Genomic DNA, 144,179 nt, shown 5'->3' with positions numbered 1-144,179 from the left:
ACATGGCATACTATTAGTGGCACTGTGAGGAAGGGCAGAGGAGTATCTGGGGAAAGTGGTTTTCCCCACAGATTTTTAAGTACAAAGGCTGTCTTAGGCACAAGGTCTCCCTCTGTCCCTCAAATCCATCCTCCTGCCCACACAAATTTGGTTGAGTATCAATAATCCCCAACCTGAGGCCTGTGTAAAATTCTATTATACCATTTTTGATGCTGTAGTGGCCACCAAAAACCAAACTAAAAACCAAAAGTCATAATGTGTCCAAGGTTGATCTGGTTGAATGCTCAGTTTAGCCTGACAAAAGCACCAGTGTTAGCAAATCCATTACTGAAACCATCAGTATGTTTATATTATGGCATTTATTCTAGATGTACCTTTCACTGAAAAATGTTTCCAGTGTCAGTGTCTAGTCTAACCTCCTTTGTACCTCTAATATTTCAGTTTTATAAGTGATTTTTATGGCTTGTGTTTTCACCAGTCCTGCCTTGGTTGCATAACAATGGTATTTTAAATCAAGAATTCTGCCTTGTGTCTGCTACCTCAAATGAATACTAAGGATTCATATGACATTTTCTTTTCTCAGCATTTCTAGGGACTGAATGTCTGTTGAGTATTGACCATGGCCAAGTTCCTGAGGGAAATCCCCTGGGCTGGGCACAATGCAGGGCAAGCTGTTTGTTCCCTGAGCAAGTGGCTGCGGCTGAAATAACACCAGATGTTCATTTCCAAGAGAGTCTTTAATGAAATTAAGGATCAAAAAGTGATACAAAGGAGACTCATCTAACAGAATTACACCCAGTAAGAACTTAATAACCCAACTGATGTGGCTCAGTGGTTGAGCATTGACCTATAAACCAAGAGGACACAGTTCGATTCTGGGTCAGGGCACATGCCCAGGCTACAGGCTCCGCCCCCATTGGGAGGCCTGCAATAGGCAGCCAATCAATGATTTCCTCTCATCACTGATGTTTCTATCTCTCTCTCCCTCTCCCTTCCTCTCTGAAATCAATAAAAATATATTTTTAAAAAAGAACTTAATAAATATTTTTTGGATGGATGGAGTGGGTAAAAACATCCTTGGAAGAACCAATGGTCATAAAATATAATGGAGGGATGGAGAGAATGCAATTGGGGGGAAAATCAAATAAGTAGCATTTCGTGGGATTTTCTTGTTGTTGTTGTTTTTTGCCAGTTTTGGAAATAGATTTGTTATATGTTTTTAGTGTGGTTGTGTGTGTGTGTGTGTGTGTGTGTGTGTGTGTGTTTTAGATTTTCAGCAAAAAGACAAACGCTTTACCATGACAGTTGGCCTTTTATAAGGCAGGACCAAATCTCAGTCAGAAGGGAAGAACCACAGGAGCAAAGCTGAGAGAGAATGTCAGTCATTCTAAGATGTCACATATCCCATGGAGTCCAGAAAGTGCCAGAAAACTAAATCAAGAAGTAAGTATAACCCACAGTCTTGAATCCCCACCCAGAGAAAGGAATGCCACATCAGACAGAATGGGTGAGGTAAAGAGGTTGGGCAGGCTGAGGTTGCCCAAAAATTCTGATTATCTAATACAGGTTCTCTCCTCACTTAATGTTTGAAATTCATGTTATTCAATGGCTTTCTGTTACTTAAAACTTCCAAAGAAGTTTGTATGAGAATAGCTGTGGCAGTGACATTTGCTGCTCATCAAGTATTCTTTGAGCCCTCACATTACCCACCTTCTTGCAGTCAGGAGGGACCACTTGACCAGCTGTGGCCAATAGACCACCAGCAGAAGTGGCTTTTGTCATTGCTAAGAGGAAGCACTGAAGAGCCAGCCTGTGATCCTCTGGCTCCCCCCACACAATGGATAAATGAAGGCTCTACATGTTCCTGATGGTGCAGCTGCAAGAGGGCAGAGCCTCCACTGGCTTGCACCCCTGGACAATGTGGGCTCAAGTTCAGTTCTTCCACACGCAAGCCTAGTGATCTCGGGCCTGTGGCTTAACTTCTCTGGGCCTTAGTTTCCTCAACTGTAAAATTTTTGTTATTATATGTTTATTTCTAGTCTGCAGAGGCAAGATTTTTTTAAAGGAAAGAAATGGGGAAAAACAGATACAGAGGCAAAGAAGCATTGAACAGACTGTCAAACTACAGCAGGAAGGCAGGGGAGGTTGCGGGGGGGGGGGGGGGGGGCGCTGTAAGAGATCAACCGAAGGACTTGTACGCATGCATATAAGCATAACCAATGGATACAAGACACTGGGGTGGCGGGGGGTGGGGGGGCAGGTAAAGGCATGTACTGGGGGGTAGGGGAGGCCAGGGGGAGGTCAATGGGGGGGAAAAAAGGAGACATATGTACTACTATTTGTAATACTTTAAACAATAAAAATAAAAAATAAAAATAAAATAAAAACACCAAAAAATGAGTATAATAACAGTATCTACCTCAGAAATTGGTTTAGGGTGGCACAGAGTAAACACTCAGTAAATGCTATTATTACTAAAATCTGAGAAATAATAAGAAAGGCCACACAATAAAGATATTTAAATTTTTCTCTCTTTTCCTCTCTCTTTTTAAAAAAAATGAAGGTAAGGCTGAACATTTTAAAAACAACTAATAAGTATTATCATTTATACTATTACTTCTGTGTCTTTTCCCTTGTTATGGCTTACATTTCCAATCTCATAACCTACATTCTGCTTTAAAAGGTCTATCATAACCATGTTTTCAGATTATTTTAGCATGTCTTATTTTCTCTTTTTTAAAAGGAGTATATCTTTTCAGAGGAGAGTAAGAACATGTGACAGTGGTTTACTGTGCCATTTAATGAATATTTCCAGAAAAGATTATAGTGCGTAAAGATTGCAATAAGAAGAAAGGAAGAGGGGAGTTTCAAACAAAGTTTTGGCTCTAAAATAAGACTTCCAAACATTAATAAAATTCAGTTCTCTGACTTAACATCACACCTTGTATCTCATAGTTACCAAAAACTTCAGCACTTTACAAAGTAATCAGTATCTAGATGTTACCTTAAATATTATTTCAATTCTTAACTTCGGCTTCATTTCCAATGCCTATATAATTCCGTTTTCACACTGGCATGAGAGTGAAATAATTTTGCTTCTGCAATTATAAAAAGTTGAGAAATCAAATCTAGACTATGTTTGCTGAGTAAGCTCTAAATGTAAAATGGTGTCGATTTATCTTCAAGCACGCATTTAAGGTGGGTCTAACATGGAAGGCACATGCCATCCCTTCCACCCAGCATGTCTCTCTATTCCTTGCCCACTGGTGAGCTTTTCTTTCACCATCATAACTTACTTCTCTCCAGAGCTTCTCTTTTTCTCCTTACTTCCCCCTCATGCCCAGAAGTAGCTGGTCACTCCTTCGCTGTGTCCCCTCCATAGCTTCACAGATCCCATTGTTGCCCTTCCCACCATGTGTGTTTGCATCTCTCTCCCTACAGTGAGAGCAGGATTTATGTATATACCCCAGAGCCCCCAAAACCTAGGAAACATTTCACATTTCAGCTGAACATTACAGAAAGTGTTGTCCTAACAGTTTAATATGAAAGTTGCTAAGAGTATGCTAAATCTTAAAAGTTCTCATCACAAGAAAAAATATTTTTGTAGTTATGTACGGTGACAGATGTTAATTAGACTTATTGTATAACCATTTCGCAATATATATAAATATTGAATCCTTACGTTGTATACCTAAAACTAATACAATGTTGTATGTCAACTAAAAGAAAAGTAAAACAAATGGTGGGTTTCTTTTTTTTTACAAACAATTGAATATGTAGATTAATAGATTAGATTTTTTTTTCCAAATTTTTATTAAGGTATATGTGTACATATCTTACCATTGCCCCCCCCCACCCCACTCCCATACATGCCCTCACCCCCCAATGTTTTGCATCCGTTGGTTACTCTTATATGCATGCATACAAGTCCTTCAGTTGATCTCTTATTTCCCCCACCTCTCCCTAACCTTCCCGCTGTAATTAGACACTCTGTTTGATGCTTTACTGCCTCTGTAACTATCTTTTGGTTTATCAGTTTATAATGTTTTTCATTATCCCCAAATGAGTGGGATCATATGGTATTTTTCTTTCATTGACTGGCTTATTTCACTTAGCATAATGTTCTCTAATTCCATCCAGGTGCTTACAAATGGTAGTAATTCCTTCTTTTTTATGGCAGCATAGTATTCCATTGTGTAGATGTACCATAGTTTTCTGATCCAGTCATCTGCTGATGGGCACCTAGGCTGTTTCCAAATCTTAGCTATTGTAAATTGTGCTGCTATGAACATAGGGGTGCATATATCCTTTCTGATTGTTTCTGGTTTCTTAGGATATATTCCTAGGAGTGGGATTACTGGGTCAAATGGGAGTTCCATTTTCAGTTTTTTGAGGAAAATCCATACTGTTCTCCACAGTGGCTGCACCAGTCTGCATTCCCACCAGCAGTGCACGAGGGTTCCTTTTTCTCCGCATCCTCGCCAACACTTGTCGTTTGTTGATTTGTTGATGATAGCCATTCTGACAGGTGTGAGATGGTATTGCATTGTCGTTTTGATTTGCATCTCTCGGATAATTAGTGACTTTGAGCATGTTTTCATGTGTCTCTTGGCCTTCCTTCTGTCTTCTTTCGAAAATATTCTATTTAGGTCCTTTGCCCATTTTTTTATTGGATCATTTATCTTCCTTTTATTAAGTTGTATAAGCTGCCTGTAGATGTTGGAGATTAAACCTTTATCAGTGATACCATTTGCAAATATGTCCTCCCATACAGTGGGGTTTCCTGTTGTTTTGTTGATGGTTTCTTTTGCTGTGCAAAAGCTTTTTATTTTGATGTAGTCCCATTTGTTTATTTTCTCTTTGGCTTCCATTGCCCTAGGGGCAGTATCGCTGAAAAAGTTCTTTTGGCATATGTCTGAGATTTTGCTGCCTGTGGATTCCTCTAGTATTTTTATGGTTTCCCGTCTTATATTTAAGTCCTGTATCCATTTTGAGTTTATTTTTGTGTATGGTGTAAGTTGGTGATCTAGTTTCATTTTTTTTGCATGTATCTGTCCAATTTTCCCAACACCATTTATTGAAGAGACTGTCTTGACTCCATTGTATGCTCATGCCTCCTTTGTCAAATATTAATTGTGCATAGTGGTTTGGGTCAATATCTGGATTCTCTATTCTATTCCATTGATCTATATGTCTGTTCTTGTGCCAGTACCAGGCTGTTTTGAGGACAGTGGCTTTGTAATACAGCTTGAAATCTGGTATTGAGATCCCTCCTACTTTATTCTTCTTTCTCAGGATTGCTGTGGCTATTCGGGGTCTTTTTTTATTCCAGATGAATTTTTGGAGAGTTCTTTCTAGGTCTGTGAAATATGTCGTTGGTATTTTAATGGGGAGTGCATTGAATCTATAGATTGCTTTGGGTAGTATGGACATTTTGATGATGTTGATTCTACCAATCCATGAACATGGTATGTTCTTCCATCTGTTTACATCTTCCTCTAACTCTTTTTTCAGTGTCCTGTAGTTTTCCGCATATAGGTCTTTTAACTCCTTGGTTAGGTTTATTCCTAAGTATCTTAATCTTTTTGGTGCGACGGAAAATGGGATTGCTTTTTTAGTCTCTCTTTCTGTAAGTTCACTGCTGGTGTATAGAAATGCCATAGATTTCTTGGCATTAATTTTGTATCCTGCTACTTTGCCGAATTCATTTATTAAGTCTATTAGTTTTTTGATGGAGTCTCTCGGGTTTTTTATGTACAATATCATGTCATCTGCAAATAAGGACAGCTTTACTTCTTCTTTTCCAATTTGGATGCCTTTTATTTCTTCTTCTTGTCTAATTGCAATGGCTAAAACTTCCAGTACTGTGTCAAACAGGAGTGGTGAGAGTGGGCATCCTTGTCTTGTTCCTGTTCTTAGGGGAAATGGTTTTAGTTTTTGCCCATTGAGTATGATGTTAGCTGTGGGTTTATCATATATAGCTTTTATTATGTTGAGGTATGATCCTTCTATTCCCACCTTGTTGAGAGTTTTTATCAAGAAAGGCTGTTGGATTTTGTCAAATGCTTTTTCTGCATCAATGGATATGACTATGTGATTTTTATCTCTCAATTTGTTTATGTGATGTATCACATTTATTGATTTGCGGATATTGTACCATCCTTGCATTCCTGGGATAAACCCTACTTGGTCATGGTGTATGATCTTTCTGATGTACTGCTGGATCCGATTTGCTAGAATTTTGTTGAGGATTTTGGCATCTACATTCATGAGGGATATTGGCCTGTAATTCTCCTTCATTGTGTTGTCTTTATCTGGTTTTGGTATTAGGGTGATGCTGGCTTCATAGAAGGAGCTTGGAAGTGTTCCTTCCTCCTGAATTTTTTGGAATAGTCTGAGGAGGGTAGGTTTTAGTTCTTCCTTGAATGTTTGGTAAAACTCTCCTGTGAAGCCGTCTGGCCCCGGGCTTTTGTTTGCCGGAAGCTCTTTGATGACTGCTTCAATTTCTTCCATAGTTACTGGCATATTGAGCTGTTTAGATTCTTCTTGATTGAGTTTTGGAAGGTTATATTTTTCTAGGAATATGTCCATTTCCTCCAGGTTGTCCAGTTTGTTGGAATAGAGTAGTTCGTAGTATTTTTTAACAATCCTTTGTATTTCGGCGGGATCTGTTGTTATTTCACCTCTTTCATTTCTGATTTTGTTTATTTGGGTCCTCTCTCTTTGCTTCTTGGTGAGCCTGGCTAGAGGTTCATCAATCTTGTTTATCCTTTCAAAGAACCAGCTCTTGGTTTTGTTGATCTTTTGTATTGTTTCTTTGGTCTCTATGTCGTTTATCTGTGCTCTGATCTTTATTATTTCCTTCCTTCTGCTTACACTGGGCTTTTCTTGTTGCTCTTTTTCTAACTCTTTGAGTTGTTGGGTTAGGTAATTTATTACCATTGTTTCTTGTTTTTTGCAGTAGGCTTGTAGAGCTATGAACTTCCCTCTCAAGACTGCTTTCGCTGTGTCCCACAGATTTTGAATTGTAGTGTTTTCATTGTCATTTGTTGCCATGATGTTTTTTATTTCTTCTTTGATCTCTCTGGTAACCCAGTCATGGTTTAATAGCATGTTGTTTAGCCTCCATGTGTTTGATTTCTTTGGGTTGTTTTTATTGTAGTTGATTTCCAGTTTTATGCCACTGTGGTCTGAGAAGATGCTTGATATGATTTCTATCTTTTTGAATTTGAGGAGACTTTGCCTATGTCCCAACATATGGTCTATCTTTGAAAATGACCCATGTGCACTTGAGAAGAATGTATATTCTGTGGCTTTGGGGTGAAATGTTCTGAAGATGTCAATTAATTCCATCTGGTCTAGTGAGTCATTTAGGATTGATGTTTCTTTGCTGATTTTTTTGTTTAGAGGATTTGTCCAATGGTGATAGTGGGGTATTAAAGTCTCCTACTATGATTGTATTGCTGTCAATCTCTGCCTTGATATCCTCCAGGAGTTTTTTTATGTATTTGGGTGCTGCTGTATTGGGTGCATATATGTTTACCAGAGTTATTTCTTCTTGTTGGATTGCTCCCTTTAGTATTACGAAGTGGCCTTCCTTATCTCTTGTTATGTCCTTCAGTTTGAGATCTAATTTGTCAGATATAAGTATTGCTACCCCAGCTTTTTTTTCAGTTCCATTTGCCTGGAAAACCTTTTTCCATCCCTTCACCCTCAGTCTGTGTGCGTCTTTTTTTCTGAGGTGGGTTTCTTGTAGACAGCAGATATATGGGTCATGTTTTCTTATCCAGTCCATTACCCTACGTCTTTTGATTGGGGCATTTAATCCGTTTACATTTAAAGTTATTATTGATAGGTACTTATTTGTCGCCATTCCTATTCTTTACACCTGTGTTCCTTCTTTGCTTCCTATTTCTTTTTTTTTACAGCAGACCCTTTAGCATTTCTTGCATTGCTGGTTTGGTGGTAATAAAGTCCTTTTTTGTCTGTGAAGCTCCTGATTTCACCTTCAATTTTGATTGACAGCCTTGCTGGGTACAGTATTCTTGGATTCAGACCCTTCCTTTGCATGACTTTGTATATTTCATTCCATTCCCTTCTGGCCTGATGAGTTTCTGTTGAGAAATCAGTTGCTAGTCTGATGGGGGTTCCTTTGTATGTAACTTTCTGTCTCTCTCTGGCCGCTTTTAAGATTCTTACTTTGTCATTGGTGTTTGCCAATTTAATTATAATGTGCCTTGGCGTCGGTCTTTTGGGGTTCATTTTGCTTGGGACTCTGTGAGCTTCTTGGATTTGTGTGGGTTTTTTCTTCTCTATATCAGGGAAATTTTCTGTCATTATTTCTTCAAAGAGGTTTTCTATTCCTTGCTCAGCTTCCTTTCCTTCTGGAACCCCTATTATGCGGATGTTGTTTTGTTTCGTGTTGTCCCAAAGTTCCCTTAGGCTCTCCTCCTGCCTTTTAATTTTTTTTTTCTAGAAGTTGCTCTACTTGGGTATTTTTTCCCATCTTGTCTTCTAGCTCACTGATGCAGTCCTCTGCTTCTTCTAGTCTACTCTTGATGCTTTCTATTGAGTTCTTTACAGCAGCGATGTCATTTTTCATTTCTTCTTGGTTCTTCTTCATTTCCTCTTGGTTCTTGCTCATATTGTCGAATTTGTCTTCCATTCTTTTCAGCCACCTTATGACCATTTCTCTGAATTCTTTTTCTGGAAGGTTGCTTGCCTCCATTTCGTTTACTTCCTTTTCTGGTGATGCCTGCTTTTCTTTCATATGCGGGCTGTGTCTTTGTCTCCCCATGGTCTCTCTTCTCTGGGTGTCTGGTTATGTAGTTCTCTCTCTCCTGCGTTGATTTAAAGGCACAAAATACAGCACTACCAGGTACAACACACAAGGCACTGAACAGAAATGTATTCACGATATTAATAACCTCCAATAAAGGTGACCACCTAAGAAAGGCAAATTAGGGGATAGGAGAGAAAGAAGAAGAGGAAAAAGAAAGGAAGAAGAAGAAGAAGAAAAAAAGGAGTGTCAAAATGAAATTGGGAAAAGGGAAAAAAAGAAGATAAAATGTAAGAGAGACAAGAAAGAGACTAAGAGAGAAAGGGAAACAGACTATATATATTGGGGATAAAACTCCAATAGAACAATCACTTATCCCAGCAAATGCCAGCAACAAGTACCTGGGGATTAATACAAACTACAACACCAACTAATATTGAGTCAGGCAAGGGAAAACAGAAGCACTAAACAAACAAAAAAATAAACAAAAGAAGAATAAGCAAAACAATCTCACAAAAAAGCATAAAAATTCTATAAAATCTACATTCAAGCGAACAACAACAAAAGGACAGAGAGAAAAACAATTTTGGGATAGTTAAGACAGCGAAGAGAGAGGTGTGTATGGACTTGGAGCAGGGGATTGGAGATTGGATATATAAGTAGGGTGAAATTTTAATGGGAGTAAGCAGAAAGAATAGGGAAAATCTAAAGCAGGAAAGGGTTAAGATAAACAGGACACCGAAAAGGGAAAAGTGAGGAAGAGAGTGATGGCATAAAGGTAGAGTTGAGATAGAGTAAAATGATGCTAAAGGTAAGATAAAAATAGAATGTAGAACATTAATCCCAAAATAAAATGAAGAGAAAATAAAATGACACTTAAAAAAAAAAGATAAAATAGCAGTAGTAATAATACAGATTGAAAATAAAAATGTAATAATTAAAAAGGTAAAATCAAGTGAGGAAAAAAGAAAAAAAATTAGTTTCTTGAGTAAAAGATGCAAAAAATGAAAATAAAAAAATAAAAAATAAAAATAAAATGTGGAGTAGTGAAGGTCATTCATTTCCTCTGTTGTTCTGTTTGGCACGCCTGTTTCTCAGTCCGGACAGTATTGCAGTTCCCTGCGTTCCACTGCTCTTCAGTGATGTAAGCCAGTCCTGATTTTAAGCAGGCGGTGTGTCTTAATTCGTATTCCTTTATTTTTTATTACACAAGAGTCAATTTGTGATTCAGCCCCTGGGTGGCAGTGTTTCTGGATTGACTTCCGGGTTTATCTATGGCCTCTCTAGGGAGTGTTAGAGCCTTCTTTCCCTGTGGCACTCACTACCGGTTTGTGGGAGTGGGCTGCCTCAGAGCTGGCTCTCTGATGGTCACTCCCTGCTCCAATCCCCAGGTTCCAGAAAAACAACTTTCCCCTGCAGTCTCCCAGGGTATCCCCAACTGGGTGATCCTATGTATTGGGCTTAGTAATCAGAAGCAAGAATTTCAAGAGGAAAAAGCCCAAGTGTGCGCACTCCATGGCTGTGCGTAAGTCTAGCACACCCCTGAAATTCTTAGGGTGTCCCTGCACGTCAGATCAAAATGGGTTGCTTTTTAGAGAGCCCTTCTGTTAGCAGCTCTGAGGACCCCCTTCCACATTCACAGATCACGCCAGCCCCAACAGCCACGGATTTTTCTAGGCACAGACTTCCCTGGTCCTCCAGCTCCCGCAAAATGCACGTTCCTCTCTCCCCCCCCACCCGGGACCAGAGACCTCATCTTATCCTAGGCAAAATCTGCCCTTTCCGTGGTGGAGTGTAGAGCTCCTCTGAACCGGTGTGTTTGCGCCAATTGGGGAGCGTTGTTCTGGGGCTCACAGCTGTTCCGTGGGTGCTGCAGTTGTGGATTCTCAGGCTTCCGATAAGCTCCACTTTCCGGTTCAAGATGGCACAGACTCCGCGTCCAAGCCCGCAGCTCCGGGAGGGGACCCAGCCGCAGTGGGGGCTGCCAGGTCAGGGGAACCCCGTCTAGCAGTCTCCCACCTTCTTCTGGAGTTCAGCTGTCCCCCAACTTGCCAACAAACACTCCTAGTGCGACCCTCAGCTGTTCTTTCTTTCTGCTCCGGGACAAGGCTCGGAACACGTCTGTCTATTCTGCCGCCATTTTTTTTCTCTCTCAATAGATTAGATTGTATAAACACATGGTATGGATTCATTTTGCTATTTTAATCCAACACTCCGGGCCTTCTATTTTAACAAATTTTGCATGAATCCTGTTCTGCTACTAAATAGTGAAGCACTAGAAGACAGCAATTTTGTGTCACTTATCCTTGTAAGCCTGGCATCACCTAAAAAAATAAGCTTGAAAGGCAATAGGCACTATTTGTGGAAATTAATTTAAATCATTACAGCAGGCCTAAGTGCTAAGTGACTCATTCAGTAATAAGTGAAGTTAGGCCCTCACTGAGTCATGTGATTCTAATATTTATTACTGATACAGCCAATATACTTGTCATTAATTGGCCCAGTTGTTCATGACGCTATGATTCTGAGGGTAAGCACAAGAGGTGTTCAATTAAGCCCACAGAAAATCGAAGTGTCAGCAAAACTGTAACAGCCTTCCTGGAAAGCTAGCCTGCTACAATACTACCTACTTTGTTGAAACTATGTATTCCCTTTTACAATTCCCATTATAATCACAGACTTCAAAATTCAGTGTCAGCATCAAGTTCTCACCATCAACATTTCCCCCAAACCCAATAATTAGTAGCTATCTCTTTAGAAACCTAAAATATTTAACTTCCTCACAATTCATATGATGTATGCCCCTCTATCATGCACAATCATTTTCCCACACATACACTGAGATACTTTGCAAAATTTTGAGAAGTTGCCTGGTGATTCATCTTCAGTGTAATATGAAGTGGAAGCATAATGAAAAGTTTGAAATCAGGTGTTTTCAGAGATCCTAAGATAATATTCAGACACTGTTCACTCACAGAAATATAATTCACTGAGAGTTCTTTTCTCTCCTTTTCTTTTCCCTTTTTTCCTTTGTGGTCCTTAAAGTATCAAATGAGGAAAGATACAGATAACTGTCCAATCTGTCATGATACAGCTGGGTAAAAACTAAAAAACACACATGTGCCACTTATTAGCCACATCACCTTGGATAGCTTACTTCTTATAGTTAGACTCATCTTTAACTAAAATGTAAATATCCTCCAACTTTACTGCACAAAAGGTTTTATCGAGGACTTACTAAGATAAGATATGTGAAACATGCCCTAAAATCACTAATAAAAATACAAAAATAAACTATATAAAATATTCAAAGAGGCAAAGAATATACCAAACATTTTTTCTATCCATAAGAAGTTTATAATTTCAAAATGAATTTTAAAGACTCATATTGATGAATGAATGATTAATGACTCTCAGTGGGAAGAATCAGACCACAGACATGAAGCTAGTGTCCTCAATAATGGCTAAAGGGCCAGGGTGGGGAATTATGGACAACTGTAAAGCAGAAATAAGTTCTGGAGCTACACAAACAGAGGAGTATGTTTTGGTGATGAACAAAAGATGTTTCATGCTTTGAGAAGATACTGGCTTATATAAAACCTATGAGGCACCTAAGAAGAACTACATGGTTCCGTTTCAAGGGTGCAATAGACAAATGTCATTTCAAAAATATCTTGAGTTCTTTACTTGCTTTTATTGAACACTGTGAGAGGTATATGTAGACCACAGTAAAATTTTGTTAACTTGATTTGTATCTGCACCCCTTAGTTCTTAGCTCACATATCACTGTAGTCCTGAAGAATATTTCTTATTCATCTGGAATTCATCTGGCTGGAAACAGCCCATAAGTATGTCACCCCTCTCTTCACCACAAAGTTGGAGGGTCAAGCATCTGGGAGTACAACCCCACCCCACCCCCACCAGGCTATCACCACTACCACCACCATCAACAACAGCCTCCTGCACCCAGACCTCTGGGAATATCAGTGGTCTTCTGCTCCCGATGTTTTTTCTTGTGATAATTGTGACAAACACCTCCCCTGTCCTCTGTGGGGTGGGAGAAAGTTGTAGATTCCATGTTAATAATTTTTATCCCATCACTTTTATTTAAGGTTAGACTAAGTATAGTGAGTTAAAAGTTCCAAATTTGGGGAGGGCTTGATATTCAATGGGGGAATATGAGCAGGCAGCCAGGACGGGGTTGATACATAGTGAACACATTGTCCGGGACTTGAGTAGTCAAACCCAGTATCATAACTTTGAAATTTGAAAGGAAAAATAAATATGTATGTGAGTTAGGCTTCCTGTGTCTCTTAAGTATGGATCTTGAAACCTTGTCAGCTATCCTTAATCAAATCAATCAATCTCTCTATCTCTCTCTTAATTGAGACTTACAAAGCATTTACTATTTGCCAGGCACCATTCTTAGCACTTTACATATATTAAATCATTTCATTTCACAATGCTATGATGTATTAGTAATATCCCATTTTTTAGAGAATAAAACCGAGGCACCAAGAAACTAAGTAACTGATCCAAGTGGGACAGCCAGTGTTCAAGCCCATGTGATCTGGCTACAGAATCCCAGCTCTTAGTCACTATATTATCCTGCCTCCCAGTTAATGGTTCAGTCTTGGGAGAGATGCACATGGGTCAAGAACATAAATATTTAAGGAGTAAGAAGATGAGGAGAAAGTCAGTCTTGTTACAAAAGCCAAAGGAGGAACAATTTTATGGAGGACATTTGAAAGTATGTCCATGTACAGAAAAGGCTTAGAAAAGTGTCCATTGGGTTTGGCAATCAAGGAGTGACTAGCGACCTATTCCGGGTCAGTTTCTGTGGCGTAGAGGGACGTGAGCCAGAGTGCTCACTGTGCTGGAGTGTGGACAGGTACAACTCAGAGAGGAAGGAAGCAGAGGAAGGAGGAATGGTGTGTCTCCTTGAGATAGAGAGTCATCATTGCAAGATACTTCCTTCCCTTCCTGTTTCTTCTCTTCTCCATTCTCAACACATTTCTAAGGAAGAAGAGACAGATGGTAATGAGGCCTTTGGTGGTATGGATGTTAGGCATATGAAAGGCTTAGGGGAAAGCTGTTTGCACACTTCTCATTATGGATGGACTAAAGACAGGTCTGCATTGATGATGAAATGTAGGAAGAGGCCATGTGGAGATGATAAACCAGTCACCAGCAGAGAGAATAGGGCCTGAACTTTTTAGGTAACATGCCCAGATTTTGACCTATGCAGTGCTGCAAGCTTTTTTTAACCACTGGGACTAGCAGGCTGTCACACAAGCTCAATTTAACCCACCCTAAAAAATGAGCAATTTCATAATCTGTGAGGTCCTTTGCATTTTTCAATTCTATGACCCTATACGTTTTAACTTAAGTATAGCATTGGCCAAAATACTCCACTGCTCCATCACCAGTAACTCCTCCTCTCTAAAATCAATCTCCATAGTTACAGAGATATAAAATAAACTCACTACCAGAGCCAAGGCTGTTCATGACACCGAATGTGTTGAGGGAGAGAAAACATCAAGTTCAACATCTCTAGCATTCTTTCTGGGTCATCCCAACACACTGGGCAGAAAGAAAGCGTGAACTGTCATAGTTTAGTGATTCAGAATGTCAGCCTGTCCTATATAATAAATAGGTAATATGCAAATTGACCCTCACACCCTCACGTCACAAGATGTCCACCCCCATAACTTCACAAGATGGCCTCCCCCATGTCGTCACAAGATGGCCACCACAAGATGGCTGCCCCCACATCGTCACAAGATGGCCGCCCCCATATTGTCACAAGATGGCCAGCAGAGGAGGGCAGTTGGGGGTGACCAGAACTGCAGGGGAGGGTAGTTGGGGGTGACCAGGCCTGCAGGGGAGGGCAGTTGGGGAGAACCAGGCCTGCCGGGGAGGGCAGTTGGGGGGGACCAGGCCTGCAGGGGAGGGCAGTTGGGGGTGATCGGGTCAGCAGGGGAGCAGTTAGGTGTCAATCAAGCTGGCAGGGGAGTGGTTAGGGGGCTATCAGGCTGGCAGGCAGAGTGGTTAGGGGCAATCAGGCAGCCAGGCAGGTGAGTGGTTAGGAGCCAGCAGCCCTGGATTGTGAGAGGGATGTCCCAGATTGGAGAGGGTGCAGGCTGGGCTGAGGCAACCCCCTCCTCAGTGCACAAATTTCGTGCACTGGGCCTCTAGTAGAACTATAAGCCTATAAGTTTTATTAAGATTGTTATTTGCTATAAATAAAAAATAACAGAATCTTCATGTGGAAAAACTTAATTTGTATCTGCATTAAATTAATGATATGACTTAGCACTGTAGATTGCAAAACTTCCAACTCTGCCCCTTGAAATATCTGTACATAAAACCACATCAGTGGACCTTAGATACAGGCCAGGTGGTTCACCAAAAGTTATAAGGAGATGGAAAGAAAAAATGGAATAGGAAAGAAAAGTTTTTATTCTGTTTTTCAAAGGAGTACTGAGAACATTTAAATGTCAATGAGCTCAAATACAGAAAATTGAAAAGGTTCTTGTACTCACTGTTGAAATGACCTTTCTAAATTTCAGGGCATTAAATTAAATAATATATATGGGATCTATCATAGGAAAATATTTAAAGTAAGCATTTAGGTGTGGGGAAGTGGGTTTTTGATATCTAAATCCAGCCTAGCACCAGGAATGCTCAGGGCCTACTCAAGAAGGCAAATAATCTTTTCCACTAATATTTACAGGGTAAAATAAGATTGTTGTTAGAGTATTAAATTTGACAGTAAAATAGTAGTCAAGTTTTCAGACTAATTTAAATTGGCTAATTGAAATATGCGAATATTCTAGAAAAATTAATGGTACTGGACAAAGAGCTGTTCCTAAAGTGTTAACTAAAATTTTTACTGGTAGTTCATCTCATGGTAAAATTGCATAACATGTAATGAACCTAAAGCAGTCATATTTTAGTGCAAAAAAATTAAAATTTAAAAGCTATCAAGACTATATTATAAAATTTCCAAAAGCCTCCTAATATTTAAATCAAAAAAGAGGGGATAGTAGAAGAATATCATGTAAGGAAAAATATCCTGTAAGTAAATTACATCTAGAGAATTTTTACTTTACAAAATTAACTTTCATTTGAAATGCTAACAGCAAGACACCCATGAAAAACACCCATGGTGTCAAAACAAGCCAAAGGAAAATCGTTTGGGCAAAAAATGAAAAAGGATCCCAAGTCAAATTTATAGAAAAGATTCCTTTATTAACTTTTGGTCGAGAATATGTTTGTATATTTTCAGAAAACACCTCCAAGACCATGTGGATTCCTGCAACAGAGAGGAATTGCTCTAGCCATGAAGACAGAAGAGAAACAGTCCAGAGATGGAAGACGCTGACGACGCCTTGCCATACTAGCAGTCAGCAGCTGTGCGTCACGGCAGGTTGCCCAGGACCAAACCAGAGAGGGTCGGACCTGCATTACCACCATTTGTCCACCATCCAGAACTGAAATATCATTGCTGACATGTACACATAAGGAACTGTTTGACATTGAAATTGGGACTCAAAAGAACTGTTGGCCCAGAAAGAAACTCACTACAGACTGATTCATTTGCCTCTCAGCATAACCATTATTGCTTGTCTCATTTTCAGTTCTCATAAGTGTATTTCTAGTATCACATGATCTCACTCATCTGGGGGAAATAATGAACAACATAAACTGATGAACAAAAACAGACCCGGAGACTGGGAAGCATCGATCAGACTGTCAAACCTCAGAGGGAAGGTAGGGGAGGGTGGGGGTAAGGGGGAGAGATCAACCAAAGGACTTGTATGCATGCATATAAGCCTAATCAATGGTCACAGACAACAGGGGGGTGGGGGCATGTGTGGGGAGGTGTTTGGGATGGGAATGGGGGGATGAGGACAAATATGTGATACCTTAATCAATAAAGAAATTTAAAAAAAAATAAAGTAAGCATTTACTTCTGTGTCTTTATACTGCTTTGAAAACTATTAGGACAGAGCTATAAACAAAGTGATGTTTTCCTGTTATGTCTGATTTCCCAGATTAACAAGATTTTTATTACAGGAAAACAATATGTGCCAGATTCAAAAGCATAATAATTACTTAGTGTGTGGACTCATAAGCTAACTGGGTGGGTTAGAACCTGAGTTTATAAACTGAATACAAAAAGTTCAAACCTAACACTAAAGCCAACCAGTTTCTCTTTAGCACCCACCCACTGTCTTGTGAACACGTGTCCCTCACTATGAGAGGGGAGAGAAGGGAACTTAGAGCCTCACAGCCAATGCAGTTACTTCCAACAGCAATTCAATGAGCCCCTCTCTGAGCAGTGGGTCAGACACCATGATCTCTGTACATAGTAAAAAGCAGATCATGGTAATATTTCATATGGCATGACTTCATAACCAACATTCAAAGCTACCTTATTGGTTGTGATTATAATAACCTAAGCTCTTGGAAATCAGTTATTCAAACTGGAAAAGTTTCTCAATAATAAGAAAACTATCTTTATTTTGATCTCTCTCAAATTCCACTTTTGTTGTATCTTCTCCATGGGTATGTATAATTATGGCCTATCTCAAAACATCTTGGAGTGTCAATTTTACAGTATTTTTCTGGGTTAATTATTACAAATATTAATCCACTTGTCAGTGTATATTTGAAAACTACCTACTACTTATAGTCTTGGGAATATTAATGTGATTGTGGGTATAAGAATGTGTACATCCCCCACCATGCATCATACTTATACAAACAAGTTCCTTATATGTATGATATATATATATATATATACATATACATATATGTATACACACACACACACACACACATATATATATATGTGTATGTGTGTATATATATATATATATATAAAATTAACCAGTTAGTAATAACTATGATAGACCCTTCCCTCATTAAAATCATACTTTGAAGTAGATAGCCACAATTTTGGCTAAGTTAAAAAATAGGACTCTCTTGAATCAGCCTCTCTCTCTCTCTTTGTGTCCCCAAATATGGATGTGGCAAGAGATTGTCTTATAGATGTCCAAGGGAGTCAGGTTCTATTATAAACCATAATTTATTTTAAAAATAACATTAATGTACATTTTCCACTTATTTCAAATATAAAATGATAGGTAAATTACTTTCTATAACCTTATTTGAGAGATATTGTTATAATATAATTATGGTAGAATTCATACAGCATCCATTATTTGGTGAATCTCATTCCATTTTTGTTGTTGCTGCTCATTAAAGGTCATCTCTTCATTAATTTGTTCTGTTACAGTGTAAGATTCTCCAAGAATGCTTGAGGTTGGACTAATCATAGAAATACATATTGGGATTTCACAGAATGCCCTCCAGCCCTAAAAAGAAATAATAAGTTATATAAGCCTTTAATGAAAGTCTCACCAGAAAAAATGTAATCAAGCTAATAATACCAGATTCAGAATAATACCAGATTCAGTCATTGTTTATCTAACACTGTTCAAGACAGACACAAGCAATCCCACCACTAGAGAGATAGTCTCCACTGAGGTCTGCTAACATGTTATCACACTTCCTCATAGCTTAGTGGAAACATCCCAACAAGCCATTCTGTTATTACTACCTCTAGCACACCAGAGTTACTTGAGCAACATGAGGAGAAAAACATTAGTCTACTCTAACAAAGGACCTCAAACAACCCCAAAATACAGTGGCCTGAATAAAACCGAGGTGTCTTATTCTCTTGCAGAGCAGTCTGGATGTGAATAACCTAGGCCTGGTGGAGCCCACTGTACCATTCCTTACATATGATGGTAAGCGTTGTCCCAGTCCTCACCATTCCCCAGTCAGCATCAGGGGAAAAAATGTGTCTAGGACCTCTGTATCAATTGCATGACTACTACCCTCAGGCCGTTCAAAACAGTAGATTGGGAGGGAAAGCAATGCCCTTAATCAGACCCTTGCTACCGAGTTTCTCCCTGGTTTGGATATGATATCTTAACAGGTCTCTGAGGAAAGATCTGAGTGACAGTTTTATCTTCAGAAGTTTGTTAAATTTCCAATTCTGTGAATTCCATATTTAACCTGCAGGTCACAGGCAGACGGACTTTCCTTTAGCAGATTTATATTCCTTTCCAGCTCTGCTTCCAAAACTGGCTAAACTTGTCTGCTTTCATCTCTCTTTTGCAAAAACCAGCAAGAAGAAACTAATAAACATCAAACACTTTTTCATGTAGTTACTATAGACCAACAGACTTAGTAAGCATGTAGTCTGTCTTCCAAGTTATTATAGATTAAATTTCACCAATTATTTTTCAACAGTCTACACTCAGCATCATGAGAACCTGCAGTATTTGTTGCTTACAACCTACTATTGGACTGCTAAGCATAGTTTTATTTATTGTTATGTAGGACCTCAGTTCCGGGTATCATTTCCTGTATTAATTAGCTGTTATGACAAAAGGCCCCAAAACAGAGTGGCTTACACTAAGAATGAAGCTCATTACTTTCCTACAAGGCAGTCTTCAGCTTGCATGGTGGCTCTCTCATTGGTTTCACATGGCCTTCAAGGTTGTTCCAGTTGTCACCATTTCCCAGCCAGCAGACAAGGGGGAAGAGACAACACAATACAACCAAAAGTATTCTTTAAAGAGGTGACCTAGAAATTACACACATTTCTGCTCATATTCCATTGGCTTAAACTTATTTACATGGCCATAGCTCAATCCAAATGTGTTCTCTGTCGGGGTCACCACCTGTTCCACTAACACTGGCAGGAGAGGGATTATATTAGTAGAAAGAAAAGAGAAACTGGTTAGTAAAGAGCAATCATGGGCATTTCAGAATCCCAGCCCACTGTTACTCCACCATTTTGGTTCCTTGTTTTAACCTGGATGTCTAAGATTCTGCAAAGCAAAGTATCTCAAATAGAAACCCAAAGACTCACCATTGATGAGTTTTCATAAATTACAAACCCCACACATTATACAGTCTCTGGTCAGCCTCCCATTCTCCATAATATTTCACATCCCATAAAAAGGAAGAAAGAAGGAAGCAACAGAGCATGTAAGTCTATTGCTTCCATTTTGGAATGTTTGTACTTGAAAATTGCCTTTATTATCTTTTCCTTATGTTGAAATTCTGTGTCACACAGCACATTTGTAAGAGCACAGTCTGCAGATGGATCTGGGTTTTGGCAACCTTTCAGCCCAGATATTATCCTCCCCAAGTTCCACAAACACCAAAATTATGACTCATGGGAATATTACTACTCAGAACACAGTCATATAAATGTGCCAGACAACATTCTAAGATAAAATAGAAAGCAAGTCCCCTACTGGTTATAGTTCATTGCCCCTTAAGCCAGGTGCCCAGCACACCATTTGATCCTTTTTAATGCTATTTCAATACATTCTACATTCAGGACTACAATTCCATTCTTTACTTCTGATCAGTAATAATTTTATTTCCTAGATACATTGATACTGGGAAGAGCCTATCTTGGAAGGTCTGACAACAGCATAAATTATATATATGTTATTATGCATGAGATGCATATGCATTTAATAACAGTGAGTCTGTCATTGAGAGACAATAATATCTTGTTTAACCAAGCAAATCTTGTTCTAGACCTACAAGGAATGCGACAAACAATAGAAAACGATGACTCTAACTATGATGGAATTGTCTCCCAAACAGCAACCTCATTGGCCTTCCCTCAGACTCCTATAAATGCATTTCTAGCTCTCTTCAGTGGACTTCTTGAGAGCTGTTAAGTTTAGGGAATGGTGAGGTGATCTTGACAGTTATTCTGAAAAACTCCTTAAGTGGCAACCACTGCAACACTAATTAAAGGAATATAATTGCTCTTGACTTCTTCTTCTTTTTTTTTTTAATGAATCCCTATTTAGGAAGGAAGAAACACACACAGCACATGTACCAGAAGACCAAATACTGACAACATAATTCTTTTTATCATATGGGTTGATAAATATACAACATACCTCATCTATGTGTATAGCAGGTATTCTAAACCAGTCATAGCACCCTTTCTCACAAATGCCTGTAGTGTCCGTGGAATTATGCAAAACTTCAGGAAATTGTCATCAGTTGAAATTAGTCTTCAGAGTGAAACCTGTTTAACATTCTGACATTTAAGCGTGCGCGCGCACACACACACACACTGAGGTTTATGATCAAACAACATGTTAGTGGAAGATCTAGAACCAGGGTCCAGGATCCCTATTTCCTGAGACTAGTGTTCTTTCTTCCCCAAGGTATCATGATGGCTTATTAGTAAATTAATGATATTTGTAACAGCTTGAACCACCTTTATTTGTCAAGGGGAAAATTACTGAAAGAAAATTCAATCCATAGTTCCCTGGATGGCATTTAAGAAGATTCGTCCCATAAAAACATACTTCTAAAAGTCCTTCTAAATGTTAAGAAGGTAAGAAAATTGCTTTTAATTAAGTGCTTAATTTATATTTATTATAGATATTATGTCATTGGGCTAGATTTATATCAGAGTAGAGCTTTTTGTACTTTATAGTATATTCGTGCTTCTTGTAGAGTTAAAGTTTGTCGATGTCAATTGTATAGGCCTTTCTATAAGGAGTATAATGGTCAGTGTTTTGAGAAATTAGGAGAAATAGATGGAATATGCCCTTATCTTAGAGAGTGGATGTGGCTCAGTTGGTTGAAGCAACATCCCATACACCAAAACGTTGCAGGTTCCACTCCCAGTTGGGGCATGTATGGCAAGCAACTAATTAATGTTTTTCTCTCACATTGATGTTTCCCTCTCTCTCTCTCTCTCTCTTTTCCCCCCCACTTCCTCTCTCTAAAATCAATAAACATAGCCTTGGGTGAGGATGAAATAAATAAATAAATAAAAGAGATTTGCAGAAGATTTTTACTTTATCATATATTGTTATCGTATGTAAATGTAAACAAATTTTCCTCACATTAAGAAAATGAGTGTATTTTTCAATTGATTAAAACAAATAGGATTTATTCACTCATTTATTACTAGGCTTAGAAGAGAGTGCACATGTGTTTTTTAAACAATTTTTTCTTTTTTTATAATATATTTTTATTGATTTCAGAGAGGAAGAGAGAAATAGAAACATCAGTGATGAGAATCATTGATTGGCTGCCTCTTGCACACCCCCTACTGGGTATTGAGCCCACAATCCGGGCATGTGCCCTTGACCAGAATCAAACCTGGGGCCCTTCAGTCCATAGGCCGACGCTCTATCCACTTAGCCAAACATGCTAGGTGAGTACACATGCTTTATTTAAAGAAGTCAATTAATTTGATTATGACTGGAAAATCAAGTACAAAGGAATAAGCAGTAGACAGAAGCCTGGACTAATTAACTGAGACTATGTCATGAAGGACCTTGTAATCAATCTCTAGGACTGATTCCTAAAGCAATGGAAGCCATCGAGTTTTAATCTTTTTTTTTTTCATTTTTTTATTGATTACGGTGTTACCCCCCCTATCCCCGCCCCTCATGCCCTCACACCCCTGTTGTCTGTGTCCATTGGTTAGGCTTATATGCATGCATACAAGTCCTTTGGTTGATCTCTCCCCCTCATCCCCACCCTTCCCTACCTTCCCTCTGAGGTTTAATGGTCTGATCGATGTTTCTCTGTCTCTGGATCTATTTTTGTTCATCAGTTTATGTTGTTCATTATATTCCACAAATGAGTGAGATCATGTGATATTTATCTTTCTCTGCCTGGTTTATCTCACTTAGCATAATGCTCTCCAGTTCCATCCATGCTGTTGCAAATGATAAGAACTCCTTCTTTTTTACCGCAGCATAGTATTCCACTGTGTAGATGTACCACAGTTTTTAAATCCATTCATCTGCTGATGGGCATTTAGGCTGTTTCCAAATCTTAGCTATTGTAAATTGTGCTGCTATGAACATAGGGGTGCATATATCCTTTCTGATTGGTGTTTCTAGTTTCTTGGGATATATTCCTAGAAGTGGGATTACTGGGTCAAATGGCAGTTCCATTTTTAGTTTTTTGAGGAAACTCCATACTGTTTTCCACAGTGGCTGCACCAGTCTGCATTCCCACCAGCAGTGCACAAGGGTTCCTTTTTCTCTGCATCCTCGCCAGCATTTGTCATTTGTTGATTTGGTGATGATAGCCATTCTGACAGGTGTGAGATGGTACCTCATTGTCGTTTTGATTTGCATCTCTCGGATGATTGGTGACTTTGAGCATGTTTTCATATGCCTCTTGGCCTTCCTTCTGTCTTCTTTCGAAAAGTATCTATTTAGGTCCGTTGCCCATTTTTTGATTGGGTTGTTTATCTTCCTTTTGTTAAGTTGTATAAGTTCCCTGTAGATAGTGGAGATTAAACCTTTCAGTGATAACATTGGCAAATATGTTCTCCCATGCAGTGGGCTTTCTTGTTGTTTTGTTGATGGTTTCTTTTGCTGTGAAAAAGCTTTTTATTTTGATGTAGTCCCATTTGTTTATTTTCTCTTTAGTTTCCATTGCCTTAGGAGCAGCATCAGTGAGTTTTAATCTTCTTACATGATCAGATTTAAATTGTAGAATGCTCCCTCTGGTGGCAGTGTAGGGAATGGGTAGATTAAAGGGCATTAAAACCCAAAATGCACTTGGGAAGACTGAAGTATTGTAGGTGAAAGATAATGTTGAGATGAAATGATAGTATTTGTAGCAGGAATAAGGAGAAGTGAAAAGATTCATGATTGTAATTGTTGGAATCTTCCAGACTTGGGAATTTGTTGGATCTAAACAGAGGTATGGACGGCAGAGTCACCAAATGGGGAAAGAAAAAGGTGAACAGGCTTGGAGTAAAAGGCAAAAAGTTCAGATTGGGACATACAGAGACTGAGCCAGTTAGACATATAGGCGTCTACAGCTCAGAATCCAAGCAAGGCCAGATATCGAAGTGGAGGGTCTTTGGCATAGACATGAGAGTTGAAGCTGTGGGAGTGAGTGTAGTGAAAGTGTGGAGACTTATACTGGGGCACAGGAGCTAAGAAAGGAACACCAACACTTCAGGGATGGTTCAGAACAGGAGCTTGCAATAGAGACTGAGAGAGATCACCAGAGACAAGGAACATCTAGAGTAGAATGGGGTTCTGGAAAGTAAGTCCAAAAGAGAGTATTAAAGGTGAAAAATGTTGCCAAATGAAAGTAAAAAAAAAAAAAGACTAAGGCATGGGGCTGAATTTGAGGCAAAGTGTTTGCTGGTGAGAGGTTTCTCCCAGCATTGGTAACATGACAGAATGCTATGGCTTGAGAAGTAATGGAAGATGAAAAAAGAGAAGAAATTTGAATATAAACAGGTGAAGAGAAAGGCAGTAGCTGGAGAGGCCACATGGGCTGTTGTTTCGGAGAGGTTGTTTTCATTAAATGTACTGCGGTGACAGTGGTGAATAACACTATATACGTTTCAAGTATACAGTTTTATAATATATCACCTGTATCATTTCCATTTGCAATTGCAACAAAAAGAATAAGATACCTAGGAATAACTTAACAAAGGAGGTAAAGGACCTCTCCGCTGAAAACTACAAGACATTGTTGAAAGAAACTGAGGAAGGCACACACACACAAAAGGAAAGATATTCTGTGTTCATGGATTGGAAGGATCAACATAGTTCAAAATGGCAGTAAATAGATTTAAAGCAATATACAGATTTGGTGCAATCTCCATCAAAATCCCACTGGCATGTTCTTTTAACATAAGGAGGATTTGGACAGTTTTCAAATGATAGGGAAAGCCTGGGCACAAGAGCAATGCTTTAAGATGTAAGAGATATTTTGCTGCCTGTGGATTCTTCTAAAGATTTTTATGGTTTCCCTTCTTACGTTTAAGTCCTTTATCCATTTTGAGTTTATTTTTGTGTATGCTGCAAGTTGGTGGTCTAGTTTCTTTTTTTTTTTTTTTTTGGCATGTATCTGTACAATATTCCTAACACCATTTATTGAAGAAACTATCTTGACTCCATTGTATACTCTTGCCTCATCAGTCAAATATTAATTGAGCATAATGGCTTGGGTCAATTTCTGGGTTCTCTGTTCTGTTCCATTGGTCTATATGTCTGTTCTTGTGCCAGTACTAGGCAGTTTTGAGAACAGTGGCTTTGTAATATAGCTTGATATCAGACATATGTCATAGCAATATCTTTACTGATACAGCTCCTAGGACAATGGAAACTAAGGAGAAAATAAACAAATGGGACTTCATAAAAATAAAAAGCTTCTGCAGAATAGAAATGATCAAGAAAACAACAAGAAAGCCCACTGCACAGGAGAACATATTTGCCAGTTATATCTGATAAGGGCAAATTATAATTCTCCAAAATTTATAGGTAACTCATACATATTAACAAAAGGAAAATAAACAATACAATCAAAACATAGGCAAAGGACCTAAATACTTTTCAAAAGTGGACATACAGAAGGCCAAGAGACATATGAAAACATGTCACTAATCATCCGAGAGATGCAAATCAAAACAACATGAGGTACCATCTCAAACTTATCAGAATGGCTATCATCACCAAATCAACAAATGACAAGTGCTGGCGAGGATGCGGAGAAAAAGGAACCCTCGAGCATTGCTGGTGGGAATGCAGACTGGTGCAGCCACTATGGAAACCAGTATGGAGTTTCCTCAAAAAATTAAAAATGGAACTTCCATTTGACTGAGTAATCCCACTTCTAGGAATATATCCCAAGAAATCAGAAACACCAATCAGAAAGAATATATACACCCTTATGTTCATAGCAGCACAATTCACCATAGCTAAGATTTGGAAACAGCCTAAATGCCCATCAGCAGATGAGTGGATTAGAAAACTATGGTACATCTATACAATGGAATACTATGCTGCTATAAAAAAGAAGGAATTCTTACCTGCACAAGCATGGATGGATCTGCAGAGCATTATGTTAAGAGAAATAAGCCAGGCAATGAAAGAAAAATACCACATGATCTCACTCATTTATGGAAAATAAAGAACATTATAACCTAATAAACAAAAAGATAGATACAGAGGCAGTAAAACATCGAACAGACTGTCAAATTATAGCGGGAAGGCTGGGGAGTGTTGGGGAAGGGGGGAAATAGATCAACCGAAGGACTTGTATGCATGCATATAAGCACAACCAATGGACACAAGACACTGGGGAGCGGGGATGAGGGCATGTGATAGGGGGTAGGGGAGGCTGGGGGAAGGTCAATGAGGAAAAAAAAGGAGATATATGTACTACTATATGTAATACTTTAAACAATAAAAAAAAAGTTTAAAAAAACACACATGTGGTACATCTACCCAATGGAATACTACACCGCAGTGAAAAAGAAGGAACTCTTACCATTTGCAGCAGCATGGATGGAGCTGGAGAGCATTATGCTAAGCAAAATAAGCCAGTCAGAGAAAGATAAATATCACATGATCTCACTCATTTGTGGAATATAATGAACAACATAAACTGATGAACAAAAATAGATCCAAAGACAGAGAAACATTGAACAGACCATTAAACCTCAGAGGGAAGGCTGGAGGGCAGGGGGAGGGGGTTGGAGAGGGTTGCGGGGAGGGGTTGTGGAGGGATCAACCAAAGGACTTATATGCATACATATAAGCATAACCAATGGACACAGACACTAGGGTGGTGAGGGCATGTGCTGGGGGGTGGGAGTTAGGGAGAGGTCAATGGGTGGGAAAGGAGACAGATGTAATACTTTAAACAACAAAGAATTAAAGGGGAAAAAAAAAGATGTAAGAGAGACATTGTATGTCAGAGTAGAGGTGTAAAGCGAAAGAGGAAACTTCGCCAAGCAGAGGTGGAGGGATAAGCTTTAGAGAGCAGGAGGGCCATTGTCACAGAAGGGAAGGTGGAGAGAGGGTGTAAGAATGGAGCAATGAGTTTGTAGTAGATTTCCTCACAACTAATCTCTGTTCAAAGCAGGAGACGTTATCTGCGCAGAGTATTGAGTAGAGAGTAGGAGGGGCACAATGGAAAATCTGAGAAAAGTAGAGAATGTGGGAAACACCCATGTGAAAAATGGGTGAGAGCTGACTATGGAAAAGAAGTGGAGTTGTTCTAATTTACCATTTTATTTGGCACATAGTTAAAATCTAATTGAATTAAGTAATCATTAAGAATAGATGAGAAACTGCTGAAATAAATTTAAAGTACCCTAAATTAATTTTAAGAAATGATTGTAAGTGGTTTTAAAACAGTTGATCAACAAGTATACAGTACTTTAAAAATATAAATTAATGAAAGAACAAGTATAAATCAGCATTTTACTTGAACATAATTATTTTCCTATTTTTGCTCATTCTCCTACAATTAGGAGAATGACAAGCCCCATAATAAGAAATACATGTAAGAAGTATGGGTTCATTCTCATTTCAAATTACACTTGTTAATGTAAAAACATTCAAACCTGTAAAGAATTTTTGTGAGTTTATTTGAGCCAAACTGTCCACAATTGCTGAGAACCAGAATCTCAACATACTGGGATAATGCTCCAGAGAATGGCAGTTTTTCCCTTTTTTTTTAATATATACATTACAATCAAAGGAGGAGACGTAAGTGGGTTACATGAAATCCATTGGTGATAGATTAGGGAGGTGGGAGAAAGCAAATTGGGGGAAACCTCTGGGATTAGATAAAAAATAAAATGATAGACACATACTTCTTTTACGTAGGTCAGTACAGGATAGTTAACAGTCAACAATTAACTCAATAACAATGAGGGGATTTGTGGTATCTGTCCTGGCACCCAGAGCATTAGGTTGTGCCCTGAGAGGTCCAGAAAAAAGGAAGTTACAAGTTACCCTGACATTTCACAGGTATGTTATCTTAGATGCAAAAAGACAATAGGCTCTGTAAAGGTAAAGATTGACCTTTGTCAAGGAAGATACCAGCCTAGGAAGTCACTACTCATAGTTAAAGTTTTCATTTCAGATCATCCTTTGTGGTTACTTTAGGTCTTTGAGTTTGCATGACCACTAAGCAGGCCTTCCCAAGCTTGTCAGGTTAGCATGTAGCCCCTTTTTCATCCACACAATTAAGAAAGATGTGAAAACATAATAGAATTAGAAGACCAGATGTCTAGATTCCCAATGATCAGGTCTAGAGAAATATCGTTCCCAGCTTTCTCATCCTTATGTGCTCCAATTATCCGACAGACATCTGCTGAGCATCGACCCTGTGTGGCACAACATAAAGGGGATATCACTTATGCTTGCAAAATGTTCATAGTATCATGGTAAGTTCATGGCTCTTTCATCTCCATGTAATGTGGACTAAGCATATTTTGAGACTTTTACCACAGTTTCCTCATTGTGTTTACTTATCCTCCCCCACCTCCAGCCCTTGTACTAGTATATGAAAAAATTTAGAAGATTCTTTTCTGGGGAATCTTATCAGCTCAAGAAAGAAAGCCTAAAGATACCATCTAAATTTCCTGATGAAATGTCTCATTCAGGTCTCCCAGCAATTAAGTGAACTATCAACAGATTCTGCTCTCAGGCATAAAGCTTCAAATCAGCTTTATAGCTCCCCTCATTTAAATATGAGGAGAGAGATCCAAAGATCAGCAGAGATCTAAGAAGTAAGTGTGTGTGTGTGTGTGTGTGTGTGTGTGTTTTAGAAGGGGGTTTCAAGAAAGTCAGGGAGAATTATACCATTACAACTGAAGGGTACTTACTCTATTTTATAAAATTGTCAATATATTTCTGTATGAAGATCCAATGAATACAGGCTCTACAACAGGGGTCAGCAAACTACAGCCCATGGGCCAAATCCAGCCTACCCACCCACAATTTTTATAAATAAACTAGAGACCCAGTGCACGAATTCGTACACCAGTGGGGTCCCTGGGCATGGCCTGAGGGATCGGGCCAAAACCAGCTCTCTGACATCCCCTGAGGGGTCCCAGATTGCAAGAGGGTGCAGGCCAGGCCAAGGGACCCCACCAGTGCACAATCAGGGCTGGGGAGGAACGCGGGAGGTTGGCCAGCCGGAGGAGGGATCAAGGGAGAGCTCCAGGGTGTGTCCAGCCTGTCTCGCTCAGTCCCAATTGGCCAGACCCCTGCAGCAAGCTAACCTACTGGTTGGAGTGTCTGCCCCCTGGTGGTCAGTGCACATCATGGTGACTGGTCGACCAGTCAACTGTCTGCCCCCTGGTGGTCAATGCATGTCATAGCGAGTGATTGAGCAGCCTTAGCATATCATTTGCATATTACGCGTTGATTGGTTGAACAGCCGACCTGCCAACTGGACACTTAGCATATTAGGCTTTTATTATATAGGATTTTTTATAGAAACACCACCATGCTCATCTTTACATATTACCTATGGCTGCATTCACATTACAATGGTAAAGTTGAGTAGTTGAGATGGAGACCATATGGCCTACAAAGCCTAAGTAGCTACTATGGGGCCCTTTATAGGCAAAGTTTGTAGACCTCTCTTCTACGAAATAGGTCATTTGAATAGTTCTTCAATCAGTCATTCCTTTTGTTTTTAGTGCTCACTATATGTAGGGAGTAACAAAGGTGACTAAGACATGCATTTCATCCCCAGGCAACTTACAATTTTATAAGAAAAAGTATAATATTTATCTATATAGCCATATTAGGGAGTAGATAGTGAGAAGTGATATGTGGAGTGCAGATAGCATGCTATAGTTGTCAGATAGCATAGGAACTCATGGAAGACCCCTAACATAGATGATATTTAAGTTAAAACTTAAAGATTAGATGTGTCTTTGAAATCCTTACCCTCTTTGAAGTGCTTTAGACAGTTACGTGAAAATTTTCATCCAAATGTTTGAAAAATAATAATAATCCTGTGATTTAAAAATATCATATTTTAGCCCAGCTGGCGTGGCTCAGTTATTGAGCCTTGACCTATGAACCAGGATGCTGCAGTTCCATTCCCAGTTGGGGCACATGCTCAATCCCAGTGTGGGGCATGCAGGAGGCAGCTCATCAATGATTCTCTCTCATCATTGATGATTCTATCTCTCTCCCTCTACCTCTCTGAAATCAATGTTAAAAAAAATATAAATATATACCATCTTTTATACAAGTTCTTTTTATGTTTATTTAATTTCATTTCTATTTAATTCTTATTGTCAAAGACCTTGAAAAATTTGTCTAAGGAATCTGACAGTGAATTAACATAATGTTCTCTATAATACTGTGATTTGGGTAGGAATCATTTATTATGAAATACTGTCTGGCAGGAGAGAAGAAATGGTTAGGTCAAAGTAATTACAGCCAGGCTGTCTTCTAATCACAAGGTACCTTGACTATTTGACATGAATCTAATTTCATAAAACAGTTCATTCATTATTGCTGTTATGAAAGAATATTTTAAAAAGAGCACTGTAGTTCTATAGCAACAGAAGACTAAAATCTTATTTTCAATGGTTCAAGTTTTAAATTAGAAGCAGAGATGAACATCTTTTCTGAGCTCTACATACATGAGTAAGCTGAGGTTGTTCACCCATATGTCTTGAATGATGGCTTGCTCCTTTCTTTTAAAACATACCAGCCAATGATTGCAAGCTTCACAATAGAGGGACAATCTCCTATTGAGAGTGGAGTCCCAGTTCTCATCTTGAGATCCTCCTTCGAACATTCCTGCCATCTCCTTGCTGCCTTCAAGCATTGACCACCACTCATAACCAACAACACAGAAGAAAAAAAACAAAAAACCTGAAAATTCACCAAGACTTTAAAAGACTCTAGGACAACAAGGAAGTAAACACAGAGTATTACATAAAACTAAATAAATAACAGCTCACCAGGACTCTGAGGCACCATGCCATCCTCATATACGCCTGGAGAGAAAATGAGGCCACTGTTCCCCCATTAAATCCCTTCACACCTGCTCTTTTTTCCTCCCCACTTCTAAGAGATACAATCATTTCACCATAAGAGAATTTCCTCACTATTGTGTCCAAGATAGATACAAATCAATGATTTTAAATTAAAATACTATTTGAAGTTATTTTAATATAGATATGTCAATATTTGTCATTATTGCTGTGGTGTGATTCTGGAAAAGACAGTATTAAACAAGTTCAAGTTGTAACCTCAGAAACAAGATAATAATTAGGTGTGGAGTATCTGTCAAGGAATTATCATTAAATTAGTCACATACACAACCAATTGTATGTAATTAAGGGCTGGTATTAATGCAAAGTGTTGCCTCCTGCATTTTTTCTTCTAAGTTGTGTGACTGAGCCTCTCAGGCCAGCCATTTCTTCCTCTAATGTTTACAAATGGAATTTCAGAGAAATAATACCACAGCATTTCCCAGAGATTAGGGGCGATGTGTCCATACTGACAATGCATTCTATGTGCATGTTCAAGACCTGGTAACATACATGTGCCAGGCTACAGCATTGTAAAATTTGGAATCATTAATGATTAATGAGAAGATTCAAGGATACAAAATCTTTGTTCTAATTCCAGTTTATTTTTAACCCATATTTTTTTTCTTTCCTTTTCTTTTACTCAATAGATCTTCATTTTGAGTAACCAGCAGTGCTGCTATCTCTAATTCAAATCCAACATCCCAGGGTTCTTCCTTAACTTCTCCCATTCCATATTTCTAGTCCCCTTCTCCCACAATGAAAATTCTTGTTCTACCACTCTCCCCAATCTACATATTTACTCATTTGCTATGTCCTACTACTCAAGCAAAATATTGATGTAAGTTTGAGACTTATATCAATATCACTAGCAACAGCAAACCTAAGAAGAGCTCAAGAGTATTTTGTAATTGTTTTTGTCCTTTGGAATATATTCCTCTAAGTATCTATGATCAAAACACTGCGTTGAAAAGTTACTTGAATTCCTTTTTCTGTGTATGATGATATCAACTTTATACATAATAAATATGGATTGTATTTATATTCAGTTTTAGTATTTTTTTGCTCTTTAAATTTTACATGAATATATAAAGTATTACAAAAGTCAGAACTATGTGAAAGTAAATTCATAGAATTCTAGTTCCCAGCCCTATCCCTTACTCAATTCTCACCTGCCTGCTATGGAACCACTTTCATTAGTTTCTAATTTATCATTGTTGTGTTTCTTTTTTGAAAAACTAAGCAACAGCCCAAGCCGGCCTGGCTCAGTAGTTGAGCATCGACCTCTGAACCAGGAGGTCATGGTTCAATTCCCGATCAGGGCATATGCCCAGGTTGCAGGCTCGATGCCCAGTGTGAGGTGTGCAGGAGGCAGCCAATCAATGACTCTCTCTCATCATTGATGTTTCTCTCTCTCTAGACTTCTCCCTTCCTCTCTGAAATCAATAAAAATATATTTTTTTAAAAAAAGAAAAACTTAGCAACATGTTTGTGGGGGATGGGGTGTCATATTTATTTATTCTTTATTACAAAAAAGCGTAGTTTGCTCTACCTACCCCTTTCGCATCTTGCTTTCTTTATTTCAAAATATATCCTGGAATTCATTCTATATAGTTTTATAAAGATCTTGTCATTATTATGGTGAAAAATTACCCCATTTTGTGGCTCTTCAACTAATATAACAATGGATATTTAGTTTGTTTTCAGTATTTTACTAATACAAGTCATTTTGCCATGAATAGTTTGGGACATTTTTATTTTGTATTTCTAAGATGTATCTTCAGAGGCTAACTAATATTTTTAGTATTTGGCATAATAGATGGTTAAATGCTAGAGAAATAATTAGGATAGTGGGATAGTTTTCTACATAATATCCAATTTTCTTCTACCTACTAATAGAATTCTGGTTTAATTATAGACCTCAGCATGCCAGCTGGAAGACTATACTCCCTACTCATGCTTAGGGAAGCAGACTCAACAGGGAGGAGATCCTTTCTGCCCTTCTGCTCTCTGCATTCTTTCTGTATAAAATTCAGACAAGATGTCTGGAACCCCAGCTGCCACTTTGTACCATGAGGTAACCTAAAAAAGGTGAAATCTCGGTAGAAAGGATGGCATAGTGGACAAATTGTAGACTGAATTCTGGTCCCAAACTGCCTGCCTCCAGACTTCTTTTACTTCTATATTGCTTGTGTTGTGTATTTGGATTTTTCTTATAAACAGCCAAATAAAATCTTAGTGATGCAGAACCTGGTCCTGAAAGTGTGGTGCTACTAAGAACTTAAGCCAACATACGTCAAGGCTCAGTGGAGGCAAATCATCTGGGAAGCTGGCGATCCTTAGAATGAGGTAGGAAAACACTTAGTTAAATACTTGCCTCTGTACTTTGGAAGAATGCCCATGTGCTGATCAAGACTTCAGTGTTCAGGGAAATGGTTGGAATATTCATAACGATTCATGTGTTGGCTCTTTCTCATCACTTTTAGCAGAACCTACAATGGAGAAATAAACTCAGGCCAGAGCTATCAAGTCTGCAAACTGAGATTAAAAGAAACATAGGCTTAGCAAGGAAAGCGTTCTCTGCCCAAGGTCTGCAATCTAAGTTGAATGAGAGGCCCCTAGTTCAAAGCCTCCAAGCTGGAAGAGCAACCACTCTTCTGTGTGTTCAACCAGAGCTGCAGTAACAAGTGTCTGTACAACTACAGCCTTAAAGGGATTTCAGATGGAAAGTGCATCTGCTGGTAATGACAAGACTGGAGATGTGACTTCCTGCTGGAGCCATTATCTCAAATGTCCTCAAAACTTCAGCCTTGAAGTTGATAGTGTTGAAGAGCACACCAACGCCTAAGCTAAAGGATAAAACTCTTCAGGCTTTAGAATTCTGTATCTACAGGAGAACGGTTATAATGCTGAAGCAGCCCAGGGCTGTGGACCATGAAAACTGTCCCTGCCTCCTTGACTTCTGTCTTCCAGAGGAAAACCAGCGGTGACTAATGATCAAGTGTCTGCCCTAAATCAGTTATCTCAGAAATGCTGCAAGGGAGGAAATCTGTTATTGGCTTTCTTCTTCCTAAGACCAAGAGGAGGTCAGGATGTCTAGCTGCTTGAATGAACTAACAACAAGTTTACTAAACCAGAACATTTTTCTGGCTGGGCCCTCCTGACCAATACACTGCTGACCAATGCAATGTTACCTCATAATCCCTGATACTTTTGGAGCCAAAAGACTTGAATGCTAGTCTTCAACTCTTTTCAAGGGAAGGGAAAATATATTCAAAAGAAAACATCTATGCCAAGGTTAAAGTCTCCTTTGCCTTTTTCAAATAAATCCCCTAGATGAGATCATTGCAAGGCTAAATTGAAGAGATATTGCTTACAGACTTCATGAAGGAGATAAACTTGAAGGAGGGGTAGAATTTAAATTAACTGTGATTTATTTCAAGTGGGATACACAGGATGCACAAAGGGTTGGTATAGAGAAAGTTCATCACCTGTCCAAAGAACAATGAGCTGGATTGGCTGAAGCTTCAGGCACAGGTAAAGGGATACATTTGGGCAGGGTGTTGAGTGCAAGGCTAAGACATTTGGACTTTGTCCTGTAAAAAAACAATGGGTAATGTGCATATAATTGTTTTTTGTATGAGTTATATAACAATGCCCAAAGTTAAATCATGGTATTAGCTAGGACCCATAGCAAGCAGCACAAGTTCACCTAAGGAGAGTGAATAAGCAAAATGGAATAAATCAGTGGCTAAGCTAGCAAGCCACTTCAGTGCTCACCAGCACTGGCTGCATGGCAGGATGAACCAAGGTCAGCTCTGCTTTTTTGAAAAACTATTCCATTTGTATCTCTACAGAATTAGACTAGCCCAACTACATGATCCTTGCCAATAGAGACTTTTTAAATATTGGTTTGTTGGTTTGTTTGTTAGTAGGTCAGCATTCAAGTACTTCTAGGAACATCAAGAGTCAGATTTTTGACTTGTCCATCTAGATCAAAATCTGTTCAAATGCATGGTCCAGTGACTATGAATATATTGAGGATAACTAATGAAATACAAGGGCAGAAGCTCTTCTAAGCTTACTAAGCAACCTTGAATGTTTAGTATCAATTTGTACAGTACTCTCTACAATCTTATTTGAGATAAGATACAAAATATTGTCTTTATCTGGTCTCATTTATGTCCATCAGATTGTGTCACCTCAATCTGGCAATGTACTCTGAATTTTAGATGTGACACTGAAATGTGGCATAATCTCGGGTGACTTAGAACAACCATTATATCCACATCAGTCCAGTCATATCAGCCTCTTAACTGTCAGCTCCAGGTTATAAATTTTATCTACCAGTTCATGAAGCTGGGTCACAGAGAGACAACATCAGTCCTGGCGTTAAAAAGGGGTTAGAAGCAAAGATGGATTCAAGTGTAAAGAGAGTATTAAAAATAATGAGACAACAAAAAAGTATTATCAATGCCTCTCTAAGCAATGAAATAAGTTATCTGAACATGACTGCAATAGGATTATTACTATATCCCCCCTACCCCCCTGTTTATCTTCCAACTCTTTCCTATTTGGTACAGTACACCCTTTGACGTGATGCTTTGCCAAGGGCAAAGATAGTTTGTGTTGGTGCTTTTCTGCCTCTAGAAGGAAAGCAACGGTGAGTGTCATTTGAAGGTAGACAGCGTCAGATTTGTTCTGTGAGAGCCCTTGCACACTGCAGAGATTTGACAAAAACTTTAAAAATAGAAGAAACCTACTATCAGTGGTACCATTGAGCTCAATGTCCATGGTTATATTGAGAACAAAAATTCTAACTCCATGATTCCAGAGTTTGTGTTCCCATAGATACATGAAAGCCCTTCTGAACGCAGGCATTGGATCGGCTTGCCCCAAGCTCATAAAGAAGGTGAGCGTTCCCATTACCTTTTTTCCACCACAAAATAACACTTTCTATTTCTAAAAGCCATCAAACAGAAATTAACTAGACATTTTCTTTTTAGTTTAAAGATTTTTCAAAATTAGTCATGTTCTCTACATTACAGAGCAGTGTCCTCCGTGGGTTAGCATACTGTGTTCATATGGAGACAAAGATGACTGTCGGATGCAGAAATTCAGGAGCTCTTACTGGGTTACCAGGTGTTATGGATTGAATTGTATCCCCAGAAAAATAAGTGAAGCCCCAATCACTTGTGCCTATAAGTATGATCTCATTCAGAAACAGGATCATTGCGGACATAATGTAGTTAAGATGAGGTTATTAGAGAGGACTCTAATCCAGTATCGTTATAAGAGGAGAATGCCATGTGAAGGCAGAGACACACAGGGGTGGCACAGGCAGAGATTGGAGTGATGCAGCTGTAAACCATGGAATGTCAGGGACTGGATTGCCCTCCACCGCCAGAAGCTAGGAAGAGACAAGGAAGAATTTTACTCAAAGTCTCAGATCAAACATCACCCTGCTTACACCTTGATTTTGAACTTTCAGCCTAAAAAAACTGTGGGGGGAATAAATTTCTATTGTTTTAAGTCATCTAGTTTGTGGTACTCTGTTATAATACTCTAAGAAACAAAATAATATTGTATTATAACAATGGCGGGAAACGGGAGTCGGGCTAAACTGGGAAACAACATGAAATTTGTCTCAGAAACCCTTGATTTGGATCTTGGTTTTGCCACAACTCTGCTACATGTATATTATGATTAACTTAAAATATTTTTACCTGAATTACAAAATGATTACTTTAATCCCTAAACAAATTGTAAAAGTATATAATTCTGTGCAAGTGGTTCGAGAATCAAGACTTGGGACTACTCCACTATTCTAAACTATTAGTATTACTCTGTAATAATTATTACTAGTAATAATTGATTGTATCACTTTGTTTCATGATATCATTGATTTTTTTTTAATTTCTGCTTTGCAAATGTGTTAAAACAGTGTTAAGGAAAGAAGCAAGTGTTAGTAATAATGGAGAAACTAGAAAGCACTTTGCATGTTGAAAACTATTGTTGAAAATCTTATTATGACAGTAAGTTTGGTTTTGTCGACCACTGCTGTGGACTGAACTGTCCCCCTAAAATTCACATGTTAAATTTCACCTTTAAGGAGGTGATTACGTTTAAATGAATCCTGAATGTGGAGCCCTGATCAAAAGAACTGGTATCATTGCAAAAGGGAAGAGACATCAGATTTCCCTCTCTCTCTCTCTCTCTCTCTCTCTCTCTCTCTCTCTCTCTCTCTCTCTCTCTCCTTCCCCTTCCCACCCTCCATGCCCCAATGTGAGGGCATGGAGAAACACAAGCCAGAAAGAGAAGTCTCACCAGAAATTGAAATTCTGCTAGACCCTTGGTCTTGAACTTTTCAACTTCCAAAACCATGAAAAAAATTAATTCCTTTTGTTTAAGCCACCCAGTCTATGCTATTTTTTTTTTTTTATGGCAGCCTGAGCAGACTAAGACAAACACTGGATGTCTGGCAGGATGAAAGAAGGACTGCATAGTATGAACAGTTTGAGAAAAGCTATTCCAAGACAAAACTACTTTCTTGGAAATACATTGTGTCTGAGTCTTTTAGCAATATTTTGGTTTTCTTTTTAACACATGAAGGAGTCATTTGGGGAAGACTTTGTAAAACACAGATTTCTGGGCTACATGCTCAGAGATTTTGATTCAGGAGGTCTGGAACAGGGTCTGGATCTCGTTGTTGTCATTTTCACATTCTCCAGATGATTCTGATGCACAACCAAATCTGGGAACCTTTGTAACACCTCAGAAAAAATAGAAGTAATGAATGAAATGCCCTCTTCTCTCTAAACCTGCCTATCCCCCACCCACCTTTTTTCTTACCAAGAAAATGGGCTTAAATGAATCAGGGTGTTGAATTGTAATCAGTGGTAGAAATTTTCTGATGAACAAGAAACTCGTCACTCTCTGGTCCAAAAATGAGATGGTATGCACCCGAGCAAGACAAAACCCTCAGGAAGCCCCAGAAGTAATGCTGCCTGCCCGACAGACCTGCAACAGACCTCTAGATACTTGTACTCAAATGGCCTTCTGGATTAGTCTGTTTACTTTCTTTTCACTTTTGCATTTTAAAACCATAGTTTTTGTCTCTCAGCCTAGAAACAAGTGAAAATGCCAACATCCCTTTTCCCTCTTGCACCTCAGCTCTAATTAGTCACCAAATCCTCTTGATTTTGCCTTTTTAAGTTTCTTTCAAATTCTTCCTTATCTCTCTCCACAGTATCTACCCACAACCTCTGGCATATTTCCAATTCCTATGATTTCACATGTAATTATTGCAATTGCTCTGGTTTTCATTGCTTACAGTCATGACCTTCTATGATCTAATCCAGATTAAGGCCCTTTGTATTCCTCACAGCTTCAGGCAGGGCTTTTCCTTCTTTCTGGATTAACTTCCACAGCAGAAACCAAGCCAGAAATGCACATCCCAGGGCCAGTCATGCTGAAACTATTTTATTCTCTGAACATCTTATCTCATGGTACAAATGAATTTCACACGTTTCCTATTGTAAATTGCCATTCTGCTTGGAATATGATTTCCCTAAAACTTGTCCAATCATACTCATCCTTCCTTCCAGACCATCCTAAATGCTGCCTCCTCTGTGAAATGCTACAAATCTTCCCCTGTAGGGATAACAGGGAAAAGGTAATTTTTGTGAATAACTCAAATCTCTGGATAGGCCTGTTCTTGGTAAGAAAAGAGTGTGGGGAGGTAAAAACCAAGCCTTGAACTTGTGCCTCGGAAGCCTGGGATGTAAAGCAAAGAGTCTGATGAGGCCTCAATGAAGGGAGAGGCTGGTGCCTGGAGCAAGTCAGCTCTGCAGACTTTGGCTCCTGCTGTATGGCAGGCAGCGAGGGGCAGGCTTAAACCATCTCCCAAGGGAGGGACCCTTTAATTCAAGAAGCCACTGGAACTGAAGTCGGTTTGGGGAGCTCTGTCAGACATGCTTTCTTTGCATCCCAAACTCAAAGAAAAGCAATTGTCTCCTCCATGCTTTTCCTTCCTGTTCCAGGATCTTCCTCCTCAATACAATCTCACTCTTTTTCAGTCTCCCATCACATCAGGCTTTGTATAGATCTTTAAGAAGGAAGCTAATGACAAAAGTACCAACGCTGGAGTCAGGAGAACTGGGATCTAATCCAGCCCTGCCTCTGACCAGATGTGTGACTTTGGAAAAGGTCATATACATCTTCCTTTTCTCAGGCAGTATCCTCATCTATACAGAAATAAAGTATACTATATGCTAATGTCCAAGGTGTCTAAAATTCTCTGGGATCTGATAAATAAATTTATACCAAATATATTATTTATATTGAGAGTGGAGAAACACCTCCATTTACCAGGCGTGGCCTTGGATAAGTCAAATCATCTCTTCACTTCGCTAGGTTTCACTACTTGTGCCACATTGCCTGGTTTTCAATCCCCGTTTTGCTAGCCACTGGCTGCAAAGATTTCAGAACTTAACCTCTTTGAACCAGTATACCAGTCTAAAAGATGAGACTATCTCCCCATAAGGTTGTTGCAAAGATGAAATGAATTAACATACAGACATGTGTGGAGCACAAATAGTAAGAGCTCAATAAATGTCAGCTACTCTTACCATCCTTATTATCATGATAAAATGAGAATAACAACCTGCTTTGAACTCTTCCCATGATTCATGATAATATAAGTCAAAGTGATTTGTAAATGTAAAAGTGATATTTTAAGTTAAGGGTTTATAGAAATGTTCAGCAGCTGGTGACTGGATTTTTTAAAAGGTGCCGAATCCATACAACGGAAAACAATTCAGTAATTGATAGGAAGTACTGCTACAAGCTATGTGCGGATGAACCCAAAGCCAGACACAAAATATTGCCTACTTACCCCCACCAATCCGCACATTTAAAGAGACAGAAAGCATATCAGTGGTTGCCTAGGACAGGGGGTGGGAGCAGGGGAGGAGGGCACTTCTTAGGGCAATGGAAATGCTTTACCACTGGATTGTGGTGCTACCGCATCACTCTGTAATTTAATAAACCACTGAACTGTCCACTCACAATGTGTGAATGTTATATTATATAAATTATACCTCAATAAAGGTATTTAAATAAGTAAATATAATGTTAAAGAGTAATTATCACCTACTATGTTAGTTGTAAACCGTGTTTTAAAGAAACGCACAAATTATTTGAAGTTGCTAGGTTTTGTGAAAACAGTGAAAGTGCTTTGAAAGTTATGTCTTTCAAAGTAATACACAAGTAAATAATATTACTAATAAAAAAATAATACTGTATGCATTTTAAGGATTCTGTGATTGGTCCACCACTACCCCTAACACATATACACCTTCACTATCAGACACTCCCACAGAAATCCTCCGCTTTGGTGAACTTGAGTCCCACAGCCTCCTCATTCCATAGCCAAGCTCTCCTTGGAACTCCCTTAGTCCATCCCTGGAACACACTGTCTAGTCAGTGGAATAGATAAGAACAGGCTTTAGAGCCAGCCATGTGTTCAAACCTCACCTCAGCCACTTACCACCTACATGTCTGGAGGCAAAGTATTTACCCCTGAGGTCCTCCTTTTCCAGAAGGTGGGAAGACAGGCATTGAGGCAGAAAGATTAGCCCTACACTGAGCAAGCCTAGTCATATTCTACACAACTTTCCAAATCCAGGTTAGTCCCAATTCCTCCACCTAGGCTCCTCTGCTCCCCAGCACTTTCATGTAGTAATTCATGAAAGTGCCTTCACTTACCTTGACTTTGAGCTCCTGGAGGGCAGGAACCAGGTACATCCCTTTCAAACTTCGGGTTGGAGGTATTCAAGAAATATTTAGTAAAAATGTGTCAACTATTTCCACTTTTAACCAAGTAAGCTGTTTGTCATGATCACTTTCAATGAAAAATTGTGTCGAATGTGAGGGAGATCTGGCTAACATCTGTCACCCATTTATTGCCAGCGTTGACTGGGCTTATCTGGCTGGCTAGGCTGGTGTCCCCTTCCTCCCTCATTGCTGTGGGCTCAGTCAAAGAGGATAACCTTCCCCCATGGAGGAGAGGACCGTTCTCCAGTCAAAGGTATACAAGAGTAGCTGTGTTCCCCTTCCAGAACCTCCACACAAGCTCTCAGGAAATGTGTGAGGATGAGCCACTGTCCATACTTGCGCTGGAGGTTTTGTTCCATGCTAGATTGCTCCTGACAACCCTAGTCTGTCTTACTTATTTTCTTATGGAAACAAATATTAACATGTGCCAACATGAAGAAATAGCCAGTTTGTGGCCACTGAATGGAGCTTTTTCTTAGTGCAAGGCCAACTGTTCCATAATGGTTGGACCTTAAGGACATGTTCCAATCAATTAAGTTAACCTAGATTCATTATTTTGCTCCCTATATTCTGAGGTTAGTGAACACCATTAGCTAATAGAGTCTACAAATAAGTATTTTAAAGAAAAAATGTATTTTTTCAAAAGTTTTGCTGAAAATTGTTGTCAATTGAATAATATGCTCACAATATTCTGTCATTCCCAGGCCCATCCCTAGAGCCAATCCATAGCTAATATGTACTGTGAGCAAGATATAAAACTTTGCTATGTATAGTAAGCTACTGATAACTGGGGGTTATAATTTGTAACGATAGCATAACTTACTGACAGTGGACTAATGCAGAAAGCTACCTATAGATATTTCATAATCTCCCTCTGGCCTTTGTTACACCACAGACATAGAATGAAATTTGAAGCTCATTCTTTGAAAGCAACAGTAAAAGAGATTTTTAAAAAATATGTCATAGGGTTATTGCAATTATCTGGTGGGATAACACATGGAGAGCACCTAGGATTGTGTGAGTTCCTCCCACCAGAACTCCTTCCCTTCCTATTTTATTCCCACTTTCATGATGGAGGTGAGAAACCACAGGCAAATGTCTACTAGGGTCTTGACTTTTTTCCTGGACTGGTGATATGGACAGGTCATACACAGTCCCTACCTTATGAAGCTTCTAGACTAATTTCTCCTACGAAATGCACCATATGCATGCTTATTTCCTCATACACTGAAGTACGTTTCCAGCATCCAAATGGAAAGCTAGCAAATGTGATTAGGATGTGTCTTGGAGCTGGATTCAAGCCATTGTTCATCATTTTCTTACTCCCCACAACTGCCAACCACCTCTCCTCCTATACACACATTATGGGGCCCCCACCTCCAGCTGATATTTCCCGACCCTCCTGGCTGGTTTAGATTGCCCTCCTCTGTGCTTCCCACAGCACCCTGAACTCCCTCTTCTCCCAATCATTACTTTGGATTGGATTTACTAGTTTATAAATTGGTCTTTCCACTAGATCCTACAATCTGTAAAAGAAGAAGTTATAGCCAAAACCGGTTTGGCTCAGTGGATAGAGCGTCGGCCTGCGGACTGAAAGGTCCTGGGTTCGATTCCGGTCAAGGGAATGTACCTTGGTTGCGGGCACATCCCCAGTAGGAGGTGTGCAAGAGGCAGCTGATCGATGTTTCTCTCTCATCGATGTTTCTGACTATCTATCCTTCTTCCTTCCTCTCTGTAAAAAATCAATAAAATATATTTTTTTAAAAAAAGAAGTTATATCTTCTTTATTGTATTCCTAGAAGCTGTCTTATGCCTGGTACAGGGTGGGTGTTAACCAACATTATTAGAATGAATGAATAAATTTGATCAATTAATTCCTTCATAATGACTTTTGAGTTCTCCCTGCAAGTTGATGAATATGTTAGGCCATGTGCCTGGGGCTCCACTCAATCCTTATAGATGTTTTTTAATGGACAAGGAATTCTTCATTATGAAATTGGCATGTGATTTACATCTACCTGCAATCTTAAAGCACTCATAGAGCCCCATGGAAATTCAAATGAACAAGCCACAAATTGAATTATCAGCTCCTAATTAAGCAGATGTTGACTTTCATTAATACTGGTAAAATATATCCCAGAAGTTAATTAATAGCTTGAGAAGGCAAGGTATTCTGAGGTATGTTCAGAAGAGTTTCCAAGTCTCATATATGTTTCTATAGTTGCTTACACTGCAATAACCAATGAATTGGCAAGCTAATTTACTAAAAAAAAAACAGAATGAACTCCAATTTCCTTCATCTTTTGGAAAGACTCCAGAGTTGCCAGTGTCCTTACTTGCTCCTGAGATATCTAAAAACTTTGAGCCTATGAGGTTCTTTTTAAAGATGAGGAGTGACTCTTGTTCTGTTGATTTTTATATAACACCTCTTTCATCAAACACATTTCAAAATAATGATTTGGAAGCACCATCTTTCTTTGGTAGTAAAACATCCTTCCAGCCCATCCTCCTATTGGGTTTTAGTCCACTTAAGTCTTTTCTCTCAGTGTAGTAGGATGAATAGAAGCAAATCACAATTCAAAACTACAGTTTACCAACCTTTCTTTCTCTTGTTCAGCAAAATTCCCCTTCACACCCATTACCCAGCCGCTGCTGATGCTGAGAGGCACTCCAGAAGGCAGCAAGAAGGGCACACATGTTTGCTTTCTGAATTGAAGTAGGATTTCATTTGTTTTACAATTGCCAAGTTACCAAAAAAAGAGAAAAAGCCTTCTCAATTCAGTAATAAGGCTGCACACAAGAAAGGCAAGTGTAGAAACACCAATCAGAAAGGATATATGCACCCCTATGTTCATAGCAGCACAATTCACCATAGCTAAGATTTGGAAACAGCCCAAATGCCCATCAGCAGATGAGTGGATTAGAAAACTATGGTACATCTACACAATGGAATACTACGCTGCTATAAAAAAGAAGGAATTCTTACCATTTGCACAGCATGGATGGACCTGGAGAGCATTATGTTAATGGAAATAAGCCAGGCAATGAAAGAAAAATACCACATGATCTCACTCATTTATGGAAAATAAAGAACGTTATAACCTGACGAATAAAAAGATAGATACAGAGGCAGTAAAGCACCGAACAGACTGTCAAATTACAGCGGGAAGGCTGGGGAGTGTTGGGGAGGGAGGGAAATAGATCAACCAAAGGACTTGTATGCAGGCATATAAGCACACCAATGGACACAAGATACTGGGGGGTGTGGGAGGGATGAGGGCATGTGACAAGGGGTAGGGGAGGTTGGGGGAAGGTCAATGGGGGAAAAAAAGGAGATATATGTACTAATATATGTAATACTTTAAACAATAAAAAATATTAAAAAATAAAATAAAATATTTCAAAACCACACACACACACACACAAAAGGCAAGTGTGAGGCAGGAATTTGGGGAACAACATGAGTTATCTATAGAGGTTCCAGGGGCCTTTCAACCCAAAGATTGTAGCAAGCTGTCTACATAACGTATTGTTTGCATCAGATTTCCTATTTCATTTTATGGCTCCCCATCTCTTCTCTCCCATCTGCCAAGATTGTAGTTCAAATAATTTGAGTTTTACCCCCCCCCCAAAAAAAAAAATACCAAGGAATCTGCCTACATAAAACTTCAGGGTGCCCTGGCTGTTTGGGCTCAGTGGATAGAGCGTCAGCCTGCGGACTGAAGGGTTCCGGGTTCGATTCCAGGCAAGGGCACATGCCTGGGTTGCGGGCTTGGTCCCCAGTGGGGGGCGTGCAGGAGGCAGCCGATCAATGGTTCTCTCTCATCATTGATGTTTCTATCTCTCTCTCTCTCCCTCTCCCTTCCTCTCTGAAATCAATAAAAATATTTTTTTTAAAAAAAAAACAACTTCAGGGTTTCAGAGCCACACAAGTTCCTGACAGGAAGTAACCAACGAGCCCTCCAGAAGCTCCCGCCAGCAGTGCCAGGATTCTATAAAAGGTCCCTCCCAAGCTACCTTCTCTGGCCTTCAGCAGGTGGTCACTCCTGGAACAGGAGGAAGAGCAGGAAGCCCTCAGCCAACCTGAAATATCAGCTCCAACCACCCACCCCTTCTCCTTTTCTTCTCTGCTCTCTCCACCTCTCCGCCCCCTTATACTTTTCCCCTCCCTAATTTTCTCCATTTGTTCTTCATATCCTTCTTTTAGGAGCAGAAATAGAATATTAGGGACTAGCTATAATTATAAGAAATTATAAGCTCTATTAACCTTGATTGTTCTGTTCTGATTAGGGAAAGCACATTCTAACTTGGCTGAGAGTTGTGTGCCCTGGGACATAAGAACTAACATCAGAATGCAGTCCATCCTCCTTTCCCAAGAACTGCCTATCATTATGGAAAGATTTACTACCTCGTGGCTGAAATAAATGTAGCCCTGGAGACACCCACCCTTTGCAACCCCCAACCCCATTGCCTGTAATCTGGTCCCGGAGGCGCCAAGAGGCACCCGCCCTCTCCGACCTCCCAGCCCGCATTGTCTGCAACCTGTAACCCTTATCTTGCCTACTTTCCCATGCCTGTAATTCTTACTTTCCCACGTAATCTTTGCCCTTCTACCCAATATAAGCAGCTGGCTTATAGGGAGGGGCAGAGCAGATTTTTGTGGATGACCTGCTGCTCTCCCATACCACTAGCATTATTGGTGTAAACACTCATATATGATTAAGCCCTGTCTCTGCTTAATTGGCTCAAGTAGTGACAGGCAGCCCAGAACCCTTGGTTGTCTGGTTCCACTTCTTCCCTTCCCTCTCCTTAAAGCACCCATTGGAGGTTGCCTGTGATGTTTCCCTCTAGGAGAGCAGAGGCTTTGCCTAGAGGAGCCACAAAGGCAAAGTCCAAACCTGCCAGCTCTTCTCTCCCCACCCCGCTCTCATCCCTCTCCCCTCCTCAGGCTGGCCCCAGGAGAGGCAAAGGAGTCTGCCTCTCCCAGCACTGACTGGCCCTTTCTCTGCCTGAGCCGCAGCTAACAGTGGGCTCCAGAGGTGTGACCCTTTGTCCACACCTCCAAACCCCCGGCCAGGTTTATAGCGTGGACAGCGCTGCCCTCTAGCGTCTCCAACCGAGAGCCCTGAGGGCGCCATCAGCTCCAGAATTTCTCTTTCACAGCCTAAGCAAGACCTGAAGCTCATCAGAGCTGCGACCTCCAGGTCTCCTCCACCACCGCCGCCCTCTTTGCACCCGACTCACCTTTTCATCACACCCACCCCTTCTCCGTTCAGCGGCGTCCGGGGCAGCTGCAACCTGTCCGTTGATTTAATAGACTGGCCGGCGCTCCTGCTGCTCCTCCTCTTCCCGGCTCTCGCCTCCTCTAGCAGTCGCGCGCCCAGACTTGGCGAAGCGCTGCGCCCGCCGCCCTGTGCGCCTTGCTCCGTCTCGCCGCAGCCCAGGGGCACCGGCACGGGCACAGGACGCTGGAGGGGACAGTACCCCGGGACTCAGCGTACCCCACAGCCGGGTGTTGCGAGAAAAAGGAGCGGGTTCCGGGAGAGACTTCTGGAGCCAGCGGGGCGCCCCAGCTCGCCCAGTCGACGCGGCTGCTCGCACCGTCCGTCCACCAGGTGAGGGGCGCACGCCTGACCCGGCCGACCTCGGCTTCCCTGCCCACCCCCACCCCAGGCCAGGGGCTCAAGGTCTGCCTGGGGTATTTTTGCTCTCTCTGAGGCGCACAGGCGACGGGATTGGGGCAGGGGGCGGGGAACTACGGGGTCGCCTGGGCATGGTGCCTGCCCCCGGACCTCTTAATAAGGAACGCGTTTCTCGGGCAAGCTCCCCCTCTCCCCAACCGTGTGAACTTGAATGTCGACATTGCATATAACTGTGGTTTATGAATTTTATCCTGCTTCCTTGCGTATGGAGTTGAAGAGGCTTAAAAATGAAATCAATGGGAAAGGGGTTCTAGGAGGAAAAACTTGAGTGGAAATCACGCGGGGGGTGCGGGGGGTGCTGTGCTTCGGGAACCTCTGGAGGAGGAGGCGATTTCAAAGGCAACGGAAAACCTTTGATTAGAAAGGATGGCAAGGCTGCTCCAGCCCTCACAAAATAATGGTGTGCTTAGTCCTGATAAAGAAAACACTCTGGTGGGGAAGTGATGGGGCTGACTCGTTTTCTTAAATTACAGAATAAAGCTTGGAAGTGCGAGTGAAGAAGGGAAGTTTTGTCTTAGGCAATTTCCACTCCAGGAAATATGCAAGGTGGGAGACGAGCTCCCCTTCCTAGTGAAAATGAAAGGGAATGGAGGCTAAGTGGAAGTGGTTTCTGCTATCACGGGATCATAGATGGTTTTGCATTCTTCAAATAGACTTTGTATGTTTCTGCCTGCGTCCAGTTTTGGATAGGACCTTCTATTCAACCCAACTCTGCTTGTCCTTGGGTTAGAAGGATGAGGCCGAGGGTGTCAGCATCCCAGGGAGCTTCTTCCTAACCTTCCTCGTTGTCCTTCCCCGCCTCCTGCACCAAATCTGAGTCCCAGGGGGAATAATAATAGATGGACAAATGGGTTGGAGGAGGGGTGTGTTTCCCCAATTATTCAGAGTTCTCCTACCATTCTTCTTTTACCCTTAGCTCCAAGCAGTATGTGCTCCTGCTCCAAACTTGACATTGCTCCAGAATACATATTTGCCAATAGTTACACATTCAGACGTGACCTTAAACACCAGGGTGGGCTTGTGAGTTAGGGGCTTTCCTGAGTTAACCTTGTTCCTGGTGCAGCAAGTAGGGGCCGGGGTCTGGCTTCCCGTGCTGCCATTTCCCTGGGGAGCATCTTTGAAATCCCTTTGAAATACATATTTCAAATAAAAGAGGGGATTATGAGCCAGCCTTTCTCTGTGGGTGCACTTGTATTCCTGCTGAATTAAATGACATGACCCTGTCTTCCACAAATAAGCGAGTGGAGGCATTTGAGGCCCACTTAGCAATTTCAGAAAGTATGCCTGCCTGTCTTTCTCCTCCCTTCAGAACTTTAGCCCCCAGACAACAGATCTCTGAAAATGAAGTGGGCCACCTAAGTGGGATTCAGCTCAATTTCTGTATCATGTTTAAAGCCAAGTATGTTACTTGTTTCTGAAATGGCATAGCAGCTCCACAACGAATCATCTTGCTGCCCAGAGGTGGGAGAAGTGCTTTTGCTCAGGTATGTCATCACTAGTAGAGAGCGATCCAGAGAAACTCCTTCAAATCCTGATTCGTCATTGTTGATAGAACTTAACGATTATGTTGTCATCACCCAATATGGGCTGTTGAAGCCCAAGGATTGCTACAGATTGCTGTATAAATTGAGACTTGTGATGCTACAGCTGGAAAGGAGCTCAAAAAATAATGTAGTCAAGACTGGTCCTCAGAAAATTGGTATATGCATGCCTACATGTCCCTTTAAGTAGTCATTGTTTCTCTCATGAAGATTTCCAGGGATGAAGACTTCACAGATTGTTATTATATCAAAAAGCATTCAAATTAACCATTTATTACCACCAGCTGTTTTAAATGCTACAGAAATCAACATCACAAGCATAGTAAACTCGAGTTTTCATTCTTTCTCTTCTCCTGACCACGGAGGCCTTACTCAGAGTTCTGTTCCTAGACCAAGTGCTTCTGGGGATCCTCCTGGACACACCATTCCCTTGGGCATGTGTTGAGACTGGAGTCACAGCCTCCCTTGCATCTCACCCTGATATCACCTTTGTTAGCTGTTGTGGTATCTGTTCCAAACATTTGCTCCCATTTCTTTTTATTGATGCCTGGTCAGCATTGATCATGTAAGTGAATTTCTTTGGAGGAAAATCACCAAGTTAGGATTTCTCAGAGATGGTATTTAGGAAGAGACAACATCCAGGACACATCTCTAGCCTAGGTGACACTGGAGTATGTTCCCACTCCCTGCTGCTTGATGAAGTTATTATTAGAGAGCCAATGAGATGCATCACTAGCAGCACCTCATCCCCACCTGGCTCAGGCTCCTCTCTGTCAACATATTACACCACCACCACCACCACCACCTCCACCACCACCTCTACCACCACTACCACCACCACCACCACCACCACCACCTCTACCACCACCTCTACCACCACTACCACCACCACTACCACCTCCACCACCACCACCACCTCCACCACCTCCACCACCTCCACCACCTCCACCACCTCCACCACCACCTGCACCACCTCCACCACCTCCACCACCACCACCTCCACCACCTCCACCACCTCTACCACCTCCACCACCTCCACCACCACCACCACCATCACCTCCACCTCCACCACCACCTCCACCACCACCACCACCACCTCCACCACCTGTTCCCTCCTTCTCACCTTAACACTCAGATCGTTATTTTTCCATGTTTCTGTGGTCCTTCTTGGAATTTTATTTCTATACTACCCTTTAAAAGTAAAAAAAAATCTAAATCTAATACTTTAATATGGGGAGGCCTTCCCTCTATTTCTATTGGCTCATTACATAAGAAGCTTGAGGCTGTTCAAGAGGTGAATTTCAACCAAATAGGGATTTATTATTCATACCATATGTTATCAAGGCCATCTTTCAGGACAGAGGTGAATCTGAACATCTTATGCCTTGGGCTTCTTTCTTCTCCACCTCCCATATGTTTATACATGTGAAATTATATGAAAATAAAGTCCAGGGAAACACAGAAGGTAAGTATGCTAAATGGGGGAGGGAAGATGGATGGACAGGAAAGAGAAAAGGGGCAATGGAGCAGTGGGTAGTGAGCAGTGGGCAGCTGACTTCTTTGTTTTCTCCTCCCTGAGTCATTTTGTGGAACCAGCACTGTGGGCCCTAAAGCTTGGGGTCCAGGTGAGTTGACTTACCAAAGTTCATCTTCCTGGGAATAAAAGGACTTTCATCCGTATCCAATCTACTTTTTATGACTTGGTATACCTTTCTATTTTTTGTGAATTAAGAGACTAAGAGCCAGAATTTATAAAGATCATTCAGTCCATTGGTATATTCCTGGATCACAACAAATTGGTAAAATCCTTGAGAATTCTAATACAGTTTAATTCTAATTTTATTAGTTCTTTTTTTTTGGGGGGGGGAGGTGGGGAGGGTGTCTCACCCACTATGGATTACCAATCACCTGGTTCACTGTGGTCCTTGTCCTAACAGATGTCAATACTTTTTTTCATGATTTTATTCCCCTAAGACATGTGAAATGAAAAATCTGTAGTCAGCGAACATGTATAATAGGTTCATTGTTAGAGCTCTCTCCTGTTGGTCAGTGCTCAACACATTCAGTTGTAGGATTAGGAAGACAAACTCCTTTAGAAGAACCTGTGAAAACCCAATCTAGATCATTTTAAACTGCAAATTATATGAGGAATGAGTATCTCAAGATTTTGGTTATCAGTATAGACCAGATGGAAGGTCTTTATGAAAATCTGACATGAGAAGAAAAGCATTTTTATAGCAAGAAGATAAAATTTTGAAAAATAGAAACCAGTAGCAGTAGCAGATTACAGTTTTAAACTCCCAGATCCTTCTATGACCCCCATCTACCTAAAATGCCCAAGTAAAGCAAAAACAGACCCCTTTGCTGCAGCTGTTCTTTATCTCCTTATCATCTAGATAATCAGCTGGCATGTCCTAATATTTCCAAGGGATTTGGGAAGGATCTGACTTGAGGTTAAAGTAGGGTTTTGTTGGGACAGTTCCCACAAGAAAGTCAAATCTGTGTCAAACTGTATTCTTGGGAATCAAAGACAAGCCAGAGCATCGTTGAGAAGTAAACTGCACCAAATGGATAGTGAGATTGATAAGCAATACCTTCTAAAAAGTGCCTTCAGCTATGATACCCTAATGATGTTCAGAGTTATCGTAAGTTCATTCATCTGCACTGGGAGGAGGGGGACAGGAGGAAGGAACTAACATATGATGAGTGTCTGCTATGCTTCAGGACCTGTGATAAGAACTCTTTTATTTAATCCTTGCAAAAGCACTGCAGGGTAAACATTATCAGCCCCACAACTTACTGATTCATTAAAACCCTGTATTTTTTTTTCATCCAAACGCCTGACCTGCCATCCTTTTCAGGGAGCTACTAACAAGCCAGAGTGAGAGCACACAAGAGGATTAGCTAAAGAAAAGGTTTGAGGAGTGTGCTGCTTATAGAGGAGCTCCTGTGAATTTGGACTTTACCCTGAAAACCTCCAGGAATCGTTTTAAAAAGTATTTATTAAGAACAACATGCATACAGGAAAATGTGCAAATCAGAAGTGTTAAGCTCAGCAACTTTTCCCAAAGTGAGCACACCCTTGTAAGTAACTACCAGCAAGATAAGAAATGGAACATCCCCACCACACAAGCTCCCTTCCTGTCCCCTCCCAGTCAGGACTGCATCCTCCTCCCTAGATGTCACCACGACCTGCGTTCCAACATCCTAGCTTACTTTGAGCTTTATATACACATAAGTTGTACAGAATGATCTCTTTTGTGATTCAGTTCAACGTTCTACTCATAAGATTCATTTATGTGTATGGTTAGGCCAGTAGCTTGTTCATTCATTGTTGTTGTTGAAATATGGCATTATGTTGTACAAAGGTGCCACTGTTTCATTATCCATTCTGCTATTGATGGATATTTGAGGTGTTTCCAGGTTTCTGCTATAATAAGTAATGCTTCATTATAGTATTTTAAGCTGTTGCCCAAAATAATTAGTTTGGTGTTATAGAGAGCTCACCCTGGCTGCAGTAAGGAGTGGAAGAGAATGGGTCTGGAAGAGGCAGGTACCATGAGAGCCCAAACTAGGCCATAGCAGTAGACATGGAGAGAGGGAAATGGAAACAAGATGAACTGAGGCTGTAGGGGAAGAAGGAAAGTATGACATGCAGGGAGTAAGTGGATGCAAGGAGTGAAGGAAAGTATGGAATGCAGGACAATTCCCAGGTTTCTAGACCTGGTAAATAATGTTTTCTTTCACCAAAACTGAGAACACAGGAAAATGAAAAAGAACCTATTTGTTGGATCTCAGAAGATGAATAGAGTCTGGCCAGTGTGGTTCAGTGGTTGAGTGTCGACCTATGAACCAGGAGGTCAGGGTTAGATTCCCAGTCAGGGCACATGCCCGGGTTGCAGGCTCTATCCCCAGTAGGGGGCGTGCAGGAGGCAGCCAGTCAATGATTCTCTCTCATCATGGATGTTTCTCTCTCTCTCTCCTTTTCGCTTCCTCTCTTTGAAATCAGTAAAAAAAATATTTTTTAAGAAGGAGGTTAAAAGAATTGCCCAAGATGACTCCGAATCTGTGTTTCTGTTGCAAAGCACTTTCTTTTCCCGGGCTGCCACCATGCCCCTTCCTCCTGCAGCAGCACCCCTCACACCTCCGATTTGTAATGGGTAGCCACCTAAAAAGGAACAACAACTACTTCACATTTCCTGAACTGTCGACCTATGAATCATTTGCTTTTCCCTTCAATTTTGTCTCCTTTTAGCAACATAATCACAAGAAAAGAAGGAGATGATGATGAATCAGCTAAAACTTTATTTTATTTTATTTTATTTTACCTTTTAAGACTGCAAGACAGAATTCAGAACAAGAGACTGGAAATAAAGGAAATAGCACGTAGACAGCCTTGTGTTGTTCTGGTTGATCAGGAGGACAGGGAGGACAGACCCAGTTAACAAATGTGCAGGAAGGCAGGTTCCAACACTTCCTGGAAGGACTGTCTAATGCCCTTAGGCTGCCTGGGAGGTGTGGCCTCAGCGTCACTGGGAAGTGCAATGTCTTTAGGGGCACGTCACAGGTTGGGTTCTCCTTACTCTAAGAGAAACATACTCTACAGTGGGACTTCCTGTGCAGGATGTTTATTAGGGAATGCCCTTGGGAACCACACTGGAGGAAGGGAAGGAAGCAGGATTCGTCAGAGGGAGAAGTTGAGCTGCAAAGTGGACCCAACAACAGGCTCAGCCAACCCCATGGTGGGTGGTCTGAGTTAAAATAATGCAGCAGAGTTGTCCCAAGCTAGGTCAAAAGGATTGGGCTTTTCAACCCCTTCGCATCAGGAAGTGAATTCAGGCTACACGTGACTGTCATGATCTTGGGGGAGGCACTTCTCTGCCTCTGAGGACATCCTTAAAGGGCGGACAGTTGAAGGCTGTCTTGACCCAATCCCAGAAGCTGGGCTACAAGCCCTTTCTTCTTTATATTTTTTACATGTACTTTTTTTTTTTATATATTTTATTGATTTTTTACAGAGAGGAAGGAAGAGGGATAGAGAGTTAGAAACATCGATGAGAGAGAAACATCGATCAGCTGCCTCCTGCACACCCACTACTGGGGATGTGCCCGCAACCAAGGTACGTGCCCCTGACCGGAATCAAACCTGGGACCCTTCAGTCCGCAGGCCGACGCTCTATCCACTGAGCCAAACCGGTTTTGGCTATTTTTTACATGTACTTTTTTAAAATTATTAAATGTATTGGGGTGACTTTGGTCAACAAGGCTATATAGGTTTCAAGTGTACAGTTGCCCTTTTTTGAGGAAGGATCTGGGTAGCATGTCTGTTCCATCCCAGGACATTTTTATATGGATTTCAACTGCAGAGGACTAAACCAGATAACTTTCCAGGCTCCTTCCAACTCTGAGATCTACACTGACTTATTTCATTATACCAAGGTTTCTAAGCCACTGAGAACTTACAAATTGTTATAAGTGATTTGCCATTTTGCCTTTCATCTCTCCTCCCTTCCATTTCAGCAAGGAAATATACCACTCAAAATGGATGGGTGGCAAGACCCCTTATAATAAACATACCTGGCTCCTTGATGCAGAATTTCTCATATGAAGGTAGAGAGGGTATACTGCCAACCGTCTTCAGAAGGAATTTTTAGATGATCATAAAGGGACTGTGTGTGTGTGTGTGTGTGTGTGTGTGTGTGTGTGTGTGTGTGTGTTGGTAATGCCTGTATTTAATGCTTTAAAAAGAGTTCACTATAACTGCTCCATTATGATTGGACCTGCACTACAACTGAAGTATAACTGAAAAACTGCTCGTAAAAAACCTTTCCTTACTATCTCAGCCTATTCGACTCAGTAACACAGTGCCCTGCAAAGGGATTTTGTGCTGTACACTTTTAACAAAGGACTGGCTGATACTTGTCAGCCTGAAAGACCTCTCAGCAGATTCTGCTGGGAAATCCTGTTCTCACAGCAGACACAACAGCCCCTGAACTGGAGACGCTGCCTCTGACCTTGGGATTCATTCCATCTTTGCCTTCAATTCTGGGGATGCTACTCCGGCTCCCCCACAACTGTACTTAGTGAATTCCTACCAAGAGCCACACCACAAAATTTTAATGGTCTGATCCCAGCTCCATTCTTGAGTATTGTTTGCTTTTTCTCCCATAGTTTGGTCTTCTTTCAGAAATAGTTTTGGTGTCTGCAAAACATTATTATCAAAGAAACATGGTCTTTTAAGAAAATGTCACTAGTTTGGGGGGCCTTGTTATATTAGTTTTCTGTAACATTTTTACTTTAATTCTTCAGTTTGCTTTATTGGTTATAATCTTATGCTCTCCCTCACTTTGTTCTTATCACCTAAAGTAAATTCTTTAATTGCTCTGTGCCTCCGCTCTCCCATCTCTAAAATGTGAGTGGTAATTCCTGCCTTGTAGACATACTGTGAGGAATAAAGAAAAGGTAGTGCAACATAGGCTGTGAGAAAATGTTTGTATTGTTATAATTATTATTTTTATCATTATTCTTGTGTGGTAGAAATAATGTAAATTTAGGTGAAGAATGTGATGCTGGCCTTGCAGAAAATAGAGAGATGGGTCCAGGCTGCGTTCCACTGCCCTGAACCCTATTGGCAGGAACTTTTCTCTTTTATTTGCTACACGTTGCCTCTGATCAGGTATGTTCTCAAGCCCCAGAGAATGCCCTTGGGTGCTACTTTCTCCAATCACTGAATCTACACACTGAATTTATTCACATCCCTCCTTTATAGATACAGGAGAAGAAACCGATCCCAGCATGTGACTCGATTTCCATTTGCAATTGCTCTGCACCCAAAAAGTCACAATTTCTGCATGCTCTGTAGTGGTGCCTCTCAAACCTTCGTGTGCCTTAGGTTCCTGGTCCCCACCTGCAAAGCTAATAATCAGTAGGGTAGTGTGAGGCCAAGAATTTACATTTTTCACAAACTCCCAGGTGATGCTGATGCTGTTAGTCTGCAAACCACATTTTGGGGAGCACAGATCTGCAGGGGTCAGCATGACATACAAAACTTGACTGGGTCAAGACAGCCTTCATGAGGAAAGCAAACTGCCTTTAAAAGTGGGCAAGAATATCACATCCATAAGCCAATCAATGCTCCTCTCAAAGGCTGTCAGAAGTTTACAAAATTCAATATATAGTCAGATTAAAAAAAAAACCTAGCAAACTAGAAATAGAAGAAATAAATTTCTTAATAAACTAGAAATACAGGGTATCCCCAAAAATGTATACACACAGTGTCTATAGATTCAATTACATTTTGAAAATGAAATGTATTTTAATAAACACTGTCTTTATAATAATTTAAAGTATGTATACATTTTTGGGACACCCTATAGAACAGAACAGTTTCTCACAATAAAAACCTTTCTGAAACAATAGCTGACATCATGCTTATTGGTAAAGTACTATAAAGATAAAACAACCGCCATTATTTAACACTCATCTGAATGTTTTGATCAATGCACTAGACAGAAAGCAAACAAAAAAGAAGGAAAGGTAACAAAAAGAAGAGAAAAAAGAAAAAGAAAAGAAAGGTGTTATAAATTTATAAATTTTGGTCAGGCTGTATTATTATTTACAGATTATGGAAGGGATCATTGAGACCTGTCTCTCTCTTTTTTGTAATTTATCTTTATTGTTGAAAGTATTACAGATGTCCCTTCCCCCGCCCCCCCCCCCCCGCCACCCCTTTGACCACTTCCACCCAGCATCCCACCCACCACCACTTCTAGGCCTTCACCACACCATTGTCTGTGTCCATGGGTTATGCATATAAACATATAAATTCTTTGGCTAATCCCCACTCACCCACCCCCACCTTCCCTCTAAGATTCCTCAGTCTGCTCCATGCTTCTTTATATCTTGGATCTATTCTTAAGGCTGCCTAGCACAATATGATAACATGAAAAGCTGTTTGATAAAGACTCAATTTAGTATCAGCTGCTGATATTATTACCTCATAGTACTGTTTGTAGACTGGAATTAGATAATCTGGGTAACAGAAATTTGTAAAAGGTAAATTTTCATGCAGAACCAAGATTTTATTAATGTTGATAATCTTGTTCCAAATTGCAAATGGTAATACAAGAACAGCAACCAAAAGATTAAGAGATCTGAGTTGTATACCTTGTTCTGTGTGTGACCTGGGAAAAACCATTGATTTATTTCATTCCTTAGTTCTCTTCTAAGAGCAATGATGGTAACAGCCTTACCAGGATAAAATGAACTAGTATCACATAAAATTATGCTGAAACCTAAAAATTAAATGATGGTGATGATGATAATGGCAACAATAATAATAAAAAATTATATATTTCATCTACTGCTTCTTGTTCCTTTGTTGACAATTGAACTAAACAGATGTGATTTTCATGTTTTTAAGTATTTGTATCAAATTCTGCTACTTCCAGTTTTTACAGTAATTTCCTATGGCTCAATATTACCTTGCATTGCACATCAGATATGTTGTCCTGAAAAGTGGATGAGAATAGATTTTTTTGGAAACTAACCCATAATTAAAATGCACAGAGGGAGTTTCCATATATTTAGTGGAATTTTAAAATTCATGTGAGATAATGTAATTAGCATTTTTCTGACATAAATCATTATCTTCAATTAGCTTGAATTTTCTGACATTATATCAAGTGCTCTAGAATTGAGCACACCTGTGCAAATATTCTTCTAGTATATAATGAAGCCTTACAGTTATTAAAGAACTCACAGAACAACCTTTTGAAGTAGGCAAATATAACAAATTCTTTGTTATCTCAATGTTTTATGTTTGATTCTTGTTTTATTACATTTCTTTTCTCACTCTACTCTGACACAAATTTAACAAGTAAAGTTCAAATCCTCTGTTCAGCTACTTTAAGGTTTTTCCCCTGATTATAAATGAATTACATATTCATTGTAGAAAATATAGAAAAGTATCCAGAATTGAATTAAAATTTTCAAAACCCCGTCACCAAGAGAGAGCTATTATTGATACTTAGATGTATTTCTGATCCCCACTCCCACAGTGCTGTTCATCTATACGGGCAGAAAATAGATGTTTCTTTTTAGATAAAATTAGAAGCATACTAAGTATTTTTTATCCAATTAACCTTTTTCAATGAACATTATAGCTTCAATATTTTACATATAATTAAAATATTATTTAAAAACATTACTTCTAGCTCTGGCCAGTGTGGCTCAGTTATTTGGGCATCCTCCCATACACCAAAAGGTTGCTGGTTCGATTCCCACTCAGGGCACATGCCTGAGGTTGCTGGCTTAATCCCCTTAGGGGGCATGCAGGAGGCAGCCAATTGATGTTTCCCTCTCATATCAATTTTCTCTCTTTCTCTCTCTCCCTTTCCTTCTCCCTCTCCCTCTCCTTTCGTCTCTCTCTAAAAATAAAAAGGTAATCAAAATAAATTTTTATTTTTTTAAAATATATTTTATTGATTTTTTATAGGGAAGGAAGGGAGAGGGATAGAGAGTTAGAAACATCGATGAGAGAGAAACATCGATTAGCTGCCTCCTGCACTCCCCCACAACCAAGGTGCTTGCCCTTGACCGGAATCAAACCTGGGACCCTTTAGTCCGCAGGCCGATGCTCTATCTACTGAGCCAAACTGGTCAGGGCTCAAAGTAAATTTTTAAAAATTAGTTCTAATAAGTATATAATATTCTATTGTGAGGATATACCATAATTTATTTAACCAATTATTACTATTGCACTTTTAGGTTGTCACCGTTTTTTTAAGTACAGCATTATAAAATTATAATGTCAAAAGAAATTTTTTACATAAATCTTTGTCCTTCATTATTCTAATTATTTTAATAAAAATTCATTAGCAAAGGAGTTCTTGAAGTCTCTAGGGGAAAATGAAGTTTGGTAATTTAAGTGTGGATAGAATTGATATACACATCATAGTATCCTTTCTTCCCCCTTCCCTCCCTTCCTTCATTTAGCAAAAATGTATATGCTTTTAGTGCTGGAAGTTGGTAAAGCAACAATCTATTTGGGTGACCATCTGTTTGCTCCAATAGTTACATGTAACCCAGACCAATCACAGCATCTTGTTCTCCCAGCCATTGTGGTTGGTTTAGGGATACTCAGTGATCCAGGTCAGACCAATCACAATCACTGAAACTCAGTTTAGGGTTTACAAGTACAGACAAGGCCCTATATCTACACTGACTTTGGAAGTTTGAGGATGTATGCCTGGAACTGCTGGGACCTGGCATGCGGGCAGAGCCTCCTATAGATAAAAGCTTACATGGAGGGAGATTCTTTTTGTTTTTAAATTTATTTCGAGACAGGGAGAGAGAGAGAGAGAGAGAGAGAGAGAGAGAGAGAGAGAGAGAGAGAGAGACAGACAGACATCTATTGGTTGTCTCCTGTACACACCCCAACTGGGTATCAAACCCACAACCTAGGTATGTGCCCTGACTGGGAATTGAACCCACCACCTTTTGGTTTACAGGATAATGCTCCAACCAGCAGAGCTACCCAATCAGGGCAGAGAAAGATTCTTGATTGCACTGTTTGAATCTCTGGACCCACTGGTGCCTGAATATTGAATTTTCCCAAGCAAATACATTCTCTTTTTTTGCAAAAGCCAATTTAAGAGGATTTCTGCCATTTGTGTTTGAAAAGATCATTATTAATCCAATGATCTTCTACTCTCAAATGATGAAAATGAGTTATGATTAAGATAGTGTAGGGAAGGCCTGGGGTGAGGGGCAGGGGCAGGCAAGAGGGTGTCAATGGGGGAAAGGGGGAACATATGTAATACTTTCAACAATAAAGAATTTTTAAAAAAGATAGTGTAGATACATACTTTAGAACTTTATGAGTTGTGGTTAAAACAGATCCGGGGCTGAACCCTAGTCCCATCACTCACGTCACATGGCCTTTCCCCACCTCGGCTTCCTTACTTCTACAATGAGGAGAATGCTAATACTTACCTCAAAAGAAGGGTTAGATAACGTAATATGTGAAAAGTGCTTAGAGCAGTGCCTTGCACCTTCTAAGTGTTATATAAGTATGTCCCTGATGCCACTGTTGTTATTTTGAAGGCAGAAAGTGAAACACAGGAGGGTGAATTTCACTCATGCAGAGATTTACTGGCCAAGCTAAAATTCAAACTTAGTTCTCCTCTCTTCTCTTCTCTTCTCTTCTCTTCTCTTCTCTTCTCTTCTCTTCTCTTCTCTTCTCTTCTCTTCTCTTCTCTTCTCTTCTCTTCTCTTCTCTTCTCTTCTTCTCTCCTCTCCTCTCCTCTCCTCTCCTCTCCTCTCCTCTCCTCTCCTCTCCTCTCCTCTCCTCTCCTCTCCTCTCCTCTCCTCTCCTCTCCTCTCCTCTCCTCTTCTCTTCTCAGTGGGCCTTTTCAACACTTAACCATGTTAGCATCTTTATGACAGAGATTTAAGCATTAAGCTTTAAGAAGGTTTTTGTCCACATATCTGTATATTTCTTTCAAAAGCATTTGAGGGACGTCTAGAGCCCACTAAATAGGTCTATGTTACTAGCAGTGACTAGATCCTGTTGTTAGGACTGCAGGTTATAATTTGTAACAATATCTCTTATTATAATAAAGTTAAATTTATTGTTAATGTTATTTTTATTTTATTTTTTAATCCGCACCTGAGGATATTTTTTCCATTGATTTTCAGACAGGGTGGGAGGGAGGGATGGGGGGAGAGAGAGATGAGAGAGAGAGAGAGAGAGAGAGAGAGAGAGAGAGAGAGAGAGAGAGAGAGAAACATGGACATGAGACACATTGATTGGTTGCCTCCCGCACGCACACCGACTGGTGTCAGGGAATGAACCCGCAACTGAGGTACGAGGTACATGACCTTGACTTGGAATCAAACCTGCAACCCTTTGGTTCATGGGCTGACACTCTAACCACTGAGCAAAACAGGCCAGGGTGTTAACTTTATTTTTAATTAAAATACATCTTATTGTAATTTTTATTATTACAATGAAAAATAAATACTTGGTACCTTTCCCAGCTATTTTAAATAAAATATACCTTCCCATTAAACCAGTTGCTCTTGCAGAATGCTTAAATCATTCAGCATTCAATTAGTGATCTCCCATTAGCTACTGAACACTGGGTAGACGTGTTTGCTGGGGAGGCAGCTGGTCTCTCCCAAATGGAAATCAGATTTCATTGCATCTGCTCAGAGAGAATGTGGCATATGGCAAATGAATACACAGCTGCCTGGTAAATTTTTCCACTAAGAATTAGTCTAATACCTAAATGCACAGTGAATAAAACATCTAAATAAGAATATTATGTTTAAATTCCTCATCACTGTTAAAGAGTCAGGTCATTCCCTTCAATAATAACAAAGTCGCACTATCTAACTTTAAAACGTACATGTTACCTAGTATTCAACGTCATACTATCCAAGCCCAGCCTGCCTTTTAAATTCTATTATTAAGTAATTTCAGGCAGTGCAGCTTATTAAAGCTTTCCGTAAGGCCTTGTAGAGTTCTGATAGAAATGGAGGACATGGAAGAATGATAGTGTGGTGGGAAGGTCCATGGCTTAGAGCTTTGGAAAGTCAGGTCAATGTTCAAGAACATCCTTGTCATGTCTTGGCTGCCTGGTACAGAGCAAGGTGCTTATCTCCCTCTGCCTTAGTTTTCTCATCTGTAAAATGGTAGCAAGAACATCATGCAATGATGATGATAATACAAACCTCATAGGATTGTTGGAATCAAAATGGGAAACGGCATACAGTGCTGTTAGCATAGCACCTGCTGCATAATAAGCACGCAAAGATAACGAGAGCTGCTTTGTCATTGACTCTAGAGTTTTGCTGGGTTATCTTTGTAACCTTGGGAACATTATCAAACTTTTCTGGGCCTCAGTCTTGTCACCTTCACCAGTAACTTGTATCAGATACTGTATAAAATACCTTTTCAGTTTAAAATGCTTTGACAACGCCCATAGGTGTTGGAGTATACCAAAAATCTGTAACAGTGTCAAAGTTGGGAGAATTTCTTAACCTGCTGTTTCACAGTGAAATTGAGCTGCATTCATTCTCCAGGACTAATCAGTCTTCTCAGGTAAAATAGCAAGATTCATCCATTCATGACTTAGCATCCAGCCGGTGCTCAGATTTTTCAGCACTGGTTTGGAGAGGACAGTTCAGTGCTTCATTGCAGAACTGCCCTCATCATGATGCCTTTACTAGTATTATTGACATTTATTTCAGATTCCGCAATGACGCTTTATCATAATCAAAGAGCCCCGTGATGTTGACAACTCAGGCAAAAGAAACCAATTCAAATACAAACTTGGTTCCTGAGGATCGCTAATACAGATTTTCTCTCCCAGTTGTTTAGGTGGAGTGTGTGTTGGATACACTGTCTATATGTCTACACTGATCAAGCTAACCTGAAAATCTCCTTAGTAGCCTTTAACTTTGTACTTCACCAAAACAGCCTTGGAAGTATCTATGTTTTTCTTTTCATAAAGAGCTTTAATTTTTTTTTGCCTAGACTCCAAAGTAAGAAATTAAATGGCATGCTTTCAGCTTATACTCTGAAAGCCTCCAGACATCATCATTAAATCTAAATTGATAACTATTTTTTCCTTAAATGATGCAATTTTTAAAACTAGTGTCATTTTCTATGTGAATAACTATAGTGATATTCATGTATGCACTCTAGGGGAAGAGATAGGGTAGAGGAGCTTTAGCTGTTAAGTAGATTTTAAACTAATAATAATAATGACCCTCTTATAGCAGGTGTTGATGTATTAACTGATGTTTATACTCACTTTTCAAAAAAGAATTGTAGATCGATAAAGGATATATTCAAAACTCAGTTCACCGGAAGAATAAACAATAGGTATGTCTATTTAAATATATCCTGTGAGACTGAAAAAAATGCTTTTCTTCTAATAATATAAATGGAATTTTAGTGGCACACAATATTTTTGGCCCCCAGATTGACTACTGGCCTAAGTACACCAGGAAATAAGATAGAAACTAGGTACTGCCAAGCATTGGCAGTTATACGTTTAGTTGATTGTTAAGAAACTCATAATAACTGTCTTTTTGTTATGTGAATTCTTCTTAGTTGAGGCTCTCTTGATTACAAGAAACATATTCCCATTTTTTAATTACTGGTAGCCTAATCTGAAGGGAATTTATTAGAATGTGCTAGGACATTTGATGGGACCCAAGAGCCAGAGCGCGCTGCTAGGCAATTATCAAGAATCTGGAACCCAGTGTGAATATGTCTCCCTTTTCTCCTCCCCTCTCTTTCCTACCTCCTCTCCACTCCCTCCCTTCCCCTCTTATCCTCTCTCTGAATTAGCTTCCAATGCTTCTGCATGCACATGGCTAAATGCAGGTTTTCTGAGCTCCTCAGTTTAGATGTCCAGATTCAAACAACTCAGCATCTCTTACTCACAGTTTCAGATTTTTAGAAAAGAGACTGATTAGCCCAGCTATAGTTAGGTGACCCAATCAACAATGTCCAGGATGTGAGATTATGACCCAATCAACAATGTCCAGGATGTGAGATTATGGAACCCAAACATGGCTACTGAGAATCTAGTCCCAGCAAGAGGGAAATAGTGTGTGGAAAGAAAATAAGGAGGATATGGATTGTAGATATACTCCCCCAAAAGTTGTCTATTCTTCCTTTTGACTGACAATTCTTCCTTTTAACTTACACACACACACACACACACACACACACACACACACACACACACCCTCTCTTTCCATTTATTAAGAGCTCTCTCTGCTGTACATGATTCAACCATGTTACATTAAACTACACTCTCACCACCCTCTTTCTAAAGGGAGCTAATCCAATCACTCATATCTGGCAGCTGAAACAAAAATTGTTGTCAATGGGCACCTCTTCTCAAAGTGAACAATTTCCCAATTAGTCCATATTTTTCTCTAGATCACACTCCATTTTGTTCAGACAACACACCTTTCCATCCTGCAATGCAGTGGTTACATGGAAAAATTTGCTTACAGAACCACAAACACTCCCACTTAGAAAAAGAAGCAAAAAACAAAAGTCCTTTCTGTAACACCGTACATTGGCTACCAGAGCAGAGAATTAATTGCATCTCACAGGACAAGGACTGGAAAGTGAGGAGTATAACATATTTTGTGAGCATCCACTGGTATTATGGTGGGTGTGTTCCTTGTTTAATCAACTGTTTCATCATAACATGATGCAAGTGAGGATATTCTCTCTTTAAGCCACCGTAGGTGACTCAGCCCATCAGTTCCACCTTCTCTCCGTAGCTCTATTAATTGTAGCCTTCTCTGTTGATACAGTTTCTCTCTTAGTCAAAATTCTTAGGTTGCAAGTAAAAGCATATACCCAAAATTTGATGACATAAAACAGCACCCTTTATTTAACTCAATTTTGGAGATAAGCTTGAGTAATTTTTCTGCTCTGGTCCAGTCCAGCTGCTCTGTTGAGATTGCTCTGCACACAGCTGACAGGTCACTTGCAAGCATGATGATCCAGTGTGTTCTCATATTTATGGGGTTGGCAGGCTGTCTGCTGGCGTAGAGGAAGCAGGTGGGCATGTGGTTCTCAACATCCAGATACTAGACAAGGTGTTTTCAGCTGTGGTTGCTGGGAGCCCACCCTGTGGCAAGGGATGCTGTGGGATCCTTCTCAGAGGCACGTTCTATCACGGCATGTATTGACAAAGCCAGTGTGTGTGAAAAAGACAAGTAAGTGCTCTATTACCAACTCAGTAGCAGGCATGTGCAACAAAAATTAAAGACAAGCTTGTCATTTTGTTTTATTCCTTCTGAATCTGAAGCACCTGTAAATCCCTCTTTTAGAAGGTGTGTAAACAATATTTAGTGGAAGTCAAATGTGGTCTGCAGCATTTTTTTATTTTTATCTTTTTACTTTTTTTTACCTGATGTTTCCCCCTTATCTTGGGAGCATCCGTAATGACAGAAATAGTTCAGGGCACCATCACAGGATGCATCTGGAAAATGAGTGCAGCATAAACCAGAGCGAATGGGCTCTCTGCTTCCTGATAGTAAGCTTGACTTTTCAGGAGCTTCCCTGAGCCCATGTCTTAAGATCTCTCCACACTTTCCTAATACTTCCTGGAGGTCCAGCCAACCACTCTTGTTGGGGCAAATGATATCTCTTGCTGGCCCCACCACTTCTTTCCTACAGAGTGATTGCGAGGGAACATGGGCCCCATGCATCTTATCTTCCCACCTGCACTTGCCAATCATGTGGCCTCAAGCAGAGCCTCCTCTCTGTCATCGTGGCCCCTGCAAAATCGAGATTTAAGTTGTCTGCTCTTGCTGATACTGCCTGTGTTTGTCATCAAGATCAAATGAGACCACACCTATATGTGGTAGCTCCTTGAAAACAGTAGCATGTTCTGTGCGTGTAAAGAAATGGAACCCCGTCACAGACACTTGGTAGTGAGATCAGTTGTGAAAGGTCATTTTATGCCCAGTGTCTGAGTGCAGAAGTAAAATCCCACCTTGGAAACATAGGTGACCACACGTGGAATTTTTGCTCTGCCACCCAGGCTTGCTGCTGCTCCTTGCAGCACCTTGGCGGTTTTCCTCTGAGCTTTCCTCTTCAGGTAGGGACATTTGAATAAGCCCATCAGAAAAAAGTTGAAGGCATGAGAACTTAACAAAATTTGGTTCTCCCAGAAAAAGCCTCCAGGATGTCTGCCTGTGGGTTCAATGATGACCTGTCACACTATTCTGGTTTAGATGCCATTTGGCCCACTCGCCTTCTGATATCTCTTCCATAGTTTTCTCCTAAGTTTGTCATTATTGTTTCCTCTGATTTCCTTTGAACTTTTAACAGATAATGCTTTCCCATCCTTGAAATTACTTCCAAATGTCAAGAGCACTCAAAATTGTAAAATGCTAGAACACCCAACCTTCAAATTATGTTCTGAATGTAGTATCTTTTCCTATTATTTTTAATTCTAACACTTGAAATTTTTCCCTACTCCAACATTTTATTTTGATGTGTCAAATCTACAGAAAAACTGAAACACTAGGAAGATGAACATGGGTATATTCTTCTAGTTGACAATTGTTAACATTTTCCTACATTTATTTGCCTTCTGACTCTCTCCTCTCTCTCTCTCTCTATACATATATATATATATATATATATATATATATATATATATATGTGTGTGTGTGTGTGTGTGTGTGTATACCCACCCAAAATAAGCATAATTAACTTGTGCGTATTCATATATGTCTATGTGTGTATGTGTACACATATATGTATAGGTTGAATTATACATATATTCTGCACTCATTTTGGATTTTCTCTACACCAATTTGTGCTGTGTTTTTTTTTAATCTTTACTGAAAGTATTACACGTGTCCTCTTTTTCCCCTATTGACTCCTTCTAGGCACGCCCCCCGCCCAGGCCTTCACCACCCTATTGTGTCTATGGGTTATGCATATATGCATTCAAGTTATTTGGTTGATCTCTTCCCAATTTGTAATCATCCATTTCTCCAAGGAGTACTGTTTTCTTTTGATGGGGAATAGTACTTAGAAACCACAATCTGAGCTCTAGGTATACTGTCACCAAAGTTTCATTGCTTCTAGGCCTTCTCATTGAACAGAACTAGGAAAACAATTTTAAATTGTGAGTTTATATTAATGTTTCAAATTCAGATCTAGCATCCCAGGGTTCTTTCTCACCACCCCGTTCATATCTGTGTATCCCTTCTTTCACAGTGAGAACTCTTGTTTCCAACATTAGTCTATTTACTCATGTGTTCTATCCTGCTGTATGCACAAAATAGTTTCAGAATCACCCTACCAATACCACTGCTAGCAATAAAGCTTCTGAGTAAGGTCAAGATTTCTTTGCAGTTCTTTTTTCCCCCTTAGAATATATACCACTTAGTATTATATAGTATGCATCACTATACAGGTGGGGCAAAAGTAGGTTTATAGTTGTGAGTATGTGAAACAGAGTTTATTCTTTTTAAAATTTTTTTTACTGTTTAAAATATTACATATATTAGTACATATATCTCCTTTTTTTTCCCCATTGACCTTCCCCCAGCCTCCCCTATCCCCTGTCGCATACCCTCATCCCACCCCCCCCCCAGTGTCTTGTCCATTGGTTGTGCTTATATGCATGCATACAAGTCCTTTGGTTGATATATTTCCTTCCCTCTCCAACACTCCCCAGCCTTCCCGCTGTAATTTGACAGTCTGTTCGGTACTTTACTGCCTCTGTATCTATCTTTTTCTTCATCAGGTTATAATGTTCTTTATTTTCCATAAATGAGTGAGATCATGTGGTATTTTTCTTTCTTTGCCTGGCTTATTTCACTTAACATAATGCTCTCCAGGTCCATCCATGCTGCTGCAAATGATAAAAATTCCAGTATGGAGTTTCCTCAGAAAACTAAAAATGGAGCTCTCATTTGACCCAGTAATCCCACTTCTAGGAATATATCCCAAGAAACCAGAAACACGAATCAGAAAGGATACATGCACCCCTATCTTCATAGCAGCACAATTCACCATAGCTAAGATTTGGAAACAGCCTAAATGCCCATCAGCAGATGAGTGGATTAGAAAACTATGGTACATCTACGCAATGGAATACTACGCTGCTAAACAGAGTTTATTCTTGTATTATTATTTATTAACTAGAGGCCCGATGCATGAAAATTCATGCACTGGAGGGGAGGGTCCCTCAGCCCGGCCTGCCCCCTCTCACAGTCCCGGAGCCCTCAGGGGTGGGAGGCGAACCGGCAATCAGGGGAAGGCAATGCCCCCATCACACCTCTGCTGCTGCCACTGCCGGCAGCACAAGCCTTGGTCAGTGCTGGTTACCTGAGCCTTGGGCAGCCCTGGGCAGCTGAGCAGTGCCATCCGAGGCTTGCCTGCACCTCGGGCCCACCCTGGGCAGCCGGGCAGCTGACATCTGAGGCTTGCTTGCACCTCGGGCCGGCCCTGGGCAGCTGACGGCCTGAGGGTGGATCCGGCCACACCACATGCCTGCCACCCTCCAGCGAGGCTAAAAGGACTGGAGGACTCCGACAGGGCTGAGTGGACTGGGTGCCGCCATCTTTGTGATGGTGTGATGGTCAATTTGCATATTCCCTCTTCATTAGATAGGACTATTGTATTATTTTCCATATGAACAACTGTAAACCCACTTTTTTCCCACCCTGTATTATCAGCATAATTAGAAACACTTGTTTCTATTTATACCCTATTTTATAATTTGCTTTTTTTCCATTCATTATTTTTGAACACATAAAATATTTACAAAGTTCCAAGGTCAGAATATATTCTTTAAAAAGTACACTTAGAGAAGTAAATATGCCTACTCTTCTTACCTCATTTACACTCTCCATAGGTAACCATTTACATTAGTTTCTGGATTATCTTTCTTGTGTGTCTTTTTTGTAAACTAGATATACATTTCCCTTTTATGCAAAATGTAGCATATAAGATATATTTTTTTATAACGTGATTTTTTTTTTTTTGCTTATCAGTATATCTTGGAAATAGTTCCATGTCAGTTCAAAGAGATCTTTCTCTTGATTATTTTTCATGACCACATAGTACTCGGTTTTGTGGATGAACCATAGTTTATTCAACCAGTAGCACATACAAGAGCTTTAAAGTTGTTTCTAGCATTTCACTTTTAAAATAATGTTGCAATGCTTAATGTTGGGCTCTCAATACTTTAGAGGTAAATTCATACGAGTAGGATTACTAAGATGAGGGTTAAACATACTTGTATAGTGAATTCCTAGAAACTGAATTACTAAGTCAGAATGTAAATCTATATGTAGGTTTGTTAGATATTGTTTAATGCCCTATCAGCATTGTGGGAGAGTGGTGTTTTCTCTAAACCTTGCCCAATAGAGTATATTGTCAATTTTTTAATATTTTTGCCAATCTGCTAGGTAAGAAATTATATTTCAATGCAGCTATTTTTTTGCTTTTCTCTAATTATGAGTAAATTTGAACATGTTTTCACACATTTAAAGGTCGTCTATATATCTTTTCTATAAACTGTCAATTCATATCTTTGGCCCATTTTTTATATTGGGTTTGAGTCTTTTTTACTTAATTTTAAGAGCTCTTTTTATGTTATATAATTTGGACCTCTATCTTTAATACATGCCACAAATATTTTCTCTGTGTATATGTCTGTGTTTTGCCATGTAACTTTTTTAATATAGTCAAGTTTACTAATATTTTCTTTTATTGCATATGGATTCTGAAGCAACATTATAAAGGCTTTGCCCTGGCCTACAAAGGAGTTGACCTATATTTCCTTCTGATCTTTTATAGATAAATTTTTACATGTCGAACTCTGATTAATTTAGCATTCTGGTATGGATCTAATTTTATCTTTTTTCAAATTGCTATCCAGTTGTCCCAACAACATTTATTTATAAGTCTATCATTTTCTCAGTGATTTTAGATGCCACTTTTATCACATTCAAAATTTTAATGTGCACTTGAGTCTATTTGGGGAGTTTTTATTCTGTTCCATTGGGCTCTGTCTATTTAAGCACTAATAAAAATGTGATGGCTTTTCAACTGGGTTTATGTAACAGCCACTTCTGCAATTGGTGCTTGTAAGGGCTACAGGGAGAGGATCCCATCAGGCCCAGTATCTCACAGTTTAAACACTTGGAAAAGTATTTATGGTGGACAGATCTTAGGTGATTCCCTATGATTCTGTCTTCTGTACTCTCCTCCCTTGAATGTGAGACCTAGGACTTGATTCTAACCAGTAAAATACTGGTAAAGACATGTCATTCCCTTACAATATACCAGTATAAGACTGAGTCTTGCTAGTGGACTAACTTTCTCTCCTACTGGACTTGAAGAAGCAAAGTTATGTGGTGAACTACAGAGTGAGCACATGGCAGAGAATGGGCCCGGGGGGGGGGGGGGGGGCGGGGGAGGCCTTCTACGAACTGAGGCAGCCTCTGGCCAACAGTCAGCAAAACCAACCAAACAAAAAACTGAAGCTCTGGAGTCTCTCCTTATTGTGGGCTTTAAAGAAGCAGGCTGCCATGAATCCTACAGCTACAAGGAAACTAATTTTGCCGATCACTTGAGGAAGCTTGAAAGTGGGTCTTCCTGCACTTCAGTCTGTGATGAGAATGCAGTCCTGACAGATAGACACAATTGAAGCCTTGTCAATCCTAAGCAAAGGCCTCAGCTAGGTCATGCTCAGACTCCTGATCAGAGAAACTATACCAGTAAGATCTTTTAACGTGTCTTTAACTGGTTTTGAAGTGTGTGATGGTGCATTATCATGAAGCAAAATTACTTTTGCCATGTCTTCTGGGCCATTCTGGTTTTGTATGGCTTTAGGCTGCTAAGTCTGTGGTAGTTTAGTAGGCTTGAGTGAGAGAACGTGTGTGAAAGAGAAAAACGAAATGCATTAAAAAACTACATTTATGAAGCATTTTTTTTTTGTTTTTAATCTATTTTTATTGATTTCAGAGAGAAAGGGAGAGGGAGAGAGAGATAGAAACATCAATGATAAAAGAGAATCATTGATCAGCTGCCTCCTGCATACCCCCTTCCCCGCCCCTCCGGAGATCGAGCCCAAAACGCAAGCATGTGCCCTGACCGGGAATCAAACCGCAACCTCCTGGGTCATAGGTCGATGCTCAACCACTGAGCTATATTGGCTGGGCTAAAGCATGTTTTTTTAATAGTCAGAAAGAGCTGAGATACTACTTGCTTGCCCTATGACCTTGTACTACACATTATATACACCTTTTGTTGTATTTTCTTTGTGAAAATAAGAATCGAACAAACCAATAAACAAAAACCTAACTTTACAGTCTACTAACATGACCAAATAATGTGCTGAGCATCTTCATGTGCCTTATCATCTTATTCTCATAGCTCAGAGGCTGGAGACCCAGGGCAGAGCTGACGCTGTGGTTGGAGCCCAAAGACGGGCAGCGGGCAGCGGGCAGCGGGCAGTGGGCAGTGGGCAGAGTGCTCTCTTCCTTGGGAGCCCTCCGTCTCTTCTCCCTCCAGGTCTTCACCTGCATGAATGAGGCCACATCATTCTAGAGCAGCCGTGGGATCCGGCTGGCCCGTTCGGCTGTTCTATCCGGCCCACGGAGCCGAAAGAGTGGAGGGTTCTCTTGCTCTCCCCTCCGCTCCTTTACTTTGAATTTATATTAGTTCACACAAACACTCCATCCATGCTTTTGTTCCGGCCCTCCGGTCCAGTTTAAGAACCCATTGTGGCCCTCGAGTCAAAAAGTTTGCCCACCCCTGTTCTAGAGGGTGATCTGCTTTACTCAAGTCTGCTGCTTCATTTGTTAACTCATCTAAAGAAATGAGTTACAGAAACAGCCTGTCTAGTGTTTGACCAAATATCTGGATTCCATGGCCTAGCCAAGTTAATGATGCAGACAGAGCTTCCACAGATGCAGGCGGGCTAGAGGTTCCTGTGGTGAAAAGATTAAAAACAAGAGCACGAGTGAGGAAGAAGGGGCAACTTTTATGTAAATTCCTGACGGGTTGTGAATCTCTTTTGACCCTCTTATGCAATGATTAGAAAGAGAATCGGGAGGTAGAGCCAAGTTCGGCCGTGGGAGCCCCAGCTTTCGAGGCTCATCTCAGCCAAGAGCCAAGATGAAACAGTTGACGGAGACCCAAGAGCTCTGAGTCCCCAGCTTTGCCTGCAGGGACACTCTTCTCAGTGTCATATATTCTTGAGTACTAGTAAGGAAGGCAACCGATTTACTGACAAGTAAATTGAAGTGTCAACTGTCTCAACAAGCAAACTGACTTGGCACACTGGAAAAGATAAGATTTGGCAGGCAAGTTTGAAAGCTTATATTTGGGGTTTCCATGATTCCAGCTGGTGACCTTTAGTCTTTTTTCACTCGGGCAGATGTTCTGTTACCACAGGTGTTCCTCAGGCTCTGTTGAGATGCAGGTGGCAAGAGGGTTGATCAGGGACAGCCAGTCCAGGAACGTGGGGGCCTCTGCAAGGAAGGCTGGACTGGGTATTAGAGGAACAGAATTCCAACAGGTTTAAGACCTCTCTGGGTAATTTGGGACAAGTCACTTGATCTTTCAACTTCAGTTTCCTCTCTGATTCGCTCCCAGCCCTACAATTTCATGGGATATCTAATCTCAGACGCTTGACTGGCCATAAGGCCCCCAGGCCCCTCTCTTCATGCCGAAAGCTAACCCTGTGTGCCTTCTCATATCCGCTACTGCTGCTGTTGATTGTATTTCTACCACTTGAGTAATTTAAAAACCAATATTTAAAAACACTTATTTTTCCCACAATGGTGAGTCAGAATACAGGTTCTGAATTGCTTTACACGTAAACTGCATGTTTATCTAATTATAAATAGAAAATAAGACTGTGCCAGTGATAAAAATGAAGCTAGAAACTATCAAGAGAATCTGGTCATATTTCCAAATCCTATTATATTCTTTAATAGTTTGGTTTCAAATCAGTTTCCAATACCCGGGGAGTCGGTTTTTCTGTTTTAATATTCCTGTTGCTCACTCGATTCAGGAACTCTCTTGTTGCTATGGAAGTTGACTGGGTTTTTGCATCTGTTTTAAAATTCTCTCTTCATGCCTTTACAATTAAAAGTCAGACCTAATTATAATGCCAAATGAGTGAATGCGTGGTCACGTGTGAAATAAAAGAGAATACTTTTTCTAAGTTTATTATTGTACCAGACATTAACTCTTTCCCATTCTTTCACATCCCACTTGGATGCGACCAAAGTGTGACTGAAATCAATTATATGAGTTTAATTTGCCCAAACTCGGGATAAAATTTTATTACTCTTTTCCTGAGCATCTGGTTATTCTAATTAATGTTCTTCTCCTTATCAGCGAATTTAATGATTCACTTCCATGCCCAGCTTTTGCCAAGTGCGTCAGAGCACAATTGGTAGCCAGACGTGTCTCCATGGCTGTTAAGAAGCTCTGACCCTGAATGAAGAAACAAGCAGTGTGCTGAGCAGAAGAGGGATGAGGTCATGGCTTTGAGCAGTGACCGTGACCTTCATTGTGCCTTGGGGTTTTGTAATGTACCCACACACACACACAAATATATAGGATGTCCCCCCAAAAAGTATATGCACACTTTGTATAATTATATAGGCAGTGTTTATTAAAATACATTTCATTTTCAAAATTAAGCTATCAGCTGTTAAAGTGTGTATACATTTTTTGGGACACCCTATATATGCATCATTGTATATATCCTTGTCAGTAATGAGTGGCGAGTGAAGACAAGGCATATTCCACATTTTTAAACTAGGCTAAATTCAGCTCCTTTGTAGAGCTTCATCTGAGTAACCCTTTCAAATCAGAGTGCTCTAATTACTCCACATTTCCTTAGCACTCTGCTACTTATGACTCTGCTGTCACAGCAAAGTCACAGGCTGACATCTACAGCCGGGAAGATCAGTAAGAAATGCATGAACATGTGGTACAAGATCAAGCCTCAGGCATACATGGTTATGACTGGTATTGAGGGAAATGTCAGACCTGCTTAAAAAATATGAATATCATGTAAGTGCCTGGAATTAAGAATGGAGACACATTACATATAAAGTGGTGTGTGTGGCACCTGCCTGTGGAAGGTGTGTGAACATGTCCCCCCGAGGGTCCACTGCTACCCTCGGTAGGTTTCTTTACTCCTTCCCGAAGGTGCATTCTGGGTACATGACTCAGCTTCATACATGGTCTGCCAACACTAAAAATGTGTGGGAAAACAGATGCATGGACATGAATACATCCATGTGGAAGGGTACTACTGCCATCAAAAACTGTACAGAGGCTAACATCAATCATGAAGAAAGAATACGTTGGCAAACCATGCCCTGTGCTTCTATTTTGCCTTTAATTCCCATGGCTAATCTTCCAAGTAAGAACGGCCTTCCTGGGAGCGTTTTCCCCATATACCAGTACCTTTACCTGTCCACACAGAATGAGCAAAGAAGAAGGGAGTATAGAGTAGGTGAGAGTCTGTTTGTGATTAAGAAATTCTTAGTGGTAAACGATGAAATGGTTTGTAAAATGTGGCTGTGTGGTCTCCAAACCTGGGTCACATAAGGAAAAAATTGAAGAACTATTTGCCTGAAGTTGCCTGGTCTGAAATGACAGGAATGGGATGCAAATGATCTTAACTAGCTGTGAGACTGCTCAGACATAGATATGAAGAGATTAATACAATCATTTATCCTATAAATGCTTGCTGAGCACCTATTCTATGCCAACCATTATGCCGGCACTGGAAACACAAGGAACAGACTCTCTTGTCAAGTCCCTCATAGTCTTAGGGGTGAAACAAATGAACAAGCAAAAGTTGCTGTGCAGTCCAGGGCATAATTCTAGAAAATCCTAGAACAGAAGTGTGCACTGGGGGCTGTGGGTTCAGGGGAGAGGCACCTTACCTGGGCACTGCACGCTAGAGGTGGTTTTCTAACAATATCCAGCCCTCCAGCTCTAAAAGCCAAATTGTCACATGATCATGAAAGCTGCTAAACTCATCTGTAGGAATAAACTGTATGCATTAGAACAGTATCTCTGGGTAATGTGCTAATAGCCAGGCACAAGACAAAAATCAATTTACAACTTAAAACTATTTGTAAAATTCATGCATGTTGCCCATAAAATACTGTGTATATGAATAGATGCAAGTTTATGCTATAACTATATTCAGTAATAAATATGCATAAATATGTGGTGTAAGTCATAAACACAAGAGTCACATTCAGCATTGCAAGTGCTCTGAGGGTGAGAGACACAGGGAGAATGTGAGGAGGGTCATAAGCTCATTTTGGGATATAGCAGAACTGTTTGCAGGATTTAAATTATTTCTTCCTACCTCTGCCTTTATTTTATTTTTTCAAGTGTGGGTAGTTAGATTGGTCTAAGTTAAATGAGCACATAGTTTGATTACACTGTATTACTATGACTTCTCTTTAAAACAGTAGTAAGTTACAATTTTAACAAATGTCTTTGAAATAGCTTAAATTCTCTTAAAATAGTGATTCACAGTATTGAAGAAAAAAATAAAACAGCAGTCAAATGAACCTTCACAAATAACTGATGTTTTTTAATTTTAGTGTCCTTAGATTTTTAATGATCTACAATTACAAATAATTATTCATTTGTAGACATTGTAACTTCCACATAAAATAACAGTTAACAATTAAGTTTAATAAAGGAAATCAATATAGAAATTACATAAAAGGAACATCAGTAGAGACATATTCTCTGAATTTACTTTGCTTCATCCACTTCCAGATTGTGTTGTTCAGGCTGTTGCTTTACAACTAAATCTGCTCAATTAATATCACTTTCTGCCTTGTTTCTGTTGCCTCTGTAGGTCAATTTCCCCTTCACTGCACCCACTCCCTACCCCATGTGCAGCCTTCCAGACCAGTCCTAACTTGAGGGACTCAGTACTGTGGGCACCCTACCCTTCACTTTATACTTGAGGAAAGTGAAGTCTGGAATAGTTAACCAAGTTGCTCAGGACCACACATTATTAGCCGCAGAGCTGGGACTGAAACCCAAGACTCCTTACTTCCAATAATTTACTCATGTATTCCTTCAGGAAGCACTTGTTGAGCATTTTCTATGTTCCAGCCACTGGGGATTCAAAGATGAATAGGAAACACTCTTACTGATAAGGAGCTCACAGTCCTATGGGAAGTACAGTCACAAAGGCAGATAATAAAGCTGGAGAGAAGTGCTCAGGCAGTATGGGAGCAGAGAAGAGAGCTACTCGCACCCCGTTGGGGACTCGGGAAGGAGATGCCGTGTGTTCGTGCTGAGTTCTGAAGGCTGAGGAGGAGTTTGCCAGGGAGAGGAAGGGCATTCCAGGTAGGATGGCCAATACAGTTAGTCCCCCTGATCTCTGATTTTGCTTTCTGGGTTACAGTACCTGTGGTCAACTGCTCTCTGAAAATATTAAATAGAAAATTCCAGAAATAAACAATTCCTAAGTTTTAAAGTCCTTGCCTTTCTGTGTAGCGTGATGAAATCTCACGCGGCCCGCTCCATCCCGCCTAGGATGGGAATCATCCCTTTGTCCAGCGTATCCACCCTGTACACGCTACCTACCTATACTTAGTAGCCTCTGAGTATCAGGTCAGCCATCATACTATCGCAGTGCTTATGTTCAAGTCACCCTTATTTAACTTAATAACAGCCCCAAAGTGCAAGAATGTGATGCTGGCAATTCAGATATGCCAAAGGGAAGCCAGAAAGTACTTTAAATGAAAAGGTGAGTACATGCTGAGAGAGAGACACACACTACATTCATATAACTTTTATTACAGTATATTGCTATAATTGTTCTATTTTATTATTAGTTATTGTTGTTAATCTTTTACTGTGCCTAATTTATAAATTAAACTTTATCATAGGTATTTTATATATACATAAAAAACATAGTATATGTAGGACTCAGTACTATTTACAGTTTCAGGCGTCCACTGGGGATTTAGGGACATACCCCCATGGATAAGGGGGGACTATGGTATATGTGAAGGCTTCAATATGAATGTGCGTTTTCATTACGCTGGGATTTCTAAAATGCAGCTCCACAGACATATTCTTTTTCTTTTAATGTATTTTATTAATTTTTTACAGAGAGGAAGGGAGAGAGATAGAGAGTTAGAAACATCGATGAGAGAGAACATCGATCACACACCTCCTACTGGGATGTGCCCGCAACCAATGTACATGCCCTTGACCGGAATCGAACCTGGGACCTTCCAGTCCACAGGCCGATGCTCTATCCACTGAGCCAAACCGGTTTCGGCAACACAGACATATTCTTAAAGGACCTAGAGAATTTTTATCTTTTTAAAGGGTTAATATTATATTCAAGCTTAATGAACAGACATCATTCTTAATACCCACAGGCACATAAAATGTACCTCTTTTTTTTTCTTTTTCTTTTTTGGAGAAACCCTCCAAGGTGATTGAACTCGGCCCCCTGGCCCACAGGTGCCATGGCTGAGGAGTGATACAGCATAGTGAGCGGGAGCACTGAGAAACCAGAGCCCAGTTAAAGAGCAGGGACAATTAAAGGTTAAAATTAGGTGACTAGTCCCTGTGACGCCCTTCCCCCATGGCAGATCACAAAATATAAAAGCAAAGGGAAGGGGGAAAACAGCAAACGGGAAGACTATACCCTCTAGCCAGCCTATCACAATTATAATAAGGTATTTGGAAGAAGAGAAGACATTTCAAAAGGGCACCATTATTAATGCCACCAAGGAAGAACTGGAAAGTTGCAGTTTAAATCATTGGTTCTGTGCCAGTTCTCTTTTTTATATAACTCTCAGTTCTCACTGTGAGTTATTGCACCTTAATTTAGTTAGGAATATGTTTTAAAAATGGCTTGCTAAAATGTGTGATTCAATAGAGGGAAAGTATTATCAAATGGTGCAGTGATCCATAAATAGCTATTATTATTATTATTACTATTTAATCTTCGTTAAACACCCACAGTGAGCTAAGCAATGTACTCAACTTGGGAAAGATGTGGTTTTTTCTTTGACAAGCAAAGATTAAATATACAGAAGAGAAGAAAGCTTAGGTCTATGTAGGATCAGGGAAATATATGTGTTTACTCCAACTTGTCCTTGCTTTGCTTGTCAAATTGACGTCGTTCAAGATATTACACCAGTACTCATAACAGTTATTCCTTACGGCTATTCAGTGCTTTATACTTTACTGAGGGTTTTGTATACATATCTTGTTAGATAACTTAGCAGTCTCTGGAAGTGTGAATGTTAAAGAGAAGTCGTTTTATTTCAAGAGAAGACCAAAACCATGGGAGGAGTCAGCTGGCCTGTCGGAGCATCAAAGGGCAGCTGCACTTTGAGGGAGGAGAGAGATTTCTCAGATAGGCAACACAGGCACAAAATTATTCACTTCCCACCTGTGCCTTTCAGCCACTAGGTTCCCTCCCTGGCACTGGTGATTGTAACCAATTTCTTCTGTATCCTTCCAAGAGATACCAAATTCACACACTAGCTACAGTTTACACAGGTGGTGTCGTACTCTATGCATTGTTGTATACCCCATTTCTTTCTTTGATGATAAACTTTGGAGATTATTTCATGCTGCATTATTATTTTTAATGGTTGCATCATATTTCCCTCATTTTCATTTGGTGCTATGGTTTTTATTTGTAAATTATTAACCTATCTGGTTGCATCATATTTCAGGCATAAATGTACCATAATTTATTCAATGAACCTGCTCTTTAAAGTATTTAGGGGTTCTTTTTGTTGTTTGTTTCTTTGTTTTTGCAAACTTCTATTATCACAGTGATAAATTACTTAATAAATAGCCTTGTAGAAACAACTCTGCAAGTATATATATATAGATATGTGTGTGTGTGTGTGTGTGTGTATATATATATATATATATATATATATATATATATACACACACACACACATATATAGTATATAGAAGGTAATCTCTATATATAAAAACCTAATATGCAAAGCGTCCCCTTGGGAGTTCGACCAACCAGGAGTTTGATCGCTCGCTATGACGTGCACTGACCACCAGGGGGTGGCATGAAACAAAGGAAGGCCCCGGCCAACAGCTGGCAGCCAGGGAAGGGAGGCCTGGCCGACAGTTGGCAGCCACTAGGGACCCTACCCGTGCACAGATTTCATGCACAGAGCCTGTAGTTTCCTATAAGTGGAATTGCTGGGCCCAAGTGTACATGAATTGGTCATTTTGATAGCTAATGCCAAACTCCCTTCTGGAAAATCTCTATTGATTGAAATTTCAGCAGAAATGTATTGGAGTGCCTATTTCCCCACTGTCACTAACACAATGTATTATCGAAATTTTTGATGTTTGATAGGCTGATTAAATGAAAAACAGGATCTTGTGGTAGTTTCATTTGCCTTCCTTCTAATTATGAGACTGAGCATTTTTTCATAGTTTAAAAAGCAGTATTTTTTTTTATCTCAACTCTTTATATCCTCTCTCAGTTTTTCTTTTGAGGTAGCTATTCTTTTTCTGATTGATTTAGGAGAACTCTTTTAATATTAATGAAATTAGTCCTTAGGTAATCTGCGTTGCATATACAGGGTATCCAAAAAAAATGTATACACACTTTAACAGCTGATAGCTCAATTTTGAAAATGAAATGTAGTTTAATAAACACTGCCTTTATGTGTACATTTTTGGGGGATACCCTATATTTTTTCTAGTATGTCATTTGTCTTTTGGCTTTGTTAATGATATTTGCCTTACAGAATTGTCTAGTTTATTAAATTATTGAATTCATTAATCTTAAGTGATTTTTTCATATTTATAAAGATTTTTATTAATACAAGATTATTTCTAAAAGAAATTCCCTCATTTTCATTTAATACTATGGTTTTTATTTGCAAATTATTGATCTACCTGATGTTTATTTTGTGTGAGGTAAGAATCTAACTATGGGTTTTATCTTGATGGTTACTAAGTGGCCCCACTGCATTCATGAATAATTCACCTTTCCCCTACAATATGAAGTGCCACCTCCGTCATATATCAAGTTCTCTTATAGAAAGTAGTGCTTTGTTAAAGCCATTATTCAGTTTAGGGATCTAGAAACTCCCCTGGGCCAATTCACTGGAGCTGATGCTAGATACAACCTACTAAATCCAAGTAGATGTGTGTGACAAGTAACCCAGAAAAAGTAACATGCAGGAAACGGGCAGAGTGCCTTGCCGAAGTAAGACAGCAAATAGGAACAGAGAAAAGTTAAGATAAAAATATGAGGGAAAACATGGGAAAGATTCCAAAACAAATGCTTTAGTGATGCAGAGGTGATGGGAAGGGACCTATTCCAATTGCTCTCATGATAAAGTCCAGATTCCAGCATGTGAACTCCCAGACCTCTCTGATCTGGCCTCTGTTTACCTCTCCTGCCCAGGGGTAGGTTACCTCCTACTTGTCTTTAGGTTCCAGCCTGAGCATTATTCCCTGGGGCTACTCCCTGACCTGGCCAAGAGTGAGTAAGGAACTCTGCTGCATCTCTGCAGGACTCTGTGCAGTATAGAGTTTAATAGTCTAGTTTCATACACTCCCAGCTTCTATTTCTCTTTCTCCTAGTAACTCAGTTTCTCTCCGGGGACTGCCCCTTTGCTTAAATAAACTCCTGCGATTCTGGTGCTGTTGACTCCACCCAGAGGTCCCACACATGATCGAGCAAAGCCATTAGCACGACTCCTTCTCCAAGCCCCAGTGCGTAGTTCAGGAGTGGTATGTGTCCTCAGACAGCTAATAGAACACAGTGAAACTTAGGCTGGGGATCCTGAATGACAACTCACACCAGAAGTCATCTTACAACACAAGATGCAGAATGGATCAAAATTGAAGGAGCAGACGAGGAATGGAGAGAGCATCACTTGAAGCCCTGGGTCAAATCTGAAACCAATCTTTCCCTGAACTGTTTAATGTTATGTGAGTTAACAAATTCTCTATTTTTTCTCAAGTCACTTTAAATTGGATTTCCTGTCACTCCCAAGGGCAACTTCTTAAAAGCTCCTAAAGGTTAAGCTTCTTAAGGGCAGAAACTATCTTAATGCTATTGTGTTCCTGGCACATGCCTGGAGCATAGCAGCACTGATTAAATACACAAGAAAAAAAAAAAGAATAAACAATCTGATAAAGTTCTTTTAGATCCTAAAGTAACAATTGTTTCCATGTATTGATATTCTGCTTGCAAAAGATCACTGAGTGAGCTGATGACAGAGCCTGGATTCAAATTCAGGACTCATCTGGGTCAAATCCTTGTTTTTCTCATCCATGAAATGGTAACTATAATACCTACTTTGAGGTTCAATATAAAAGTAATGATAATAGGGCCTGGGGGCACAGCTCTCCAGCCGGCCATTGGCCCCCACTACCAGAAGGCCAAGTCCATGTGCATGGGGACCCACCCATGGTGGATTCTGTGGAGTTCCAGGTGCTGACCTGGTGTCACTGCAGCACCACCTGGCTGGAGTTCATGCAAGGGGGTGCAGGCTTGGGGTGGAGGGCTGCAAGAGGCCAGGCCCAGGTCCTGGCAGGCTGCAATGCCCTGGAAGATGCCACTGAGCTCTGGGAGCTGATGGCCTGGAACCAGGCAGAGAATCAGCACCAGCTATAGCAGGAGGTGCGGGAGCAGGAGCAGCCATAGACCGGGGAAAGGGCACGGGCCAAGAAGAGGACTGGTCAGACCCGTGAGGAGCAGGCTGGGGCGCACACAACTCAAAGGGCTCGAGGTGCTACAGTTGCTGGAGGAAGAGAAATATTTCCTCACCTGAGGGCCCTGGAGCCGGGAATCAGAAAAGCATTGGGCTCCCTGAAGAGCTACAAATGGATCATCACCACGGAGAGGCTGGTGGCCAGGCCAAAGCACAGAAGCTCCTGGGGACTTGGAGCACAGTGCTACCCAGGGACCCTATGTGGTGGAATGAGGCCAGTTGGGCCTGATCTGGACTGAAGCAATTGGTGCTTCTTATGAGGAAGGCTCAGCCTGTTCCAGAACAGCCCTCACACTCTGGCTCCTGCACCCACCACTCGGTCAGAAACTTCCCCGCTCGGTGCCCTGTTCTGCCCACATGGGCAACTCTCAGCACCACGCCAGCCCCTTGGGTGGTTTCCATTCACAAAGGAGCAGAGTGGGCCATGGTCCCCTCTGGAAGCCAGGTCATCTCCTGAGTGTCATGGAGGGTAGTGGATGGCAAATACAGCCCATAAGCCACATCTACCCTGCTGCCTTTTGTTTTTTAAATAAGCTTTATTGGAACACACACACACACACACACACTAATAATAAGTACACCTAACAAATACTTATTCTTAAAACTGATTATTTCCCCCCTTTCTCTTGCTCTTCAGAATCTTGTGGATTATAAAAACCTCATAGAACTCTCTCAACTCCGAAAGGAAGGCATCCTCACAATGAGAGTTAACTCTGATTTTTGCAAATAGAATTATGTTTTTATTTTGCTTCCAATTGTCTCTGCTAATGAGCGAAGGCAAAGTAGTGGATAATCTGAAGTTATTTAAAAGTGTTTGGGGACCCTGTTCTATGGTGTGCTCAGCAGTAAACTTTTCTTCCTAATTGTATTTTGCCTACAGCGGCACCAAAATGAGTGTGGATTGTCTGAGCATATGTTGATTGGGTGATAAAGGAGATTATTATTGTGCTGGACAGGAACAGAAACCATATTAAAGTATTTTAAAATTTCACTTCATGTAATCCTAAAAGCAGATAATCCATGAAGCAGAGTGATTAATGACAGCAGAGTATAAGAAATTTTTGTATTCTACTGCATCATTATTTTATTATAGCATTATAACTTTTATTATGCAATGATTAAAAACAATCTTGCCTGGCCAGTGTTACTCAGTGGTTGAGCATCAACCCATGAACCAGGAGGTCACAGTTCAAGTCCTGGGACAGGGAACATGTCTGGGTTGCTGGCTGGATCCCCAGTAGAAGGCGTGCAGGAGGCAGCCAATCAATGATTCTCATCATTGATGTTTTTATCTCTCCCTCTCCCTTTCTCTCTGAAATCAATTAAAAAGAAAAAGAAAACCTTATCTACTTTAGTTAGTGAAAATTTCATTAGCTATAAAATTTTATAACACTTGAATAATCTCATGTTTCAATTACCATCGTCTTAAAATAGTGTAAGTGATGGCTAAAGCATTATTCATTCTGTTCATAAGTTAATGCTCTTTAAATTGTGAGTAAAATGTATTCAATTTTTTTTCATGCATTTTTCACCCTTTATATTTTCTGCTATGCAGGGTTTAAAGGCCAAGCAGAATATTTGAAGATATTCTTTGAGCATTTAAAAAAAAAAAGTTGGTGAAGTGACCAACTTTTCCAAGTCTCTGGTACCCCTTTTCATGGGTGGTGGTGGATATGTATTACTTCTGTAGGGCAGTTTTCCAATATTTAGCATTTGACTCGATTACATTTTGAGGAGTTATCTTAAGAAAATAATTAAAAGGCCCTGGGCAGTTTTGCACAGTGGTTAGAGCATTGGATCAAGTACCAAAGGATCACAGGTTAGATTCCAAGTCAAGGGAACGTACCTTGGTTGTACGTTTGATCGCTCGCCTGGTGGTAGGGGCACTTGTGGGAGGCAACCAATCTATACATCTCTCTCACATCAATGTTTCTCTCTCTCTCACTCTCTTCCCCTCCCCTCCCCCCTCTGCTCTCTCTAAAAAAAAAATCAATGGGAAAAATATCCTTGAGTGAGGATAAAAAAACAATGGGACTTAGAAGCCAAAGTCTGAGCCTTAGGAGTTCGTATTGCTTTTGGAGTGTCCCTGATGCCAGGCCATCTCAGTGGACAGAGATTAGTCTTCTTGGGAGGAAAATTATATATATATCTCCACACACATTGTCATCTATAATTTTAAAAATATCTACTTATATGAAAACAAGCATTCACACATAAATCTTCCAACTCTACTGAGTTTATTCCAGTTTTCTCCCTTTCCATATTTGTAATTCCTTTGTCCAACAGTGAGAAACCTGGCTCCCATGAACCTTAATATAGTTACTTATTTAAACACTTCCCCCTATTTGTAACCAGTCTCATATCTCTGAAACTACCCACTCTCCCACATAGATGTCCTTCTCATGCCACTCAGACCATTACCATACATTGATGTGCTCCCCACCCTATTCAGTTACTGAGATTCCATGCCAAGGCACCCTCCCCATATGTAAACATTGTCTGACTCCACCATACAAGGCTGCTAACGTTCTGTGGATGCCCTCTTCACCCTGCTTAGGCTCTGATACCCCACCCCAGGCCATCTATACATGTGCCCTCCTCACTCCTCTGGACTGCCCCATACATGGGCACCCTCTTCACTCCATTTACAAATAATAAAAATTTTTAATATAAGGAAAAGAGATACTGGTAGAATATTGAGTCTAGGGACAGTCTAATATCTTAAAGTCCTTGGCCAGACCATGACTTTATTAGAATATTTGAAACATACGCAAGGAAGAGAGATTCCTTCTTTTCTACCACCAGACCAGTCACCAGTGTAATCATTCTTTAAAAGAGAAAGTTTATCAGTTTTTCACTATTAAATGTCACACATTGTACACACACTCAATCTCCTTCACCATGAGAGTTTCCTTCACTCTCACTAATTCCTCTGTGGATCAAAAATTGGCAAAAGAAAATCAAATTGTTGATATACTAATGGAAAACACTGCCTATTACCTTTGCTGGAAAGATTCTTCTGATGCAACAAGAATCATGGCAGCAACAAAGGGAATCAAGGAAGGTATTATGGAAGACAGGAAGAAGAGAGATGAGAAAATAAGAAAGTGAAAAGGTGGGACTGGGGAAGGTAGCAAGGAGAGAGATGCAAAGCGGAGACCTAGGAAAGAAAAGGCAGAAGGAGGCTAAACGGGAGGAATGGGACAAGAGAGTGGTCAAGGGCATTGAGGAGAGTCTGACTTAGCCACCAAATCTAATGGAAAAGGGCTCTAACCTACACTCAATCCCAAAGCAGTGCTACTGTCAAAATGAATATAGATGTGGGGAGGGGAGTGGGTGGCAGGGATTCGGGGGGAATATAAGATCACTGATATGTCTAAATAAGTAATGGGGAAACTGTTACTTCATATGCTTCCTTTAACACACAACTGAATAAAACTGACATCCAGAAGCTTGGTACAGCCAACTTCTACATTTTGTCTACATATTTGCTTACTGACACCTTTAAATAATCCCTATTTTGAGAGTCACTTTTGGAAACCACAGAAGCATCAACATCTGCAAAATGATGAGAAGGTCCTGGCTGACCAAAACTTTAATAAGGAAAAATGCTGATATTACATGTATAAATGGAACACCTGCAATTTTTAACATCACATCTAATTTTACTGCTTTGATTAAGAATGAAACTACATATCCTGTAACTCATGATTCCAGTGTTTCAGAATCAATTCCCTACCAACCATCCAGAAAGATACCTTGCCTAATGCCATGGTCTTGTCAAAGCCAGGGTATTAAACCATTGCCTTTTAAACAGTTTTGGTTCAAAAACTGTAACAGGATATGAAGTTCTTTTCTACTACACCTAAGATTGCTGGATTTCCAAAAAGTATTCTTGAAACATCATAGTACTTAAGGCAAAAGTTTTAGAGAAAAAGAGTAACTTGATAGACAGTTAATTCATAGTTTGCTTTATTTTTTTAAATTTTATTTTATTGTTTAAAGTATTACAAATAGTAGTACATATATCTCCTTCTTTCCCCCATTGACCTTCCCCTAGCCTCCCCTACCCCCTGGTACATGCCCTCATCCCACCAGTGTCTTGTGTCCATTGGTTGCACTTATATGCATGCATACAAGTCCTTCGGTTGATCTCTTTCCCCCCCTCCCCAACACTCCCCAGCCTTCCCGCTTTAATTTGACAGTCTGTTCGATACTTTATCCCAGGGATGCAAGGATGGTACAATATCCACAAATCAATAAATGTGATACATCACATAAACAAATTGAGAGATAAAAATCACATAGTCATATCAATTGATGCAGAAAAAGCATTTGACAAAATCCAACACCCTTTCTTGATAAAAACTCTCAGCAAGGTGGGAATAGAAGGATCATACCTCAACATAATAAAAGCCATATATGATAAACCCACAGCTAACATCATACTCAATGGGCAAAAACTAAAACCATTTCCCTTAAGAACAGGAACAAGACAGGGATGCCCACTCTCACCACTCCTGTTTAACATAGTACTGGAAGTATTAGCCATTGCAATTACACAAGAAGAAATAAAAGGCAGCCAAATTGGAAAAGAAGTAAAACTGTCCTTATTCACAGATGACATGATATTGTACATAAAAAACCCTAAAGAATCCATCAAAAAATTATTAGACTTAATAAATGAATTTGGCAATGTAGCAGGATACAAAATTAACTCCAAGAAATCTATGGCATTTCTATACACCAATAGTGAATTCATAGTTTGCTTTATTTTTTAGCTAAAGTAAATCTTTCTACGTACTTCCTACAGGTGCTATTGTAAATACTACTGAAAATATCAGTAGAAAACATTAGTTACCTTCCCAGCATCCATTTCTTTTTTCCTTACTAGTAGAACCCCGGTTTTGTTTGGAGACCCCTCCCCAAATGTCTGAGGAAAAACAACCTCATGATCAAGTTGTCCCTGCAGTCAGCACTACCTCTTGTAAACAGAGAAGTTACGTGGCCTACACTGGCTCAATCATACTTGAGGGAAAGTTTTCTCTCTCTTTTAGGATGTGAACAGGAATATATGTTGAATCAGATAGTACTGTTGAATCAGATAGTACAGGGAGTGTCTGTCGCGCAACCATAAGAGAAGCCAGCCTGAATTCAGCACTGTCACCCTGAGGAAAGCAGAGCGAGAGTATGGGAAAAATCTGGATCCATGATGACATTATTGACTTACTGAGTCAACCACCTTCCAAATCTAACTGTTCTTCTGGACTCTCTGTTATGTGAGATAATAAACGTCTTCACTATATCATTCTTCATTACATTGGGCTTTTGAATTTGCAGCCAGAAGCATCCAGGTTGGTCAAACCATGTCCAAGCTCCAATCTGAAAGCTGAGATTGTAGGCAGACATCCAGGCCAAGCTCACAATGCTGGGAAAAGTGCCTTTTTACAGGTTAGAGCCAAGAGTTAAAAAGGCTTCCCAGTATCCCTACAAATTAGAAAACAGTTGGAAACACTGGAGAATTTTTCTGCAGATTCCTTCTGTTTTGACCGCTTTAAAATACCCATCACCTTATTCTAGCATAGAGAGAGAAACAATGATGCCAGCTTGGCAAAGGTAAACTCATTGATTCAAGGACAAAGGAAATGATGCTATATAATTCAACCCAAAAGAATTTTGGAAAATTCTGATGATCTTTGACAAAACACCTTTGAGTCACAGTTTTTAGCACCAGTTGCCATCAAAATAAAAATGTCAAAATCAATTTGTTTCCTAAGACAACTTTCACATTGCTGTGTCAACCTCTTATTCAAGTTTAACAGCAAATGCCTTAATATGGGCAGAGTTAATGTTTACATTACTTTGTAGGGGGCTTTTTTTTTCATTTGCACAAATTATATTTACTTCAATTATTTCTAAAATGTCACCATTATGTTTTACTTTTTATGAATAAATTATTCCATAGTCAAAAAATCAATGTCCAATTTAGTAAAGTAAATCATATGCAAATTTATTATGTATATGTTTTTACATACTTTTCTGGGGAGAAAATTTTTATTTTCATCTCATTCACAAAGAAATCATGACTCAAAAGCTAAAACTGTTGCTGGGGACTGAGTAATAACTGTAGGAGGTCAGAGAAATTACCATGAAAGGGGAAAGGAGATCCAAGGAATCAAGTAAGATGTATTTAAAGAGCTTTGACATGGACAGATATAAGGAAGAACAGGTATAAGGAAACTGCCTCCTGGATATGGCAAAGTGGTAATATACACTGAGTGGCCAGATTATTACGATTTCTGAACGCATAATAATCTGGCCACTCAGTGTATATCCTATATAATAAAAGGCTAATATGCAAATTGTCCCCTCCACCACGAGTTCGACCAGCAGGCAGGCCGGCCAACTGCCCATGTCTCCCCACCCCCACCCCCCGGCCAGGCTGGCTGGACCCCACCCATACACAAATTCATGCTCCGGGCCTGTGTATACACACACACACACACACACACACACACACACACACACACACACACACGAGTGGCCAGATTATTATGCATTCAGAAATCGTAATAATCTGGTCACTCAGTGTATGTAACTGAGTCAATTACAGTCTGGTGGGTAGCAAGTGCATAAGAAGCCACTGAAGGCTTTACCATATTTAATGAAAACTAATTGCAGTGCATGTAGTAATTAGGTGCATGCCTGGATCAAAGTCCTGGAAGGAAACCCAAGGCACAATCAAAAAGGGTAACTTAAGAGATTTTTATGAAAGAGATATTTACAAAATAGTGGATAGGATTAAGGGAAATCAAGGAAGTGGTGAAGGAGCCTAGGACTGACACCAGTAAAAGCCATTTGCTCTCACTCCCAAGCCTGAAGAGGCTAGAGGAGTAAGTTTTCTCAGAAGCTAGCCTTGTAAAAGTCATAGCAGTAGGACCAGGGTGCCCGGCAGGAGCTATGACCTTAGGAAGAGGGATGCTGAAATCGCAGCCCGACAAGGAGCCCAGAACATAAATGCCCCAACGTCACTCTTTCCACATCCTCTGACCATTACTGTCAGAGCCTCTCGTTGACCACAGGCACACAAAAGCTGTAGGAGGGCAATCCCTTTTGACCCCAAATAGGGTCAAAATTAGAGAAAGACCTGACAGGAAACAGACACCACCCAACACAGACACTGCCCAAATAACAGCACGGAAAGGACTCTCATTAAAAAATGGAGAGCCCTGGCCAGTGGCTCAGTTGGTTGGAACATTGTCCTGTACACTAAAAGGTGGTGGGTTCTATTCCCAGTCAGAGCACATACCTAGGTTGTGCATTGGATCCCCAGATGGGACACCTATGGGAGGCAATGCGTTGATGTTTCTCTCTCACATCAATGTTCTCTCTCTCTCTCTCTCTCTCTCTCTCTCTCTCTCTCTCTCTCTCTCTTTCTTTGCCTTCCTCTCTAAAATCAGTAAAAATATATTCTTGGGTGAGGATTAAAAAAAAAAAAAAAAGGAAATAGCCCTAGCTGGTTTGGCTCAGTGGATAGAGTGTCTACCTGTGGACCAAAGGGTTCCAGGTTCGATTCCAGTCAAGGGCACATGCCTGGGGTGTGGGCTTGATCCCCAATAGGGGGCGTGCAGGAGGTAGCCAATCAATGATTCTCTCTCATTGATGTTTCTATCTCTCTCTACCTCTTCCTTTCTGAAATCAATAAAAATATATTTTTTTAAAAAGCAGTCTCAGAGAAACCAAGATGGCAGCATAGGTAAACACCTAAACTGCTGCCTCGCACAACAATTTCAAAACTACAACTAAAAGACAAAACGGACATTATCCAGAACCACAGGAAGGCTGGATGAGTGGAAATTCTACAACTAGAAGGGAAGAGAAAAGCACACTGAGACTCAGAGGAGCTGCAGGAGGTAGAGGTACCGAGGCACACGTGCGGAGAGGACTGGCAACTGAGTATGCGGCTGGCTTTCTCAAGCGGGAGGGAGACAAAATCTCCTGACTGCGCTGAACTCCAGTTCCAGGCGAGACTCTGGGGAACCAGACTCATTCGGGGAGAAACTGGACTGTCTGGCAGCAGGCGAAACTCGAGTGTGGCTTTCTCTCAGAGGTGCTTGCAGCGATTACCACGGGACACTGAGACACAGGGGCCTATTAGGGTAAGGCAGATGGGAAACCAATGCTGTCAGCTCTGCCCTGAGACTCCACCCTATCCAAGCTGAGCATAGAGGCTTTTGCAAGTCTTGTCTCATAAGGGTGTCTCCAGCACAGAAGTTCTCCCAGCGTAGACACAGCTGATCCTCACAGCCAATTGGCCTGGAGGTCAATTCCTCCCAGTGATACCAACAGCAATCAAGGCTTAACTACAAGACTGTGCACACAGCCCACAAATGGGTGCACCAAGAGGGTCCACCTCAGGTAACTGGGGAGGCTGAGCCACTGGGCCCTATAGGACACCTACCACACAAAGCTACTCTATCAACTCTGGGAAGCAGCCAAAATGTGGAGACAAAGGAACAGATCACAAATGAAAGAAATGGAGGAAAGCAAAAGATTGGGAATAGAGTTCAAAACCACGGTTATAAGGTTTTTCAAGAATTTCCTAGAAAAGGCTGATAAATTTAGTGAGACCCTCGAGGATATGAAAAAGGACCAACTAGAAATTAAGCATACACTGACTGAAATAAAAAATATTATACAGAGATCTAACAGCAGACTAGAGGATCACAAGAATCAAGTCAAAGATCTGAAATACAAAGAAGCAAAAAACAGTCAACCGGAAAAGCAAAAAGAAAAAAGAATCCCAAAATATGAAGATAGTGTAAGGAGCCTCTGGGACAACTTCAAGCATACCAACATCAGAATTATGGGGGTGCCAGAAGAAGAGAGAGAGCAAGATACTGAAAACCTATTTGAAGAAATAATGACAGAAAACTTCCCCCACCTGGTGAAAGAAATAGACTTACAAGTCCAGGAAGCCCACAGAACCCCAAACAAAAGGAATCCAAAGAGGACCACACCAAGACACATCATAATTAAAATGCCAAGAGCAAAAGACAAAGAGAGAATATTAAAAGTAGCAAGAGTAAAACAGTTAGTTACCTACAAGGGAGCACCCATATGACTGTCAGCCTATTTCTCAACAGAAACTATGCAGGCCAGATGGGAGTGGCAAGAAATATTCAAAGTGATGAATAGCAAGAACCTACAACCAAGATTACTCTACCCAGCAAAGCTATCATTCAGAATTGAAGGGCAGATAAAGAGCTTCACAGATAAGAAAAGGCTAAAGGAGTTCACCACTATTATATGAAATGCTGAAAGGTATTCTTTAAGAAGAGGAAGAAGAAGAAAAAGGTAAAGATAAAAATTATGAACAACAAATACATATCTATCAACAAGTGAATCTAAAAATCAAGTGAATAAAAAGCATCAGATGAACAGAATAAACTGGTGAATATAATAGAATCAGGGGCATAGAAAGGGAGTGGACTGACAATTCTTGGGGGGAAAGGGGTGTGGGGGGTGCGGGAAGGGACTGGACAAAAATCGTACACCTATGGATAAGGACAGTGGCGGGGGTAAGGGCAGAGGGTGGGGTGGGAACCGGGTGGAGGGGAGCTATGGGGAGATAAAAAGGAACAATTGTAATAATCTGAACAATAAAGATTTATTAAATTTAAAAAAAGCAGTCTCTTCCCATAAATAATATCTTAAAAAAGGAAATATTTGGTTCCCCAGCAGCTTTGTTATTGAGAGGTATGTTTTAGAATCATTTTCATTTTGTTAATGTTAGTTTTAGTCCTTATACTTCATGCTGACAACATTTTGAATATAAACAAATAACTATTTCATAAACATTAACTTTCTGACAGTAAAACCAATCCTTTTTCCCTCAGACAAAAGTACTCTTCTAGTTCCATAATCCTGGCAGTACTTTATCAGTGTCAAAGAGCAGAGAGTTTATGTAAACAAGATAATTTGCTTTGATTCTATCTCCAACCATCCTAGCTCACATTACATTCACATTTGTCTTTTGAGTTGCTATGAGCATATATTGCATCTGTGGGTAGATGAGTGCAAATAAATGTGAATAGGGATCTGAAATGCCACCACGCTCCCGTCTGTGTCTTCAGACTGGTTGCGGAGGTTGTCTGGTGCCATGGAAAGCATTCTAGACATTATGTCTGGAGGCACTGGTTCTGATCTGACTTTTCATTAATAAACTGCTGGACTCGGGCAAGTCTCCTCAATGCTTCTGCTTCTTTTATTTCCATAAAAGGGGTCGAGGCAACAAAGGCTCTGAAGTCACCTCCAGCTTTCGAATCTTGTGGTTCTCTGCATGCCCTTAATTATCATACCTACCAAGAACCATCAGTTTGGCTGCCTATTGGCTGCTTTAGCTTGAAAGGGCTTTTAGCTAATGTAGAGAAAGCTAAATACTCTAATTTAAATTAAAATATTTCCTTTTTTAAATTTTATTTATGGGAAGAGACTGCTTTTTAAAAATATATATTTTTATTGATTTCAGAGAGGAAGAGGGAGAGAAAGATAGAAACATCAATGAGAGAGAATCATTGGTCAGCTGCCTCCTGCACGCCCCCTACTGGGGATCGAGCCCACAACCCAGGCATGTGCCCTTGACCAGAATGGAACCTAGGACCCTTTGGTCCACAGGTAGACTCTCTATCCACTGAGCCAAACCGGCTAAAGCTATCTCTTTTTTTTTTTTTTCTTTTTTAGATAAAGAAACCAGCAGATGACATTAAAATGCAGCAAATCCCCTGTGCCTTTTTGAGAGTCTAACACTTATAGCCTCTCATGAACCTTGGCATTTCCCTGAACTGCATAAATTATGTTTACCATTTCATATGTAAATATTTACATGCCTAAGTAGTGACTCTACAAAGCTATGAGGAATGAGGAGGATAGCTTGTGCCCTAGAGTAGATCTGAACTTTGTCATTCAACTGCATTGAAGAAACTCTCCTTAATATCCTTAGTATCGTCTTGTGTCCTAGAACAAAGGAAAGAGTATGCAGCCACTTCTGGGGTTAAAATATTCTATGCAAGCTGTCACCTGGGTGCGTGCACAACATTCCTGCATAGTATGAATAAACAGCTGCCTGTGTGTTTAATACCTACTACACACTATATTCAGTGTATTACACTCACTTGTTAATTCTCACAACTGTCCTTTGGTATTAAGTCAAATTTAATGGTCTCAAATAAGTCAAGTAACTTAACCAAAGATAAAAGTGATAGAACCAGGATTTGAACCTAAGATTCTACAGCTGATGCCTTTGTACTTGTTACCAAGTGTCTCCAGCAAAACTGATCAGACATATCCACTACATCTCAAATATTTTATTCGTTTTTCATAGAAAATGAAGCTTTCTGCCTAATTTTGCTTTCCCCTTGATCGATGCCTCAACACCCTGAGCCCCTCCACATGTCCGTCTAATACCCACCACTCCGTCAGGAATGAGAACTAGATGGCCACAAATGTCAGTGTTCTCAACTAACAGGGGTAACTGACACCTCAAAGAGGCTTGCCTATAGGCATTAAAAGCCCTATTTCTTGCCCTGGCAGGTGTGGCTCAGTTGGTTGGGCTTCGTCCAATGCACCGAAAGGTTGCTGGTTCATCTTCTTCTTCTTCTTTTTTTTTTTTTTTTTTTTTTTTAAGGCTCTATTTCTTTTCTCTCTTCTTAGTTATAGACATTTTCCCCATAAATATCTACCTCTTCTCTCCTTCCACCACAATTAACCAATTGTCCAAATAACCTATTTCTTATTTCAATTCTCTCTAGAAACCATCTCCCTTCCAAATGTGCTTTAGAAAATTTTACACCTTTACTGGTCTACGAGAATACAGAAAGATTGGAGGCACTGTCCTAGACCACGCCCCTTCTGTCTTAGGTTGGGTCTCCTGGGAACAGACTGAGATGGAGAACTGTGTGCAGAAGTTTGGCTGGGGAATCCTCTCAGGAGACTCACCTACAAGGATATGAGGAAAGGACTGAGGGAGGCAGGACCCAGGGATGGATCAGCTCTAAAGAGGGAACTTGGGTGAGCCGCATAACTATACTCTGTCCCATTGGTGGACCTAATTTGTGTCTTCAGTTTAATTACCCGTTCCTCTCCCAGCTTTTAAGGTTCTGAAAACTAGTGTGGAATCTGACTGTGCAGAATTTAAAAGCATTTGAGCTCTCTCTCTGGGAAACTAAATGGAACAAAGAAAGATTATGAAATATCAAAGTTCTAAAAATACTAGGATGAAATTGGGTGATTTGAATGAAAGCCAGTCAAATCTATGTGGAATATAGCATATTACTGATTCATTATCAGGCCACATAATTTAATTATAGTCTACTTACTATGCAATTTTCACACCCTAAACCTTTTAGTGTGAAGTCTGTATTATGTGATTAAGACAAAGGAGACAGAGAGAGAGAGAGAGAGAGAGAGAGAGAGAGAGAGAGAAAGAGAGAGAGAGAGAGAGAGAGAGAGAGAGAGAGAGAGAGAGAGAGAGAGAGATATGCCATGTAAGAGAAGCTTAAATAAGGATGGCAGAATGCATTGCAAATTCAGAAACATTTTTAATATGTAAAAGAAATGGTGGAAATTCATCTTTTATTTTCTATAAATAAACTTGGTTTGATCTTAAACTATTAGTAAGAATATCTTTCCCTTTCATATTTCCTCAACTTGAGCCATTTACAATTTGTAACAAAGAGAACCATTTTCAGATCTAATTTAACTTGTAACTCTTCGTTGCTTCAATTGAACTTAGCAACACCTAGAAAGAAAATTCTTTCCTAAGAAATAATTAATTTCTACAAAGGTTGATTTGAGAGTTGCTAAATTTAGGAACATACATATCATTATTATCATTATTACTAGGTTCTTCAGGTCAAACTTTAAAGATATTCGTTCAAAATATATATCTATACCTCAATTTCTAAGATAGGAGGTTTTAGTTACTGAATTATGTTAGGGAAAATGTAAAGCTCGTACTTAAACGTATTGAATCAAACACATCAGTGGTATTACTAGTGTTTATGTTGAAAACAATTATCTATTTTTGTCTTAATAGGAGATTGCAGTTGACCCTGAACAACATAGGAGTTGGAGACACCAACCCCCTAGACCAGCCGTGGGCAAACTACGGCCCGCGGGCCGGATCCGGCCCATTCGGCTGTTCTATCAGGCCCCTGGAGCCGAAAGAGCGGAGGGTTCTCTTGCTCTCCCCTCCGCTCCTTTACTTTGAATTTATATTAGTTCACACAAACACTCCATCCATGCTTTTGTTCCAGCCCTCCGGTCCAGTTTAAGAACCCACTGTGGCCCTCGAGTCAAAAAGTTTGCCCACCCCTGCCCTAGACAGTCAAAGATCTATGTATAGCTTTTGACTCATCAAAAACTTAACTGTTAACCAGAAGCCTTATCGATAACAATTAATACATGTTTTGTATGTTATATGTATTAGTCCCTTATTTTTACATAAAGTGAGCTAGAGAAAAAATTATTAAAAAATTAATTAAGGAAGAGAAAATATATTTACAGTATTTATTGAAAAAATTCCACATATAAGTGGATCCACACAATTCAAACCCATGTTGTTCAAGGGTAAACTATAACAATAAATATGCAAATAATGCTGTTAAGTTAATTTGATTAAATAAATTAATAACTCAATAAACCCTCCAAATAAAGAATGAAGGGTACCCTGCTAATGTGGCTCAGTGGTTGACCTATGAACTAGAAGGTCACGGTTTGATCCCCAGTAGGGAGCATGCAGGAGGCAGCTGATCATTGGTTCTCATCATTGAGGTTTCTATCCCTCTCTCCCTCTCCTTTTCTCTCTGAAATCAATTTTTTAAAAAAGAATAAAGAGTACGTATGTGGTTATGTTTAAAACATTTCCCATAATTTATAGTCTCCTAGAAATTATATAAAATGAATTGTCAAGTCTGTGTCTAACAAAACCACAATTAATATTTCATTTTAAATAAATTTGCTAGGAACAGGATATCAACTTATGGGCCGCAAAGTTTCTTATCTGTTTTATTTACACCATCTCCCTATCAAGTGGAACTGGCACAGAGTAGGTGCTCATTAAATATGTGTTGAATTAATAAATTAGGACAAGGTCAGTGAGAACTATAACACAATACTAAAACCAAGAAATGATCCTGGTCATTCAACAAATGTACTTTGTCTTAGAAAGAGAACTAGCAAGTATTTAAAACAAAGTTCAATCCAGGTTTGGGTTAACAATGAAACACTCTATTGATATCTGTCCAAATTCTATTCACAATTTTGGGTTCTTACATAAATGTTCTGAAATCTTTTAAAATAGCACAACAGGCATAATAAGCCCAGAACCATGACAGCTTTGTTTCAATAGAGAGTTAAGAGATGGTCTGTTTGTGAAATGCCTTTACCATGAATTATTCATGCTGGGAAATCAACAAAATGCTTACTAATTCCGCTGTACTACTTAACTCTATTATTTGACCAAGAGATTGAAATGAACCTGGAGAACTCAAGAGAGACAAGAGAACTTGGCAAAGATTACTCCACGTAAACACACGAAGACCATAAATATGACAGTCATTACTGCTGTATACTGTGCTTCATAGTTTTCACAAAGCACGTTGATATGTACAGTATATCTAGATTAATGCTCAGGACAATCTTGTGATTCAGGTAATGGTACTGAATCATGTTAGAAGTTTGGGAATACTAATCACAACCTTTTGCAACTTAATCAATTGAAAATAATAATAATAGCAATAATCATAGCTAGCACCTAACTAGCATTTATTTATGTGCCAAGTACTATCTACATGCTTTAACATCTGTTAACTCATTTACTCCTGACAACAATCACAAGTGTCCGAATAGGAGGCAAGGCATCTGCTTTATTAAAGCAGGTTAGCAAATTCAGTTTCTACCTGATACAAACTTGCACTTTTTGTCCCTCTCTCCTGAGTTGAAGATAATCAAGGAATGACCACCTGGACCTTGCCACCCATTGCCATTCTGGAAAGCTGGAACAGAGACTTGAGATCTGACAGGAACAGGCTTGTGTGCTCTGGGGTCTTGTACTGACAGAGCCTGAATGTGGGAGCTCCAGGCCTCACTTAGGCCCCGGCTTGTCGATGAGCTGAGGAGATGGAGCAGGTGTGAATGTCAAGAGTTCCCCAATTTCACTGATGGCTCACAAGTTTTGTCAGTGGGTGGAAAATTGTTACCGAAAATGATGCTTCTGTCTTCCAGGAAGTAATGTAGATACGCCCCCCTCACCCCGCCCCCCCCCCCATGCTTCCAGGAAACTGCAGGGGAAAATGTGAGTGGGTCAGTCCATCCTACTCCCAATATCTCCAACAGCCAAATGAGGAAAACTGAGGACCAGGTAGGCTTCGTACCTCTTTCAAAGTCAAAGAACTGGCAGGTAGCAAAGGCAGGTCTTGAGTCCTAGTATGCTGACAGCAGCCCACATCGTACTCAAGCTACCTGCCTGGAGACCTTCCTCTCAGACAAGCTTCCTGAAAGCTGAAACTTCAAAACCCTTGAAACTCTTCTCAAAATGCTTTCATGCCTTAACTGGATTCTTTCTCCCATTTCTTGCCAGGTGTGCTGAAAACATATTATTCAAACCATTTCTTTCCAAGCCAAGTTAAGGGATGAAGTGAACACCAAAAAAGAAAAGAGTAAAATATTGTAATTGTACTTCAGCTCACATCAGCATATTTAAAATTTGAGTTTGACTCTGGTACATTCCCATTATTCAATAAGTACTTGTTATTTTGAATAACAGGATAAAACATCTTCTGTTTATAGTTGCCAGTTGTGCCCAGAGCACTAGTGTTTTGCTTTGGTGAGTATCAGAATCAGGAGCAGATGCTACATTATTCTCCTATTTGTATTTTTTACCAGTCTTCATTCAACAAGTATTCCAATATAAAACTGCCTATTGCTTTATTTTCCACTAAAGAAAGATATACACATAATTAATATGTGCTCGTTCATGTAGTTTTCACCTTACTGTTTATTATTAACAGGCTCAAATTGCAGGGTATGAATAAATTTGACTGCACATCACCTGTCTTATCAGTCTAATGCAGTTAGAGGAAGTCTTTCCTCTAATTTATTTTGTGGGTTTTTTAATGACTAGCTTGAATGATTCACTGTACTGTATTTCTTTAAAGTTATTTTGAACAATTTCACTATGGGAATTTAGAGTTTAGTATCTAACCTCTCATGTAGGCTCTGATCTCTTCAGCTATTCTCCCACCAATAAACTCTTCAATTGCAATTATAGTAAGAGCTTCTGTGATTTATTATAGTGGAATTTGAGATGGGGGTAGAATGGGAATTAAGAAGATCCCAAAGTCCTACCAATTCTGGACCCTACTAGTGTGTCTTTGAGACTGGGGACTTTTGTTTCTGCTGTAATGCTTCCTGATCAAGTAAAAAATTGAAAAATGTTAAGTAGCATCAATATCGCATATAATCATGAGAAAAATCACTTTAGTTTTGAATAAACTAGTAATTACTTCAAATAATGACATCCATCTCATCTATCTTCTATTTCCTGTGGACAGATTTTCCTGAGTACCCCTTGAGATGTTACTTCTTTTTTGTTTGTTTGTTTCACTATTTGTTGTGATGGTTCAGGGGTCCAATTTAAGTAGTTAATATTTGTTTTCCAAATCAACAAAAGTTGTTCCCACTAACACTCATGGAGCAAGAGCATCCTTTCAGCTTACCCATCTCAATTTTGTTTTCTAATGAGTTTGGTTACTTTTATAGTTGTATTCATTATTAGATTCATATAGTTCTGAATAATTTCATTGCCCATGAAAATGTAACCAGCGTATAGTAAAAATTAAATAATCATCAAAGAAATGCACTTCAATAATATGCAAATGTTTCACATCAAATTCTTTTCCTATTTCTGACTAAATAAACCCACCTATCTCACTAAGCAAATATATTTTTATGTTGCCAGTGCGCGTCATATGTACCGGACAGTCAGTTGGACGGATGGACAGACAGTTGGTCACTTAGCCTTTTGTATATATAGATATGCATAAACCATGGACAGACAATAGTGCAGTGAAGGCTTAGGGAGGGGGCGGGAGCAGGTTGGAGGAGGTCAGTGAGGGGGAGAAGAGGACACCTGTAATACTTTCAACAATAAAGATAAATTTTTTAAAAAAGGAAAAAACAGGGACACTACATTAAGCACTTAATTACAATTTTCTTGAATTGTTATTGACTTATTTATTTTGAGAGAGAGAGAGAGGAAGGGAGAGAGAAACATCAATTTGTTGTTCCACTTATTTATGCATTTATTTGTTGATTCTTGTATGTGCCCTGACTGAACATCGAACCCGCAACCTTGGCATATTGGGATGATGCTCTAACCAGTTGAGCTACCCAGCCAGGGCCTTAACTACAATTTCTTATAGGTTAAACCCTAAGTACTATAACAAAAATCCCTGAAATCTCAGTAGCTTGAACAACAGAATTTTATTTCTTTCTCAGATAAAGGTCCAGTTTGGGAACTGATTAACAGCTTGCTCTCCTCTACTTGGTGATTTCAGACAGGCTCCTTTGTCTTTTGGCCCTGCCACTGAAGGCCACATAATCTTCTGTGTTCAGCCAATGAAAGGAGAAAGCATGGGGAAACACCTCTGCTTCTTTAAAGCCATGGCCCAGAAGTAACACCCATTGCTTTTGCTCATATTTCATTGATGAGAAATAATGACAAAATCATAGCAATTTATTAACACCTGTTTTGTTCTGGATACTGTGTTAATAAAAAAAGACAGCACATGTGAAGTGACAATAATTAACTGCAATTTATTCACTCAATCATTCAACAAATGCTTATTGAACATCGATTGTGTGCCACTTTCAGGGCTGGAACTAAGGAATCAAGGATAATGCTTTCACACCAGTGTATGAGACAGGATTACAGGCCTGCACATGTTTAAGAGTTCCAATGTAGGAGCCCCAAACATAGAGTCTTCTCTGTCTCTTTTTTTCTCTAAAGAAAACTTCTGAGACAATTTGATCTTTGATATGTCCTTAAAAGGCATTAAAATGGTAATCAAAAGAAATGTAACAACATTGTGGGACTTCCTTATACTTACTTAAATTGTTTAGAATTTTTTTCATTACCTGTAGAAGGAACATCAAAATATTTTTAGAATGTCAGAGGGCTTGAGGAGAGAAACCAAGATGGCGGCATAGGTAAGCACCTAAACTGCTGCCTCGCACAACAATTTCAAAACTACAACTAAAAGACAGAACGGACACCATCCAGAACCACAGGAAAGCTGGCTGAGTGAAAATTCTACAACTAGAAGAAAAGAGAAAAGCTCACAGAGAATTGGAGGTATGGCAAAGGGTCTTTGTACACGCAGAGAGGAAGGGTGGCTGAGAGCCTGGCTGACTTTCTCTGGCGGAAGGGGGAAGGAAGCCCCTGACCGCACTGAACCCCAGTTCTGACTGCATTGAATCCCAGTCCTGGGCGAAAACCCGTGGACTCAGGCTCATACAGGGGGAGTCTGGACTGTCAGGTAGAGAGAAAGGCACCCAAAGACTCAGAGACCCGGGGGAGACCCGCGGGGCAGGGGTCTGGAGGCAAGCGTGCCAGTGTGCACAAAGGCTGCGGAGGTTGCCACAGGCTTTCCCTAACAGAAGGGAGTCGGAAGCTCCTGACTGCACTGAATCCCAGTTCTGACTGCACTGAACCCCAGTTCCAGGCGAGCCCCTGGGGACCCACGCTCTTACGGGGGGGATCTGGACTCTCGAGCGGAGACTCGGGAGCCGGGGAAGGCAGAGGTCTGGAGGCGCGCACCTCCCAGTGCGCACAAAGGCTGCGGGGGTTGCCACAGGCTTTCCCTAGTGGAAGGGAGTCAGAAGCTCCTGACTGCACTGAGCCCCAGTTCCTACTGCACTGAACCCCAGTTCCAAGCAAGCCCCTGGGGACCCATGCTCTTGTGGGAGGAATCTGGACTCTCGGGCAGAGACTCGGGAGCCAGGGAAGGCAGAGGTCTGAAGGCGCGCGCATGCACGCAAGGGCAAGGCTGACTGGAAGCCAAGACTGTCTGCTCTGCCCTGAGACTCCACCCCATCCAAGCTGAGCACAGAGGCTATTGCAGTTTGGCAAGTCTAATCCTATAAGGCTGTCTCCAGCACCGAACTTCTCCCAGCGTAGACACAGCTGATCCTTACAGCCAACTGGCCTGGAGGTCAATTCCTCCAGTGATACCAACAACAGTCAAGACTTAACTACAACAAGGCTGTACACACAGTCCACAAAGGGGTGCACCAAGAGTGTCCACCTCAGGTTAACTGGGGAGGCTGACCCACTGGGCCATATAGGAAACCTAGCACACAAACCTACCCTACCAACTCAGGGAAGCAGTGAAAATGCGGCATCAAAGAAACAGATCACAAATGAAAGAAATGGAGGAAAACAAACGACTGGATATAGAATTCAAAACCACGGTTATAAGGCTTTTTAAGAATATCCTAGAAAAGGCCGATAAATATAACGAGACCCTCGAAGATATGAAAAAGGACCAACTAGAAATTAAACATACACTAACTGAAATAAAAAATATTATACAGAGACCCAACAACAGACTAGAGGAACACAAGAATCAAGTCAAAGAACTGAAATACAAAGAAGCAAAAAACACTCAACCGGAAAAGCAAAAAGAAAAAAGAATCCAAAAAGTTGAAGATAGTGTAAGAAGCCTCTGGGACAACTTCAAGCATACCAACATCAGAATTATGGAGGTGCCAGAAGAAGAGAGAGAACAAGATACTGAAAACCTATTTGAAGAAATAATGACAGAAAACTTCACCCACCTGGTGAAAGAAATAGACTTACAAGTCCAGGAAGCGCACAGAACCCCAAACAAAAGGAATCCAAAGAGGACCACACCAAGACACATCATAATTAAAATGCCAAGAGCAAAAGACAGAGAGAGAATATTAAAAGCAGCAAGAGAAAAATAGTTAGTTCCCTACAAGGGAGCACCCATACGATTGTCAGCTGATTTCTCAACAGAAACTATGCAGGCCAGACGGGAGTGGCAAGAAATTTTCAAAGTGATGAATAGCAAGAACCTACAATCAAGATTACTCTACCCAGCAAAGCTATCATTCAGAATTGAAGGGCAGATAAAGAGCTTCACAGATAAGAAAAAGCTAAAGGAGTTCATCACCACCAAACCAGTATTATATGAAATGCTGAAAGGTATTCTGTAAGAAGAGGAAGAAGATAAAAGTAAAGATAAAAATTATGAACAACAAATACATATCTATCAACAAGTGAACCTAAAAATCAAGTGAATTAAAAACCTGAGGAACAGAATAATCTGGTGAATATAATAGAATCAGGGGCATAGAAAGGGAGTGGACTGATAATTCTCAGGGGGAAAAGGGTATGGGGGCGTTCAGGAAGAGACTGGACAAAAATCATACACCTATGGATGAGGACAGTGTGGGGGAGGTAAGGGCAGAAGGTGGGGTGAGAACCTGGTGGAGGGGAGCTATGGGGGGAAAAAGGAGAAACAATTGTAATAATCTGAATAAAGATTTATTTAAAAAAATATATTTTTAGAATGCCTGAGGCCTTTGTGTCTTGACTTGGTCTTAGATCTTTAAAAAAATATCTAAAGGAGTGTCAGAAAAGACCTCACTAAATGGGATAGGATTTGGGTGCCTTGGAAAGAGTAGGGTTCAAAGGAGGAGAGGAAATGAGGGAAGGTGTGTTAGGTCAAAGAACTTGAATTGGGCTAGTCAGTAGACAGGGTCAGGCTACCATTACGACCAGGAATGATCAGTTGTCATGGGGGGAGGTGGGATCCTCACTCAGCCTATGAGTTAGACAAATCAGGCCTGTCTTCCCTGGTGAGCTGTGAGCACCTCAAGGGCAAAGACCATAGTCATCCTTTAACTCCAATTGTAAGTGTCTACCCAGGTTTGGAGAATTGAATGAAATTGGTGTCTGGATTCACTTACTTCTTACAAACTCTATGGTAAGGGGGAAATTTTTAAATCAGATCTTGACTTCAAAAACCATGTGTTGTTGGGTTGGGATGGAAGGAAGGTGAACACTCTTATCAGATGGGATTGGAATGCTTCTGACTTTTATCACAAATTAAATTTCTTCTCTGTACATTTCTCCTTCTGCCAGCCCCACTTACTTTTGTGATAAATATGAGATATTTTTCTCCACACAGTCTTTACCCCAGAAAACTGCCATTATCTGTTCAACAAATGCTTATTGAACATGTTTATTCCTGAACATCTGAAGAATTGGGAAACTGTTAGTTAAAATTTATTGTGCCATTTGTCACATTTTGTAGAACAAATTCTGATAACATTTACAATTTCCAGTGTCTAGAGGGCTGCTACTTACTGTTTGTGCTGTTGTACAGAGAGGAGAAAAGTTATATCACCACCTTGTTGTGCTTCTCAAAAACTAGAAAAAAGTGGCATGGAGGGTCACAATCCTATCAGTTTTCTGATAAGAGCTTGAATTCACAAGCATGGTAACTGGAAGAATTTGGTTTTCTCTAGGTAGAATTGAGATTGAAATTAGACTGACTCAAAATGATGGCCCTCACAATCTTTGCTGCCATTTGGAAGGACAATGATTTTTTTTTTTTTAATTCTAGGGAAATAAAAATTCTTAGCTTTTCAGACACCAATTTAGGCCAATTACTTGTTATTGACCACTAATAATTCATAAGTGTCTTCTGCTGAGTCTAGACACCACCTCTGAATCAGCCTAACACTCCAGGAGCCAGCACCCACAAGTCGGAGTTTATATATGGTGAAATTATTTGCTTTTCCTATTATATCTGAAGTACTTCACCTGTAGCAGTTTGAGAAGAAAAAAATAAATATAATCCTATAATATTTACAGAAATATCAGTGCCCTTTAAAATTCTGATTAGTGCTACTAATCCCTATAGACTCTTTTAACACCGCTGGAAACTAGTGAAATCTAATTAACTATATCCTGGAAGGGACTGGTGGATAATAGCTTAGCAACTAAAAGGGATCATCAGAGATAAAAAATTTTAGAAGTCCTCTCAATGCCCTTAATAATTATAATATTGAAGAAGAAAAAAAGAAAAGGAGGCAAAAATTGACAAGATAAATATTGTAAATTTGGGAGTCAGACAATATAACTATAGGAAAGTCAAACCACATTTATTTTTTGAAACAAGACAGCCAAATACAAAGTAAACAAACAAATATAGGACAAAAAAAGCAAATACATAGGGTGCATACCCATAGCAAAAGTCACTTACCTTTTTCACAGAAATCTCACACTGAGCATATATGTATCCTTGGAAAATTCAACACATCACTTTGTGCAACCCCTGGTACATGAAATGAGACTTCACCCTAATCAGTTTGGCTCAGTGGATAGAGCGTTGGCCTTCAGACTGAAGGGTCCCAGGTTTTATTCCGGTCAAGGGCACATGCCTGGGTTGCGGGCTCAATCTCTAGTAGGGGCCTTGCAGGAGGCAGCTGATCAGTGATTCTCTCTTATCATGGATATTTCTATCTCTCTCTCCCTCTCCTTTCCTCTCTGAAATGAATAAAATTACATTTAAAAAAAAAATAATAAAGAAATGAGACTTCATTTTTATTCCCAGCCTTACTTCTGTTACCAAACTCCACCTAAGTTTTTCCTGTATATAGAAAACCAGGGCTCTCCATGGCACATGTGAGTCTTAAAACTTGCCACAAGTTAACAAGGCAGGTGCACTGGTACCATCCAACCTCCCAATAATAGCAATAGAACAACAAAACAATCTTATCTTTCTATAATACATATAAAGAGCTTTGTTAGCACTGTCCAATATAATTGAGGACAGTAATAGAAATGTTATATATGTTTTATCTAATCACATGTGTGACTATTGAACATTTGAAAAGTGGTACTAGTATAAGTGAGGAACTGATTTTTAATTTAATTTTAATATAAATAGTCATGTATGGTTGCCATGTTGGATAGCACATGTATGTATTATCGTTTTTGATCTTCATGATAACCTTGTGAAGTAGGTCATCTTCACTAAAAGGAGAAGGAAAGAAGTGCAGAGATGCTGAGTGACTTTGCCAGTGTTACAAAGCTAGAAAGTGACCAAAGTGTACTTGAATCCAGTGCTTTTGGAATCCAAGTTCTCAGCTCTTTTTATCAAACCTCATCAAGCTCAAGGCAAGTATGAATCGAGAGTACCATCTCCCCAAAATCAGTGGTTCTATACAACCCACTAAAACTTTACAATGGGCAGTACACTGCAAAGAACTAACTGGAAATCTGAGATTTTACCCTATCTGTAAGCTAACAAATGCCACAGTTACATGGAACAATCAGAAGACAGAAAACTCCTATGTCATAGAGTAACCGACTTGATTATAGTAATAGCAGTTGCCAGAATATTAGCATTTTTTTGCACCAATTTCCCAAGCTCAAATTCCCACCAAGTGATGCAAAGAGAGCTACATGACTCTTGCATGCAATGAGTGCATTACAGGTCACATACTGATCTTAGGGAAACAAAAGCTATATATATAAAAGGCTAAGCAACCAAATGGTAACTATGATGCACAATGACCACCAGGGGGCAGATGCTCAATGCAGGAGCTACTGAGCTGCAGTGACTTGGCAGCAGTGGTTCTCAGGTGATAAACTCTGGAACCAGAGAGGAAGGAGCCCAATTTCAGGGTGCATCACCTGAGAACTGCCCTCTCACAATTCGGGACCCCTCAGGGGATGTCGGAGAGCCGGTTCCAGCCCAATCCTCCACAGGCCAGGCCAAAGGACCCCACCTACCAGAGAGACCCCACTCACTCCGCAGATGCCCTTCAAGCTGAGCCGCAGCACCACCCCAGGTGCTGCCAGCCAGGGAGGGACAGCAGGAGGTTGGCTCCAGGGCATGTCCAGCCCTTCTCGCCCAGTCCCGCACCACTGGCCACCTTCTAATTAATTTCCTTTCAATGTGCATGAATCCGTGCACTGGTGCACTAGTCTTTTATAAAGGGCAGTAAGCATCCTGCCACTTACTCCAAAAGGGGCAGCTTGCTTTAGCATGCTAGACAGTAAGCATGCCTCCCTTTCCCAGTTCCTGTCATTCAAAGATATTCTTCATTTATTTTTTTATTTTTTATATATTTTTATTGATTTCAGAGAGGAAGGGGGAGGAAGAGAGAGACAGAAACATCAATGCTGAGAGAGAATCATTGATCTGCTGCCTCCTGCACACTCCCTACTGGGGATCAAGCCTGCAACCTGGGCATGTGCCCTGACCAGGAATAGAACTGTGACCTCTTGGTTCATAGGTTGATGTTCAACCACTGAGCCATACTGGTTGGGCTAGGCTATTCTTTATATAAATATCCTTGAAATGATAGTTTGGAGCAAAGTCAACCCCAAGATTTGCATAAATATCAGAGACCACACAGCACCCATGACTATTGAAAAATCAAGAGAAAGCCAGCCATCTAAAGAGAGGTAGCTAAATATCAACTTGAGAGTCGAAGCGTAGGGATAATGTATGTTTGATAGAAAGATTCTGTGTTTAAAGGTAAAACAGAAAATTAATGTGAAAGTAAATTTGAAAAATAGCAATATTACATAAATGTCAGAAACCCTTGGCATTTTTATTGGGCATCAACAGCACATCTTACCTAATAATAGACAAACATGTAAATTGACTGTACCTCTGCTACGCCCACAGCCAATCAGGAGTGAGTATGCAAATTAACCTGACAAAGCTAGAAGGTTAATTTGCATATACAGGTGCAGAGCAGCCAGGAGGGGCGGGACACCTGCTATGAGGGGGAGGGGAGGCAGTGCAGGGAGATACAGGAACAGTGCTCCGGCCAGGAGCAAGGACTTGCAGGCTCCCAGGCGGCTGGGAGCAAAGCCAGTGGAAGGAAGGCCTATTCTTGCATGAATATCGTGCAACAGGCCTCTAGTTTATAATATAATTTCCAAAGCTATAGGCTACTTTTCTCTTGGAACTGAAACATAAATACATGTGCATACCCTTCTTCCAGTCACCATAAAATCAGAGCATAAAAATCATAGGATGTTAGACCTGAAAGATGCTCTTCATTACTTCTGAGACCCAAAGGCATGGTGTATCTTTTTCAGGGACACATAACCAACCATCAATACATCCAGTACATCTGAGATGCATTCACAGGAGGTCTGTACTCTTGACCCTACCATTTCCATGCAACACACGAGCTCTTGCTTCTCAAGCTGAAGTATGTTTAGAAAAAGGCAGATACCTGCAAACCGCCCTTTGTAGGACATACTTTCAGAGGCAGCTGGGGCCATGCCAAGTGATCTAAGATAACAATGCTTCCCTAGGTGGAAGCACAGTGTGCAACTTTAGCCCTGAAGGCAGCTTAAATACTCATTCCACTGGGTCTGCCACAAAGGCACATTACACTGCAGATTTCAAAGAAAAATCTATGCACACACAGGAAGGTGCCTAGATCTCCTCTGAGGAATTGAGTACTTCAGTTGTGTCATTAAGCTGAGTTTTTTTTTAAAAAGTCATTTCTTTTTTTTTTTAATTTACTAATACAACCTCAAGCACCAGCTAGCTTAAACAACAGGTACTTCATAAAGTTCATTTTTTATTTTCCTTGGCTGAAAAGTAAATAACACTTCTACAGGTGCCCTTCATATTGAAAGGCTTTATTTGCCTGGAATAGACTCTCTATTGACTAAAACCTTACGTGTACTTCACAAGACAGATTGTTTTTCCCATCACCTTTTAAAGAGATGTAGCCTGTCCACAGGGGACAAAGGAAAACAAGACTCATAAAAGAGATGGTGCAACAGGAGCTGACCAATGGCCAAAGCTGGAACAGTTTGAACAATAAACAAGTGATGTGGTCTTGGATTATAACCCAAAGAATAAAATACATGTCCCTGGTCCATACTGACATAAATAGTAAATGATATAAATTGGTATCAAGAGCACTTTTCTAAAGGTAATTTCCTTAAAACTAGCAGCTACTATCCCCTTGGGACTGAATCATAAATGTATGTACATATAAATATAAATTACTGAAAGTAACTAAGTAGTAAAAAGACAAATCCCTTACAGAAGAATTCTAAATCATATATGTACATATTCCCCCCTCTTGGAGGTGGAGCTTAACCCCTCCCCCCCCTCCAATCCTTGAAGGTGGGCTAGCGTTATTGACTCACTTCTAAAAAACCAATTTGGGAGGGGAGAAACCAAGATGGCAGCATAGGTAAACACCTAAACTGCTGCCTCACACAACAATTTCAAAACTACAACTAAAAGACAAAATGGACATCATCCAGAACCACAGGAAGGCTGACTGAGTGGAAATTCTACAACTATAAGGAAAGAGAAAAGCACACTGAGACTCAGAGGAGCTGCAGGAGGCAGAGGTATCAAGGCACGAGCGCAGAGAGGGTGGGCAACTGAGTGCACGGCTGGCTTTCTCAAGCAGGAGGGAGACAAAAGCTCCCAACTGCACTGAACTCCAGTTCTAGGTGAGACTCTGGGGACCCAACTCATTTGGGGAGAAACTGGAATGTCTGGCAGCGGGTGAAACATCAAGGGCGGCTTTCTCTCAGAAGTGCTTGCAGCAATTACCACGGGACACTGAGACACAGGGGCCTATTAGGGCAGGGCTGAGGGAAACCAATACTGTCTGCTCCGCCCTGAGACTCTGCCCCATCCAAACTGAGCACAGAGGCTTTTGCAAGTCTTGTCTCATAAGGGTGTCTCCAGCATAGAAGTTCTCCCAGCGTAGACACAGCTGATCCTCACAGCCAATTGGCCTAGAGGTCAATTTCTCCCAGTGATACCAACAGAAATCAAGGCTTAACTACAACAAGACTGTGCACACAGCCCACAAATGGGTGCACCAAGAGTGTCCACCTCAGGTAACTGGGGAGGCTGAGCCACTGGGCCCTATAGGACACCTACCACACAAAGCCACTCTATCAACTCAGGGTAGCAACCAAAATGTAGAGACAAAGAAACAGATCACAAATGAAAGAAATGGAGGAAAGCAAACGACTGGGTATAGAGTTCAAAACCACGGTTATAAGGTTTTTCAAGAATTTCCTAGAAAAGGATGATAAATTTAGTGAGACCCTCAAGGATATGAAAAAGGACCAACTAGAAATTAAGCATACACTGAAATAAAAAATATTATACAGAGATCTAACAGCAGACTAGAGGATCACAAGAATCAAGTCAAAGATCTGAAATACAAAGAAGCAAAAAACAGTCAACCGGAAAAGCAAAAAGAAAAAAGAATCCCAAAATATGAAGATAGTGTAAGGAGCCTCTGGGACAACTTCAAGCGTACCAACATCCGAATTATGGGGGTGCCAGAAGAAGAGAGAGAGCAAGATACTGAAAACCTATTTGAAGAAATAATGACAGAAAACTTGCCCCATCTGGTGAAAGAAATAGACTTACAAGTCCAGGAAGCGCACAGAACCCCAAACAAAAGGAATCCAAAGAGGACCACACCAAGACACATCATAATTAAAATGCCAAGAGCAAAAGACAAAGAGAGAATATTAAAAGCAGCAAGAGAAAAACAGTTAGTTACCTACAAGGGAGCACCCATATGACTGTCAGCCTATTTCTCAACAGAAACTATGCAGGCCAGACAGGAGTGGCAAGAAATATTCAAAGTGATGAATAGCAAGAACCAACAACCAAGATTACTCTACCCAGCAAAGCTATCATTCAGAATTGAAGGGCAGATAAAGAGTTTCACAGATAAGAAAAAGCTAAAGGAGTTCATCACCACCAAACCAGTATTATATGAAATGCTGAAAGGCATTCTCTGCGAAGAGGAAGAAGAAGAAAAAGGTAAAGATAAAAATTATGAACAACAAATACATATCTAGCAACAAGTGAATCTAAAAATCAAGTGAATAAAAAGCATCAGATGAACAGAATAAACTGGTGAATATAATAGAATCAGGGGCATAGAAAGGGAGTGGACTGACAATTCTCAGGGGGAAAGGGGTGTGGGGGGTGCGGGAAGGGACTGGACAAAAATCATACACCTATGGATGAGGACAGTGGTGGGGGCGGAGGTAAGGGCAGAGGGTGGGGTGGGAACTGGGTGGAGGGGAGCTATGGGGGGGAAAAGAGGAACGATTGTAATAATCTGAACAATAAAGATTTATTAAATTTAAAAATAAAAACGAGTTGGGAAAGGGAAAAATAGAATCCTGGCAAACGCTCCCTTAACCAAGTGACGAATGTTAACACCTCCATTGGTGTCATGGATGTTATGTACTCCTGATGGGATGTAATGAAAGGGGCACTTTACCTCCACGGTACTGTATTCTTTCCTAAAAACCCATACCCCAGTTTAATCATGAAAAAAACATCAGACAAACCAATTTGGGTGATATTCTCAGGATACCTGGCCAAGACCATTAAGGACCTGAAAAACAAGCAAAGATTGAGAAATTGTCACAGACCAAAGACCACTGAGAAGATATAACTAATTACAATGTGGATACCATGGATTGAAACAGAGAGAGGACATTAATGGAAAAACTGGTTAAATCCAAAGATAGTCTGGAATTTAGTAATGAATCAATGCAGCTTTCTTAGTTTTGATAAATGTACTATGATAATGTAGTAAGTTAACAATGGATGAAATAGGTGAGGGGTATACAGAAACTGCCTATTTGTCTTTACAACTTTTCTATAAATCTAAAATTATACCAAAATTTAAATATTTATTGAAAAGTTGATACCACAAATTTATCTTATTGTATGCTCCTGCCTGGAGCATGGCAGAATTTTATAGCTAATGAATTGCCAAATCCAAGAAGCACAGTTAAAGGGTTTAGAAAGCTAAATGAGTTCAACAGCCAGGGGTGGAGTGGCAACAACAGACTGTAGAATGAAAGAAAAAGCACTGAACAAACTAAGTATTATTTGTGTAGTAGTCTGAGAAGCAGAATATGTTCTGATCATAACAAAAATTGAGGTCTTCCTCTTTAGGTCAGCAAAAGTGGTAAGGTAAAAGCCCAAACCAATATGTAAACCAGAGTACACAGAAACACAACTGTGTGTTGGCTATCCAAAAAGGACTATTTTTAATGGTAGAAAAGACTCAGATGAAAAATATGTTTTAGACAAATTTCTCAAATATGTTTTAGACAAATTCCTCAAATTCTCTTTATGAGTTATTTAAGATATTATTATAATACCCAACTTTTATATTATTATCACCAAAGTACTAAAATCACTTGGCCAATAAATTGTATCAAGTTCATGGCACCCAGTCCTCTAAATTACTTTCTATTTTCCCTCAGGCATTTAACTCTGAAGATTTCATTCCCTACGCAACCTCTCTACTCCATCCATCACATCTACAGATTCCCTGGCCTCATTAAAGAATTCTCAACCACCTTCTTGCATTTGGCACCTTTTCTGGATTTGTCTTCTAAATAATCTCTTCAAAATGACATTTTGAATGAATGGACCTGATTTATGAGTAAGGGGGTATATATCTGCTTTCCACGTAAGCTTTATGTCAATGGGGGAAACTACCTGTATAACTTGCCCCTTTTCTCCTCATCTTTGCTTAGAAACAAGCAAAAGATCCAAGGAAAACATGGGCATAGTTTGTGACATATGTTCTTAAAGTCTAATTCACAAGACAACTATGAATGTTTACTAAGGAACTATGTCAAGTGGGCTGACAAGTGCATAATATTTTGATCAATATATATTGGGTTTGCATTACATTTCATCACTTTTACCACTGAAGAATAAATTTTAAAGGGCTAGATTAAACATTCAAAGACACAAACACAAGTAAATACCCCTTAGTTCAATATGGAGATAAAATATCCATTAGTATGTCAACACATGAACATGCTTAGCAAACAATAGACTGAACAAATGTTTATTGAGTACTTAGGTGTCAGGAAATGTGCAAGTACTTTGGCAGGTGCTATCCCATTTTATTCTCTCTCAAATACATAAGGTAGGTAAAATCATCTTCATCTTTTCAAATTGTGAGACCAAACTTCCAAAGATTGATCACCCAAAGGATAATTGATGTGTTACTTAAATAAAATAATATTAGCCACTTTCACTGACAAACTCCAAAATATTACTGGTTTAATAAAATAAAATGTTATTTCTCACTTATATCATTATCTAATGCAAGCCAGAAGGGGACCCATGATACTTCCATCCCATCCAACTGAGGAATAGAGACTGAGCATAGGGATGGTTCATTAGAAGTTTTTGTAGACCAGGCCTAAAAGTGCCACATACCACTTCTGCTTACTTTCCATTCCCCCAAAATGACACCTATTCCATTAATATGGAAAGACTAAATGTTTTCTCCCAAGATAAAATATAAGATAAAAATGTCTATTCTCACTACTGATAATCAACATAGTATTGGAAGGTCTAGCTACTTCAATAAGGCAAGAAAAGGCGTACAGATGAGAGAGAAGAAATAAAAGTGTTCCAATTTGCAAATGACATGATCATCTATGTAGAAAACTCCAAGAATCTACTCCAAAAGTCCTATTTAGTCCTATAATTAATAAGTGAATTAAGCAAGGTTGCATAACATGAGATCAACACACAAAATCAATTACATTTCTATATTATAAAAATAAACATGCGGAAACTGCAATTAAAAACACGATGCCATTTACATTCACTCCAAAGAAAATCAAATACTTAGATATAAATTTAACATAACATGTGCAGGAGTTTATGCTAAAATTTATAAAATACTAAGGACATAAAAGGAAACTTGAAGAATAAATAAAAAGATGATAGAATTAAAACCAAGTACATCAATAACTACATTAAGTTTAAATGATCAAAATATCCTAATGAAAAGGAAGAGAATGTCAGATCAGATAAAATGCAAAACCTAAGTAGACGTTGTCTATTAAACATAGATAGGCTAAAAGTAGAAGGATAGAAAAAAAACACATACTAACATTAATTAAAAGAAAGTTGGAATAGCTATCTTAATATCATACAAAATAAACATCAGAATATTATAAGGGACAAATGGACACATTACATAATGATGTAAGGGTCAATTCATCAAGAAGACATAATTCTAAATGAGTAAGTATCTAATAACAGATCTTCAAAACACATGACTCAGAAATTAATAGAACTTGCCCGGCCGGTGTGGCTCAGGGTTCGACTTCTGATCAGGACACATGTTTTGATTATGGTAGCACTGTAGTATAATTTGAAGTTAGATAACATGATACCTCCAGCTTCTTTCTTTTTCTCAGAATTTGTTTGGCTATTTGGAGTCTTTTGTGGTTCCATACAAATCTGATGATTTCTCATTCTATTTCTTTAAAATTCTCATTCTATTTCTTTAAATTTCTCATTCTATTTCTTTGATGGGAATTGCATTAAATTTATATATTGCTTTGGGTAATATGGCCATTTTAACTATGTTGATTCTTCTAATCCATGAGCATGGAATATTTTTCCATTTTGTTGTTACTTTTTCCATCACTTTTAATAATTCTTTGTAATTTTCAGTATATAGGCCTTCTGTGTTCTTTGTTAAGTTTATTCCTACGTATTTTATTCTTTTGGTAGTAATTGCAAAAGGAATTTTTTTTCATTTTGACAAATGATTTTATATGTGGACTTCTGTCCAGAATATATAAACATCTCCTTAAACTATATGTACTCTGTTTTGTTTGAACTTTACAATGATAATGTTTTCCTATTAGTATGAATATAATAAACTCATAACAACTACATTATGTCCCAATCACAGTTTAAATAAATGAATAGGAACCCACACTCTAATATCTCCTTTACATCTTCCTTTGCTCCTACTGAAGATCAAATTGAGAAACATTCTACTATCCACCCTTCCTTTGCTTGGACAGACAAAAAAAAAAATATTTGTGAAGGCTGAGGAAGTGAATTTAACAAACAATTAGATAAAATTAGTAATATGAGGGCAAGCTGTCACTCCTGAAATAACAAAAAAATAAGTTGGCAAATATTGGAGAGTTTGTCTAAAAATGATTTAAAGAACTTTGGGCAAAATGAAAACAACCAAAGAAGTGATGAAAGAATATGGTGAATTATTAATAGTTATTGAAAACCAATAGAAAACTAGATAAGATAGTGAAATTAAAAGTAAGTTGAGTCCTAGCTGGCGTGACTCAGTGGATAGACCATTGGCCCACAAACCAAAGGGTCACAGGTTGATTCCCAGTCAAGAGCACGTACTTGGGTTTGATCCCAGCCCTGGTTAGGCATGTGCAGGAGACAACCAAGATATCTCTCTCTCTCTCTCTCTCTCTCTCTCTCTCTCTCTCTCTCTCTCTCTCCCCTCTCTCTCTCTCTCTCTTGAATTTCCCCTCCCTCCCTTCCACTCTCTCTAAAAATTAGTGAAAAAAATATCCTCAGGTGAAGATTTTAACAAACAAATCAAAAAAATGAGTTGAGTGTGCTCATGGCCTCCCTCATCTCCCTGATGCTCTGACCGTCACTGGGACAGTATCACCAGAGGCTCTGGCTAATGGGAGCAGCATGCACTAACCACTTGGTTTAGAGTGATTCTCTCCTACTCCTCATTTTTTTAATGAAAAATCATTGAAATACGGTTTTGGACTACACTGGTACTTTCCATGTCATAATTAGAGCAGAAACTGAAAGTCACAAACCTCCAAGAAGCTCCTGCATCAACTCCGGATAGGCTATGTCTGTTTTAACTATGATTATTGCAGTTAATTTTCCATTCTGATGGACTAATAAAAGTTTGCTGTGTTTTTGTTAATATTTGTATTGGTTCTGCAGAATGTGTCTTGAGTTAAGTGTTAATATAGTCCTTCCTCCCCTACTACATGAAAAGCTAAAGAGACCTAAGAGATTTTCGGGGACTATTTAACCAGCACTGTTCGAATTAGAAATCATACTACCTCCTAAGGAGTTGGTAGTGATTATAACCATGTGTCATTTCCTTAAGAAGGTTAAAAGGAAGCCAAGACAATTGAGGTTAGATCATTTTTTTAGTATGGCTGTTTCTTTGGCCTCTTCACTGCCCCCAGTATGATCCCTTAAATTACTCAAGAAAACCTCCTTCCTTTGGGGTCCCCAGGCCCCACTGACTGACTACCAGCCTCCTCCGTTACTGCTTTCCTGCTTCCTCTTTTACATTTCACTACAAAAATGCTCTTTGTCCCAATGTAAAGGATACGGAGTGCAGCACCAAAGAAAATAACAAATAGCCTAGGTAAAATGAACACAACCGGGACCCCATATCTCCTCCACAGTTACTACCTTATTTTTCTGCTCCCCTTATCAGCAAAACTCTTAAATTGCTCTTATTCACTCTCTAGTTCCGCTCCTCCAGTTCTTTCTTGGAACTACATTCAGCCTTTGATCACTCTTTCTTATTTGATACACTTTCTTCACATGCAATGGAATGATCCGCCATCATTCTCTTCCACCTCGGTAGCTGTTCTTTGCTGTGTGGGTTCCTCCTTACCTACCTGACCTTTAAAGCAGTGAAGAGCTCCAGGGCCCAATTCAATCCAACTCACCCCACCATTCCAAAGAATGTGTCAGTATGAAATAAAAGATGGCAAGCTGGATGTGTGCAGAAGTTTGGGGGACTGACAGCACAAGGATACAAAACCTAACTCCTGCTCTGCAAGGCTTGGGCACAAAATAAACCAGGAAGTCACATTAAAGAGCTAACAGTGTCGGTCCCACCAAGCGGCAATGTTTTTGCTAATTTAACTAGAGGGAGTTAAAAAGATGAATCAGGCACACACCCCACCCTCCGGAAATGTATAGTCTGCTGAGGGGGAAATGAAAAATAGTTACAAAATAGGAACTAAATGGTGTCATCAGAGAAATGATAATTAGAAGTTATGGGAGCTCAGAAAAATAGAGCAGCTTTTAAAAGTTCTATGAAGCTGAATTATTTCTGATTATTTTTACTGCATGCTTTCAAAATAATTACATTTCTTAATTGCCTCTATTATCAAATAGAAATTTCTAAAGTTTTCTGTCCCTTATTCATGCTGTTCTCTATACTCAATCTTACAGGCTCAGTTGGAAAGCCTTTCAATTGAGAACTATTCATTCCGGCAAACCTCAAGAACCCAAGAAAAACATAACTATAGATTAATATTTACAGAAAAAATTATTTAATTTTATTAAAGAAAAAGAGGTCAAAATTGAGAAATAAACATATGGGACACAGGGGAAAATAGAGAGAGGTTGCCCCAAGCAGCTGGCAGCTGGCAGTTGGCTCAGCTGCAATCGGAAGCCAGGTCTGTCTGATTCCAGAGCCCATACTTTTTCAATGTTTAAGCCTGGTCTCAAACGTAAATGCACATTTAAACTGATTATAAAAGGAGGGCAAGGTACCGGTGGGAAAAACAAAACACATCCAATTTACAAGAAAAAGGGGATTGTTGGTAGAACAAGTCCCTTGGAAGAACTAGAGAAACACAAGACATCCGAAAGAGGGTAGTCCGCAGAAAACACTGTAAAAGCATAATGGAAACAGAGGCAGAATGTTTCTCTTTTAACTGCTGAAAGACAGAAACTGTCTTTAAAACAAATGCTCTATTTTTGGTCTTTAGTGAAGTCATTATTGTTTTCTTTCAGTTTCTATATCTAAAGGATAAATGACACCTATCTCCCCTCTTTTCACTTAGGCTAGAGATTTTTATTCCTGCCCCCTGACTTCTTGTCCCCCCTCCACCCAAAGAACCTCACCACTTTCACTCCCATTCACACACCGCTCACCTGCTTCTGCCCTCATCTTTTGCTGAAATCATTGTGTCTGTTAGCCCTAATCTACATCATCTTAAAAATGATGAAACAGCAGTTTTTCTTCAGTTTTCCTGGACCTAAACCATAGAGTCTAATCAAATTATTTGATTGGTGTTCTGACCAGCAGCCATTAGCTGTGAATATCTCTATGTGGGTTTTCATTGTCTTGTGAATATACATTTATATTTAACTTTACTTTTTAAAAATTCCTTACAGCTATGCATTCAGTAAGTGTCACTATCTCATTCACTACCCAACTTAATCATAGCTATCCAAAAAATAGGGATGGATAGATAGATAGATAATAGAAATAGAACAGAAATATTCACCAAAGCTAAACACACTTTTTAAATGCAGAGATCTTCGAGCTTAGGATGGTGCTCCTTCACAGTGGGTTTACTGTATTACTCTAAGAACAATTTGTCATGAGCATCAAAGTAACCTGATAAGCTTTTCTCTCTCTTTTCTCCATTGAAGTGCACAGTTGGATATATAAAATGTCAGAAATAATTAGACAAAATCGAACAATCCCACTGAGACACTAAAATATCTCTGGAGTTGAATATTTGCTATGAAACTATAAAATCTGTTTTGGAGGATGCTTATTACAAACAATTTTAATTTTTCAATGTAATGGTCCCAAATAAGCATGATATAATGTGAACGTATTTTTTCAAATGTAAAAGAAAGCCTTTTATATATAAACTAGAGGCCCGATGCACAAATATTCATGCAAGAATAGGCCTTCCTTCCCCTGGCTGCTGGCACCAGCTTCCTTCTGGCACCCAGGACCTGGGCTGCTTTGCTCTGGCTGCTGCCAGGCATCTGGGACCGGGACTGCTTTGCTCTGGCCGCTGCTGCCACCCATAGGGGGCGTGCTCTGAGCCGTGCCATGGCCACTCAGAGCATGCTCCCACCCCTGGTGTGTGTCCGCTGGGGCTGGGGGCTACACTCAGTCCCCTCCCGCCCATGTGCGCATGCAGCTCCTCCTGAGCAGTTGTCATGCAGCCCCCTCCTGAGCCAGTCGTGATGCCCAGCTAATTTGCGTATTACCTGTTTATATAAATAGATGTGTACTGTGTATAAAAGAATAAATATAAATAAGAAAGAAATTCAGGTGGAAAACAGACTTAAATTTGGTAATGTCTTTATCAGAAAGTGTTTGGGTACTTTAAAAAAGTATCCATTGAGGAATAATGTAAAGATGAAGTTTACATTCAGAGAGGGAAAAGAAAGTTATATCAAAATTGTGTAAACATTTTATTAATACCAACATATTATCACATACTACAGGAAAAACAATATGGTTTTTTCATTAATTAACCAGGAGCATACTATTTTCCAGGACCCCTCCATTCAGAAGAGATGCTGTGGTGCTTTCCTTTACCCACCCAAAATGGAACACAGGAGACTACATAGCTGAAGAAATTACAACCTCCCCACAAATGAGGGACATTCAAGTCTAAGTAGTTTCCAGCTGAAGGAAAATAACCAACAGCTTCTTCATAGGGTCGACTGGAACGGGGAAAACATGAATATCACTAACTGTACCTCAGAAGCCAGTGTGGCTGGGAGAGCCAAGACCATCACTGAGAAGATGCTCATATCCATGACTCTGGTCATCATCACCATCCTGACCATGTTGCTAAACTTGGCCGTGATCATGGCCATCTGCACCACCAAGAAGCTCCACCAGCCCGCCAACTACCTGATCTGTTCTCTGGCCGTGACAGACCTCCTGGTGGCAGTGCTAGTCATGCCCTTGAGCATCATGTACATTGTCATGGACAGCTGGAAGCTAGGGTACTTCATCTGCGAGGTGTGGCTGAGTGTGGACATGACCTGCTGCACCTGCTCCATCCTCCATCTCTGTGTGATTGCCCTGGACAGGTACTGGGCCATCACCAATGCTATTGAGTATGCCAGGAAGAGGACCGCCAGGAGGGCAGGACTGATGATCCTCACTGTCTGGACGATCTCCATCTTCATCTCCATGCCCCCTCTGTTCTGGAGGAGCCACCGCCAACTCAGCCCGCCCCCCAGTCAGTGCACCATCCAGCATGACCATGTCATCTACACTATTTACTCCACTCTTGGGGCATTTTATATCCCCTTGACTTTGATACTGATTCTCTATTACCGGATTTACCACGCAGCCAAGAGCCTTTACCAGAAAAGAGGGTCAAGCCGGCACTTAAGCAACAGAAGCACAGACAGCCAAAATTCATTTGCGAGTTGTAAACTTACACAGACTTTCTGTGTGTCTGACTTCTCCACCTCAGACCCTACCACAGAGTTTGAAAAGTTCCACACCTCCATCAGGATCCCTCCCTTTGACAATGATCTAGATCACCCGGGAGAGCGCCAGCAGATCTCTAGTACCAGGGAGCGCAAGGCAGCACGCATCCTGGGGCTGATTTTGGGTGCATTCATTTTGTCATGGCTGCCATTTTTCATCAAAGAGTTGATTGTAGGTCTGAGCATCTATACTGTGTCTTCTGAAGTGGCCGATTTTTTTACATGGCTTGGTTATGTTAATTCTCTGATCAACCCTCTGCTCTACACTAGTTTTAATGAAGACTTTAAGCTGGCTTTTAAAAAGCTCATTAGGTGCCGAGAACATACTTAGATTGTAAAAAACCAAAAGGCATGAATTTGACCAGCCTCCTGCGCTGATGGGGTTAATTCTTGAACATTGTTGGTTCAGGAGAGTTTGTAAGTATGTGTGGTCTTGTTTTATTCGTTTGTTCTGTTTTGTTTGAGGCTTGTTATTTGGTGTGCTGTTTTCTACTTCTGGTCTTGTTTGTGGTACATAATTTCAAATAAACATTATCATACAAAAACAGGTATTTCATAAAAGTAATAATAAAGTGAACTAGTAAATACTTTTTATTAGCCATTTCAGTGAACCCTGCAATTAAAGAATGTCAAAATAAATCTTTATTTGCAGAATTCCTTATTACTTATAAATCAAATGTCTGATAACTGGTCCTCGAGTGGCATTAAATCCGAGGTTATGGCTCCAAATGCTTACAAATTCCAAGGGGTATTGCATGCCTACACAAAGCACACAAAAGGGATGTGCTGCCATCTACTGCTTGCAGACATGAGCCAAAACCATTTACTCTGACTACATAGCTCACTCCTTTCAAGCATAAATAGTACAGATAGCGTGCCTTTTCAGTTCCTGATTATATAAGCTTCATCATTCTCTAAAAAGAACCTAGAGTGAATAATTTCCTAGTTCTTTGATTATGAATATGAAACATAAGCAAATAAGAAATAATCTAAATCTGTTTTAGTCAATGAGTTGCTATAATACTTGAAAGACACATGGGGTCTCCTCCCATTCTAAGTGTCCCAGGTAAGACTCAAATACATTCTCTCACTCTAGCAGGAGTAAGGTGAGAGTACATGTCAAATTTGGGGAACTTTGAATGGGGTGCAGTGATTAAATGAGGGGATATATTATCTGAAGAACTTTATTGGAGAAAGTTACTAATGCAATTGTGCAACTGAAAAAGAAAACTAAAAGTTGAACATTTATGTTTATAGCAAAGGCCACCCATCAGGAAACAAGTATGGAATTGTGTCTCCTAGAATCTCCATGGCATCCATGCCAGGAGGCTGGATGGGGAGACATGTGGCCACACTATGGCCTGACTCAGCCTCCCCTGGCCTGGAGTGACCACTCTAAGTCATGTGGAGGAGCTCATCACTAAATTGAGAGTGATAACAGAGAGGACTGAAAGTTTGTAAAGTCTTGTATACACCTAAGAAAGTGACTATTCTAAACCTCTGCTCCTTGTCTTTCACCCACAGCCTCTCCTCATGTCTTTAGTCTCCACAGATTGTCCCTTTACTTTGTTTGCCAAGAACACATTAATTTGCCCCCTCTCCACCTCCACGTTTTAGCCCTTAACTCTACCCCCTCCCAACTTTTCTGTAATCTTATCTCTCTCTCTCTCCCTCTCTCTCTCTCTCTCTCTCTCTCTCTCTCTCTCTCTCTCTCTCTCTCTCTCCCCCCCCCCCATCCCTTTCTTTCTCCCTCCCACCCCTTCTTCTTCTTCTTTTCTTTAATCCTCACCCAAGGATATTTTTCCATTGATTTTTAGAGAGAGTGGAAGAGAGGAAGAGAGACAGAGAGAGAAAAACATTGATGTGAGAGAGACACATTGATTGGTTGCCTCCTGCACACACCCCAACCAGGGCCAGGGATTGAGCCTGCCACCAAGTACAGGCTCTTGACTGGAATCAAACCTGGGACCCGTTATTCACCAGGCCAATGCTTTATCCACTGAGCAAAACTGGCTAGATCCCACCCCTTCTTCTTTAATCTCACATATTAATTTGCTCAAGTCTCTTGAACACTAGAGTAAACTTCCTGTGGTCCTACTTCCCCCTCAAGCACCTGCTTTATCTTTCTCCTAAATCTCCCACCTAAGTTTTTACAATCATCAATCCACTCATTCTACTCTCACCTTCCACTGAATGTTCTGTTCCTTGCCATCTAAGTATGCTTCTCCCAGTTCTTTTAAAATGGATCTCCCAAAAGTCATTGGTGACTTGTCTTCCCTTTGTCCTTATCTACCTTCCATTCTCTCATCAATTAAAACAGCTAGCTATCCCTTACTTGTTTTAAGCCATGCCTTCTAAGATACTTTACTCTCCTGGTCTCTTACTACCTCCTCATTCTTTGTCTTCTTTTTTGAGGCCTGTCCTCAGCTCTCACCTCCTGTATTTTTGTACTCCATCATTTCAACAATTAGTTCTATGCCTATGGCTTTTCAATGTGTTTCTTTAATTCTGATTTCTTCTTTCTTACACTCCAGATCTATAAGTTAGGTCTGGTGAACATCTCCCTATTACTATTTGGTCAGTGCCTCAAACACAACCTTTCTAAACTGAACTCATAATCATTTTTCCATACTAAAACCTTTTTCTCTTTCTACTTGCTCAGTCTCAGATAACAGGATTGCCATTTTGCTTATTCAAGTTAGATAAATATGATTCTCTCTCTTTGTGGCTAGTCCCTCACATCCAGATAGTCTTAAAGCCTTGTCCATTTACCTCTGCAGGAATGTTTGTAGATTCCCCTTTCTTTTGCAATATTTTGGTTCTCTCACCTGGACTCATTTCTTCATCTGATCCACTAATCTGTGGACTCAACCTGCAACTTTGCTCTTTTACACTGCCAGATAAGGTCTTCCTAGAACAGTGTTTCTCAGAGTGGCATCTCCAGACCAGCAGCATTAGCACCATCTGGGAACTTGTTCAAAATGCAAAATCCAGTGCCCCACTGAAGACCTACTCAGTCAGAAGTTCTGAGTGGGGAGCCCATCAATCTCTGTTTTAACAAACCCTCCAGGAGATTCTTGTGCATGCTATAGTTTAAGAATCACCATGGATTTTTAATTGCCATACTCAAAATCATCTACTATTTTCTCATCAGTATAAAATAAATTTAGATTCTTTAGTATAATATTCAAGGCTCTTTCACTATGTGGCCTCAAACTACCTTTCTAAAGTTATATTTTACCACCTCAAACTCCAAAAACATCTGGATATTTCCTTGTTTCCTGAGCTCCCCTAATATTTTTTCCCACTGCATTTCAGAAACCTGTCCCTGTGCCCTCCCATCTTCTTCCACAAATTCTTCATCATGCAGTTCAAATGCAATCTCTCTGTCAAGTCTTCCTGAGACCCTCCTTCCTTCTCTGTGGAAGTTCTCTCTCCCAGCTCTCTGCCCCCATAGAACTCACCTGCATCTCTATTACTATAGCAAACCAATCTTGTAGTGCATTTGTTTGTGTATCTCTGCTTGTTTGTGAGTTTCTTCAGGACAGGAACTATGTCTGTTTCATCTCTGTATTCCTCAGGACTCCAACTGTGTTTTACACACAGCAGGCACTCAATAAATATTTATTAATGTGAATGAAATTATGTCCTTGGAAGAGAAAAATGTAAATGTGCCATCTTCTCTCAGTGAGAAAACCAAACTTCTAAAATCTCGTGATGCAACGCTGATTTCCTTTTTCCTCAAATTCCCTGCCACTTAAAAAAAAAAAAAGCTAACATATGCTTTCACATGGAAAGGAAATGGAACATTTCATTGAATATAAATGAATGTCCTTTATTAGTTAAGATTCAGGTTAAGCTGCTCTTAAAGACAAGATCCCCAAACATAATAGTGCAGCGCAGACCAGATAGTTTCTATCTCTCTCACATGATGGTCAAGAAATAGGGGGGCAGCCAGAGTGAGTTGGAGGCTGTACTCTACAAAGTCACCCAGGGTCTCGTGTTCCTTCCATCGGTGGTTCTGCCTTCCCCTCAGGGCTTGTCCTCACCTGCATGGCCAAAGCTGACTCCCCATCACACCCACATTCCAGTCCATAGGAAGGAAGAGAGCAAACAATTTCCTTTTAAAGAAGTCGTACACATCACTTCTACTTGCATTCCATTGGCAATAACTTGGTCATCTGGCCACACCAAGTAGTAAGAGAGAATAGGAGAGTAAAGCTCTAGCTGGGCAGTCATGTGCCTTGCTAAAAATGAGAACCTTATAATAAAAGGAAGGTGAGGACGGATACAAGGGGACAATGGGCAGTCTCTGCCACAAGAGAATATGGGTTTTTGTATGTGCAGCTCAAATAATACAGGGCAAGTCAAATGGCTTCCCAGCTCAAGGTCATCTACATATAAAAAAGTTGAGACTTAAATTACAGGTAAATTGACTGAGGTTGTGCATTATTAGCTGAAAATCCAGTATTTATTATGACCATAATATGTATAATATCTAGAAATTACACTGAGTGGCCAGATTATTATGATCTATGAACACATAATAATCTGGCCACTCAGTGTGTGTGTGTGTGTATATATATATATATATATATATATATATATATATATATATATATACACCACTCAGTATATATATATATCTATATAGATATATATATCTATATAGATATATATAGATATATATATATATATCTATATATATATAGATATATATATACACATTAGAGGCCCGGTGTATGAATTCGTGCATGGGTGGGGTCCGGCCAGCCTGGCCAGGGAGAGGGGACATGGGCAGTTGGCCAGCCTGCCTGCTGGTTGAACTCCTGATCGAGGGGACAATTTGCATATTAGCCTTTTATTATATAGGATATACACTGAGTGGCCAGATTATTATGCGTTCAGAGATCATAATAATCTGGCCACTCAGTGTTTATGAGGAACTCACTTTCTCATCATCTTCCACATATTATCTTAGCAATTATAAGAATTTTAAAATTTTAAAAGTCTAAGTAAATAAAAAGCAAAATGGAGATGCATAACTAATTTTTACTTACAACTAATTTACTAGATAAGTCCCAATCAAAGGCATTTCTCTCATACCTACTTCTGCCATTAACAAAGAAGAATCTCTATATATTTCCTATATAAATCAAACCTATTGAAAAAAATCTGTTGTTTGATTTACTTATTTAACCAATAGGGCTATGCTAGCTACTATTGACCACTCTTGCCCATTTACATGAAAGCTTGAGTAAAGTAACAGAACCTTCTATGTCTGTTTTTCCTGTGTAAACATTAACAGATTAAAAGTAAACTCCAGAGGTGAAATTTTAATCACCTCCATTAACTAATAAATTAGGACTTCCTGGTCTGTGTATAGTGAAATTCTTGAACATAAATCACACCCTTGTAGACCTAGTAGATGCTTTGATTATAATTGGTAGCGATAAGAACCCCTATTAGCACATCTACTTTGGATACTGTATAGGCCTCCTATACCTAATGAACTTCAGTTTACAAACTGATAATTACTAGTATATACAAGGTAAGTTTGAGCGTGAGATCCAACAACTGTGCTAGGTACTAGCACAAAGAATTTTAGTTTCAACTATCACATTGGTCTTAGTCTGCTAATGTGTGTTGGCTGTGTTTGCTTCTTTTTTAAGGTTTTCTACACACAACAAATTTTAACTTCATTACAGACAGCATTTGCAAATGTAGTGAGAGCATCAGAAAAGTTAGTGAAAAGAAGCATATGACTACAATAAAAGTACAAGTAAAGGTAATTTTTTTATTAAAATAGCTGAGAAAATGACAACCATTATATATAAGAACATGATCACATTTGGTTAGTTTTCAAGGGCCACCATATGCTACATGTGAAAAGGCACTCTACCTAAATTATAGGCTATAATCAGCTGGAAATAAGGAAAAGTGACTAATGAGATGGGAAATGTCTGATGGTTAAACAGTGTTTGAGAATATGTGTAGGCATGTTTAGTTATCCCAACAGAGAACACTAATAGCATTTTTGTGGTAGGAGACCAGGTGGCTAAATCCTGCAATAAAAAAGAAGTCAGGCCCACTCAATTAAGAATTGCACTACCCCAAATGCCAATGTGACTGCCTACTAAGAAACTCAGGAGTATCAGCATCAACATGGGATGCTCAAAGCCTAATGTTAATTCAGGTGTCAGCTAGGGGTGATTTGAGAACGTAAAATCTGAACATGGTGAAAGTGCTGCTTATGAACTGTGATTACAAGCCGTGAGGGTTTTAAGGCTCAAGGACAATTTGAATCTACCCAATATCAAAGTGAGGGTCCAAATACAGGCACCACATTGGTTAAAGAGCTTCCCAGGACATTAGCAGAGATCATTAACAAAAGGGACTCAGGAAGTGTCTATCAGCCAGGAGGAATGCATGCATGGTAGTGATGCTTCAGAAGATTGACTTACATCCTTATTGGATGGAAAGGCCTAAGTCACCCCAGACTTAGAATTAAAGTGCAATCTCCAGCACCTGTCAGTAGGAAGAGGGGATATTTCAAATAGTAGAAAGAAATTGGATGTTCCTTGCACCCTTAAATTATACAGGGAACTTCCTGTCTCCCCATAAACCCTACCCTGGAGAATACACAGCAGGTTTCAGCCTCGCCACACACACACACACACAATAGTATGAAATTATTTTACTACGAATAGAAGAGAATCATTCTGAAGGGAGAATTGCTTCAGTAAAATATTGTAATACTAGTAGCCATGTGCACCAATCTGTGGGCCAATAGCTCACCAGTAGCTCGCTGCTGCCCTCCAGTAGCTCTCCACCCTCTGCCCCACCCTCTTGTAGCTCCCCCTGCCTCCCCTCCCCCTTGCCCGCCCCATAGCTTGCTGCTCTGCCCCTCCTGTAGCTCTCCACCCGCTGCTCCACCCTCCTGTAGCTCCCTCCAACCCCTCTTATAGCTTGCTGTCCTGCCCCCTCCTGTAGCTCTCCACCCTCCTGTAGCTCCCTCCACCCCCCCCCCTCATAGCTTGCTGCCCTGCCCCCTCCTGTAGCTCTCCACCGCCCACTTGTAGCTCGCAGTCCCACCCTCCTGCTGATCTGTAATCCGGTCGTTACGCGGTTGGTCATTACGATTCACGGCAAAATGACCATTTGCATATTACATCTTTATTATATAGGATTCCTGGAAGCTCTTATAACCTAGTATAAAGGGTGATGCAGAATGGCATTCAATTTACATGATGTATGTCTGTTGGACTCCATTGGAAGGAAGATACTGATTACAGACTTCAGGAGCAGAACTATGTGGTGGGTAAGGAGGAGGGGAGGCAGGGGGAGCTACAAGAGGGTGGGGCAGAGGGTGGAGAGCTACTGGAGGGCAACAGCGAACTACTGGTGAGCTGCTGGTGCACAGATTGGTGCGCATGGCTACTAGTATTACAATATTTTACTGAAGCAATTCTCCCTTCAGAATGATTTGGAAGTGGAGTTGTCAAATATTTTAAAATGTTTAAATGAAAGAGAGGCATCAGGACAGTGATGACACAAAAGAAACAGCAACAGAAGTTAAAAGATAGTATCAGCAGAGTTTTAGGTCATCAAAAAATGTTGATTGCTCACTTGCCATGAGTTTGAGTGGATTATGAAAACTTTTAGTTGAAAAGGAGGTATAAGAACAATGATATAAATAAAAAATACAGCAATAAAAAGAGGAAAGGTTGGGAGATAGCATTGGGAGTGGTTTGGGATCCACAAACACAAATTAAGCATCTGCCATGAGTTTGGCATTATACCAGGCACTGGGATCTCTGTAAGGGGAAAAGGGAGAGGGAAGAGGACAGATAATCCAGGTGAAAAACGATGAGACCCAGATCTTCAGAGCAGATTTGTAGAAAGCTGATTATATTTATTTTCTATTTGGATAAACTTTGTTTTTGCTTAAGAGGGTGAGGATCAAGGATCAAAGGAGAGCATCTTGCACATGTGCACCTCAGGGGAATGAAGGTGATACCAGAAACTCAGAAGAATTGGGGGGATGGACAGTTCTTCAAAGAAAATGTTAAAACAACATGGGCACAAGAAATAAGGTCATATGGACATGTTTTTCCAGTTTGTATGGTATCATCCGTCATCAAGGGATGATTTAAGAAAAACTAATTTGAAAACATCCAAAGGAATGATGATGGCAACAGTTCTCTAAGGGAAATTTAGACTTATAAGCAGCCTAATAATAATAAGCAGACTTGGGACCCCAAGTGGCTCTGGTTTGTGGTTAAGCACTCAGTTTAACAAGGGATTGGTAAATGAATAAACTAATTACTCAGGTAAGTGATCAAGCCTGAGTCAGATGTTGGTGGCAAAGGAGAACAAGTTGACAACATAACAGAAGTATTTACATAAGTCAGTAAGAAAGATGCTAATAAAATATGAATCCAAAGATACGAAGCACTTTATGAAAAGCTGAGGCGGCAAGCTAAATCATGGGCCATCCTTTCTTTCTGTACTTTAGGGGTAGGGAAGAGACGGAAAAGGGATGCTTTATAGAGAACTCTAAGAACAACCATAATGCAAATGGTGTTGACATATGAACCTTTGAGGCAGCATACAGTTTTTTACCTGACAACTTTACCTGATTATTTCTTATTTATCAGTTTTTTATTAATTAAAAACTAAGGCCTGACTTCACCTTCTAATCACTCATGTGTACATAGAAACAAAAACAATGCTTTCAACCCTGGTAAGGAGAGCAGAAGAGAGGATATGAGCACAAGAAAGCAAAGGACAAGAGGATATGAAGATATCAGCCTCATTGGTGAAACTTAGGAGAAATCATTATCAGAGTTTCCAAAATATATCTGTATGGAAGAGATCTTGCCTTAGAATGGCTGCCTGACCACAAACCCCTTCTAACTGGGTTCCAAGGCAGCTCCTGCTGAGAAAAGCAGCTCTAGGTGGTTCTTTAAGCATAACCCACCATGTAGCACCATGTGACACCATGTCTCATGCACACACACACACACACAAAGACGCGCCGCCCTCCCCTACCCACAGCTGATTGGTTGGGGCAGTTGGACCTATGGCCCAGGAACAGCCAGATCTATAGGCTGGGCATGTGCTATGAGGCACAAAAGCTCCCCTCAGAAAGAAGGTGATTAGTTGCAAGGATGCATTCTACCACTCAAGAATTTAAACAACAACTGTGTGAAGAGACATCCCATTGCCAGTGGAAGCAACAGTAGAAAGGTAAGCAAAGTGAGGCTGAAACAAAAAGAGCAGCTGGCGTGGGTCCATGGCAAAGCAGAAGAATGAAGGTCTCTTCCTGCTGCTGAGAAACTAACAGTGTTGCCTGTCCTCTGGCGCTGCCTCTTACAATCCCAGATGGTCTTCTGCTTCCCAAACTATGCTCCGGATCCTTGAGGTTTAGCCATAAGAATATTCCAGAAATTCATTTCTCCCTTATTCTAACAGTTACCATTACAATCAACCACCACCACTTGAAGTAACCTGCATTGCTCTTTCTTCCAACCAAAGGAGCCCCTAGGTGTCTGAGCTGTGAGCGTCTGGGACAGGCACGCCGGCTCCATCTGGACAGTAAGTGCTATTGGACCAGATTCAGATCTTTTCATTTCCACTGACCTTTCTAGTGTGGAAATGTACATAGTTTCCATTATTCCCTGATACCCTTTTGTTCCCTTCATGAAACTAAATTTCTCCGTTTAAGTTTTTACTCCATAGATTTCAATTCTATCTATCATAGATTGTTTGTTGTTGTGTTTTGGAGGTTGTTGTTATTTGTTTTTTCTTGGGCGTGGAAAGGAGGGGAAAGGGGTTGCGGGGGGGAGTGACAGTGGGCAGAGAGATCAAAGTACTGTCTTAGTTTGTTCAGGATTCTATAACAAAAACACTATACACTTTTTGGCTTATAAACAGCAGGAATTTATTTCTCACAGTTCGGAGGCTAGAAGTCTGAGATCAGGTTGCCAGCCTGGTTAATTCTGGGGAGAGCCCTCTTCTGGGTGCAGACCACTGACATCTCCTTGAATTCTCACAAGGAAGCAAGCTCTCTTGTGACTCTCAAAAGGGCACTAATCCCATTCATGAGGACTGCATCATCATGACTTCAAGTAATCATTATCTCCCAAAGGCCCCACCTCCCAATACCATTGCATTGGGAGGAGAGGGTTTCCATAGATGAATTTGGGGGAGATGCAGATGCAATATTCAGTCCATGACAAGCACTAACAAGCATCTCCAAATGGCTTGTGAACCAGGGTTTGCCAGTTCCACTTGCAACCTCTCTGAGTGTTTTGAGAGCTTTGGGGAGCAGAGTTGTGACATTAACAACCACTATGTACTTCGCCAGGCTTTGCTCAGTCACAACCATCCTGGGAATAGAATTATCTCCTTTAATCCTATAAAGATGTTTTAGATCTGAATATACTCCAGAAAGTAGGCACATTTCCAGTGAGATGAGCTTTTTCTTAATAGAAACAAACAGTAAAAATGAGTAAAATCGAGCAGGGGGGGGTGGAATTTACTAAAAAAATAATTTGAAGATAAAGTTCATTTAATCAACAAACATTTCTTAACATCTGTGTGTGAAGCTTTGCAACATATTGTGTTGTGAGTCAGACAGACCCCCAGCCCTTAAGAAAAATATGGTCTATCAAAAGAGAAAGCCAAGGAAACAAGCGATTGAAATAAAGTGTGATACATTGCGTAACAGAGCACATTGTGTACAATGTGCTATGTAAGCACAGAGAAGAAATGCACAGTTCTGTGGAGGATGGGAAAGGAGCCTTCACTGAACATTTGAACTAGAACATGATAGAAGAGTTCACTGAGCTGACAATTTATTTATTCAGATAAACAGCATGGACAAAGGCCTGGAGATGCAGAGATCCAAATGGTGTTTGGGGGATGAGAAGTGGTCTGTGTGGCCAGAGTGTTGGGTGGGAAAGAGAAAAGCAGGTGTGGAGGCTGGCTGGGCAGGCACGTCTGTGAAGGGTTAAACGCCTCACTGGGGACATTGGATCTTATCCTGAGACAGCAAAAAATTGCCCAAGGATTTAACCAAAGGAGAACATGACCAAATCTGCTGTTCTGGAAGCATCCTTGAATCAAAGAGGATAAAGAATGAAGCGCAGGAAGACAGGTGTTGGAATAAGCCAGAGTGTGAGAAGGGAGAGTCGGTACTAGGGAAAAAAAGGAAAGTGAGGGGCAAGAGAGCGTGGGGAGATTTTAGATTTTAGAGATAAAAATGGAGGGAAGACAAATCAGTTGGTTTAACTGGAATACGACCTTTTAAAATTGAAAGACAACAAAGTTTCAGACTGCCAGGGGGAACATGGAGTAATTTCAGCAGCAGATCATAAATTCACAATTTGAGGATATAGTAGACAGCAAGAGTAATCTTCTTGGACAAATAATCCAACGCTTTTTCTATGTTGGAGACTGTCTACCTTTGTTAACCATAGTCAACTGGACATAAAATCTCTTCTAGGAAATAACAATAGGATCAGAGGTGTTCATTCCACACTTGATTGGTCTGCACGGTTAGCAATACTCTTTCATTGAGCCCTTCTAAACACATTGGTTACTTAACAACTCAGTTAAGCAAACAACCCTTACTCCAGCAGATATCCATTCATGTATCACTCAACAAATATTTACTATGTGCCAGGAATTATGCTAGATCATAGATATTCAGTGGTAAACTAAAGAATACAGATTCCTTGCCTAACTAAAGTTTCAGTCTAATGAAAGAGAGAGATCATTTAAAGAAGGATTTTCAATACAGTGTGTTAAAAGGCAGTAAAGGACAGTATTTCTCGTACTTCTGATTTGGTAGGTCTGGAGTGAGACCTGAGATTATGAATTTCTAACAAGTTCCCAGGTGATGTTGATGTTTCTGGTCTAGGGACCACACTCTGCATGACATAGGATTGCATAACTCAGTCTAGGGAATTATCATCCAAACCCATTTAAAGAGAAATGGGACTTACTCGGATAGACTGAAAAGAATACTGGACAAACTAGACTTAAGACAAACTAGACTTAAATATCCATTCCAAAATTATTGAGTGACACTGGGAAAACTTGTTTAATCTCTTGGAGCCTCAGTTTCTCCATCCATAAAATCAGGAGTGAAAATATTTACTTCTCAGATTGTTGTGAGACTTAAATGACATAATACTCAAAAAGGTTGCTTTGGTGAACTGCAAAACTGGGGGGTCAGGAGTGGAGAGAGGATTGCAGGGGATAGGAAGTGAAATCAGAAAAATCTCTAAAACTTCATAATATAATGCAATGCAATAAGTGTTCTATTTTGATGAATAATGCTAAGAAATCAGACACACAATGTCCAGAAACTGTATGGCACTTTTAATACAAGTTCTGCTTTGATCGAGGGAGCCCCCTAGTGGCAGATTTGCAGGACGCATCTACATTCTCCTGTTTGCAGAGGTGAACAGACTCATCTGTCACATTATGATAAACGAAAAAAGACTGTGAAGAGTATCTCCTCAGTCTTCCACATTTAAGAGAAGATAAGACTAAGGCACTAAGAGGCTGTATATACATATTTAGAACGTTAGAAATCACACTATTTATTTTGAAATTTAGCACCTTCTATTTTTCCTAGGAATGTCAAAATTCAACAATTTCCATGTCAACATAAGTAAGAGCTACTCTTATTTTTGAAAATATATAACTAAGGCATGTATATAATTACTGAGATCCAAAATTATCACTCAGCAAAATAACCCTGTGGACCCCAATTCTTAGTCCCAGACTTCTGTTTTGCTTCCTACCTGCCTCCCTTATTCTACCTGTCCCTCACATCCCCAGCCCAATGTCAGTATTCATTTTTAGGACTGCCGTAACAAAATATCTCAGACTGGGTGGCTTAAAAAGCAGAAATGTATTTCCTCACAGTCCTGGAGCCTGGAAGTCCAAGGTCAAGGTGTCAGCAAGTTTAGTTTCTCCTAAGGCTTCTCTCCTTGGCTTGCCTTCTTGCTGTTTCCTCCTATGGTTTTCCCCTGGTGTCTCTCTGTGTGTCCAAATTTCCTCTGCTTTTAAGGACAGTCAGATTGGATTAGGGTCCACCCTAATCACCTCATATTAACTTAACCACCTCTTTAAAGGCACTATCACCAAATAAAGTCACAGTCTGAAGTAGTGGGGGTTGGGGCTTCAACATATGAACCTTGAGGGGAGCACAATTTAACCCCTAACACCAATGAATACCTAAGAGGCCGCAGGGAGCAAGACCTCATGAGTGACTGAGGATCCCTGCGCAGATGTTCTGCTGGCAGGGTGAGCCCCTCCCACCTGCCCACGCAAGCTGAGCTTCTGATTGTGGCTTGACTCTACCAGCACTTCTTCCCTGAACACAGAATGTGACCGACCTTGGCAACAGAGCTTTATATTGGTTCCTCTGGGCTACTGGCTGGGTCTGCAGCTGAATCACAGGTTCACCTTCCTCCTTGTCTACATCGGGCTTCCAAAATACTACTACTGCTTTTAATAATAATTTTAAATGTCACTGAGTTCTAGTCCTTTTTCAAGTGCCACAAGTGCTTCTCATGCATAATTCTCATTATAATGCTGTAAATTTGGTGCAAAATAGATGCTCAGTAATTGTATAAATAAATTAATTAATGAAGATTATAATTGTCCTTATTTTACAGATAAAATGTGTCAACTCATAAAAATTAAGCAGCTTGCTCATGGTCACATATCCAGTAAGGGTCAGAGCTAGGGCTCAGGGCTTTCTCATGCCAAAGCTCATGTTCTTCACCAAGCCTCATGCACTGCCATGCCCTGTCCACACCCCAAGTTATAACAGCTAATCCATCTACTGCCTTGTCTCTCTTATTACTCATCCCTGAACATTAGTCCATGCCTCAAAGAGATGGGACAAGTACAAATTCTTCGGTGAAATTCAGAATCAAAATTTAAATGCTAGACAGACACACTTACATAGACTGAGGTAATAAATACATTCAAAATTGAAAACACTTTGTTGCTGGTGGCAGTTTTAAAACATAGTCCCCAAACTATAGGATACTGCTCCCATCTTGAGGCAGAATATAGTCCTCTGTCTTTGAATCTAGATGGGTTTGTGATTGCCGAAACCAAAAGAGTGGGACAAACGTATACTCTGACTTCCTAGGCCAGGTCAGAAAAGACCATCAGTTTTCTACCTAGGCCTCTTGGTATGCTCACTCTGGAGGAAGTCAGCTGCCACGGAAGAAATCTGCCTTCCCTGAGACTACTAGGCTGAGAGTTCAGACCGGCGCTCCGGTTGGCAGCCTCAGATGAGCTCCCAGCTGACAGCCAGTGTCAACGGCCATGAGAGTGAGCCATTGTACGTCCAGGAGTCTCGAGCCTTCAGATGACTGCCGCCCTAGCAGACATCCAATAGCAAATGTGTGAGACACCTCAAGCAAAAACTGCCTGCCCCAACCCTTCTTGCAGTATTTGCCCATAAAATTGTAAGCAAATAAAGTGACTGTTTTGACCTAATACATTTTGGGTTAATTTCTAATGCAGAAATAGTAACCAGAACATTACTCCACTCAATTTCAGTATCTCTTGTTACCCCAAGTTCCTGACCTTGTCCCAGTCTGCTAAACATGGGAAAGCTCTAGCAATCACATTTATTCATGACTTAGATGTTTGTAAGATATGTTTCTAACAAAAGCGCACAGAAAACAGGAAACTCGTGAAACTGAAACACAAGTGTATAGACACACTTCCTAAAATTTAGGCTGACTCGCTTTTACTTCTTTTTGTTGTTGTTGTTAAACTTCACTCAATGATATTTTTTCTCATTGATTTTTAGAGAGAATGGAAGGGAGAAAGGGGCGAGAGAGAAATCATTTGGCTGCCTCCAGAAGGTGCCCCCATTGGGGCCAGGGATCAAACCTGCAACCCAAGTATGTGTCCCTTGACCAGAAATCGAACCTGAGACCCTTCAGTGTGTGGTCTGAGCTCTAATCACTGAGCAACACCAGCCAGGGCTCGTTTTTGCTTCTTAAGAAGAAATAAACGTTGCTGTTTGGAATGAATGCACGGAAACATAAATGAACTCAGGGCTTTGTACTCCAGAAAAATAAGAAAGAGAGCCGTATTCTCAGGTCACTATCCTTTCCCAAACTATATGGACCATTGAAGGTGTCTTATTTCACAGTCATTATATTTTCCTGGTGCCATTCTGCTATGGGGCTTCTAAGGTAACCCAAGGTCTCCAGTCTTAGGAGAGTGCCCACCAAGGTGCCCATCCAAGATCCTACCATCTCTTAAATGCTACATACATATAAGTAGGACACAGTGCCGCCACCTGCATGGCCAGTTCAGGACGACTTGCAGGAGGGCCGACAACACACAATGAATACACTAAACAAGAAATATGAATTTTGAAGGCATTGGGGGGCCAAGTGGAAACCTCTTTCATGAAGAGGAACCACAAGTCCGGGTCCAGCCTGCTTTTTATTCAGTTTGATTACACATTTGTCCTTTAGCAATGCATGCAGGCCGATCACAGGTAAAGTTTGGTAAACAATGTAAAGATGATCAGGTCAGGAAATTTCCTCGAGCCATCGCAATCACAGCGGGAGCAATCTTGTGCTGGTTTCAGCCCTGCTGACATTAAGGTCCATTGGCTTTCCAATGTCTCTTTTGCACTTTCATGCTAATGCCATTATGCTTTGGCATCCAGCACTGCTGGGAACACCCACCTCTTTGTCCTCACAGTCCCAGGCAATTCAGCTCTTGAAGGTTGGTACATTTCCTACTTCTCCTCAAAACAAAAGTCTCTACTCCCAATTCAGAAGTCTATCCTGATTGCCTTGAAGGTCCTCAACCTTTAATACTTAAAACCTCTCTCAGGTGTGGTCTCCAGGTACCAGTGTTGCTGGAAGTTTCTTCATTGATCTCTGACCCACACAGATAGATCACATGCACACAACCATTACTACTATTTTTACTTCTTTTCCTGATGCCACAGAAATTCCAGAGTGTAAATATACAACTAGTCCTCCGTAGCAAGGAGTATGCCCAGTGCCCAGATCTTGGTTTCTAATATTCTCTAATAAAGGGAATTTGGGCTCCTTATGGAAGCCCATATGGCTGATTCTAGGGCTGAATCGGGGACCATACAAGATGAGCCTAAAGCATCTTGTAGTTCTAGAAAGCAAAGATCTGTTCAAAAAGCGCAATGATGGGAGTATGTCAAAGAGATACAGGAGCCAACCGACAACTCTCAATGGCCAAAGCTGGAACAATTTTAGCAACAAAATAAATAATGCAGTATTAGATTATAGTCCAAAATAAAATAAATATCTGTGACTCCAAAATGGTATAAATAATTGAATAAATAAGTAAATGAGATAGAATAGAAAAGCTCTCACACAGAATTCCAAATAGTCAATGATGAGCATAATTCCCCATCACTTAAGTGTGGGCTGGGTATAGTGACTTCCTTCCAAAGAGTACAGTGTGGAAAGTGGGACAAAAGAGTAACTGTACCAGTGAAGAAACCTGACAGACACTCCCTCAGCGGATGCTCAAGGGTAAACATCAACAGTGACAAGTCATAATGATAGCATGTATCCTTAACATGATGCGATGAGAATAGCATTTTACCTCTGTGGTCTCCCTCCCAAAACCCATATCCCCAGTCTAATTAGGGAGATCGAAATGTAATAACATTCTACAATATTCCTCAAACCTGTCAAAGTCATCAAAAATAAATAAAGTCTGAGAAACTGTCACATTCAAGAAGGGCCTAAGGAGACATGATGGATGACTAAATGTAATGTGGCATTTGGATAGGATCCTGGGACAGGAAAAACATAGGTTAAAAACTAAGGAAATCTGAATAAAACACTGACTTCAGTTAATGTATCATTAGCATTACATGCACTATATATACACTAGTTGTGACAAATGTATCATACTTATATAAAATAGAAGCAGTAGAAGAAACAGGATACAGAGTAGGTGAGAACTATCTGTACTATCTTTGCAACTCTTCCCTGAATCTAAAACTATTCTAAAATAAAAAATTTACTTAAAAAGAATTTTTAAAAACCTGTTACTGTTCTATCAACTTTTACTGTTACTTATAAAAATGTTGGTGCATTTCATTCATTCATTCACATGTGTTTCATTGTAAGCCCAATTGACAATCTCATTATCTTAGATGTGGCACTAAATAAACCCAGAATCGATGCTGCACTATTGATGTGAATGCTTTGCCAAGTTGTACTCTCTTATATGTTCCCTGCAGTTTGGCACTTCATATACATATCCTATAAGAGCTTTCAGACTAGGTGCCTAAAAGAATGTGTGGTGTAAATATTATCTATGTTTAACTGACCCCGGTATCATGCTTAATGACCTGGGGCTTGGTGGACCTCAAAAACTGTGTGTTTAATTGAATAAAATAGCCTTGGGGACGGGCAGGGAAAGAGAAGAAGCAGGCTTGTGTTAGTCTGCCTGGTGCAGCCATGGGAGAGGTTGACCTCTGTCCTCTGGGGTGGAGAGTTCAGACACCGGGACCTGTTCTTATCTGGAAAATCTGAATGTTAGAAGCTGGGTGGAGTGGCTTTTGACTGCAGGGGCAGGAGAAAAGGCTAGCATTCGAGAAAGCTGCACTTGCACCCATAGTGGGCCAAGGGAGTGTGTTTCCAAAGGGCTGGAGTGGGCACAGGAGAAGAGAGTCAGCCTGAGCGACTTCTAAGGGGCCCTGCCCACAAAGCACTGCCAGAGAGATGAGGCGAGCCCCATGGAAAGAGACCGCCAGGCACAGCCAAGAGCAGGCATTCCAGGGGTCAGCCAGGGAACAGCAAGCCAGCTTCAGGGAGTGGTGGAAGGCTCTGGCCAGGGAGCAGGAGGGGTGTCTGAAAGATTCATGAAATGCTCCATGAGAGACAAACCAGCATTTGGGCATGAGTCACACAGAGAACACCAATTTCAGGTTACAGTCGGGCAAGGTGAGGCCGAATTGCTTCTGTCCCAAATGACCAGAACTGATCTTGAAAATGTTGTAACTTTCCTACTAAAATAATTTTTTAAAAAACATGAAAACAAGGTGTCTTAATAAGGTCTGCTTGAATTAATAGATTTTTTTCCATGCCAAAGAGAGAAAAACAAAACAAAACAGGTAGCATTCTAGGAGGAAAGAGTGGAGACATTATTATTATTATTATAATTATTATTCATCCAGTGGAAAAAATACATAGTTTCTGGCAGATCAGCTTTAACCTTCGAATCACACAAATTGATTTGGAAGGGAATGGAAAACCCGAAAGAGTTCTAGGATACATAGGTGAGAATCACCTTTCAAAATCATATTGATTCTGCCTGGAAACCAACCATTATGCAAATAGAAATTGTAACGCAGGTTTGTGCAAGATAAAGAGCTTGTTGGCATAGTATCAAATAATGCCCATCAACCAAATGGAAACCTACTTGCTATGCAAGTAGATGTGTCAGTCCCTGCTACTGTCAAGAAATCAGTCGTTCGCCAACTTCAATTAGAGCCCGTGAATCAATACTCTGCTTTAAGAAGCATAATTACTCCCATCAGCACAAAAGTCCAGATTTCCTCAGGGAAATTATCTCATGAATTTCTCACCCGTGACCAAAATTTACAATAGTCCTTGCCAAGGTATTGTGAAGAAATTTTCTCCTGACACTTGACAGCTATATGGACATAATGATGACAAAGTCAAGATCTGGGATCTCCCACTCTTTACAGTAATTCTAACAGAAACCTGCAACCCTAGATACTTCCCATGCCTACAACTCAGTATGAACAATAAGGCAAATTAAGCAGCTGTAGGCCACGGCCCACATGCCCTAAAGTTCTTAATTTTGAGGGTCACTACCTGTATTAATTTGCTAGGGGATGGAGCACAATAATCCCCTTATCCAAGGGGATATGTCCCAAACCCCCAGCGGAGGCCTGAAACTGCGATTAGTACTGAGCCCTATATAAACTATGCTTTTTCCTATGCACACATACCTGTGATAAAGTTTAAACTACTCTATTATTATTAAGTAAAAGAAGGGCTACCTGAACACAAGCGCTGCGATGCTGGGCAGTCAGTCTGATCACTGATGGGCAGGGAGGATATACAGCCTGGATATGCTGGACAGAGAGGGGATTCACATCCCAGGCGGACAGAGTGGGAATGAGATTTCACCACACTACTCAGAACAGTGCACAATTTAAGACTTATGGCCCTAGCCGGTTTGGCTCAGTGGATAGAGCATCGGCCTGTGGACTGAAAGGTCCCAGGTTTAATTCCAGTCAAGGGCATGTACCTTGGTTGCCGGCACATCCCCAGTAGGGGGTGTGCAGGAGGCAGCTGATTGATGTTTCTAACTCTCTATCCCTCTCCCTTCCTCTCTGTAAAAATCAATAAAATATATTTAAAAAAAAAAAAAGACTTGTGAATTGTTTATTTCTGGGATTTTTACTTTTATATTTTCAAAATGCAGTTGACCCGAAGTTACTGAAACCCCAGAAATCGAAACTGCACATAAGGGTAGGCCACTGTGTCACCGACTGGGTGGCTTAAATAACAGGAATTTATCTTCTCCCAGTTCTGGAAGCTAGAAGTCCAAGATCAACATGTCAGAAAATTCCATTTCTGCTGAGATCTCTCTCCCTGGCTTGTAGATGGCCACCTTCTCTTTGTGTCCTCAATGGCCTTTCCTCTGTACTCACACTGAGAGAGCTCTCAGGTGTCTCTTCCTCTCCTTATACTGACACCAACCCTATTAGGTTAAGGCCCCACCCTATGACCTTACTTAACCTTATTTACCTCCCTAAAGGGCCTGTCTCCAAATAGTGTTACACTGGGGTTTAAGATTTTAACATATGATTTTATCTGGGAGCCGGGGCGGGGTAGGGAGGACACAGTTCCATCGATAACACTACCTTTTCTATAACAGATTAATGCTATGACTGCCGGAGATAGGCATGCAGAATTGAATTCTGTTCTCTAGCTCTTCAAAGGTCTAGGACAGTGGTCGGCAAACCGTGGCTCGTGAGCCGCGGTTTGCCGCTCTGTTGACTAATGAGTTTGCCGACCACTGGACTAAACTAAATGTTACAGTGTAGTTGGAAGCTGTGAGGATTAGGCAATTGTGGCATATTGTGTGCAAAGAGGTAAAGGGTAGTATATGACAGTGGTCGGCAAACTCATTGGTCAACAGAGCGGCAAGCCCCATGCGGCTCGCGAGCCGTGGTTTGCCGACCACTGGTCTAGGATAACTATTCAACATATGTAATGCCTTATTGATTCAGATACCACTAATTTGAAATTGGTGCTGTTTCACTAAAGAATCTGAACCTTCCATTTGTACCATATAGGCAAAAGGAATTACTGAGGCAATTGCAAGTATTAATAAGATTGCAGAAAAGTTGGGAAACCAACAGAGAATAAATTTTAACTTCTGCCATTGCTGTGTAAGTAATGAGCTGGTTTCTAATTCCCCTCTTCTGGTCATAAAAGCAGGCAGTCTCTCCCTTCAAGCACTCACTGCCTATCTTCAGTCAAATAACTATAAAGTCAGTGTTCTAATCTTAAAAATATTTTTTTCAAACACTCCTGAATTCTTACTGTATAGAAATCACATCCAAGATCCTCATTTGGATAGTCAAGGCCCTCCTTAATTCAGTCCTATTTATGTACCCACCACTGGCTCCCATTTCTCCCCAGTATGACGCCCTACTTCCATCCGACCACTCTTCTTGTGGCCCCTGGGCATCCCTGGCAGTTCATCCTTGGCTTGCCCCTTCTGTCCTTAGTGCCTAAGGACCTCACACATTGGAGAAAGCAAGTGCTGCTTTCTCGAATAAAGATGTATCCCTTGCTCAGGACTCCAATAGCCAGGATTTTGGGTCTCAGTTCCATAATCACTTTCATTTTGAGAACTCCCACTTCCTATAAGTCCTAGCTGCTTGAAAGAAAGGCTGGTTTTCCTACTCATTTTTAAGGAGTTGCTCTTCTCTTTATTTCAAGATCCACTTCCCCCACTCCCCGCTACTCAGTACAGCTTTTCTTCCTACCTAATTTTCATAAACAGGTCTTATAATGGACTGAAAATTCCTTCAAGTGAGGCAACGTTGACTTTACTGTTTTTTACACATCCAAAGAGTTCAACAAAGTGTGGAAACATCATTTGATAAATATTTTTCTCTCCAAAGTGGCTTGAGTTCAAACCTTTCACTACTTCAAATCAATCTTCTCAACTAATGGTAATTACTGAAGTGGTGCTGCAGCTGGCATTTTATTCATGCTTGACATCACAACCAATTCTGGACCAACAAGTGTGTGATAGCAAGGAGAAACATGAAAGAGCTTTGAAAATTGACAAATTCCGTAGAAGAGGTGGAAAGGATCACTGAGCAGTAGTCAAAGGAGGAGTCACTTAGGACAGTTTTACTGTAGAAAAAAAAATGCTCTTAAGATTGGCTTTTTAGCCCTAACTGATTTGGCTCAGTGGATAGAGCACCGGCCTGCAGACTGAAGGGTCCCAGGTTCGATTCCAGTCAAGGGCATATACCTTGGTTGCAGGCACATCCCCAGTTAGGGGGTGTGCAGGAGGCAGCTGATTGATGTTTCTCTCTCATCAATGTTTCTAACTCTCTATCCCTCTCCCTTCCTCTCTGAAATCAATAAAAATACATTTTAAAAAATAAAAAGATTGGCAGTTTTCTGGACTGTGAGTTGGGAGAGGTTTCATTTTATAATTTGAATAACAGGTCATACTTGTATAGATTCACTGATACATTTACAGAAAAATTATGCCTTATTTTTTCAGTTCATCTTCTTCAGAATCTCTTACAATCAGTACCATCAGAGTCAAATGATGAACAACTTGAGGAAATTTTGTATGTGCTCCTTGTTATTGAAGGAACACTTACAATAAAGTTCCTGATTCCAGTTTTGATGTTTGAATGTGGAAAGCTTTTAGGACTCACCCTTCTTTCCTCCCTAACCTTACACCTGGGAAAGCTGATGTGATAGTCCAGGTGCTCCATCCTTTGATGCAGGGGGGAAGTTCCAATCAAGCAAGCTTCTATTAGTGTCAGCCGGCTCCCACCAATAGCACACAGGAACCACCATGAATACCACAAGCTAGTTCCTTTTTCCTGGGCTCGCAGTCATTTTGGGACCTACTCTGAGATCTACCCTACTCTCCCCCAAAAACCTCATCATGTGAGTAATAAACTTTTTCATACTCTTCTGGTAAAAAAAAAAAAAAAAAAAAAAAAAAAAGTTTTACTTGAAATACTAAGTGGAGAAGCAATTAGTGCTAATTAGATAATCAGAACAAAATTAGTTTCTTTCCTTAAAACAAAATGAATTCAAACCTTTTTAATTTTCTGAAGTATTAAAGTAATATTTGGGGTACAGTGGGCTGAAGTAGAATGGGAGTGGGATAGTGATTGAATTTTTTTCATTTGAATCCTATCATCTAAGAGCAGATTAGGCAGTGATGAAAATTGCCTTTTAGCTCTGAATCAACAATTCTCAACCCTGAAGAATTACAGTTTCTTATTCTAGCTGCCCTTACAACTACCACCCCACTAAAAGTCATCTGTGGTATAATTATATACACACTTAGAACATATAAGCTAAAAATACATATTTTACTAAAATTCTAGACACAAAAGGATTGGATGGATTTCACTGAATTGCCTAAGATAACCATGCTAGAACCTAAACAGAGATTCGCAACACTTTCTAATACAAACTGTATAACTCCAAGCAGAGAGCTCGAAACTCCCTCTGACTGAATTCCGCATGGTCTGATAATCCAAACAGCATTCTCAAAAGTTTTGGGGCTAAGTATTTATTTTAGCTGAACTTATCTATTATTTGACATTAAGCCTACCTTTGACTCATCTCCAAACATTTTTTAAATGATAGCTTTTAGTTTGTGCCAAATTATACAACAGGTTTCCCATTTAATTCAAGGTTGATCTTACTTAGTAAACCATATGCACTAAGTTGGAAAACTGGCTACACATGATTCCTCTCACTTTACTCATATCCCCCCTTGTCATGTAAGCTTGGATGCCCTCAGACTTGACTCTGAGGTTGGCCTTTGGATGTGCTTTGACCAATGAGATGTTAGCAAACCTGATGCAAGCAAAGGCTTGAAAATCACTTGTGCACTGGGACTTCCCCTCATGCCACTACCACCACCACCATGTGAAGAAACCCAAACAAGACTATTATATAATAAAAGTCATGTGGTCCAGTTAGCCCTACCACCCAATCCAAGAACCACCCCACACCCAGAAGCAGAGCTGACTACAGATACATGAGAGCAAGCCTAAGCCAGGAAAATTGCCTAGCACCATGGTCGGCAAACTGCGGCTCACGAGCCACATGTGGCTCTTTGGCCCCTTGAGTGTGGCTCTTCCACAAAATACCACGGCCTGGGTGAGTCTATTTTGAAGAAGTGGCGTTAGAAGAAGTTTAAGTTTAAAAAATTTGGCTCTCAAAAGAAATTCCAATCGTTGTACTGTTGATATTTGGCTCTGTTGACTAATGAGTTTGCCGACCACAGCACATTCAAACTACTCCTGCAAAGAAGTATGAGCTAAATAGATGGGTGCTGATTTAAACCACTAAGTTGTGTAGTGGTTCATTATTCAGTAAAAGCTAGTTGACACACCATGAGATTTCAAATAATAGCCTACTATTCCCCCACCTCTTGAATTCAACTCTTATGATCCCTTGTTTAAATTGGTCATTGCTAGATCTTTTAATTTTTCCTAAGCACAGGGGATTATGGGATTGCTGACTAGACCCCAATTCAGAGATTCAAGAGATTGTCTCATACATGGGAGTCTGGAAATGCAAAAGATTTCACCAGCTTGTTTTTACTAATATTCAGCTGTGGTGTATTCCAAATGGCTGAAATACAAGCACCAAAGTCCACCATATTTTACTTGCAAAGTTATTTGAAATATAGTGAAACAATGAAAGCTTTCAAGTAGAAAGAGACTTTTCCTTTGTTTTGTTAAATACACCAAGCAGATGGCATACTATAGACAAAGAAAAAAAAAAGAACATTCAAATTTCAGTAATTTAACAGTTTTGTGGGTTAACCCTGAATCAAAGCACCCCCCCCCCATACCCCCACCAAATATCTCTTGTTTTTGTACTAGAGATTCCAAAATTGAAGGAAGGGGGAATCATAAAACTAAGTTGTAGCACATATATCCAAAATAAATTATTCATTTATGTCACAGATAAAAATCATCTTGGTTTAATGGTATTATAGTTATAACTAGAGGCCTGGTGCATGAAATTCATTCATGGGTGGGTCCCTAGGCCTGGCCTGCGATCAGGGCCCATCTGTGGGGCGACCAGCAGGGCGATCAGGGGGCCCCTGCTGACACCCGCCTTGGCTGGCCTGGAGCCTGTGGGCTGGAGGCAGCTCCTGCGTTGAGCATCTGCCCCCTGGTGGTCAGTGAGCGTCATAGTAACCAGTCGAATGGTTGACCAGTCGATCGGTCGCTTAGGCTTTTATATATATAGATGATGTGTTTTTTTAATTTTGCATACTTGATGGTGATTCTTGTTTAACATTTGATTATTTAAATAGTTTTCCCCCAAAATTTTTCCAAGTTGAAATTCACCTCCATACCAAAACTTACACTGACTTATTCTTCTCATCAGCCAATGAGGAGGCAAAAATAGACAACCTAAGTGGAATCTCATCACAAACAAATATGCTGGGGAGAATCCTTGTCACATTTCAAAGTCTTCAGGCAGTGTTATTATTTCTCAAGTTTTCTGTCCTGCCTCTTTTATGCTCATTTCACTTGGTGGAATTAAAAGATAAAAGAGCTTTAGTATTTTCAGTGGAATCTTGAATGAGATACTGGACTTCTCCTTCTCTGAAGACTATTTTTCCACCAGCATTTCAGAAACTCTGCTCACATGATGCCAAAATAAACAGAAGGAAGAAACGTTCCCTTTAAAATGCAGCTGTCTGGTAGGCAGGTCAGTTAGATCAGGGAAGCTTCTGACTACACGCCAGCCATTTATAGAATAAAAACCAACATTCTCAAGTTGAACAGACCAAAATATTTATATTAAAATAGTAGTGACTTTTCTTGTGCATTGGATGAGGAAATTTTCCTGAGGAAATACTTAAGGGCATAACTCAATAAAAAATGAAAAATGGATTCCTCCCTCCCCATTTTCTAATGATTAAATGTTATTTAACGGCTCATTACATCCTGGGGGGAACAGACTGAAATTAATTTCATAATTATTAGAAATGGATACTGACACAAAAGGAAGTTGTTGGAAATTATACTCTAACTTTTCTGCAGTTAAAACACCATAACTTCCTGTCAGTTAGCGAACTGGGTGCTTCGTGATCACAGGCTTGAGTTCACATTGTGAAAACAAGTAATCCAATGAACCTCCTTCATGAGAGAAGATCTTTCAGAGCTAAAGAACAAAAAGAAAGCCAGGTCTGTTCAATCTGGGATTTCTGTGGTTTCCTATTACATAAACATGAACTCACTCCCTCAAGACTCTTATCAAGTAATGAATAATTATAGCCCCTTTTTTCCGAATCCAGTAATTAGGTGGACAGAAAAGCAACTCTGTTGGACTTTCTTTTTTGGTGGGTGTGACTTTATTTTGGCAGATATAACCTCTTCCAAATTTTTTGCAGCTGCTGACACTGTATTATGCCTTAATCTGTACAAACAACCCTGGGAGATAGATGAGAAAATTGAGGTTAAGGAGCTAAGACAACTTGCTCATGATCACACAGCTTATAAATAATAAAACAGGATTTGGACCAAAGAAGGGTTTTGCCAATGACATGTTCTTAACCAGTACCTTCCTCTTTACAAAAGAGGTAGCAATGAGGAAACTAAAAGACCATGGGTTTTGTGGATGTAACTCACATTTAACTAGTTTGCTTGGTCCATAAAGAGAGACTACAACAGTTGATTTACACTATGAGCAAACACTATTAGACCTGATCCTCAGTAATAGTTTCCTTAGGTACCCTCAGTCACTGAGCTGCCACACACCTAATCAATGGAACCATATGTCAGCTGGGTTTATTGCATGTGAAAAGTACTCAGGAACAAACAGAAAAAATGGATATGTTTCCAGGAGCAAGGAAGAGATTATTGATCATGATACATGAGAATTCACTCAGGTGCTTTGCTATAGTTGAGTGGGAGAGAGAAATGGAAAAACTGGTTGGTGAAATAGAGCTCCTGTAAAGAGGTGATATGCTCCACGCTTTGGACAAACTTGGTTTATGAGTATATATTTGAGTCACAGAGCTTGCCACCCAGCAACGACACAAAACCATCTACACTTACCTAGTAACTGCTCAGAATAACTTAATTCTCCTGCTTTCAAAGGTAATAACAAGAGGTACAAAGGAAAACACGGGGAATTGACAGAAATTACAGGGAGGTAGGATCTTTGCGAATGCTGGACTTGGCATTCTGGCAAAGCTTACTCTAATTAGACAAGATACTATCTATAAGCTATTTTCCAGGATAATTTTGAATATACTATTATTTTTAATAATCATAGCTTAGAAATTAATTAAGTAAATAAATTTAAGTCTGTCCTGTTCATGGAATTTCATACGAAGTCTTCATGACAATATCCTAGCCCATCCACTTCCTCTCAGCATCCTTCACCAGCTCCTCTGACTCTGCCCACATCTTACAATTGGGACCTCTGGAAGAGTCTCCCACTCACCTTCTTTTTCTCTCTCCGTGTTCTCTTGGCTTCCACCATTATGTCTGTGGAGTTGATTCTGAATCTG

General features: G+C 40.2%; 1 protein-coding gene across 2 annotated transcripts; it reads left to right on the top strand.

Moving 5' to 3' along the window:
• Positions 1–45,698: 45,698 nt before the first annotated feature.
• HTR1E (5-hydroxytryptamine receptor 1E) lies at positions 45,699–117,942 on the top strand. Of its 2 annotated transcripts, none has more exons than XM_080666106.1 (2): positions 45,699–46,147; positions 116,359–117,942. In XM_080666106.1, the coding sequence occupies exon 2, from the start codon at positions 116,545–116,547 to the stop codon at positions 117,640–117,642; it is 1,098 nt and encodes a 365-aa protein (XP_080522232.1). In that variant the 5' UTR covers positions 45,699–46,147; positions 116,359–116,544; the 3' UTR covers positions 117,643–117,942. The 2 variants fall into 2 exon arrangements, with proteins under 2 accessions (XP_080522232.1, XP_080522233.1); XM_080666107.1 differs by lacking the exon at positions 45,699–46,147 and adding an exon at positions 47,663–47,718 and having other exon boundaries at positions 116,359–117,860.
• Positions 117,943–144,179: the final 26,237 nt, after the last annotated feature.

Source organism: Plecotus auritus (assembly GCF_963455305.1).
Source record: "Plecotus auritus genome assembly, chromosome: 4".
Classification (NCBI taxonomy): domain Eukaryota; kingdom Metazoa; phylum Chordata; class Mammalia; order Chiroptera; family Vespertilionidae; genus Plecotus; species Plecotus auritus.
Note: the sequence above shows the minus strand (reverse complement) of the source record. Positions and strands in the feature narration are given on the sequence as shown.

Bases quoted from the DNA above. Each gene is read 5' to 3' on its own strand.
- HTR1E (XM_080666106.1), top strand. From the start codon at position 116,545: ATGAATATCACTAACTGTACCTCAGAAGCCAGTGTGGCTGGGAGAGCC.